The following is a 132,510-nucleotide window of genomic DNA, read 5'->3' as shown; positions in this document are numbered from 1 at the left end:
TTGTGCATGTAGGAGTGAGCACACAGATTTGTAAACTGCATATCCCTACAAAACAGTGAAAATGAAACACAGAGCAAAGAGCTTGCTTCTTGTATCGCCATTCTCCCACAGACCCTATTATAAAATTTGTGAGGCAGTAAGATTTCCAAAAAAAAAATCCAGAAAGTTATACGTGGTTGAATTTAGGGCTTATGGAAAATCTGCATCAGCTCCACCTTTAAAAAGTACATTTACGGCCCCTAATGGAGGAGCTAGAGAAAGTACCCAAGGAGCTAAAGGGAACTGCAACCCTATAGGTGGAACAACAATATGAACTAACCAGTACCCGGGAGCTCTTGTCTTTAGCTGCATATGTATCAAAAGATGGCCTAGTCGGCCATCACTGCAAAGAGAGGCCCATTGGACTTGCAAACTTTATATGCCCCAGTACATGGGAATGCCAGGGCCAAAAAGGGGGAGTGGGTGGGTAGGGGATTGGGGGGGTATGGGGGACCTTTGGGATAGCATTGAAAATGTAAATGAGGAAAATACCTAATTAAAAAAAAAGTACATTGACTTGCTTATGGGGGTGGGGAGGGGTCCCTATAGAGGTCAGAGGAGAACCTGTAGTGGTCAGTTCTCTCCTTCTACCATGTAAAATCCAAAGATCAAACTCAAAGCATCAAGCTTTAGCATTTTTATAAGCTGAGCCATTTCTCTGGCCCCTAATGTGTGTGTGTGTGTGTGTGTTGTTGTTGTTGTTGTTGTTGTTGTTGGGCTCAAAACAAAGGAAAAAAAATCCAAAGAAACCAGTTCTCCTCCAAAAGAAATAAAAAGATAGACTCATAAACAGGCACACACTACGTGTGGCCCCGCCTCTGTGTGTATACATGTGAATGTGCATGTACATGTGTGTGCGTATGTAATTTAATTTCTAGAGATTACGGTCAAAAGCAGGGAAAACATACTTGATAAGTGAACAGCCTGAAAGGGACGTCAGAACAAGTGACTCTCAATATATATATAGTATTTAGTTTTGAGGACAACCTGCAGGAATCGATTCTCTCCATCTACCCTGTAAATCTGAGGGATCAAATTCAGGTCACCCATTCTGGGTGCAAGAGCCTTTACTGGCTCAGCCTTCTTGAGTCCTGTTAATGTTCCACAGAGTCTCTGTATCCATGTATTCATGAAAAATCTATAGTTTTCTTTCCCTGGCTGCTTTAATTTTTTTTTTTCAAGCTCTTTGAAAAGTATTTAGAGGAGCCACAGCAGCAGACTGGCCATTAAAATTCTCAGTACAGTGCCTGCTAAAATCTTCAGTTAGAGCTTGCTCACATCCCGGAAGATCAGGAGGCAGAATTCTATGGGAGGTTATACTTTCTAGACATTATAAGAGGGGTCCACTTCTTAAGTGACATTCGGAGGAAGACAGAACCATTTGAAACACTTTGAACATCAATATTTTAGTACTGTTACTGTTATGTAGTAGGCAATCCTCTCCCCGGGCCGTTAAGTCACAGAGATCTGAACCCACTCCCTCCACGCCATCTGCCGGGTCCTGACACGCATGCTCTGTAATTTATTTCAGAGCATGTATCATGTGAGATCCTGCCCCACGAGAATCATTATTTATTTTGCAAGACTATTTTATTGATTTTTGTATAAAAAGTAGAATTCAAACAGAAAGTCTCCGTGGCAAAGCCCAATCGGTTCCCCGGGAAAGAGTAAGAAGCAAAGACTAAAGAAATGCATCCCAGGTGGGCAATGGGATGCATTCTCCTTCTGTTAGAAAAAAAGGCAGTGAGTGGGGTGCTGGACAGGAGCTGATGCAAAATTGCCCTTCAGGGATGAGCTTTTGGGGGTTTTTTTGGAGAGGAGCCTTTCAACCCAGAGAGTCATGACCTAGCTTTGACTGGTAAAGAACATTAGAAAAGTAATCCAGGCAGTGATGGTGCACGCCTGAAGCTGATGCAGAGGCCATGGAGGGGTGCTGCTTATTGGCTTCCTCCTCATAGCTTGTCCTGCCTGCTTTTCTACAGAATCCAGGACCATTAGCTCAGGACTGGTACCATCTACAGTAGGCCGGGCTCTCCCCCATCAACCTCTAATTAAGAAAATGCTCGGGGGCTGGAAAGACGGCTCAGTGGTTAAGAGCTCTTCCAGAGGTCCTGCATTCAATTTCCAGCAACCACATGGTGGCTCATAACCATCTGTAATGAGATCTAATACCCTCTTCTGGTGTGTCTGAAGACAGCTACAGTGTACTTATATAATAAATAAATAAATCTTTAAAAAAAAGAAAAAGAAAAAAGAAAAAGAAAGTGCTCTACAGGTTTGCCCAAAGCCAGTCTTACAGAGGCATTTTCTCAATTGAGGCTCCCTCCTCCCAGATGACTTCTGTCAAATTGACATACAACAAGCCAGCACACAAGTTTTCCCTATTGCCTGTGGGAAGGCTTCAGTCTTTTTCTTCTCAGTGCATGGAATTCCTGGGAGAAATCCCAGGTCCCTGGAATGCCTTGTTTCATAATCTGGTAGCCTACTTCCTTATTCATGCTCCACTTCTTGAAGATTTCACAACTTTCCTAAATTGCACCACTGGCTGGGCCCAAGTGCTCCAATGATGAACCTGTGGGGAACAACTCACATCCAAGTGATAGTATCCTGTCTCACAATATTTGTTTAATTCTTAAGCATTTATCTCTCTGTGTATGTATGCACATTTATAGGCACACATATGGTCACATGACAACTGATGGGAGTTGTTTCTTTCCTCCTGTCATGTGGGTTCTTGAGATCCAAGTCTCCAGTCCTTAACTTTATATATATATATATATATAGATAGATAGATAGATAGATAGAGAGAGAGCTGAGACTATAGCTTAACAATAGAGCTCTTTAACTATCAATGGTGAAGCCTTGGGTCTTCCTCAGCACTGAAAAGAACTAGACTAGAACAGATGGTGGGATGGAAATGTCTCTTCAAATCAGACATGGAAACAGTAAAGAGGAAAGGTGACCTTCTATGGTGTCTGGACAAACTAATAATTAAACATTTTGCTATGAGTTTTTCCAAGACAGCAATAAAGCTAAAATCCAAACATAACCAAAGACTTAAGTATAGTACAAGAAAAAATAAACACAACTGTGTTAACTCAAAGTTTGGAAACAGGGAAGCAGGCTGGGGAGATGGCTCTGTGGATAGAGCTCTGGCTATCCAGGCATGAGGACCTGAGTTCAAAACTCACGTAAAAGGACAGACCCTGTGAGAACACGACTATCATTCCAGCACTGAGGAGGAGGAGTCAGACAGATGCTAGGTGCTCACTGGCCAGCCATTCTAATCTACACAACAAGCCCCAGGGTAAATGAGAGACCCTGTCTCAATAAATAAGGTCGGGGAAAAAACAGAGGACACCTAACATTAATCTCCATCTTCCATGAGAAAATAGAGAGTTGATTAATCTCTCTCTCTCTCTCTCTGCCTCTCTCAAAACAACTGTGACAATTCAAAGCAAGAGCCAAAAAAAAAAGCAAGAGCAAAAAATAACTTGAGCCTCGTCAATATTACATTTTCTTTGTTTATTATTACTTTTGTGTGAGAGTGATGTGTGCTACGTGCATACGGGTGTGGGCGTGTGGTGTATGCCAAGCTAGTTCCCGCCTTACACCATGGGGTCTAGAGATCAGGACTGCGCCACAAGCACTTTTATCTGCTAGACCATCTCATAGACCCAACACAGTCAAAAGTATTTAAGATTTCTTTATTTTACGTCTGCTGTCCTCAGACACACCAGATGGTTGTGAGCCACCATGTGGTTGCTGGGAATTGAACTCAGGGCCTCTGGAAGAACAATCAGTGCTCTTAATTACTGAGCCATCTCTCCAGCCCAGTCAAAATTATTTTTTAAAAAATAGTTCTTCAAAGAATACTCTCAAGAAAACAGCTCATAGCCAGGCAGTGGTGGCGTACACCTTTAATCCCAGCACCCAGGAAGCAGAGGCAGGGGATCTCTGAGAATTCTACGGCAGACTGGTGTACAGAGTGAGGTCCAGGACTACACAGAGAAAAGCAAAAACAAAAACAAAAGGAAAGGAAAAGGGGTGGGGTGGGGGGGAATGTTGGGAAGTCTTATATCTAATGTAAAGTACTTATAGATTCTGTAAAGGCTTCTCACTATTCTACAGAAGATCAATTAACCAGGAGGGAGAGCTGGATCTGCAGGTAAAAGTGCTTGCTACACAAACCTGAGTTCCTGAGTTTGATCCTCAGAGCTATGGTAGAAGGAGAATCAACTGCCTGTGTCATCATCTAGAACAGGCATGCACCTGCGCTCACTCACACTCATCATTAACACACATACACACCGAATAAATGTACGTAATTACAAGCAGGAGCTGGTTCTGGGCTTCTGCCATATGGGTCCTGGGAATCCAACTCAGGCCATCGGGCTTGGCGGCGAGTGCTTTTACCATAGCCATGAACCATCTTACTTGCCCAATAGATTTAAATCTCAAACTAACCAATACGGGCTGAAGAGATGGGTCGGTGGTTAAGAGCATATATTGCTCTTACTGAGGACCTGAGTTCCATCCCTAACATCCACATCAGGTGGCTCACAACTGCCTCTAACCCAGGACATCTGACAGCTCTGACCTCTGTGGGCACCTGCATCTGTGTGCACAGACACCCCCTCCTCCATACACACAATTAAAATAATAAAAATAAGTCTTTTTAAAAAATTGACCAGGGGCTGGAGAGATGGCTCAGCAGGTTAGAACACTGACTGCTCTTCCAAAGGTCCTGAGTTCAAATCCCAGCAACCACATGGTGGCTCACAACCACCCATAATGAGATCTGACTTCCTCTTCTGGACTGTCTGAAGACAGCTACAGTGTACTTGTGTATAATAATAAATAAATCTTTTAAAAAAATTTTGACCAAAAGCAGGCTGGGAATATAGCTCAGTAGTAGAATGCTTACCAAGCATGGACAAAGTTCTTGATTTGATTCCCAGGAAAGGGTTTGGGGTTTCAGATTAAAAAGGAGGCTCTGAGACAGAGTGTCCTTTTAGGGATTATTAGAAGAGTTTCTAACGCCATAGAGAGACAGGTGGACATCAGCGTGGCCAGGGCTCACAGCGTCCAGACCACATGGCAGAGTGGCAGTCACAGCTTGCAATTTTATAACAAAAGGGGTGGCAAAGAGCTAGAAAAGCTCCCTGGGCTGGGGGTGGGGAAGCAGTTAAAGAGCACTAGGTGACTGATAAACATCTTTCCCGGCTGGCTGTTACTGGAGGTTAATAAAGCATGAACCTCAAAGAATCTAGAGAAACAAGTTAGTCCTAAAAATGTAAATTATCTCCATTTAACCCAAACAGAGGAACATTACAAAATGCCTTGGCTCACAGTCCTGGGTCTTGTCCTTTTTTGGGGGGGGGGGGTGGTTGGATTTTTCGAGACAGGGTTTCTCTGTGTAGCCCTGGCTGTCCTGGAACTCACTCTGTAGACCAGGCTGGCCTTGAACTCAGAAATCCACCTGCCTCTGCCTCTCAAGTGCTGGGATTAAAGGCGTGCGCCACCACCGCCCGGCCTTGTTGCTCTTTCCTAATGGACAAGGGTAGCTTCTTCATGGGAGCAGTGGGGGGACGACTGTCTCCGGTATCAGCAATTCTGGGAAAGGATGTTGTCAACATGACTTCTAGTGATGTTCTCTAAGACACAAAAGACAAGAGTAGGAAACCATGCTTTTTTAATTAGGACACAGGCAGTTTCAGTAATGAAGGTCGGCGAGCAGCCACAGAGCAGACAGAAGGCAGAGGCGCTTCAGACTCTGAGTGAAACGGTCCAAATGTCAGAGGAGCCCCCACCCATGCGAACCAATATCCATCTTCCTATGTCACATTTCCCCTAAAGAGTTGAGACCCTAAAACCACTCAGCAGATGGACCTTAAGTCAATCAGAAAACTTCTTGCTGAAACTGGGACACATAAGGATTTAGGGTGTCCACTGTCGCTGACTTCCGGGCATTAAAGGACAACCTAGGGGACCCAGATGGGCAGAGTTAGATTGCCACACGATCAGCTAAATGTGGATTAGCTGTCAGCAAGAGTAAATAAAATTAAGAACCAGCTGAGTATACAAAGTCCAAAGATTAATAGTCCCACCAGTGAGATTGTAACAGAGAAGCAAGTAACACAAGGTCCAAAGATTAATCTGGTCACTATCGAGAGTCTAAAGGATACAATCCACCCTTACTGCAAGATGCAGAGATTTAATCCCAAAGCTGTCCATCAACAAGGTGAGGGTGTTTGATGTGGTTTTGTAGACCTTGTAAAGCAAAGGAGATATTAGCAGAATTATCAGGATTTTGCAAACAATATTTCATTTACAGTTAGGAAAAGCATGAGTCTTCTCCTCTAATTACAGCTGGGGAGGCTTCAATTCTCCACCTGGTTCATCAGTAACACACAATCAAGGTTGATTTAGTGGGGAGAACCTTAAGGGCCCGATCCTTCATCTCTTTTAAAGGATACTTTAGTTTTGTAGCTGTTGTATATTTTTTAAAATAATTTCTTTATTTTTATTTTATGGATATTGATATTTTGCCTGAATGTGTGAGTTTCTCAGAACCTCAGAGTTACAAGCAGTTGCGAACTACCTTGTGGGTGCTAGGAACAGAACCCAGGTCCTTTGCAAGAGCAACAAGTGTTCTTAGCCACTGAGCTAAGAACCCTCATGAGCCCCTTTTTTTTTTTTTAACTAACGTGTCTTCAGTTGAGAATTAGTCAAGGCCTTACTGACTGAGGCTCTCCTTGGGAGCACAGCGGGCAAATCCTTTTTTGTTGACTCTCCTCTTAGCAGAATGTACAATGGTTAGCATCCAGTTTGGAGGAGTCCCAAGGCATCTCCGAACAGGAAGACAGGTGACTTACCAGAGCTTTGGCATCTTTTAAGATATGTCCTGTAGTCCTCTGGGACCTAAGAACAAGGGTTAAGTTTTGTCCCTTTTAGCCTTTCTGTCCATGCAGACACAGGCCTTCACATATGATTATCAGGTACCTAAAAGCTCGTGCAAAATCTAAGCACATTTAAATAAATGTGGCTAGGACATATATTCTTACTTTTTAAGATGGTACTCACAAATGCTACTAAAGAAAAAAATCAATAACAAGGGAATTCTATTGATTTAAGTTGAACTTTGACCTTAGATATTCTTAATAACCCTTAATTATTATACATATGTCCTGTGGTCTTATCTTTTACATACCTCATGTAATTTAGGACTTTGGTTCCTTGTTCAAGCTTCCTTAACTTTTTTTTTCTATTCTGGAAACACCCAGCCACCTTAGCTTTGGACAAAGTCTCATACAGAACTCCTCCTTTATTAAAAACATCTCTTTTAAGGATTTTTTTATTAACATGGATGTGTGAGGATGTGAACATGTGTGTGGGTGTCACTGGAGACCAGATGAAGGTGTCAGAGCCCCTCAAACCAGAGTCACAAGCGGTTGTGAGCCACCCAGCATAGGTGCTGGGACCCAACCTCAGGTCCTGAGTAAGCTCATTCAGCCACTGAGCCATCTCTCTATCTCCCACTAAAGATGCTTTCATTCCTATAGCCTTCTAACTGTCTCTTTTCTTCCTTGCTTTTCCTTGTCCTTTATTTTATTTTTAATATTATGAGACATAGTAGCATTTACATTTACCAACAGTTACATTTACCAACCTCCTTGGGAACTTACTGTTGAGCCTAATGACATCAGACTGGGCTCAGAACACTCAGCAAAGGCAGACAAAACAAACAAACAAACAAACAAACAAACAAACAAAGCCCACGTAGCCAGAAGGGAGCGTCAAGGTGGGGAGAAGAACGTTCTATCTCAGCCAGAGAAAGGCAGGTCACAGGGAAGAGGAAGAAGAACTGTGTAAGCAGCAGGAACACCAACCACTGGGGAGGAAATGTTTAGTAAAGCAAATGGGTCTGGAAAAAGAGAGAGAATGTAGACATGTCTTTGTGCCCAAACTCACAGCTGAGATCCTAGCATCTTAGGAAATCAGTGGATCGAGACAAGAGAGTAAGTTCCAAGCCCGGAGGAACACCCAACCCAGTTCTGAAATCACAGCACAGGGAACAGGGTTCTCCGAAAACGAAGGGCTTTATCAGGGGGAAGGGAGGAGGAACAGAGTTCCAAACTAGAAGCCACAAAAGAGGGGACAGAACCCTGGGTGGAGGGTAGGCTAACCAACATCTGGTCCAGTTTGAGACCTGTGCCAGGAGAGGGAGGGGCCCCCAACCCCCACCCCCATCCCCGACACACTATTAATGATATTCTACTACACTTGTAGACAGGCGCCTAGCATAACCGTCATCAGAGAGACTTCGCCCAGCAATGGATAGAAACTGATGCAGAGATGCACAGCCAAACATTGAGCGGGGCTTGGGGAATCCTATGGAAGGGGTGGTGGGGATTGAAGGAGCCAGAGGGGTCCAGGGCTCTAGGAGAAAACCTACAGAATCAACTAACCTGAGCCCATAGAGACTGAACTGCCAACCAGGGAGCATGCGTGGAATGGACCCAGACCTTCTACCTGTATGTAACGGTTGTGACGCTGGTTCTTCGTGTGGGACTCCTAAAGTGTGAGGAGCAGCTGTCTCTGACTACTTCGTCTACCTTTGGATCCCTTTCCCTCCAACTGGGCGGCTTTGTCTAGCCTCAATAGAAAAAGATGTGCCTAGTCTTCCTTCAACTTGATATGCCTCCCCTTTTGTGAGGAGAAAGGAGGAGGGCAGGAGGGGGGAGGGGGAGGGGAGGGGGGGTGAGAGGGAGTAACTTAATGAAGGAAGAGGGAGGGGGAAGAGAGAGAGAGAACAGAGAGAAAGGAGAGAGAGCCCCATCTGTAGAACAAAGCCCAAGGCTGTTGGCAGAAGGCTGCAATAGAGTCCTTGAGGGCGGGCAAAGGCTGTAAGGGCTATGACTCAGCAGTTCTAAGCCTCTCGAGTATAAATAGAAGAGTCAACGCTGGGGCAAGCCAAAGAGGAGCAGGGACCTACAAAGTCTGAGGATTTTATGATAGAGAAGGTGGTGTCTGAAAGCAAAGACAGGCAAGCCCTCACCGGGTGCCACAGATTTCCTTACGGACGATCCTTCTAAGTTGTTTCTGAGTTTTGATCATAAGAGTATTAAATCTCATAAACAGGAAGGCGATTGGTTGGCTATTTAAAAGACTAAGCTAGTCCAAGATAACTCTGGGTTTGGACCTGCAACATTTTAGCTCTCTATGCTCACTGCTGAAGTTCCCACAACACAGTCGCTATTGAAGTTCTAACACAGTCATAGCATAGAAGCATTACATTGATATCAAAATTATCAAAGACATTGGATGTTTTTAGGAGCAAAGAGCAAGGCCATGGTGGCACACACGGTGCCCTAGCTCTCAGGAGGCAGAGAGAGGCAGGCCGATCTTTGAGTTCAAGTCCAGCATGGTCTACAGAGTGAATTCCAGGACAACCGGGGATGCACAGAGAAACCCTGGGGAGAGAGGGATGGGGAGAAGAGGGAGAGAGAGAGAGAGAGAGAGAGAGAGAGAGAGAGAGAGAGAGAGAGAGAAGAAGGAGGAGGGGAGGGGGAGGGGAGGGGGGAGGGGAGGGGAGAGCAGAAAAAAGAAATATAAAAGTGGGCCTCCAGTGGCACTGCACAACTCTGAGAATTCAAGGCCAGCCTGGTCTATACAGTGAGTTCCATTGAAGTTAGGGTAACATAGTGAGACCCTGTCTCACTACAAAAAAATATCAAAGAAAAGAAATATAAAAGTACAATTTTTCTTTTGAGGCTGAAGGGTTTTTGGTTTTAGTTTTTCATTAATGAAATCACCTGATTGTCTTTACTTTTTAGAAGCTTACATGAAATGTGTTAGTGATAGATATTAATTTAATTATTGGTCTAAAGTACTAGGGATCACAGACATGATAAAATGTTTTAGAATGGACAAATTTTAAGTAGCTCTAACTTTTTTGTCCACTAAAATACGGTCCATGATGACTGTGTAGTTTTACAGGAATGTCCCAAGTATGAATAAATATTTGTAACAAGATTTTTAAACATTTGTATCTTATTTTGACTATTCAGACAGTTGCTAGCAAGCGAAGGTATTATCCAACAGGGAAGCACAGCGGAGAGCATTCGGGGAAATGTAATCACAGGCTTGAAATGTCTTATTTAGTAGAAGGAGAAAAATCAAGAGCTTTGTCTTTATAAACACGAAGTGCGAATCAATACTTGAGGAAACCTTATTTGGAGGGCAGGAGAGATGGCTCAGTGGTTAAGAACACTGACTGTTCTTCCAGAGGCCCCAGGTTCAATTCCCAGCACCCACATGGCAGTTTACAACCGTCTGTAACTCCCATTCCAGGGGACCTGATACCCTCACACAGACACACGGAGGAAAAACACCAGTGCATAAAAAAATAAATAAATCATAAGAGAGCTTTATTATTGTACATAGAGAACCAGGCATCATTTTTTTCTGTTTATAGCAGAATGTTGATCTTAGGAATTGTAATTAAGTTAATTCCAAAGCCAGAAAAAAGAAGAAGAAAAGAAAAAGGAAAGAAAAATTGAAAGCCATACAGTGAAGTCTCTTTGTCACCTTTTACCCAGTTTCCCTTTCCACTCACCCGGTCCAGACTGTCATACATGGGCTCTGTGTTTCTTTCCTAAGCTTCTTAATGCAATGAAAGTAAATACAAGAATGCTTACTTTAGGACCTTTAGTTAGGAAAGACAGTGAACATTGCACAGTCTGGATGGTGTTTTTGGTTTTGTTTGTTTTTTTTTTTTCCTTACCTTAGAAATGTTTCGATAGAGCTGGGGGGGGGGGGCGTATATCTCCATCATAGAGCATATATGTCTAGCACACATGAGGTATGAATTCCTGGCCCAACATGCACACCCAAGTGCTTCCCTGCTGATGCAGAGACAATGCCTGGTTCAATGACCCAGAAGCACAGCTTTGCATGATTCTAGTGCTCGTAGTCCTTGTAAATCTACCCTAACTTATATCCTACTGATTGTCATTTGGGTTGCTTCCAGTCTTTTGCAAGCACGAATGAGACTGAAGTTAGTGACCTTGATCTTACATCATTATGCAATGCACAAAAAGAAAACCTCTGGGTCAAAGGCATAAGCATTCGCTGTGTTAGCAATCACCAAGATGAAGCCTCAGTGACAGTGCGTTTAAGCAAGTTCGCACAGCCTGACACGCAGAATACTAATGTTTTTGAGTTACCCTAATCTTACATTTTAAAAATTTGTAAGTGAATATTAAGGCATATTAGTTTTTTTTTTTTTTTTTTAAAGATTTATTTATTAATATATGTAAGTACACTGTAGCTGTCTTCAGACACACCAGAAGAGGGAGTCAGATCTTGTTACGGATGGTTGTGAGCCACCATGTGGTTGCTGGGATTTGAACTCTGGACCTTCAGAAGAGCAGTCGGGTGCTCTTACCCACTGAGCCATCTCACCAGCCCGGCATATTAGTTTTGTGTGTTTCTTTTCTAAGCTTAATGCAAATGCTAGAAAACACAAATACACTCATTTTATGACTTTTTGTTAGAAAAGCATAATGAGAAACATACAATCTATGCCATGGTTTTTTGTTTGTTTGTTTGTTTTGTTTTGTTTTGTTTTACTTAATGACTTAGCTTAGAAATGTTTCGATAGAGCTGAGGACATAGCTCCATGATACAGGATTTTCATGTAGAGTTTGTGTGTTTGTCTGTCTGTTTGTTTTTGCAATAAGATCTTGCTGTATATTCCAGGCAGTGATAAGCCTTAGTTACCCAAGGGCCTGGATCTATACCATCATCTATACCATTAGGCCTGGCTCATGAGCCAATTTTAGAGGATAGCTACCTACCTTACCCCAACCTCACATACATTTATTCTGTCTCAGGTCCAACGTCAACACCTAAATGAAGCCACGACTTGCCACCTCCTCTTAGTAGCTCTCCTGTCTTTCTCTAATATATCCTTCTGTCCCCACCCCCACCCCACCTCCTGGAGCCCCTGACCACAAGATATCTTCTTCTGACTTGATGTGGATCCTCAGTGTCTCAGTCGGTGCTTGGTGCACAGTAGGTGCTTAACTACTTCCTAGGTCTGTAAATGAGCAGGTTTTGGAAGGCAGCAAACTGTCTAAAGAGGGGTTTTGTGATGATGGCGTGTGAGAAAAGAGTTTGACCTTGGGAGTAGCTTAAAAATTGCCTACAGACGGCCCCAAACTTTGATCCTTTATTCTCAAAGCGTTTCAACCTCGTAACTTTTTAGCCGTGGACATGAGACCCACCCCTGGTTAAGTTCAGGTTACGGTTGAGGCACTGAAATATTTTCTTTCATCCATAATCAGTGGATCAAGGCCTATAAATCAAATAGTTAGGACACAAAACACAAACAAGGTCATAATTTGTTTCTTCCTGCCTGCTGTTTTTCTTGGCATGAAAAAACTCGAGCTTTTCCTGACTAGGGATGGGTAATGACAATGGGGGAGGGGGGATTCATTAAAAGCAGCCAAAGAAAATGACCTTTTATTTCTTCTCTTTCTTTCCCCCTATTGTCCCAACTCACATTAGGAAACACATTGAATCAAGTAACTCTCCCGCTGATAAGGAATTTTCTTCAACTCTTTGTTCACTCACGAGTTCCCATGATGGGATTCTTGAAGCCAGAGAGGCCCTGGGAAGCGTGGATGTGATGGGTAGAGAGACGTCAAAGAGTCCTGGTCTTTGTTACTCCTCTCTCTACCTTTTCTTAACACAGCTGTCTGCTAAGTTAAAAAAATTATTCCTATTCCCAAGGGGTCCTATTCCCAGGGTCTGGCCACACAAACAGGGGTCAAATATGGCTAAGGGCAACCTCTGGGAACCTCAATCCTTCTTTGGGGCCTGCCTCCATCCCCAGCCGTGGCTCTCCTGCCTGCTATGTAAAAGAGGCTGGCTTCAAGGCCTCAAACTCACATCTGCCTCTCGAGTGCTGGAATTACAGGCATGCACCACCATGCCCAGTGAAACCTTAGTTCTTTATCTCCAACAATCATGTCAGAAAGCTAAGCCCCTTCTTCTCAAATGGATTTCAAATATTTTTAAAGCCTGAAAAACAAAAGAAAGCTTTAAAAAAATATTTTTCATAGAACAAATACATGATAATATTAAGAGAAATGGCAGACTGTGGGTACATATGGGCCTATAATCCAGCATGCAGGAGACTGAAGGAAGTTCGAGGCTAGTCTAGGCTACATAATGAGATCCTGTTTTTAAAAAGAAGAGAGAAGAAGAGATTTTGGAATATGCCATGTTCATCTACATTATTTATAGTTTCCTATTATTTGGACCAATTGCCTATGTAGGAATAATCCAAAAATTGAAAATATATAGAATAAGCTGGGCGTGGTGGCGCACGCCTTTAATCCCAGCACTCGGGAGGCGGAGGCAGGTGGATTTCTGAGTTCGAGGCCAGCCTGGTCTACAAAGTGAGTTCTAGGACAGCCAGGCCTAAACAGAGAATGGTTCCACTGTTTACACCTGGATGGAGCTTGCCGCTCAATCGTTCTGCCACACCCACTGCTGGAGCCCAGTGCTTTGCTGTTCCGAAGCCATCACGTGGTCACCCTGCTACTGGACTCCAAGATTATTTGGCGGGAATCGGCCCCTCTCCCTTCCTTCATAACGGAGTGCCGGAATAGTAAAAATTGAACCTTGAGCAGAGAGCTTTGTCTTGGTTCCTTCCTTATCTTGTGCAGCCTAGCCCTTCTTCTCTTCCAGGTTTCCAACATGCCTTTCCAGCCTAGGACCCAAAACATGTGGTCGGCTGGCCGGACACAACATTTATGTATATATATATATATGTATATATATACATAAATATATATATATATAGAGAGAGAGAGAGAGAGAGAGAGAGAGAATTAAAAAAGATAGCAATCAATCAGAATAGTGATTGGCCGTGGTGCTCCAACCCTTGTAATCCTACACTAGAGAGGGAAAGACAGAAAGGTTGGGAGTTCACAGACATCTTCTACTGCATAGTGAATCTATTATATGATGCCCTGTCTCAAAAAGGTAAAATAAAATAGGGGCTGCAGAGGTGGCTCAGGGGATGAAGGCATTTATTGTTCTTGTACAACACCTGAGTTCAGTTCCCAGTACCCGCACTGTAGCTTACAACCATGTGGACTGGACTGGAGGGTCTCAAGAATCCTACACCCACCTTTGGCCTCCAGTGTCCCCAGGCAAGCCTATGACATACATACATACATACATACACACACACATGCACATGCACATGCATGCATGCATACATACATACATACACACACATACAAACATACACATATACACATACATACATACAAATATACATACAGACATACACATATACACATATACACACAAACATACATACAGGCAAACCACTCCCACACATAAAATAAAAATAAATCTTTAAAGAAAGTAAGGAAAGTTAACAGTAGCTATCCCAGAGCAGAGAGCTTCTGTTTGGTTTTAACCTTCATCTTTGTACTTTTCTGCATATTTTCATCTCTTTCCAAACTTTTCCTGTTAAATATCTTTAGGTTGGTTTGCATGCCCAGCCTCCTGCACATTTCGGCACAAGTGGAACAAATTTCCTTTCCCAGTGGCAGATGTAAAAGTGGAACAGGAGAGGTGGGGGACAACTGCGTCTCTGATCCAGTCAGAGCAAAGCTGTGGAAAAATACCAGGGATGCCACACCCTCCACGTGGCTCTCTCCTTTGTTTTCTGGTCTCCTCCTCCTGAAATAACCCAGCTCTCTTACCTGCTGCTGTGAGTAACTATGGCCTTCTTGCCTCCTTCATGGCTTTCCTCGGAGCCTGCTGTAGTCCTCCAGTTTGTCTCTTATTCCCAAAGCAAAGCGCTCCTTGCCGCTAGCACTAGGGACTCTCAGGGGAAGGAAGAGAGGGTGAAGCTGTAGGACCTTGGAGTGCTCCTGGGTTGTGCTCCTGGGTCACTTTCAGAAAGCATTTAATAAACGACAGCCGGGAACGGTGGCAGTCACCTGCAATCCCAGCGCTGGAGAGGTGGAGGCAAGAGGATTGTCACAAGTTTGGGGCCTGCCTGTTGTCAATACAGCTTTAAGGACCTAGCAGACCCAGAGTCGGTTGAGAAAGAGTAGATGTTTATCTGATAAAGGCTACAGTTTAGAGAACATGGTGCAGTGTGTGGCCAAGAAGGCATCTTATAGCCTAATTAAACTTTTTTTTTTTTAGCCAGAGGTTCTGAGGATTAGTGGACCAGAGTGAAGGGAGGACGTTGTATCCCTCCTTCATCCTCAGCCTTCTCAACCCTTTCAATGTGAAAGCCTTGTGTATCTGCATCCCCTTCCCCCTTCCCAACCTCTTACTCCTCAGACCTCAGGAAAAGGCAAACTCTGAACAGCACCGACCCACTTTCTCCTATGCCCTCCCTTCCCTACGTGTAGAAGAACACTGACTGCTGTTAGCTGGGGACCCACCCCACACCAGGACACACGAAGTGAAAGGAAGCATCCTCCTTCCGAAGGCCGTCTGTCCAGAGGATGCTCTCGGCAAGGCTGGGAATGGGGGCCAGGCTACCACTCCCTTTACGAGGACGCCATGCCCTTCCTGGCTGTTCTGGACGCACAGGGCTCTCTACAGCAGGGCCACGGTGAGGCGTTCCACCTGCTGCATGGCTTTCTGTCAGAGGAACCCAGTGGGCAAATAGTGTAACTGGAGGAGCAGAAGGCTAAGAAAGTAAAAAGGGTGTCCTTAAGGACCTTGGTGGACGCTGCATCTGGTCATATGTGAAAGCTGGTCTGGTGTCAGAAAAAGTATCGGTTTCAGTTTTCCACGAGCTACCACACGTGTGGTTTCTGCTCTTAGCACGGTATGCCCACACAGAGGACTTAACCTCCCCTTCCCAGAGGGGGCTCAGATTACGAACCCCAAGTTCCCATTAGATATTGAGTCCCCTTTACAGTGGTGTCCATTATAGGCTTGGAAATGGATCAGGTACTCTAGAAGATTCGAGCAGATCCGGCCACCAAACTGAAGCAGCAGAGCGGGCTTCTTCATGTTGGTCCTGTCTCTGCTTGTCGGTGGCTTGGGAAATGCAGGCCAGAGGGCGCATGGCTGGAGGGAAAACCAGACACACGAGCATAGTAGAATGCAGAAAATGTTGGAGAAGGTGTCTGTACTCCCTGAGAACAGAGAGCCTATCCTAACTTCCCAGCCTCCTCCTTTATATAGAAGGGGCTATTGTCGGAGGTGAGAGGGGGAGACAGATTCCCACTCAAACTAAATAGGATTTTTAGCAAATTAATCTTCAAAACAAAACAAAACAAAAAGACTACAAATTTGATGCCAGATGGTGCAGAACTATGTGTAAGACAGTAGCTACAAACCTTTTATTTATTCTAATTACATTCGTGTGTGTGTGTGTGTGTGTGTGTGTGTGTGTGAGAGAGAGAGAGAGAGAGAGAGAGAGAGAGAGAGAGAGAGAGAGTGTTCACCCATTTGTACCAAGGCGCTTTTTTGTTTGGTTGGTTTGGTTTGGTTTGGTTTGGTTTGGTTTGGTTTGGTTTGGTTTGGTTTGGTTTTTTCGAGGCAGGGTTTCTCTGCGTATCCCTGGCTGTCCTGGAACTCACTCTGTAGACCAGGCTGGCCTTGAACTCAGAAATTCACCCGCCTCTGCCTCCTGAGTGCTGGGATTAAAGGCATGTGCCACCACCGCCGGCTGCACCAAGGCTTATGTTCGGAGGCCAAAGGATAACTTGCAGAAGTTTGTTTTCCTCTTTAACCAAATGGGTTCCAGGGATCAAACCCAAGTCTTTGGGCCTGGTGGCAAGTGTCTTTATCTCTGAGCCTTCTTACCAGCCTTCGTTAGCCTTCCAATAAGAATTTATTTTAGGTTGGCTATTACGGTAAGAATTTTACAAACATTTTAGCCGTTCTATGTTATGGGTTTGGCCTAATGTTTGTATTATGTTAATTTGAGTCTCTAAAATTGTATGAGACTCCACATGTCCTTAGGACACTGAGGGAACCCTGTCCCCAGTTGGTCTTGATTGGTAAATAAAGTTGCCCTCGGCCAATGGCTAGGCAGGAAGACAGAGGCGGGACTTCTAGAATTCCTGGGCAAGGGGCCACAGCAGGAAGAAGGAGAAAGCTGCCATGTCAGAGGAGAACCAAGATGCCACATCTGAGAAGGTACAGGACAGAGAGCATAGGCACCAGATAGGGGCCAGGGAAGAGTGGCCCCAGGAGGGCTGTCCGACTGGGTCCAGCGCAGCAAAGATGGAATATAGATTTTAGTAAATGATGAATTGGGAGTATTGGAAGGTAAATTAGCCACATGGAGGTTAGGAAGTGGCTCAGCCATCGAGCTTTTTTAGGCACATCAAAAATTAAAGACTATGTGTGTATGTCTGTCATTCAAGAATATAAAGCATTGGGCAGGTAGCAGGAGTGTGCCGCCGAGACGGGATCTTCTGGGCAACATTAATTGGGTACAGCTACAATTCTACCCGATGGTCCTGTTTTTGTCTGTTTGTTGTATAAAAAGGGGGAGGGGTGGAGAGATGGCTCAGCAATTGAGAACACTAGCTGCTCTTCCAGAGGTCTTGAGTTCAATTCTCAGCAACCAGATGACGGCTCACAACCATTTGAAATGGGATCAGATGCCCTTTTCTGAATGTCTGAAGGCAGCTACACTGTACTCATATATATATAAAATTAATAAAATCTTTAAAAAAAGAAAAAGAAAAAGAAAAAGCTGGCATGGTGGTACATGCCTTTTAATCTCAGCACTCAGGAGGCAGAGGCAGGTAGAATTCTGTGAGTTCAAGGTCAACCTAATCTACAAATCAAGAACCAGGACAGCCAGGGCTATCACACAGAGAAGCCTTGTCTTGAAAAGCCATACATACACACATATACATACATACATACATACATACATACATACATACATACATACATACATAAAACAAAACAAGTTTTCATGTACCCCAGGCTGGCCTCAAGCTCATGCTGTAGCCAAGGATAGATAACCTTGACTTTCTCATCCTTCTGCTGGAATGCCCACCACACCAAGTTTACGAAGTGTTGGAAATGAAACCAGAATTTTGCACTTGCTGTGTGTGCTGGCTGGTTTTGTGTGTCAATTTGTCGTCAGAGAGGAAGGAGCCTCAGTTGAGGAAATGCCTCCATGAGATCCTGCTGTAAGGTGTTTTCTCAATTAGTGATCAGAGGGCCCAGCCCATTGTGAGCGGGGCCATCCCAGGCTGTTGGCCCTGGGTTCTATAAGAAAGCAGGCTGAGAAGCCATGTTTAGTGAGACAGCAGGCAGCACGTCTCCATGCCCTCTGCATGAGCTCCTGCCTCCAGGTTTCAATGCCACTTGAGCTCCTGTCCTGACTTCCTCCAAGGATGGACAGTGATCCGGAAGTGTAAGCCGAATAAACCCTTTCCTCCCCAGCTTGCTTTTAGGCCCTGGCGTTTCATGGCAGCCACAGAAATCCTAACTAAGACCTTGGGCAAGCAAGCACTCTGCCAACTTAGCTCTATCACAAGCCCTGTTTCTCCAATCATTTTATAGCTAGTCGATTCAAATTGGGAAATGTTAGCACCTTGCCTAAGGGCCCTCTAGTTTCTAGTGCCAAGATTTAACACGAAAGCTTTGTGAACCTTACACCCCTAACCATTATACCTTTCCTGGTTAGACAAAGCTCCGACTTTGACTATAGTGCTGTCATTTGCTAGTGGAATGACTTTGAGCAAGCCAATTTCTCTAATCCTATTACCATCACAAGAGACAAATTCAGAAGCCATGCTCAGAGCATTTTCCTTCTCCGTCCTACTGTGTGAACACTAGGGAGCAGAGACAGGAGAATTGTAAAGTTTGAGGCCAGTCTTGGCTAGAGTGATTTCAAGGTCGGTTGGGCAATCTTTCAAGACTCTGTGTCAGAATGAAAATCAACAAGTAAAACAAGAGCTGAGGCTGTGGCTCAGTGGCAGGGTGCCCAAGGTTCAGTCCCTAGGGCTCAAAAACAAACTTGAAATCTCAAACGTTGCAAAGCGTGATTTGTGAGGGCTGAGCTCTTATTCTCTCAAGACACTATAGGTTGGTTTTCCCAGGAATTCAGCATCAAAGGTTTCCTTGGGGCCAGTTATTCCTTTGAAATAGATTCAAAGGCAGAGAAACTAGAAGGCCTTCCTTTAGTGAATCAATGTCCAGCCAGCACAGGTGACCGGTTCTCACCCACTCAACTGATAAGCCCAAAGGTCACAGCTCTGAACTTGAACTCACTTTCCCTGCTTCCTGCCTCCTGTGTGTGTGTGTGTGTGTGTGTGTGTGTGTGTGTGTGTGTGTGGTCAGCTAAGATAGTGTTGGCTTTTTTGTTTTATTTTTTTGTTTTTCTTTCTGCAAAGACAAACACAGTCCCCAGTATGTGCACTGTGCCTGATGCAAGCTACCCAGCTGCATCCCGCTCTCCCTCTGCCCACAGCCCTTTATTGCTGCATTCCAACAAATTAGCCATGTGACAGAAGATTATTTTTAACTTCAATGGAGTAGCTCCCTCTCTTTTAATATATCATGCTTGGCCCACATTCCCTCTGCAAAAGGGCACCAGCGGCCACTTCTGAGAACTTTTAATTACTTCGATTGTTTGCAAAACTCTGTTAGAAGCTGGAGGGGAAAAAATTCATCTTTCTCCTTCATCCTCCAGTCCCCTCCTCCTCGGGTTTTTATTCTTTGAGTGGAGGCCAGATTTGACTGAGGATTTTACCAAAGCACCCCCAAGTCCCCCAACTCTGTGGCCACCAACTTCACCTGAAGAGTTGTCTTTATTCTTTTTAAAGATTAATTATTATTTCTAGTTATATGTAGTGCTCCTCTATGGACATCTGTACTCAGGCACAGAGGGATGATCGGGGATGATTAGACATCACTGGATCTGAAGTTACAGGCAGTTGTAAGCTACCTGGCGTGGGGTCAGGGCTGGGAACCCAACTTAGGTCATGATCAAAAGGGGCATGCTGAGGCTGCTGCTGCTGCTGCTGCTGCTTCTTCTTCTTCTTCTTCTTCTTCTTCTTCTTCTTCTTCTTCTTCTTCTTCTTCTTCTTCTTCTTCTTCTTCTTCTTCCTTCTTCTTCTTCTTCTTCTTCTTCTTCTTCTTCTTCTTCTTCTTCTTCTTCTTCTTCTTCTTCTTCTCTTCCCCTTCCCCCTCCCTCCTCCTCCTCCCCCATCCCCCTCCCTCTTCCCTCTTACCTCCTCCCCCTTCTCCCCTTCCCCCTCCCTCCTCCTCTCCTCTTCTTCCTCCTCTTCTTCCTCTTCTTCTTCCTCTTCCTCCTTCTTTTTTTTTACCCTGAGACAGGGTCTCACTTTGAAGCTCTGGCTGTCCTGGAACTCACTAACGTAGACCATGCCTTGAACTCACAGAGATCTGCCTACCTCTGCCTCCTGAGTGTTGGGATTAAAACCCTGGGCCACCATGCCTTATGTTCCTGCTCAAAGTGCATTTTTCTTAACAGCTGAGCCATCTCTCCAGCCCTAAATTGTAAAACTTTTTCAAGATTGACCTTATTCTTATTTATGTATATGTGTGTGTGCTGGTGTCTAAGCACATGTGTATGTATGAGCACATTATTTAGGCACCTGCAGGGATCAGATGCCCTGGAGCTGAAGTTGCAGTTGTGTTATTATTGTACCTGTTGCATCCCAGATGAAAACATTCTATCCTGAGGGTAAACTTCTTAAGCAAGAACATAATGTTTGGTTTTAGACTCAGGACAAGGGACTGAAGTGCATATTTTACATAATCAAAGCAGACCTGGCCTCCAGGTTCTCCCAGCATCCCTCAGTCCCTACCTGATATACCCTGCCCCCAACCCTTTCCAGCCCAAGGGACTGGGCTGCCATTCCCCCAGAAACTCCTCCCTATATAATAACATTTAGAGTCTCTCAATCTCTCTCTCTCCTTCTTCTCTTTTCTCACTGCGTGCCCTTTCTACTCCACCTGCCTATAGAGGCTCCCCCAGCCTCAATCCTTGGGGCCAGTGAACTCACCCAAGAGAAACTTCCCAACAAACCTGCCGTTAATATAATCTAACCTGGCTTGAATTGGCTCATTTCACCATTGAAGAAATAACCTATCAGGTACACAACTTAAAATAGCTTCAGGAAGTTCCTGAAACTGACAAGAGTCACTAGGCCATTCCCTATCAGAGTAAGCAAAAGCAGCTGCTGAGAGTTGCACTCAGACAAGCTAAGATGGGAAGAGCTGCCTGGAAGTTTAGGCCAGAGTCACTCACTTGACAGGCTATGCAGTGTGCTCCAGCTTCCCAATTCAGTGAACTGTCACCAATGTGGGGGATGGATTTTGGTGATACAACTGTCTTTGAGTCATTTCTGCTCCTATAAGTAGCTCCTCGCTCATGTTTCTGTAAGTAACCCCAATAAAACTCAGGATTCACAAAGTTGGACTTTGGCCTGTGGTGAGTAGACATGTGCCTCAGGTCTCCCCCCAAAAAGGTTTGTCACACAACAGCTGTGAGCCACCAAGTTTGAGTGCTAGGGAAGATCAGGAAGCGACCTTAACCACAGAGCCATCTCTCCTGTCCCTAGAAGAGTTGTTGATTGTTTCATTTTAAGCGCAAATCCAACTGGGAGAATGAAGGGAACAACCAATCCCAGCCCTACACAGACAAGTAGCAAAACAGGGATTCTGAGGAGGGTCCAGAAGCACTTAGTACTAAGCATTCCCGAGGTCTTAAGGCAAACCCCCTACTCACTAAAATATATTTTCTTCATGGAACCTTCCTTGTAATGGAAGGAGAGAGAGAGAAAATGAAAACTGTTTCCTTATAATACAGTATTATTAATGTAGAGGGGAAAAGGATAAGAGGTAGAGAAAGAACAGGTACGGTAGTGTATACTTTTAAATCCCAACACTCGGGAGGCAGAGGCAAGCAGATCTCTGCTAGTTCAAAGCCAGCCTGGTCTACAGACTGAGCTCCAAGACAATCAGGACTAAACAGAGAGAACCTGCCACCCCCCAAAAAAAAGAGATAGAAAAAGACATAAATGTTTTTTTTTTTATTTATTGCATTTGTTTATTTTGTGGGTGACCATGTGTCACAGTGCACATGTGGTCAGAGGACAATTTATAGTTGATTGTCACCATTCACCAAGTGGGCCTCAGTGATCAAACTCAGGTGATCAGGTTCTGACAGCAATCACCTTACCTTGAAGAGCTTTTTTTTTCTTCTTTTACTTAGAACGTGTTATTTTAAGTGTGTGTAAAATCTCTAACTCAGAAGACATCCTAGAAACTAGCAGATCTGGGGAAGGGAACTAATCACAAAGATGGGGGGAACAAACTTCATTTTATGCTCTGGCTTTTCTGAAATTTCAAATTATGTGAGTACATGCCCTAATCTGAAATTAGTAGATACAATTACAACTTTAAAAAAACAAAAACTGGAAAAAGTATTTGGCAATATTTCCAAGCACCTGGGACTTCAGGTTATGGGAAAGACCCTGTCGTTTGTGAATCTGGACAGGAAGAAAGGACACACCCCCAGATGCCATGCAGCGCAACCAGGAACCCAAGTCAGGCATGCCTATTGAGATAAAAGAGGACAGAAGGAAATCAGCTCAGTCTTTGAGTCACATATGCATCTTGGTTATTCATCAAAGGCTAGACAGTTCTTTCCTAAATTTGAACTCTTGTCAAGCAAGAATCACTTCAGAAAATATGAGTTCCTCTTTTCAAGCCCCTTTGGACCATCCTATTCTGGTCTGCTGGCAACAGAGCCAAGTTCATTCACAGGGGACATCTGTGTGGGGGCAGAAGGGAAGACAAGATCCAGAAGAAAGCTGAACCTGGACACCTCTGCCTTTTCTCCCAGCTTCCTTTCTGCTGCCCATTGGTGGACTATTCGGGAAGGAAGGTCTGTGACGCTTCTGTGATTCCTCATTTTGATTTATTCCTGTCACCTCATGAAATTGGCATGTGGTGGAAGAGGAGCTTGCCTCCAACCTGCACTCTCTGTGAGTGTTTGTGTTCCAGAAGGTTCCCAGAGCTGTGAGATACAGCTCTAGGATTAATGTCTCCTTATGGTCTCAAGTCAACCAGTTTTGGGAAAACAAAAACACACAGCAAAGCAAAGCAAAGCCAAAAAAAAAAAAAAAAAAAAAAAAAAAAAAAACAAAAAACAAAACAAAAACAAAACAAAACAAAAAGAACCCATAGCTTTATATAACAAACTTATAATCACTTTATTGTTTCATGATAAATCGCCCTCTGTAAAAGCCTGCCATTATTTTTCTCGTGTTACTATTGATGTAATTAGTGGTTCATAAAGGAATGGACTTCTCTGAAGACTAAAGGGTTGCAGACAAAGGTTTGAGTCTCTTTACTCACAATGCCAGTTTCTCTCTCCCTTTCAAGAAGGAGGTACACTGGAAGATGTGTGCACATTTTGTGCCCATACACTGCCAGCTTATGAGACTTGAGGATCCATGGGTTATAGTTTCTTCGTAGTCTTGGAATCAATCCCCTTTGGGAACAGACAAAATAAATAAATAAATAAATAAATAAATAAATAAATAATCAATCCTACTGATTACAAAAATGGCATCAAATTCAAATGACATGTAAATTTTCCGAACTCTGTATTATTTATCATGAAAAAAAAACAAAACTCAAAGAAGAGTGTCCTTGCCAGGCGGTGGTGACACACTCCTTTAATCCCAGCACAGGGGAGGCAGAGGCAGGAGGATCTCTGTGAGTTCGAGGCCAGCCTGGTCTACATCTCAAGTTCCAGGACAGCCAGGGCTACACGGAGAGACCCTTCAGGATTTTGTTGTTGTGGTTACAGAGATGATCTGGGTTTAAGTTCATGAGGAACAATGACAAATGTCATGTCAATGGATGACCTCCTGTGTTAGCTACAAAATGCCAAACAAAAGCAGGTAAGGAAGAAAATACAGCTCATGATAGCAAGCCAGGCACAGCATTGAGAGCATATGGTTATGGCTGGTTATGTTGTCTCTACAGTCAGGTTGAATTCTGGGCCTCATCTAGCTTTGTACTTGGGTGCCTTTGAGTAAGCCCAGGGTCCCAGCCCTTGGGGTGGTGCTACGGACACACTCAGGGTGAATTTTTCCCCTCCCAGCGAATCCCCTCTGAAATGCCTTCATAGATATCTCCTCAAGGAGTGTCTCCTAGGCAACTACAAATTCAGTCAAGTTGATAATGGCGATTAACCAGTATACCTACTATGTGCTAGACATGTCCAGTCGCTTTGTAAACCTTATGTTGAAGCTTATCCAGTGCCTATTAGCTAGCATACAGGCGATTGGGCTGGCCTGCCCTCAGGGACCTAGCAGCTGCTTAAACGTCATGACCTGCAGTCCACCACCAGCTGTGTCAGGTGTGTGCAGAGATAAAAGTGCCCCCGCCATTCCAGATCGCTCTGTCCCCAGTGTTCTCTCTCTATGTGTTCTCTGAAAGTGCCCTCTCTCTGTTCCTCTCTGCCCCGCCCCCTTTTTTCTGTCCTCATGGCTCTGCTTCCATCAGTCTGCCTGTTTGCATTCCATCCATCCCCTCTGACCCTTCCCCAGGTCTTTTTTCCTCTCCCTCCCCCCCATTAAACCCCTTTTTCACCAGACCTGTTGAGAGGTTTTCTCATAATTTCTCAGGGGTGCATCTTGTCTCTGGCGGGCCAAGGATACCCTCTTGCCACACTATATTTCATAATGTTGTTTCCTTATGCAGATGACAAACGGAGATGCAGATAAGTCCAAAGGCTCACCCAGCCAGGAATTTGAGCTCAGAGCTTGTACCTGCCTGCTTTTCGGGAGAGGGGGAGGGGTGGGGATGGGGCTCTCACTATGTAGCTCTGGCTGGCCTGACATTCACTATGTAAACATGCCTGGCTTTGAATTTAGAAGATCCACCTGCCTCTGCCTCCTGAGTGCTGGAACTAAAGGTGTGCACCATTCAGCTAGTTCTTTCTTTTACATTGATTTTTATTTTTTTATTTATTTATTTTTTTGTTGTTTTTGTTTTTCGAGGCAGGGTCTCACTCTGTATTTCTGACCAGCTGGTTTAGAACTTGCTGGATAAATCAGACTGGTCTTGAATTTGTAGCTATCCTGCTACCTCTGTCTCTCTGAGTGTGTACCACCACATGTAGATTTTGTTTTGTTTTTGTGTAGCCCAGGCTGGCCTCAAATTCCTGATCCTCTCTCTCTCCTCCATCTTCCAAGTGCTGGAATGATATGCATGTGCCACCATGCCTAGCTAGACCTTTAAACTTCTGAAATATTCATCCCTCCTGCTCTCTTTCAATGGTCCAAATCCTCGTTAATATGCACAACTCCACGTTTGCTTTGCTTCTGGAATGCTTAAGCTTGCAAAAGAATTCCGGTTTCCCCCCCCCCCCCTTTGGGCTGCCTGAGTTAGAAGCTATTAAGGGCATCTCAGTGTTATTGTTTCTCCTCTGCTAGCTCCAGCAGTTACCCCTGAGCAGAGTGGGCCACAGGCAGGGCTTGATAGATTTCCAGAGACTAGACATCAAAGTTTTTGTTTGTATAGAGATCTGACCAGCCTCAAGTAGATAATTTTAGGCCTTGAAGAGCCAGTTTTGCTCGGGTCTGTGTTGAACAGTCATTTGCGGTGGATGTATTTAGACGGTATTAACCGGCTAATGCAGTTCTCCGTTGCGATTTCTGAGAGCCATGTGTTAAACAGTTACCAGTACCCTTTTGCCCTCAGAACCACTAAGAAGCAATTAGCACATCACAGGCTTCGTTGTTTGGTCCTCTCTTTTTAAACGGTTTTTTTTTTTTCTCCAGAATCGTTTTAGCAGTGCTCAGAGAAGAAAGCAATTTACACAAATAATGTTTTGTCTTTTAAGAAGATTTGGCTTTTGGCACTTGGTTTGAACTTGAAGCTTCACACATTGGGCTGGTACCTGGCCATAAAGCTCTATCAATCTAAGCAGAGAGTAAAGCCTCTGACATTGGAGTAGTACAAGCATGCATGATCATGCCTGGCTTGCTGGGGCACTCGCTGTGGATTTTGACATGCATACAATGGCATGCAGCCACCCTTTGGAGAATGTTATACAGTATAGTTTCATGGCTTCAAACATCTCCCGTGTGTCTTCATCTCTCTCACCTTTGTCACTGATCTTTTTACCTTTCATATAATGCCATCCAGTTGGAATTAGGTGGTATACAGATCTTTCAGATTGGCCTGTTTCTGTTGTACGTTGCATTTGTGGTTCACGATGAGTGTGTTTCTTTTTAGCACTGATCCAGGGTCTGGATACATCACTATTGGGGATTGGTCCCAATGTTTTGAATTAATCCGGACCCCCAAATTGGGAACCTGCTTGCTCAAACACGAAGTCATTGTCCCCAGTTGGTTTTTGATCAATCAGTAAAGAGCCAATGGCTAATAGCTGGGCAGGTAGACTGAAGCAGGACCTCTGGATTTCTGTGGACTAGGAACTGGGAGAAAGGAAGAAAGAAGATCACCATGACTCAGAGGAGAAGGATGGGACATAAGAACTGCAGGAGAGAAAGCCAACCAACCAAGTGAGAACTCAGGGAAGTGGCTACTGGCTATTTCCCCAATTGGACCTGGGGTAGCTAGGGAAGATTAAGGAGTCTCAGGAGTATGGGAGGGGGGTGTTTGCTAGCAGGGGAAGGTTTAGGAGTACCCAGCCTTTGAGCCAGTCACCCCATGTCAAAAATTAACTGACGTGTTTGGCTCGGAGCCAAAGCAGTTTGGACAACAACCGCTACACAACACAGTTTATTTGTCTGTTTAACCTCCTGAGAGAAACCTGGGTTGTTCCGAGAATTTTGAGTAGAAGTATTCTAAATGTTCATGGGTAGATTTGGGGTAACTGCTATGGAGAGCAATTGCTGGATTGGATAAAACCGGACTTGTTGTGAGATGTGGTGATGCAATCACTCCTTTAATCCCAGCTGGGAGTTGCAGCTCAGTGTACTGAGGTGAAAGGAGAAAGACCAGAAGTTCAAAGCTAGCCTTAACTGCATATAGAGTTTAAGGAGAACCTATGCTACGGGAGACCCTATCTCAAAAATAAACATCTGGGAGGTGGTACACATACCCTTTAATCCCAGCACTCGGGAGACAGAGGCAGGCTGATCTCTGTGAGCTCCAGACCAGCTTAGTCTAAAGAGTTAGTTCTAGGCCACCCAAGGCTACACAAAGAAACCCTGTCTTGACAAAATAAAACCAAACAATAATAGTAATAAAATAAAGTAGACAATAAAAAAAAAAGAAGTCTCTCAAAAACAAAACAAGAGAGTCAGTGTGTCAATATCTCCAAAATAACTTCTGTTGGTATTTGATTGAACACACTGGGCAGAACCCTCCAGAAGTCTTTTTAATTCTGTTTTCTAGGATGAATCCTAGGATCGGGGCACACTAGATAGGTACCCTGTCTCTGAGCATCAACTCCAGCTCAATGTTGAGTCTTCCTACCCAGGAACATGGAGCCCCTCCCTTGATCTTACTATAATTACTACTTGGAGTAGCTCGTTTTCAGTTCTTCCCAATGTTATGCATAGACAATTATGCCATCTGTAAACACAGTTTGATTTCTTTTTTCTTCATCTGTATACCATATACTTCCTTTTATTGTTTCTTTCATTAGCTAGGACAGTCCAGTATTGAAAACTCAGCATTAAGAGGCTGGAGAGATGGCTCAGCTGTTAAAGAGCACTGACTGCTCTCTACCAGAGAACCAGGGTTGAGCTTCCAGAACCCACATTGGCTGGCTGACCACTATCTGTAACTCCAGTTCCAGGGGATCTGACACCCCCTTCTGGCCTCTGCAGTAATTGCATGCATGTGGTGCACAAACACTTATAGGTGAAACAACCATACACATTAACTAAAATAAATTAATAAATACACAGAAAAACTACCATTAAGAGCCAGGGATGGTAGCTGGGCTGTGGTGGTGGTGCATGCCTTTAATCCCAGCACTTGAGCTGGAGGCAGAGGCAGGTGGATCTCTGTGAGTTTGGGGCCAGCCTGGTCTAGACAGCCAGGGCTACATAGTGAGTCCCTGCCTCAAAACACAGAAAGAAAGAAAGAAAGAAAGAAAGAAAGAAAGAAAGAAAGAAAGAAAGAAAGAAAGAGAGAGAGAGAGAGAGAGAGAGAAAGAAAGAAAGAAAGAAAGAAAGAAAGAAAGAAAGAAAGAGAGGGGGGGAGAGAGAGAGAGAGAAGAAAGAAAGGAAAAAAGACAGAGGGGGAAAGAGAGAAAGGAAGAAAGTTTTATGAGCCATTAATAATCTAGAAATTACTTAGCATGACCCTATCTAGTAGCCAATTTAAATTTTTCTTTCATGAAGGGCTGGTGAGATGGCTCAGTAGTTAGGGAGCACAGCCAGACTAAACATCTGGGCCCAAGCCCTATTACACACATGGAAGAAAGAAAGATCTCAGATCTCACTCCTGGAGGTTGTCTTCTGACCTCCACAAGCGTGTCATGGCACATGCAGATACAAGTAAATAAATACAAATACATTTTTTTCTTTCCTGAAATATGATTATTTTTGTAATCACCGAGCCTTCAACAAATATTTTTTAAAATATTTTTCTCTCTGTGTGTGAGTGTGTGTGTCAGCGGCATGACGGTCAGAGGACAGCTTCTGAGAGCTGATTCTCTCCTGATCCTCTGAGGGTTTGGGGGATCAAACTCAAGTCCTCAGGCTTGGTGGCAGGGACCTTTACCTCATTCATCTTCAACAAAGTTTTAAAATAACAATTGATTTGTGGGTTTTTTTTTTTCCTCAGTTGCAGTTGACAGATTTTTTTTTCTCCTGCTGATTTATGATGAAAAGTTGAAGAAAGAGTCTCTGGACTAACTAGCTGAGAATGACTCCCAACACACTGTGGCACCAGCCAATGAGCAAATGACAGCGTCGCCTCCGTCCAGAAACTTCAGAACTGCTAAGCTTGTCGTCAGAGCTCCTGATCCCAGAATACCATTGCTTCTGCCTCCATCAGCGCCAACGAAACAGGTGTTTCCCTCCCTCCTTCTCCCTCTACACGCAGAAGAGAAACATAAATACAGCCATCGCTTCGAGAGTTATGGAAAAGGTGGCCTCTGCAGCCCTAGGAAACAGCTACCAAGGAATTGTAGTCGGAATAGGTTTTGAGCAACCCGGCATAAAGCAACCTGCCAGGTGCCAATTCTGGAAGCCTGCCTGATCTTATTTCATCCCTACGAGAATACAAGGAGAAAGGGACTATAATTATCCTCCCCTGACAGAAGAGAAGGCCAAGAACACAATGGGATGGTGGTTTGGGCTTTATTGTGCTTGGGAAGGGTAAAAGAAACCTGTTCTTCCACTCTTGGAGAAGCCGAGGTGGAAGGCAAGAGCTGGCAAGAAGGAAGAATTATTTCCAAGGTGACAGGGGACAGGGGAATGAAGTCAAGATCTCCCGAGTGTGCATGACAGACAGATTCCAGAGCCCCTGCTTGCTTCATAAAGCCAAACCGCCCCAAACGGAAAGAAGCAGCATTAACATCCACACAGCACAGTCGTAAGGGTCCTTCCCAGGTTACATCTCCACTACCTCTTTGCATCTGTAGCACAGAACAGAAAGCAAAAGGGTGAAAGGTCGCCAGAGAAGGCTTCCAAGGGAGGTGAGCTTGCAGCAGGTTCTAGAAGAGAGATGGACTGTCGGCTTGTGTATGCTTGGCAGACCAAAGAGGGTTTCAGATGAAAGAATTCACAGGCCCTCATGCCAAGCCTGAAACTGAAGGGCACCGGACACTGTAACATTTCAAAGCAATGCCCTTGACTGAGAATAAAGGAGGGGAGCCAGTGTTTGGGAGAAAACAGTAAACAAGCTGGCAGGAACAGGAAATGCTTGCAGAATAAGGTCACGTGCGGCCCCTCCTGTGGTTAAAGTTTTATGACGGTTTTAGCTCAGAGCTGAGGAGATAGATACCTCAGTGGATGAAGGAAGCCAGGTAAAGCCGGGTGCAGTAGTGCCCCTCTGGGAACTCCTACAGCGATACGCAGGTGAAGAACACAGGGGTCCCTGAAAGTCAGAAAGCCAGCTAGGCTGACACCCGAGCTGTCCTCTAACCAGTGTGCACAATTAAATGCTCAAGAGCTCACACCTTGGAGCAAAGAATTAAGGAAAAAAAAGAAAAACCAATCTGTAGTCAAGTGGACTGGCAGTTAAGATCACTCTTGCAGGGACCAGAGTTCTGTTCCCAGTCCCTACAGTTCTACATTTCTGGCAGTTCACAGGCATGAGTCACGCCAGAGACGATACCCTCACATACATACATGGTATACACTCAGACAAACACATGTATATACTCAGAAACAAAAACAAACCTCTTTCTCTCTCTTTTTTTTAATGAGTACAGTGTATAATGAAATTCATGTTGGACCAGCATGAGATCCCAAAGAACAGACCACAGCAATGGTGGGTGTACACGTATCCCAGATGTTTCTTAGGCGTGCCTTGATTATCTCATCCTGGGGACCATTCTGGGTGCTTAGGGCTCCCTCCCAGAGAGGGAGGTGACCTTGGAAACTGGGGCTCCTTTGCAGAGTCACTCCTTCCTGAAGACATCCCAGGAGAATCAAATTATAGATACAGGGCTGGCTGTGGTCTTATACACCTATGTCCCTAGCACTCAGTAAGCCGAGGCAGGATGGTCAGAAGTTCAAGGCCTGCCTAGGTATAGAGAGTTCAAGCCCCCCGGCCCTCTCCTCCCTGTCCAGATAGCTTAGTGATATCTCAAGAAAAAAATAGAAAATATAAATAAAAAGAGCTGGGGATGTAGTTTAATAATAGAGCCTCGCATGTAATAGACCCTGAGTTTTGTTCCTAGTACCAGTTCATACACACACATACACATGCACACACACACAAACACTTGCACATACAAACATACACACCCATACACCCATACATGTGCACATACATGCACATACATACATACATACATACACACATTCACACACACTTGCACACAAAAACATACACATACATGCACATATATACACACAGAAGAGATAGTATTGGGATTTTTTTTTAGCCACCTGTAAAAACAACATTGCTGTTGAAGCATGAAGGAAGCTGGAGAAGTACAAACGCCATGTGTATGTAAAGACATGTAGTGCATAATGCACATGCTTATACAGAAAGTGTTTCCTAGCTGGGCGTGGTGGCGCACGCCTTTAATCCCAGCACTCGGGAGGCAGAGGCAGGCAGATTTCTGAGTTCGAGGCCAGCCTGGTCTACAGAGTGAGTTCCAGGACAGCCAGGGCTAGACAGAGAAACCCTGTCTTGGGGAAAGAAAGAAAGAAAGAAAGAAAGAAAGAAAGAAAGAAAGAAAGAAAGAAAGAAAGAAAGAAAGAAAGATGGAAGGAAGGAAGGAAGGAAGAAAGAAAGAAAGAAAGAAAGAAAGAAAGAAAGAAAGAAAGAAAGAAAGAAAGAAAGAAAGAAAGAAAGAGGGTTTGGCAGCAAGGCTCAGGTTCCTGCTAGAGTGACCAGAGCTCCATCTACCCTCTCAGCCCCTCCCACAGAGGAGAACAGAGCGGCAAGAACAAATAGCTGTGGTTACATTTTAACTTGTGTTTATTTCTCTACAAGTGCTTGTGCTGTTTAATTTGGCCAGTCCACTCAAGATCCTTTTGTAAGTCTGGGTGTGGCTCCTGAACACTAGATCCACGACCTTTGCACACATGCTAAACATTTATAGATTGGAAGGGCTCTTTTTCTCCATCAGTGATCTGAGTAAGTGCCAATCTCCCCACCCCACCCCACCCCACTCCACCCCCAAAAATTAGTATTCTAAAGATAAACTGCCAATAAGTCATCCTGGTCAGCTGAGGGCTGTCTAACAGATAATTTGATAATCCAATTAATTTCAGAGGGCACTGGGGCTTGTTCCTTCCTGATGCTGATTTGGATTTGTAAAGGTTTTCTGGGTTTGCTTTTGTTTTTCATTAAGTAGGATTATCACTATGTTGTACTGGCTGGCCTGGAACTTACTGTTAGACCAGACTAACCTCGAACTCATAGAGAAATCTGATGCCCTCTGAACACAGCAAGGTGTGTGCACCACACCCAGCTAAAGTCTTACTTTATTTATTTGTTTGTTTGTTTGGGGTTTTAGAGACATGATTTTTCTGTGTAGCCCTGGCTGTCCTGGAACTTGCTCTGTAGACCAAGCTGGCCTGGAACTCTGCCTGCCTCTGCCTTTTGTACTGAAATTAAAGGTGTGTGCCACCACGTCCAGCTTAAAATGGGTTTGGTTTGATATGTTGTCCTTTGTTTTCTTAACAGATGCAGAAAGAGCTCTTTAAAGTGATTTCAGCAAATCTATAGACTTAATTTATCAGATGGGAAAACTGAGCTTCAGGGCAAACACAGGTTTTCAGGATCAATAAAAGAACCTGGAACATGTTTTATTTAACAATTCCTCCGGCATCTAAAGCTTTCTGTGGTGATTGTCTTTCGTTTCCCTTATGATCTGCTGGATGGTATTTGGGCCTGGAACTGGAAACCCGTGGACGCCAAGCCGCAGGTTAGTGCTGATGTCAGGGATATTTGAGAATCATTGCTGCCCCCTGCTGTAAGGAAAACAGTTCACAGGTTCCGGAGAGGTATTGAATTTTCCTCAAGGTTTACGTGTATATGTAAGTATACGTGTATGTTTTGTTTTAGACAAAGTCTCTTGTGACTCTGAACGGCCACTAGCCTCAAACTCACTCGAAGCCAAGGATTGCTTTTCACGTCTGGTTCTTCTGCCTCCATCTCTATAGGGTGGGATTACAGGGCTATACTGCCTTGCCTGGGTTCTCTGGTTCTGATGATGGATGTACTTTAGGTAAATTTTCTGCCAACTGAGCTACGTCCTTAGCTTGTCCTGGCTCTTTTTTTCTTTTTTCTTTTCTTTCTTTTTTCTTCCTTTTTGCTTGTTTGGTTTTTTGTTTGTTTGTTTTGTTTTGTTTGATACAGGGTTTCTCCGTGTAACCCTTACTCACTCTGTAGACCAGGCTGGCCTTGAACTCAAAGAGATCTGCCGAAATCTGGGATTAAAGACATGTACCACCACCCCCAGCCATAAAAAAGTAGCAATTTCTGAGGCTTTTTTTTTTTTTTTTTTTTTTTGAGACAGGGTTTTTCTGTGTAACCCTGGCTATCCTGGAACTCACTCTGTAGACCAGGCTGGCCTTGAACTCACTGAGGCTAAATTTTTAACACCATGGAAAGATATAAAGGCACAAGAAACTCTTCCCTGTATCTGTTCCACTTTCCTCTGCTAATTATCATTAATAGTCCTTTCTTTTCTTTGTGTGTGTGAATGTGAGCTGTAAGTGCCTGTGTATGCAGGAATGCACACACTCTTGCGCACGTGAACACACACACATTTTTTAGAAAGTTTTCCTATGTAGCTCTGGATTGCCTCAAACTCACCCATCCTCGCGCCACATCCTCCACGTACCAACATTACAGGCACCGGTTCCCACACCTGACTTAATTTAATCTTTTTAATGAAGAATGGGTCCAGGTGTTTAGTAATACTACCATTTCCAAACCTGCTGGGACATCGAGATCAGAATGTCCCAGGGAGTTTCACTGGAAATCCACAGCTGCCTTCTGTGAACTCCATTCTCATCCCCCAGTCAGGGAAGGAAACTGGAATCTCGACACTGAAGGGCGCGTCCACGGTGCCGGTGTACAGACCACTGTGCGAACAGCCATCCACCCTCCCGTTTCTTGCTACAGGGGCAGCTCCTGTTTCCTGATTTCCTGTTACTCACGGGTTATTCACCAGAGCCTTATCAGGGTGTCTGCACAGCACCAAGACCCTGTGCCTTTCTTCCAGACCCGGGGAGGTATGGTGTGGTGTGAATTTCGACACAGCCAAGGCGGTGTTGCTGGGGGTTAGTTGGTTAGTGTGGGTGTTGGCAGCCAGCTGGGGCTCGGGTAGGGAGCCTGTGTGTGGGTGAAACTCAGGAATCCTGTGGCACTACAGTTACAGAAAAAAATTTAAAGGCCCAGCCCAGGCCTTTACGAAGTACAGCTGAGTCTGACAAACCCAGAACCAGCCCCAGCTCTCAGATCTTCTGGGGCGAGGGGTTGGGAGGGGGCGGGATACAGTTCCCTGTGGGCCCTTCTAAATCAGATAAGACATAATGCAGATGAAACGCGGGTGGGAAACGCACGGTAGACAGCAGATTACAGTCATAAAAAGAGATGACAGATTTCATCGTCACTCATGACCCACCCAAATGTCACGTCCTCTGGGCTCTTTCCCTGGCATTTCCTGCCCCAAGTGGATGTTCTTTCCATTGTACTCCCCGACACTTGAAATCGAACAACAAAAGGAAAAAAAAAATACTACTACTGCTGCCTGAGGTTTCCTGGGTCAGAATATCTAGCTGCTTTCCTGTTTGATCTCCCACCAGTCCAGGGGTCCCAGGGAGTTAAAGGCCCACGGGCTGTTTAGTCACGTGGTCTTCACTTTTCTTTCTTTCTTTTTTTTTTTTTTTTCTTACATACTCAATTAGCTTTCTAATTTCTGTAGCCCTAGAAACAGACCTATACCCGGGCCTCTTGATCCGTAACAAAAGTAGCACTTCAGAAATGAGGGGTTTTGCTTTTGGTTTTCTATGTTTATGATTTTTACAGTGAGTTGGTATGTATCACATGTGTGCAGGTATCCATGGAGACCAGAAAGTATCATATTGTCTGAAACTGGATTTGCTGGCAGTTGTGAGGCACCGTGTGGATGCTGGGAACTGAACCCACCGTTCAAGAACAGTGTGCGTTCTTAAACTCTGAGCCGTGGGTCTGTTAGCCCCGGAAGGGGATTTTCTTAAAGAAGGTCAATGAATCCGATACTCATAGAAAAATAAAATGCACCTGAGCCCTGTTGTTCGCCATTCTCAAACATCAGAGTTAGATTCGATAAAAGGTTACACATGGGGCTGAGGCTGTAGCACCGCTGGTTGAATGCTTGGGTTCCAGACCACCACCGCAGAAAACCAATGTGGTGATGCCTGCCTGTGATCCCACCCATGAGGACTTGACACAGGAGGATCAGGAACTCTGACACTGTCCTTGGCTACAAGCAAGGCCACTTTGAGCCTTTCCTTTGAGGCAGAGGCAGACAGATCTCTGACTTCAGCCTGACAATATGTTGAGTTTCTGGCCAAGCATGGCCACATCTTGAGTCATGAGGATGGGGTAGGTGAGGGAGAGAGAGACAGTTCAGATGGTAAAAGCACCTTTCGCACAAGCCTGCCGATCTGACTTTCCATCCCTGAAACCTCATGGTGGAAGGAGAGAGCTGACTCCTGAATGTTGCCCTCTGACCTCCACACACACCACTGGCATGCTACCCTTTCAGCCTCTCGCTCAGCCTCATCTTTTTTTTTTTTTTTTTTTAAAGACTGTTGCTAGGGCAACAGTTAGTAAAGTGCTCGCCTTGCAAATTCAAAGCCTTGAATTAGATCCCCAAAACCCTTGTAAAAAGCTGGGTGTGACTGCAATCCAGGTGCTGAGAAAGCAGAAAGAGGTGGATTTTTGCTGCTCACAGCCTGGCCCAGTTAGTGAGCTCCAGGCCATCGAGAGAGCCTTTTGGCTTCTGGGATTGTCCTCTGGCCTCCACACATACCTGTATGCACACACACTCACACACACACACACACATTTTGAAATATTTTTATTACTTTTAATTATGTGTATGTAGATATACATCTTGGTGTGGGTATGTCATGTAACCATGGCACCATGGAGATGACCATGGAAGCCAGAGGAGAGGCTGTTTCTGATCCCCAGGGGCTGGAGTTCCAGCCAGATACGAACGTCCCACAGAGGGTGCTAGGATTTGAACTCGGGTTCTCGGCGAAAGCAGCAAGGGCTCTTAAACACTGAGCCATCTCTCCAGCCCCCTATTTATTGTTGTTGGTTGGTTGGTTGGTTGGTGATTTGAAACCAATCCTCTCTCTGTAGACCAGGCTGACCTAGCCTCCAGCTCAGAGATCTCTTGCCTCTCTTTCCAGAGAGCTGGGATTAATGGTATAGGCCTATACAAGCCACCCAGGGTCTCAATACTGAAAGAAGAAAGTGGACAGGATCTGTAAACTATCTGTAATTGACACCCTCTGGTAAGGGGGAAACAGTTTTCTCCAATGGAGCTTTATTTTTTTTTTTTTTTTCCAACCCCCCACCCCCCGGAGCTTTATTTTATATATCAGCCCTCAGAGCAGTCCCAAGCCTTGGAGAAATAAGCCTTGGAGTATTTTTGTGAACTTTTTGTTTCATTTTACTTTGTTTTAGCTTTTTTTTTCTTTTTCTTTCTTTCTTTCTTTCTTTTCTTTTTTTTTTTTTGTCTTATTGGTCTTCCTATTTATTTTGATTTTCATTGTGTGTGTGTGTGTGCGTGTGTGTTCTGTGAGGACTTTTGTTCTTGTTTCTTTGGGTTTTTGTTTGTTTCTGAAAAAGAAAGATAGAGAACAGAAAAATAAAGGCAAGAAGGCAGTAAAGATCTGGGGAGGGATTGAGAGAAGGAAAAAAATGATCAAAACATGTTGTGTGAAAAAAATTTTTAACGAGAAAAGAATTCTAAAAAAGCATATGCTACCACACCTGACCCCATTTACATTTTTATTATCATTTTAATATTTATACTTATTATATTTTTGTGGGTCTGAGTGTTTTTGCCTGTGTGTATACATGTAAACCATATACATATGTATATATGAGTGGTTTTGCCTGATACTCTTGGAGGTCATTAGAAGATGCTGGATCTGCTGGAATTGAAGTTAGGGATGTTTGAGACCTACTGTGTGGGTGTTCTGGGGTCACTCGGGTGCTCTGCCAGAGCAACAGGAGACAGGTGCTCCTAACCTCTGGGCCATGCTTGTTGTTGTTGTTGTTGTTTTGAGACAGTCCTACTATGTAGTCCAGGCTGAGATCTTGAACTTCTAGTAAGCTTCCTGTCACTACCTGCTAAGCCACAACAAACTTATTTTTAAAAAAAAGAAAGCCGGGCGTGGTGGCGCACGCCTTTAATCCCAGCACTCGGGAGGCAGAGGCAGGCGTATTTCTGAGTTCGAGGCCAGCCTGGTCTACAAAGTGAGCTCCAGGACAGCCAGGGCTATACAGAGAAACCCTGTCTCGAAAAACCAAAAAAAAAAAAAAAAAAAAAAAAAAAAAGAATAAAATATAATACTCAGAAGGCCTGGCAAGACGCCCAACAGTTAAAGAGCACAGACTACTCTTGCAGAGGACTCACTGGGAAGCTGTCGCCACAGCTCCAGGGAAAGCCAACATCCTCTCCTGACCTCCACAGCCAGCTCTACTTACAAGGGAAGCACACACCCACAAACACAATTTTTAAAAATGTTTTAAGTTTTGGAGGTAAACCACAGAGGGGTTGATAGAAATCTTTTTTCTTTCTTTTGTTAAAAGTAATTAAGTGATGTATTTATTTTTGTCTTAGGAATGGTGTTTTGCCTGCATGTATGTCTGTCTGTGTGAGGGTGTCGGATCTCCTGGAGCTGGAGTGACAGCCGATTGTGAGCTGCCATGTGGGGTGGGTGCTGGGAACCGAACCTGATTAAGAGCACTGGCTGGTCTTAATGGTCTAGACCCAGATGGAAGGTGCTTTCAACGTCCACAAGTGTATTCCCATCACACTGCCACTAGGCTGACTTAAAGGAGAAAGACAAGTGTAGGCTGGTGTAAGGGTTGAGGAGATGAATCTGGTCTTGCTTTTCTTTTTTCCCCAAGAAAGAAAAGAAACTGCCACCTAAAATGACTGCATCCCTCTCCTTGAGCAGCCTACAGTTAACATCTAAAAGTTTGATGTGTGCATTTTCTTTCCTTCAAACTCGAATTAGCATCTTCACAGCAGTCTTTTTCCTAATTGTCCAAAGCGGGCAAGAATCCAAGTGTCTATCAACAAGAGAATGGATGGGTAAATTGTGGGCTTCCACACAATGAAACACAATACTCAGCTATAAAAAGGAGTGACGTGGTTTGATCTCAAAGACAGTGTGCAAAAGAAGCCAGATCGAAGACTGTGCTCAATGTGAGATTTTGTTTATGTGAACTTCAAGAACAGGGGACACTAATCAAATCCCTTGTCATCCGAGCTTACTGCTACCAAGCAGGTTTGAATTTAAAACCAGATTTAGAGTGGGGAAAATGTGACTTGTTGGTAGAGATTATGCTTAGCATGTTCAAGGTCCAGGATTCTAATCCCGGAGCCCCAAAACAAAGGCTGTGTAGTAAGATTTTTGTCTCTTAATAGTTAAACTGAATTTGGATTTTAAAATAGATAAAAGATTTAAACCGAGTGCTACCATGTCCAGTTTTCTGCAATCCTGGTACTCACGAATACTATGCAAGCACCCTAACAAATGAGATAAAAAAATTCCAGCCTTTAAAAAAATTTATTTGCGGGATGGCTCAATGGGTAAGAGCACTGACTGCTCTTCCAAAGGTCCTGAGTTCAAATCCCAGAAACCACATGGTGGCTCACAACCCACCTTTTATGAGATCTGACGCCCTCTTCTGGTGCATCTGAGGACAGCTACAGTGTACTTGGACATAATAATAAATAAGTCTTTTAAAAAAACTTATTTGCACGTGTGTGTGTGTGTGTGTGTGTGTGTGTGTGTGTGTGTGTGTGTGTGATATTCCTACATGTGTGACTGCACTATGTGCATGCAGAGCCCCAGAGGCCTTTGGACCCTCTAGAGCTGGAGTTACTAACTGTAACCATGTTATCATGTGGGTCCTAGGGACAGAGGGAGGAGCCAGTGTTCTTCGAGGCTGAGCTATCTCTCCATCACCCATTGTAATAGTTTTTGGTTTTGTTTTTATGGTTTTGCTTTTTGATTTTTAATATAGCCTTGGCTATTCTGGAACTCACTCTGTAGACCAGCCTAGCATCAAATTTACAGAAATCTGCCAGTCTTTGCCTCCTGAGTGCTGAGATTAAAGACGTGTGCCACCTCCTTTTTTTTTTTTTTATTTTTATTTATTTTTTTTTTTTTTTAATTTAACTTTTCACTGGGGTGACCAATTTGGCTTTCATCTCAGCCCAGATCCAGCGTTTTGAGCCGGTCCACCCCAACATCTACTCCATCTATGAGCTTCAGGAGCACAAGAAGGAGGTACAGGCTCATTACAGGATACAGCTGGGACCGGTTGACTCTGGCAGGGACTGGCTAGACCTGGGGGACCTGGCCTGGGGCTTTAGCCTGAGCTGCCTCCCCTGCTGGGAGATGGAGGTCACATTAGCAGCAGAGGAGCTACCGGCAGTCTACAAGCACAAAGGTTCAGTTCAGCTGAGCCTCAGGGCTGCAGACACCAGGCGGCAGGAAGATGTGCAGCATCCCGGAGCTTATCCAAAACCCGTCCCGGATGCCCTGGCTAGCGGCAAGATCATCGTCCTGATTCAGGGCAACAGCAGGACCCAATGCTGTCATGGAGAGGTGGGAAAGACAGAGGAGTGAACTGGTGCGGGCCAGAAGGAGAGAGATGGAACTAGATCTCACTGTTGGTAACCGGCGTGAGAGAGGGCTTCCAGCTACTGCGGAAGCGGAACACGTCATTGTTTACTAGGGTCAGAAAGGTGGTTTGCAGCAGCCTGGAGCTTGCACAGACTCAGCCCGGGAGCACACTGCCCAGCTGCACGATCACCCTTGCCCGAGATGACGAATGATTCATTTTCTGGACTGGACCTCCTTGAAGGGTCTCCATGGTCGGTGCTGTTCTTAGACGCCATGTTGATGTCTGAGGTCCCTGTCGCTGCTCCAAGCAGTGTTGAAGCATGATGGCATTCATATTGATGTTTGTGGTCTGGGCTGCCACTGGAGTCCATGCCAATGTCCGAGGCCTATAACAAGGACTTTCTCTACCAGCCAACAGCATTAATAATGACACGGGGGCTTCTAATAGCTCAAAGCTCAGGCCTTTACTAGGGCAGTCTCCCAGCTAGCTCATCTAACCTAACCCAACTACCTAGTGTACAACCTGCCACGTGACCAGCTCTATGTCTTTCTCTGCTCCATTGAGGTCGTGTCTGTTCCTTTCCCTCCATGTCCACTTTCCAAACCTCTCATTTCTGCTTTCTTCCCCTGTGACATTCTGTCTGCCCGGAAGTTCTGACCTCCACTTCCTGCTCCAGCTATTGGCGGTCAGATTTTTTTTTAAAAAAATGTTTTTTTGAGACAGGGTTTCTCTGTATAGCCCTGGCTGTCCTGGAACTCACTTTGTAGACCAGGCTGGCCTCAAACTCAGAAATCCGCCTGCCTCTGCCTACCGAGTGCTGGGATTGAAGGCATGTACCACCACCACCCAGCTTTGGTAGTCAGATCTTTATTACAACCAGTGTTTAATTCTTTGCCTGTACAGAATTAACAATGGAAAATACTGGAGAGATGGCTCAGTGGTTAAGAGCACTGACTGCTCTTCCGAAGGTCCTGAGTTCACACCGCAGCAACTACATGGTGGCTCACAACCATCCTTAATGAGATCTGACGCCCTCTTCTGGAGTGTCTGGGGACAGCTACAGTGTACTTACATATAATGAATAAATTTAAAAAGAAAGAAAGTACAGAGACACACCACACAGTTTGAGTAAGGTGACCCAGCAGAGGACCATGCTACCATGGAAGGCCAGGTGGGATGGATGTTCATAGTCTGCGCTATCACAGGAGCCATGTTAGGGTCCGTGGTTCTGGTTGTTGGCAGAAGCCTCGTTGATGTCCGTGGTCTGTGCAGCCACCAGGCGCCAGAGACCATGTTGGCGTCTGTGGTCCTACTGCAGCCAAAGGCTGTGCTGGTGTCCACGGCCTGCCTATGTTACCACCAAAAGCCGAGTCGCGTTGTGGTCTGTATTGCCACCTGAAGGAGACCTGCTGATGCCGGAGGCCATATGGGTGTCCCTCCTTTGTGCTTCCATTGACTGTAAAAGGGCAAGGAAACTACTTTTGCGGTGGTATCGATGACTTCAGACACACTTTGGAGAAAGAGAGTCATAGGAAGCTTCTGACACAGCTCCTACCTCTAACTACCCCCCAAAAGGAACAGCCTAGACAGGAAGCCATTGAAGAGAGTAATACTTAAAAATGGTGATAAAGATCCTGAAGTGCAGCTCTCCATGACTGATGGCTTCTGGCAAGGGATGGGTGGAGAAGGACTCCATTTTCTTTAAGGGGATGGCCAGAGTTTGACCATGCTCCAGTGAGTATATGAGCAACACAAATTGAACTTGAGGGTTTTTTTTTCTACTTTCTTGGAGGGGGTGAGGGTGGGGGAAGCACAAAGGTATCAGGGGAGGCCTGGAAGGACTGGGAAGTGAGTGTACTAGGGAATGTTGTGTGAAATTACCAAATACTCAATAAAAATATTATGCTGAAACATTTTTAACATTTCTTTAAAAAATTTAAACATTCTTCCATAATCTTTTCCCATAGTAAATATATGTATATATTATGAATGTACTTAGACTTTTTATATATAATAGGTTGATACTATATATAGTCATAACTTTTTCCTTCTTCCTTTATTTATTTATTTAAGACCGTCCTGTTACAGTTCCTAGCTGGTCAAGGACTCAAAGCAGCCCTCTATGTATGTGTTACTACCCCAGGCTGCTTCTTTCTGAAACTTCTTTGAAGTACACAGACATCATGGCTCGAGGCGTAATCCCTGAATTCAAAAGGTAGAGGCGGCAGGAGGATCTGAAGTTTGAGGTTAGCAGCACAGTGAGTTTGAGGCCAGCCTGGAAATGCATGAGACCCTATCTAAAGTAAATAAATAAAATATCCTATTCATACAGATATTTGTAATGGTCTTAGGCAAGTCACTTAACTCCCTGAATCCTGTCTTCCATCTATAAATCTGGAACAAAAATACTCCTTTATTGGATTTTAGTGTAGTGATGATACACAGGTTGTAAAGCATTGGCCTAGCACAGGCTGATATAAATAACAAATAGTCATAGGTATTTTATTTTATTACTTTATTTTCACAGTACTGGGGGTTAGACCAAAGGGCTTACCCATCCTCTGCTTGGTAAACAGCTATGGCTTGGTCCTCTGTTGTTGTTTTTCCAGACAGGGTTTCTCTCTGTAGCCCTGACTGTCCTGGAATTCGCTCTGTAGACCAGGCTGGCCTTGAACTCAGAGATCCACCTTCCTCTGCCTCCTGAGTGCTGGGATTAAAGTACTGCTGCCCAGCATCTCATTTATTTATTTGGCTTTTAAAAGAAGTTTTATTTACTCATTAATTTATCTGTATGTGTGGATGTCTGAATGTGTACGATGTGCACAAAGCCAGAGGAGGCCAGAGAGGTTATTGGACATTTGTACAGATGTAGGTATTAGAAAATGAGCATAAATCCTCTGAACGAACATGCTACACTCAGAGAGCCATCTCTCCAACTCCACTGTTTTGTTTTTTTGTTTGTTTTGTCTTCTTGATGCAGTTTTACTGTGTGTGCCTGGCCAGCCTAAAACCGATGTACAGACCAGGCTATGACAGTTAGGACTCCCAAGTGCTGGAATTACAGGCATGTGGTGTCATATCCTCCTCCCAGTCCCCACTTCTCTCTCTCCTTCCCTTCTACCTTCCCCACCCCTCTGTGTGTGTGTGTATGTGTGTGTGTGTGTATGTGTGTGTGTATGTGTATGTATGTGTGTGTGTATGTGTGTGTGTGTGTGTGTGTGTGTGTATGTATGTGTGTGTGTGTGTGTATGTGTGTGTGTGTATGTGTGTGTGTGTGTGTGTGTGTGTGTGTGTGTGTGTGTGTAAAGTCCGAGGAGAGGAAAGATCTCAAGTAGCTTCTCTCCTCTTTGAGATCCAGAAATTGACTTGCTGCCATCAGAGCTGCCCACACACACACACACACACACACACACACCCTGAGCCATCTTGCTGTCCTTCCCTCTCCTTTTTTGTTAGTGTTGATGTTTGATTTTTTACTTTTATTTTGACAGAAAGTCTTACTAAGTTGCCCAGGCTCAAGATGAACCAGCTCTGTAGCCAAACAGGCCTAGAACTTGAGATCCTCCTGCCTCGGCCTCAGCTGAGGTTACAGGCAGGCGCCAGTAGCCCATGATCCAGAGATATTTTATATATTAAATATTTCTATTGCTCTATTCTTTTTCCTTTATATACTGAGCATTAAATAACTGTTGGGTAGTTAGGTAGGTAGGTAGTTAGTTAGTTTGACAGGGATGCCGTTTTTTAAAATCACAGAATAAGATTCCTAAATATGGTCCACACCATAATTTAATTTTTCTAAATTATAAGTGATTCCCCGATGAAAAACCCTCAAACTGTGGTGCCCATTTATGATCCTTCCTCCAGGAATAATTTCTAAAATTGGAATTTGTATAGCTAATGATGGCTTGTTCCTTTCTGAGTTTGTATCTTTAAAGGTTGTATGGATTGCTGCTCCCACCATCAATAGCGCTGCTGAAGGCGCCTTCCCTGACAATGGATATTACTAACTTTTAAAACTGTGCTGGGGCCAGGTTACCACGCCACACCTCTAATCCCAGCCCTTGAGAAGCAGAGGCAAGCAGGACTCTGTGAGTTCAAATACAACCTCCTCTACATAGAGAGTCCCAGGCCAGCCGGCCTATATAGTGAGATCCTGTCTCCAAAACAAAAACAACAACAAAAAATAAAGTAAAGTAAAAGAAAGACTCCTATGCCAACCTCAGGCTTACCCACACGATGTGCACACATGGCACATACATATCTGCACATACACAAATACACATACACATATTTACATTCACATGTCGGCAAAGCCAAAAACAAGCATTGTTGATTGCTCATTGTTGAATTCAGTAGTATTTGCAGGCATTATTTCATGTTCACATCCTACTTAAAGCTGTATACGTTGTCTGTTTGGTAGACTGGCCTCTCAAGTAGACAGGGGAAATTTTTGACTCCCAAAACTTAAATTTTTACCCAAGTCAGTAAGTAAAGCAGAGGTCTAAGGCCTGCCTGTTCTTCACCCAGCGATGGTGGCCTTTCCCCTACACCACTCTGCCCCCTGCTGGAGAACACTGGAGCTCATGAAGCAACCGAATTCCACAAAGCAGTTCCCTAGACTTTTCTGGGTATTTGTGGGAGATTGTTGCAGGACGTTTGATCACCCTGTTAACCTCCAGATTGTGTTGTTTGCTGGAAAAAAAAAACTATTTCTAGTTGTGTGTGCCTCAGCCCTCATCACACATCTTTAATCCCAAACAACGAAGGTAAAATTAGTTTGTAGAAAGAAGCACTCATGTTTCAAAGTGAGGTCTGAGTGGCAGAGAATACGAGAAGATTTTACAGAATAGCACACGCTGAACTCTCTGGAGAAGAGAGGAAAGGGAAGCTACTTAAGAGAGACAGGGCAGAGAAAAAGGGAGAAGGCAGTTTTACTGAGACAGTGGTACAGAGACAGTTTGCAGAGAGAGAACAAGCTAGACATAGGTGAAGACAGAACGAGCCAGAGAATGAGAAGAAATCAGAAGATTAGAACAGAGTGAGTGCCAAAGCCAGATTGAATCAGTCAGCTTGGAGAGGGGCTTTGAACAGAACAACTGAGTTGAACCAGCCAGGCAGAGCTCATAAAGAATTAGAAAGAGCTGCACGGTGGTGGCGCACGCCTTTAATCCCAGCACTTGGGAGGCAGAGGCAGGCGGATTTCTGAGTTCGAGGCGAGCCTGGTCTACAAAGTGAGTTCCAGGACAGCCAGGATTATACAGAGAAACCCTGTCTCAAAAAAACAAACAAACAAACAAAAAAGAATTAGAAAGAGTGAGTTCCAGGACAACCAGGGCTACACAGAGAAACCTTGTCTCTGGACAAAAAAAAAAAAAAAAAAGAATTAGAAAGAGTGAAATTATTCAGCAGCAGATCCCAGAGGCTGAAAATATTCTAGGCCTAGATACAACTAGGCCTAGATATGACTGTACGGAAGCTAGAAGAGTCTAGGGCTAGGCTTAGGGTAGCGGACTGAGGTAGTAAGCCGCAGAGACGACAATTATAACAGGCCATAAAAAAATCACTTTTACAGTAGCTAGAGGACATTGGTTCAGCCATGTGACACTGGGACTTTTAAAAAGTTAGAACAGCTCCAGGTGCTCTGGAATATCAGCACTCGGCAATGAAAGCATGGGAACTCAGGGGTTTGAGGCTAGCCTGGGCTAGATTCTAGGTTTAATATAGAAACACCCACAATTTAAAAAGGTGTCAGAAGTTTGGTTGGTTGGCTGAAGCGTTTATCAAAAGGTGGCCTCCTGAAAAGGAGTTGAAGATGCCGGATATTTTTTGGCTTAGTGTTGATGGAGGGATTTTTTTTTCCTGGCTCAGGGAAATGGCAGTTCTAGAGTGGGTACGCTGTGTAAAGCCTAATCCTTCAAAATGAGAAGGCCCAGAAGATATGTCCTTCACGAATCCAATAAGACACAAACTGGTGAGATGAGGCACCAGCACATTTTGCAGAGTTTTGTTGTTGTCTTTTTCCTTGTGCCAGACCTTAGGGTTGGAGATGCTGCCGCTCAATTGGATGAATTAAATGCAATGGGTTTAATTGGGCCCCAAGGTAGCAGAGGCCAGGTGGCAGCATTGAATTGCCAGAGGCAAGGTGATCTAAAGTGGTTATTATAATGGGAAAAGGATATGAAGAGTCCCATGTAAATACTCATCAGAAGGTGACTTCAGCTGAGGAGGGGTTCAATAACCAAGTGGATAAGATGACCCGTTCTGTGGACAGTCAGCAAGATTCGCCCAGGCCTCGGGCCTCTGGGTGAAGCGGGACGAGGGAAGTTTGACTGTGCACAGGCTGTGAGAAGCCTCAAGACCCTGCTCCAGGGGTGGGGAAGTCCAGTCTTAGGTCCCCTCAGGCCTGTCAGAATTGGCTCAGGGTCCCTGGGCCTGCGCAGAGGCCGAGGACAATAGGTTCTCAGGCTCTCAGACATCCCAGATGCTGCTGTATGCCTCGGAAGAGCTGAGAAAGGAGCGTGGGCATGTGTCCGGAGCCTAGTGTCTGGGAGGATGCAGCAAACTTCCTTTCATCCCTTGAAGATTAATCTGCTGGATCTCCGGGGTTAAAACCGAGCTCGACCAGAAAACAGGCTGCCTTTCACAGTCCCACACTCAGCCATCCCTGAACAAGGTAGCCATGGTGGCCAAGATGGAGGTTATGCTTGGGCTCAGCAACACGGACTACCACTCACCAAGGCTGACCTGGCTACAGCTGCTGCTGAATGCCAGATCTGCCAACAGCAAAGACCAACACTGAGCCCCAGATATGGCACCATTCCTCCAGGTGACCAGCCAACAACCTGGTGGCAGTTTGCCTGCATCGGACCACTTCCTCCAAGGAAAGGACAACATTTTGTTCTTACTGGAGTAGATACCTATTTTGGTTCTGGGTCTGCCTTTCCTGCACAAAATGTTTCTGCCAAAACCACCATCTATGGACTTACAGAATGCCTTGTCTACCATCATGGTATTCCACACGGTATTGCTTCTGACCAATGAATCATGTCACTGCCAGAGAAGTGCGACAGTGGGCCCACAATCATGGAATCCACTGGTCTTGCCATGTTCCTCAGCATCCTGAAGCAGCTGGCCTGATAGAAAAATAGAATGGTCTTTTGAAGACAGTTACAGTGCCAATTAGGTAGCAGGAACCTGGAGGGCTGTGACAGAATTCTCCAAAAGGCAGAATATGCTTTGAATCAAAGTCCAATATATGGTACAATTTCTCCCATAGTTAGAATGCATGGGTCTAGGGATCAAGGAGTGGAAAAGTGAATAGCTCCACTCACTATCACTCCTAGTGACCCACTAGGAGAGTTCTTGCTGCCTGTTCCTGCAACCTTGAGTTCTGCAGGCCTGGAAGTTTTAGTTCCAGAGGGAGGAGTGCTCCTGCCAGGAGCCACAACAAACATTCTGTTGAAGTGGAAGCTCAGACTTCTCCCTGGTCATTTTGGGCTTGTAACGCTCTTAAACCAACAGGGTAAGAAAGGAATAACAGTGTTAGGAGGGGTGCTAGATCCAGATTACCATGGGGAAATTGGCTTGCCTCTCCGCAGTGGAGGTAAGCAGGATTATGTCTAGAGTGTGGGAGATCCCTTAGGGCGTCTCTTAGTACTACCATGTCCTGTGATTAAAGTCAATGGGAAACTACAGCAGCCTAATCCAAGCAGGATGACAAAGGACGCAGACCCATCAGGAATGAAGGTATGGGCCACTCCTCCAGGAAAAGAGCCAAGACCTGCTGAGGTACTTGCAGACGGTAGAGGAAATACAGAGTGTGTAGTTATAAATACCATCTAAGGCCATGTGACCAGTCGCAAAAACAAGGATTGTAAGTGACATGAGTGCTTCTGTTTTATTTTGTCATGAAAAGGATGTTTCCCAAGGGACATTGACCTATTCTAAATTTACAATGTGTTTTCAGTTATATGTGGGATAGTTCTGTCATGTTAGGAGTATTTATGACCTGGTTATTGTTTCCATTTGGACATGAAATATGATTTGTTTCAGCTTGACAAGGGTTGGATTGTGATGGCTATTTCCAGTTGTCAGCTCAACTGTATCTGGTATGAACTACAATCCAGAAATGGAGGACATACCTGTGATCTAGATCTTGAGGAAGGAAAACACAAACTTTTGATCCAGACTTTGAGGCATAGTGGCCATGAAAAGCTTATGCCCAGGCAAGTTGGTATACCCATCTAATCCAGGAGATAGAAGCAGGCAGATCTCGGAGTTCAAGGCTAGCCTGGGACAGAGCAAGTGCCAAATGAAGCACAGTTTAAGTTCAGGCATGGTGTTGCCCACTTTTAATCTGGACCATACTTCTGGAAGAAGGAAGGCTTTGTTCTTTGCCTGCTTGCACTTTCTTGCCAGCACATCTGTTGGAACCTACTTATTCAGGAATCCAGCTTCTACCGAAGACCAAGCCAAGTGAAACACCCAGGGATTGAGCAACTCCTAGATTCTTGGATTTCCCATTCACAGCTGCCCACTGTTAAGTTAGTTGGACTGCAGACTGTAAGTCATTCCAATAATTTTCCTTAATACATAGAGAGACATCCCATAGGTTCTGTGACTCTAAAGAATGCTAAGACATCTGTGAATTCAAGGCCAGCTCTGATCTACAAATCAAGTTCCAGAACAGCCAGGGCTGTTACGCAAAGAAACCGTGTCTCAAGGAGGAGGAAGAAGAAGAGGAAGAGAGAGGAAGAGAAAGGAAAAGGAAGAAGGGTGCTTGGTACTAAGTGGAATCTCATGCAGTTGAGAAGCTTCTGTCTGGAAGAAGACGTCATCACATAGGCAAAGTGGCAGGCTGCAGCCTGGGGAGAGATCGCTACTGATTACACATCTGACAGGGACTTAATATCGAAACTACCTAAAGGACTAAACAAACAAACAAACAGAACATCAAGAAAACAGACTGCCAGGCGGTGGAGCCATGTGCCTTTAATCCTTAGTTCTTGCTGATCTCTGTAGCTGGTCTTTTGCTACTTTGTGGGTTCTTCTTTCTTCCACCTTCTCCAACCCTTTTCCTCTCTTTCAACCCCCTAACACTAGATAAGAAAGAAAAAGATAGGGTTGGAGAGATGGCTCAGTGGTTAAGAGCACTGACTGCTCTTCCAGAGGTCCTGAGTTCAAATCCCAGCAACCACGTGGTGGCTCACAACCATCTGTAATGAGATATGATGCCACCTTCTGGTGTGTATGAAGACAGCTACAGTGTACTTATATAAAATAAATAAGCCTTTAAAAAAATTGGAACAGAACTAATCAGGAACTTCTCAAAAGGCATACACAAATGGCAGAGAAATTCTTAAAAAGAAGTGTTTAATATCCTCAGCCATCCAAGAAACTAAAATTAAAATGACCTTTGAGGTTTTAGTCTTACATCTGTCAGAATGGCCATGATCAATAAAACAAATGAGAGCTTTTGCTGGTGAGGATGCCATTTTTTCATTGTTGGTAGGAGTGTGAACTTGTATAGCTACTACGGAAGCCAGTGTGGTGGTTTCTCAGGAAGCTGGGAATATAGATCTACCTCTGGATCCAGCTATGCCACTCTTGAGCAAATTCCCAAACGACTGTACATCCCTCAGCGAAGACACTCATGAGAATTTGTTGTTGCTCTATTCATGACAGACAGAAATTAGAAACATCCTAGAGATCCATCAACAGTTGACTGAATAAAAAAAATCTGGTACATTTACACAACAGGATATTATTCAGCTGTTAAAAATTATGAAACTTGCCGGGCGTCGTGGTGGTACATGCCTTTGATCCCAGCACTCGAGAAGCAGAGGCAGGCGGATTTCTGAGTTCGAGGCCAGCCTGGTCTACAAAGTGAGTTCCAGGACAGCCAGGGCTATACAGAGAAACCCTGTCTCGAAAAAACAAAAATAAAATAAAATATGAAACTCACAAGTGAATGATGGGGCTAGAAATAAAAAAAAAAAAAAATCATCCGTGTGACGTAACCCAGGCTCTGAATGACAAATGTGGACGATTTCTTTTTTATGTGGTGGGTAGCTTTTAAGCCTTCCTTATGAGTGTTAGAGTCCATGTAACCACAGGGGTTAGATACCTAATAAAGGACTTGGGGAGGGGGATTTTGCAAGGAAGGGAATATAGAGTATGTTGTTATGGAGAGAGGAAGGAGACTGGAGTGGGAGGATTAAGTGGAGAGCAGGATGGTAGAGGAGGGACTCTAGGGAGGAACAACTGACATTCGGGCCATTAGAGGGCCCACATGGGATCCTGATACTGAGGCTTCCTAAATTTGTACATATATTGTCTTAGAGTTTTATTGACGTGACCAAGGCAACTCTTGTGTTGTTGTTGCTTGTTTGTTTGGTTGGTTTGTTTTGTTTTTCTGAGGCAGGGTTTCTCTGTGTAGGCCTGGCTGTCCTGGAACTCATTCTGTAGACCAGGCTAGCCTCGAACTCAGAGATCCACCCGCCTCTGACTCTCAAGTGCTGGGATCAAAGGCATGCACCACCACTGCCCAGCCCAAGGCAACTTTTTTTTTGTAAAGATTTATTTATTTTACTTATATGAATGCACTGTAGCTGTCTTTAGACATACCAGAAGATGCTGCCAGATCCCATTACAAGATGGTTGTGAGCCACCATGTGGTTGCTGAGAATTGAACTCGGGACCTCTGGAGGAGCAATCAGTGCTCTTAACCTCTGAGCCATCTCTCCAGCCCGCAAGGCAACTCTTATAAAAGAAGACATTTAATTTGGGTCTGATTTACAGTTTAAGAGGTATAGTCCATTCCCATCATGGTGGGAAGTGTGGCAGCATCCAGACAGACATAGTGCTGGAGAAAGAGCTGAGAATTCTACATCTTGATCTGCAAGAAGGAAACTGGATGTGTTTCATATTGGGCGTAACTTGAGCATTTAAGATCTCAAAACCCTGCCTTCACAATGCCACACTTCCTTGAAATCCCACCAATCCCCATTCTGGAACTGTCCACTCTGGGAAGCTCCACCTCCCACCCCCCAAGAAACCCTATATAAAGTCTTCCTTCAGTTCACTGCTGCTTTTTACCCAAGCAGAGGCAGCCACCCTTTTGGGGTCTTCCCTCCCAAACACATCTCTTGTGTGAGATTTGTTGTACAGTGTGATTTTGTGGAGTTCTTTGTCCCCTGATTGACAGGATACCTCCCAGAACAGAGGTGTAACACCTTCCACTGTGGCAACCTCCCCCTTGCTGAAGCACAGATGTAATACTTTTTAGAGAGAAACCTTCCCTTGCCAGGCCTCGCCCCTGAGGAGCTCCAACCACCAGTTCCATCCACAGAACACTCTAACCACTCTAATGGCTGGACCCAGCCAGCCCTCACCCTACAGAGTAAAAAAACTCAAGCTCTGGACTTGAAAACTTGCCCTGCTCCACTCTCACCCCAAGAAACCCCACATAAACCCTGCCTTCTACTCAGTATCCAGCTGCCTCTCGCCTGAGCCTGAGTCTTCCTTCCTTCCCAGTAAATTTCTTGTGTGTGAGGTTTGTCGTATAGTGTGACTTTGTGATATTCCTTGGTTCTTGACTGCCAAGATACTTTCCCCTCAGAGCTATAACTTTTACACTGGGTGTAAAGACATGGACCACTGCACCAAACTTAAAAATCAGATTTTTTTTTTTTTTTGTAAACAAAAATAGATTGTCCAAGCATGCTCTGGATGAGTTCATGAAAAGCAATTGGAATCCAGGAGCAACAAGATAGATGGTTCAGTGGATAAAGATGCTTGCCAGAGACTAAGCCAGATGACCTGATTTCAGTCCCTAGGATCCACATAATGAAAGGCAAAAACCAACTTCTAAAAGTTATCCTTGGATCTCTGTGTATACACACACACACACACACACACACACACACACACACACAATTTGTTGAACCCTGAGCTACAGGAACCAGAAATAGTAACTCAGTTCATTTTAATACAATCCTCACGATGTCCACTTGACAGAAAGGGGCACAGGTACACAAACGGAGAAGTAACTTGTTCAAGGTTTACACAATAAGAAGCAGACCTGTCAGGATATCAAGGCAGATAGTTTAGCTCCTGTTAAGTAAGGCAAACAGGCTGGAATCACCAAGCAGCTTGGATTACCATAGCTAGGATTGCTTTAGAGAGTGGCTCCAAAGCCATGTTGTGGATGGGCTCTGACATGAGTTCAAAACTAGCCTGGGTAACTTTGCAGGGCCTGTCTTAGAATACATTTTTACTAGGTGGCTGGGGACAGTGCACGGTTGATAAAGTGCTTGCTCTAGAATGGCGAGGACCTCCGTTGATTCCCAGAACAAACCTATGTTTTAAAAAGAAAAAAAGTAAAAAAAAAAAAAAAAAAAAAAAAGGCTGGCCATGTTGGCACTATCTCAGCACTGCAACACAGAGGCAGAGTTCTATGTCTTGAGTTCCAAGCCAACCAGGGATACACAGTGAGACTCTGTGTCAAAACAAAACAAAGTAATTTCTTTCTACTGTACTGCTTTTCACAATTTGCGAAATGTCTAACATTATGCACGCGCTTATTTTTCATATTCTTTACACTGTCCCAAGTCTGCAGCGTAGTCTTCAAAATAGCGCGCCTGGCTGGGCTGTGTGGACTCCAATCCCCAGCAAGCATTGCAGCAGACACAAGAGGAACTACGGATGCCGAGGAGGTGGGTAGACCCCCCGCCGCCTCGGTCCTTTCCCTCCCAGAAGCCCGCGGGCGGCTCGGAACCCCGTCGGTATCATGGCTGCGGGAGCCGGGACAGCGGGCCCTGCTTCCGGCCCGGGCGTTGTGCGTGACCCGATGGCGTCACAGCCAAGGAAACGGCCCAGTCGGGAGGGCGGGGAGGGCGGGGAGGGCGAGCGGCGGTCGAACACGATGGCGGGAGGAGGCGGGAGCAGCGATAGCAGCGGGCGGGCGGCGAGCCGACGGGCATCGCGCAGCGGCGGGCGGGCTCGACGGGGGCGACACGAGCCAGGGTTGGGAGGCGCGGCCGAGCGGGGCGCGGGGGAAGCTCGCCTGGAGGAGGCGGTCAACCGCTGGGTGCTCAAGTTCTATTTCCACGAGGCGCTGCGGGCCTTTCGGAGTAGCCGGTACCGGGACTTCAGGCAGATCCGGGACATCATGCAGGGTGAGAGCCGGCTCGGGCCGCGGGGAGGAGGACATGGTTTTGGGGGGCATGACTTGGGGTCCGGGGCTCGCGGAGCCAACCATGTCTTCTTTCCCAGCGTTGCTTGTCAGGCCCTTGGGGAAGGAGCATACGGTGTCCCGGTTGCTGCGGGTTATGCAGTGTCTGTCGCGCATTGAAGAAGGAGAAAATTTAGGTACGGCTATTTTTTGTGTGTTCTTTTCTGGGCTTACTTACGTAGGGTTTTGTTATTTTCAAACTTAACATCCGGAACTGAAAGATTCCGGGTTAAAGTGCACTACTGGTTCCACCGCGGAGGGCTTTTTCATTCAACAGTGGTTGAATTCTCTAATTCCGGTTTTCTCCAGTTAAAGTTTCTTGGCTGTCTTTTGTTTTGTTTTCTCCCACCTGTTAATTGCACACCCATTTTTATTGCTACAAGTAAGTTACGTCAATAAGGACACATCTTTCTCCCTCTTCCTCCAAATAGTAAAGTGGGAACACTCTCCCATCCACACACAAGTTGAACTTGGCAGCTACTTAACAAACTCTCTTCATTGTTGGCCCCTTGTATCTGAGGAAGTTGTGTTATTCTGGATTTTGGAGGCAAACATATATGTTATAATTGAGCTGTATTAAAAAGTATTGAAAGATAGTCACTTAAAATACGTTGAAGCCAGCCGGGCAGTGGTAGTGCACACCTTTAATCCCAGCATTTGGGAGGCAGAGGCAGGTGGATTTCTGAGTTCGAGGCCAGCCTGGGCTACAGATCCAGTTTCAGGACAGCCAAGGCTACACAGAGAAACCCTGTCTTGAAAAACAAAAAAGAAATATGTTGATTGGAATTTGAACCATATATCAAGGACATAAACAAATAAATGCAAACTTTACTGGGTCTGTATGGCCCTTTTATATTATTAGTTTTTTTTTTTTTTAATGACAGAGTCTTAAAAGAGTCTACATAGCCATAGCTGTTGAACTCACTGTGTAGACCAGGTTGGCCTCTGCCCTCTGCCTCCTGAGTGAGGAGATTAAATGCCTGGTTTGCATGGTTCTTTGTACAAATGAGTCTTGTGGTGTTTGCATGCTTTATAAATAGCTATGTAAACTTTTTGGACATGTTTGCTCCTCCTTAGCAAAGAGCTTAAAGTGGAAACTGTGTTTTGTCCTAGACTGTTCCTTTGATATGGAGGCTGAGCTCACACCCTTGGAATCAGCTATCAATGTGCTGGAGATGATTAAAACAGAGTTCACACTGACAGACTCTATGGTTGAATCCAGCAGAAAACTGGTCAAGGAGGCTGTAAGACACATTTTTACTATTTTATTTTATTTTATTGTCTAGCAGAAGTCAGGGATCTTTGCAGACTCCTTGTGGAATCTTTTCTGCGTGGGTAGAGGGAAGAGCAGGTGGAGGGAGAGACAGACAGAGTAAGTAGTAAGCCCTCTAGCTGTGGAGAGGATAGCTCTGTGGTTTGGGTTGTTTTTGTGGCCTTGGGAAGTGGTTGACGTTGAAGACGGTTTTGGAAGTTTGTACCTTTGAGGAGCACTGAGGCCCCCCAAGTATCTGTGGTCCTAGGTTTGGTTGCCATTGTCTGTAATAAGCCAAAAGGAATGGTTAGGGCCTTGGGAAATGTGGGACTGAGTTTTTTGACTGCTGAAAGGAAGACTTAAGGAATCATTCCTGCACTAGACTAGAGTCAACCAGAGAAGAGACAGAGCACAGACAGAGCTCCAGAGTGACAGAGCGACAGAGTGACAGAGCGACAGAGTGACAGAGCTAGCTGAGGAGTGACAGAGCTCCAGAGTGACAGAGCGACAGAGTGACAGAGCTGAGGAGTGACAGAGCTCCAGAGTGACAGAGCTCTAGAGTGACAGAGCTAGCTGAGGGGTGACAGAGCTCCAGAGTGACAGAGCTAGCTGAGGGGTGACAGAGCTCCAGAATGACAGAGCTCCAGAGTGACAGAGCTCTAGAGTGACAGAGCTAGCTGAGGAGTGTCTAGGAGTGTTTGGGTTCTGGTGGCTTCAAGAAAAACTCTTTAAACAAAACAACTGGCTGCAGGTTTTTTTTCTCCAGGAACCAGGCTGAGGGTGTGGAAGTGTGTGCATCACTGGGGGTGGAAGAATAGCAGGAAAGTTAAGGCTAACAGAAGAGAACTCCTGCAAAGGGTGAGGTCTTAGAGGTAGAGGGAGGAAACCCTGTTTCACAAGGAAGCCATTAGCTCTATATAGGGTACTCAAATACCCTGCTTTTTTTGTTTGTTTGTTTGTTTTTTAAACAAAAACAAAAAAACCAGATATCTGTTCAGTTAAGGCCCTGGAGCAGACACTACTGTTTAGTCTTGCAAAGAATGCTTGGGTAATTGTTGTTTACTTCAAGGAGGAATAATCCATTGTAGGTTTTTAGTATGGGTGAGGGGGGAGTGTCAGAAAAATCCTCAGTGGTGGAGTAGAAGCCGGGGGTGGGGGGGGTGGGGGGGGTGGGGGGGGTGGGGGGGGTGTTACTCTGAGAATAGCTCAGATTGCTCTGAATGGAAGAATGTGACCTGGGCATAGTAATTTGTACAACCCTTGTAGAACTAAGGACTGTAGGCTTATCATCTGGCCTGTCTTGTAGAGGAGTCTTTGTTGGCATGTACACATTATAATTTTATTACTTAAGCACTTGGGGTCTTTCTGTTGTATATTTGGGGAGGTTCTTGTGAGATGGGGTCTTATTGTATACAGAGTGGCCTCCACCTCCATGCTCCTGCCTCAGCCTCCTCAGGGCTGGCTTATACCACACAACCAGCTAAGTCACTGCATTCATGTTCTAAATGTTTGTTTGCAATGTCTGTCAGTGAAACTTAAACTCCCTGGGGCTGGAGAGGTGACTCAGTGGTTAAGAGCACTGGCTGCTCCTTCAAAGAACCCAGGTTCTGTTCCCACTACCTACATTGTGGCTCACAACAGTGATTCTACTGTAGTAGTAGTAGCAACTAACCAAGCTAGCCCTTACTGTAACTGTCACTCCAGAATAACAAAGTTCTCTAAGATGGTGCAGCTTGCCGGGCAGTGGTGGTGCATGCCTTTAACCCCAGCACTTGGGAGGCAGAGGCAGGTGGATTTCTGAGTTCAAGGCCAGCATGGTCTACAGAGTGAGTTTCAGTACAGCCAGGGCTACACAGAGAAACCCTGTCTCGAAAAACAAACAAACAAAAGATGTAGCAGCTTGAACCAGTGACTATTAGCCTTTAGTTGCCAAAGGCCAGGAAGCTCGTGGTCTACCTGAGTGGTTCTGGCTCAGGATTGCTTAAATAAAGTTATAGTTAAACTGTCAGCTGGAGTTATTAGTGGCTTGATGGTAGTCTGTGTCCCTCACATGTGAAAGACCCTAGATTCTTAGTGAAAGTCCTTAGTACTACAGAAATAATAAACATGATTGCAGTCATTTCAAGACTCAGATGGTGCTGGGAATGTTGATGCTTATTTGAAATCCCAGCCCTCGGGAGGTTTAGGCAGGAGGATCCTGAGTGGCAAGCGAGCCTCAGGAGGTCAGAACATCCTGTCTAGGGGCTGAAAGATCTGATCCACACCTGATGTGGCTAGTAGCAGGACTCACACTGTGGATCAGCTGTAGGGAAGTGCACACATGGGACTGTTGTCACACTGTAGGCAGCTGTGGGGTACCGTACTGTGGGGTTGTGCAGGAGGTGAGGCTCACAGAGGACTATTTTATAGCCTGGGTCATAGCAGCTTTGATGACCTCCTTACAAAATGACTGATTTTTTTTTTTCCTGAAAATTTTCTGAAATTTCTGAGTTTCTTATTTAGTGTCCTAGAGTCTCTTAGTGGGCATCTTAGAAAATACTATAGGGTGCCCAGATTCATTTAAGCTATGTAAATTGTTATAGTAATTTATTATTTTGTTTTTGAGACAGGGTCTCACTATGTAGCCTGGGCTGATCTAGAACTTACTATTTAGACCAGGCTGGTCTGGAACTCAGAGATCTGCCTCTCACCTCTGAGCCTCCCAAGTACTGGGATTTAAGACATTCATTATCACAGTGGGCACAATAAATATTCTAAAATATGCTGGGTGGTAGCACCACTCACCTTTAGTCAAGGCACTTGGGAGGCAGAGGCAGGAGGATTTCTGAGTTTGAGACCAGCCTGGTCTACAGAGCAAGTTCCAGTATAGCCAGGGCTACACAGAGAAACCCTGTCTCAAAAATGAAGTATTAAGATAGGATCTGCGATGTGGTTTGTTGGGTGAGCACTAACTAGAGTTCAGATCCCCAGTGCCAGTGCTGGGAGAGCATGGTGGTGTGATGACCCAGCCTCAGGAGGAGGAGCTAAGAGCTCCAGGACAAGGTAGCCAAGGAGGCCAGCCCTATCTGAGAGCTCTGGGTTTGATTGAGTGACCCTGCCTCAGTAAGGTGGAAGAAAGGTTGAGGGTAATTCAAAAAGAGAAAGTTTAATCACGTAAACTAAGTTAGAACTTCTCAACCCTGTTCCGAGAGTTCTGGGGGTCTCTAAAAAAGGGCCAGCTCCTTTTAAAAAAGTTTTTATTAATAAATCTGTGTGTGTGTGTGTGTGTGTGTGTGTGTGTGTGCACGTGCACGTGGATGATCAGAGGACTACTTTGTAAAGTCTTTTCTCTTTTACCTTTACATGGGGTATAGTGGCTGAACTATATATATATATATATATATATACACATACATACATACATACATATACTTCAGTTATTATGACAAACTCTTTACCCACTGAGCCAGGCATGGCAGTGCACTTAGTTAATCCCAGCACTAACATGGCAGGGGCAGGTGCCAGCCTCTTCTACATACTGAGGCTGTTTGGAGTGGGAGTTTGCTTTTGGTCAGGAAAGAGTGGTATAGTAGTTACGAGCACTGGCTTCTCCTCCAAAGGACCCTGGTATCCACTGGGTGCTTCACAGTCCACGGCAGCTCCGCTCCCTCCCAGGGGATCTGATGCTTCCTTCTGGACTTCTCAGGCTCTGCACACACCTGGTGCACAGACATAAAGCATACAAGCAAAACACCCATACACTTAAAATAATTTTGGGGGATGGGGTTTGAAACAGGATTTCTCTATATAGCCCTGGCTGTCTTCCAGGGCTATATCCTGGAACTTGCTCTGTGGACCAGGCTAGCCTTGGACTCGATCTGCCTCCCGAGTGCTGGGAACAGAATAAAGCTTTTTTTAAAAAACAAAACAAAACAAAAAAATGAAAATTTGCTTCTTAAAGTTTGATGTAAAAGCAGGACTAATGAGGGCTTGTAAGTCCTAGCTCTTTAGGAGGCTGGACAAGTTCAGGGCCAGCATGGTAAACTTAATGAGATCCTATCTAAAAAAAGAGAGAGCTGGCTCAGCAGGTACGGCGGGCACCTGCTGCCAAGCCTGACAGCCAGAACTTACACCTTACACCCGAGTCTAGTGCAACACGGCAGAAGGGGAGAAACGAGAGCATGTCGTCCTGACCTCCACATCCATGGACACACAATAAATGATGAGAGAATATTGAAATCTAAGGGCCATGATGGTATAGTTCCACAGAATAGCACTTCGCTGCCACATCCATGTGAATTCCCAGTGCCAACGCCCGAGGAGAAGGCTGAAGTCAAGGATGAGTAGCTGTTAGAACAGTCTTCCCATGAAGGCACTCAGACCTCTAACCCCAGCAGTCAGAAGGCTGAGGCAGGAGGATTGACATGAGTTCCACAGGCCAGCCTAGTCTGCCTAGTGAGTGCCAGGGTATAAAGAGACTCTGTCTTTAAAAAATAGAAATAAAATGAAAAAGAAGGCAGGAAAGAGGAAATCCTCTGTAGACCAGGCTGACCTCAGAGACCCGCATGCCTCTGCCTCCCAGTGCTGAGTGGTGCTCCACCATCCCCAGTGCTGAGTGGTGCTCCACCATCCCCAGTGCTGAGTGATGCTCCACCATCCCCAGTGCTGAGTGATGCTCCACCATCCCCAGTGCTGAGTGATGCTCCACCATCCCCAGTGCTGAGTGGTGCTCCACCATCCCCAGTGCTGAGTGGTGCTCCACCATCCCCAGTGCTGAGTGATGCTCCACCATCCCCAGTGCTGAGTGGTGCTCCACCATCCCCAGTGCTGAGTGGTGCTCCACCATCCCCAGTGCTGAGTGGTGCCCCACTATCCCCAGCTGCTCTGTTTTTTTTTTTTTCTCCTGCTGCTTTCTGGTTTCTTATTTCTGTCAGCTTTAGTTGTTTGGCATTTCCTCCCATTATAAACCTATCTTACCAGTTTTGAAAGTCTGCTTGTAATGTCCTATTTGGTTAAATTAGCCAGAGACCATTCAGAGGGTCACAGCCTAAGAATCGTAATAAATACAAGAGAGAGGGAGTTAGGCTTTTTCCAGAAAACTGCAGGAAATTAACATAGAAAGTCAAGCTCACAGCAGAAACTTCGGTTTGGAAAGTATTCACATTTCCTGTCCTGTCTCACAAATTAAGTTTTGGGTGGCCTGTGTTCCAGTTTGGGGCAGGTAAAGCACAGAGCCCACAGGGTCAGAGTCATAGCTGTTGAGGGTTCAGATATTAAATAGTGAGGCAGGAGAAAAAGACCAGAATTTGAAGTTTCGCCAAGACTAGTGTGGAGTCGTTACCATTTCCTTCTTGTGTTAGCCAGAATGGGCTCCAGCCAGGCAGCCTGAGCACCTGTGTGTGTGTGTGTGTGTGTGTGTGTGTGTGTGTGTGTGTGTGTGTGTGCGCGCGTGTGCGCGTGTGTGCAAGTGTGTGTGTGTAAGTGTGTGTGTGCAAGTGTGTGCGCGCGCAAGTGTAAGCAAGCAGGAAGCCCTGGCCACACATATGACAGCATTTCAATCACTAAATATATTAAATGAAAAAGGACAGTCTTCAGCAGTTGCTGTTGAAACAATGGGATGTTATTATGCAAAAAATGAATCGTGACCATAAATGTGTTTCATACCAAAAAAAATAAACCAAAAGAAATTATAGGGCTGGTGAGATGGCTCAGTGGGTAAGAGCACCCGACTGCTCTTCCGAAGGTCTGAAGTTCAAATCCCAGCAACCACATGGTGGCTCACAACCATCTGTAACAAGATCTGACGCCCTCTTCTGGAGTCTGAAGACAGCTACAATGTACTTACATATAATAAATAAATAAATATTAAAAAAAAAAAAGAAATTATAAAATGTATAGCCATGAAACTTGGTGGTTTTTTGCTTGTTTTGAGACTGGGTGACTACAGCCTTGGCTATCCTGGACCTCCCTGTGTAGACTGGCCTCAAACACCTGGCTCTGCCTCCCAAGTGCTGAGATTAAAGGCATTCAGCACCACACCCAGCTTAAACCATGGGCTCGCTTGAAGAAAGCATAAAAGAAGCTGGGTTTAGCTAGCAGGCCAGTTCAGTTCAGTGTTGCTTGTCTGGTTTCCCGGCACTTGGGAGAGGCAGGAAGAAGGGAGTTTAGGGCCTTCTACATTGCAAGCGAGTCTTCCCTGGACAAGAGATGGGGGTGGGGTGGGTGCTGGAGAGATGGCTTAGTTAAAAGCACTTGTTCTTGCAGAAGATCCTGGTTTGGTTCCGTACCCACATGGCTATTCACAACCACCTATAACTCTGAGATCCTATTCCCTCTTCTGACTAACATGGGCACCAGGCACACACATGTCGTACATTCTTACATACAGGCAAAACATTCATACACATGAATAAAAATAATAAGCTTTTTAAAAAAAAAATCCTCCCCAGGTGGTGGTGGCGCACACCTTTAATCCCAGCACTTGGGAGGCAGAGGCAGGCGGATTTCTGAGTTCGAGGCCAGCCTGGTCTACAGAGTGAGTTCCAGGACAGCCTGGGCTACATAGAGAAATCCTGTCTCGAAAAAAAAATAGTTTCTTCTAGCCAGGCATGGTGGGCACACTTGGTTTTTAAGAAATCTGCCTGCCTCTGCCTCCCAAGTGCTGGGATTAGGCATGTGCCACCACTGCCTGGCTGTGGGGTACACTTTTAATCCCAGTACTCCAGAGGCTGAGGCAGGCAGATCTCTGAGTTCATGGCCAGCCTGGGCTACAAAGCAAATTATAGCATGTCGAGGGCCACACAGAGAAACCCTGTCTTGAGAAACAACCAAGCTACTTTTGTTCTGAGGGAAACACTACATAGAAGGATAAACAGAACTGGAATAAAATATTTGCAAGTCATATCTGACAAGAGACTTGTAGCTATGATACATAAAGAACTTGTATGCATGTATGTTTGTATATATGTCCAAACCTGTGCACCTCCCTCTTCCCTGAGACAATAGTCTCATTCTGTAGCCCATGCACTGAGGTTACAGTGTGAGCTATCACACTGAGCTAAAGTGCTTTTGTTGGTTGTCTTGGTTGGTTGGTTAGTTGTTGCTGTGGTTGTTTGAAACTATTGAGGCCCTGGCCTGGAACTTACTAGATAGACCTTGAACCCAGAGATCCACCTGCTATGATTCAAGGCTACCATGTTTGGCTAATAATAATTCATTTAGGGATTGGTCAAGTTTTTAAGTTTAGGGTGTGTGTGTGTGTGTGTGTGTGTGTGCGCGCGCGATTGTACATTCATGTTTTGATTACACATATGTCTATGTGAGGGTATCAGATCCCCTGGAACTGGAGTTACAGATGGTTGTGTGCTGCCATGTGGGTGCTGGGAACTGAATCCAGGTCCTCTGGAAGAGTAACTAGTACTTTAACCCTTCAGCCCTGAGATTATTTCATTTTTATGTGTATCAGTGTTTTGCCTTATGAGCCGTGTGCATGCCTGGTTTCCACCAAGGTGAGAAGATCATTAGAGCCTCTGGACCTGGAGTTATAGCTGTGAGCTACCCACCATGTGGGTGCTGTGAATTGAACCTGAGTTCTCTGCAAAATCAGCACGTGTTCTTAACCACTGAGCTATCTTCTAGCCCTAGGATTTAGCAACATTTTAAACAGTGAAACTTTATTATCTTGTTTTGCTATAGGATATTCTATAGCCTATGCTCTTTGTTGAGCTGATAAGTAGCTGAGAGATGGCCCTTGAACCACCAGTCCTCCTCCTTCCACTTCCCATACGGCTAAGCCATGTTTTGTTGTTTTACTGTGGGGGCTGGAAAGGAGGCTCGGTGCTTATGAGCAGTTGCTGCTCTAGCAGAGGTTCTGAGTTCAGCTGCCGCTATAGCTCCAGTCATAGATGATCCAACAACATCCTTTTTTTTGGTCTCCACAGGGCACATACATATATGTAGGAAAACACACACACACAGAGACACAATTAAAAGTTAAAACATCTTTAATTAAAAATCTAAGCCAGGGGGCTGGTGAAATGGCTTAGTGGTTAAGAGCACTGATTGCTCTTCTGAAGGTCCTGAGTTCAAATCCCAGCAACCACATGGTGGCTCACAACCGTAATGAGATCTGATGCCTTCTTCTAGAGTGTCTGAAGACAGCTACAGTGTACTTACATAGAATTAATTAATTAATTAATTAATTAAAAAAAATCTAAGCCAGGCAGTGGTGGTGCATGCCTTTGACCACACAGAACTCAGAGGGCAGAAGCAGGGGGATCCTGAGGACAGCCTGGTCTTCAGAGCGAATTCCAGGACAGCTAGGGCTACACAAAGAAATCCTATCTCTAAATAAATAGCTGTCCGTCGTCCCCCCACCCCCCAAACCACCCTATGAATTACTGAATGAAGCGAAATGCGTGCGTGAGTCTATACTGTGTGCCAGGTGCCCACAGAAGCCAGAAAGGAGCTTTGATCCCCTGGAGTTTGTGTTATGAGCCATTGTGAGCTTGCTGTCCTTTGTGCTGGGACCGGAACGCTGGTCCTCTGCAAAGTAGCAAGCACTCTTAACCACGGAGCCATCTCCGGCCTCTAAAGTCTTATTTTTCTTTTCTTTTGGGGGAAGTAGGGGTGGGGTGGGGTGTTGGGTTTTTTGAGTCAGGGTTTCTCTGTGCAGCCCTGGCTGTCTTAGATCTCACTCTGTAAACCAGGCTAGCCTAGAACTCTGAGATCTACCTGCTTCTGCCTACTTAGTGTTGGGATAAATGGTGTATACTACCACTACTTGGTTCAAGTATCTGTTGTTAACAATTTAATATCTGACATTTTCTCCTCTATCCAAGAACAATATGTTGTGCAGTTCTGGAGCTCAGTGATAGCCATCCCTCCATCCACCAAGCTGGTACGCTTGTACCTCTAGGAACGGGGAGCCCCTGTGGGGCGTTAACAGTGTTAGGGAGGACAGGATAACTGAAGCAGCTGCACACTGCTGATGGAAATGCTAAGTACTACACCTGTTCTGTGCTGTGACAGTTCGACTGCTGCTTACCCTATTAAACAAGCGAGCTCCGAGAATCCTGCTCCCGCCGCATATTTGCGGCAGAGTTGAGGAGTTGGTCACACCAAAACCTGTTTTATCGTCTCTGTTCATAATGACTCAAAAACCGTGACCTACCAAATGTTCTTGAGTGGATAAATGAATAAACTGTAATATATCCCAAACAATACAGTAGTGCTCCGCAGCAAGAAAATGGAACCCTGGCAGCACAGGACTCAATGATCTCGCATTGTGCGGCCTGAAAGAAGCATCCAGAACACAGCTGATGCTAGGGCGCCGCCTGCTGGCGAATGTCTGTGACCTCAGCTCTGGGAGGCTGAGGCAGGAGAATTTGAGTTTTATGTGATGATAAAACCTAAAAAAGCGCTTCTTCTTCTTCGGAAAACACCAAATGGCGGATGACGCCGGTGTAGCGGGAGGGCCCGGAGGACCCGGGGGCCCAGGATTAGGAGGCCGCAGCGGCTTCCGCACAGGATTCGGCAGCGGTCTTAGGGGCCGCGGTCGTGGCCGAGGCCGTGGCCGTGGTCGAGGCTGCGGGGCTCGTGGAGGTAAAGCTGAAGACAAGGAGTGGATCCCCGTCACCAAGCTGGGCTGCCTGGTTAAGGACATGAAGATCAAGTCCTTGGAGGAGATCTACCTGTTCTCCTTGCCCATTAAGGAGTCTGAGATCATTGACTTCTTCCTGGGTGCGTCCCTAAAGGATGAGGTTCTGAAAATCATGCCAGTGCAGAAGCAGACTCGGGCTGGCCAGCGGACCAGGTTCAAGGCTTTCGTCGCTATTGGGGACTACAATGGTCACGTTGGTCTTGGTGTTAAGTGCTCCAAGGAGGTTGCCACTGCCATCCGAGGGGTCATCATCTTGGCCAAGCTTTCCATCGTCCCTGTGCGGAGAGGCTACTGGGGGAACAAGATTGGCAAGCCCCACACTTTTCCATGCAAGGTGACAGGCCGCTGTGGCTCTGTGCTGGTGCGTCTCATCCCTGCCCCCAGAGGCACTGGCATTGTCTCTGCTCCTGTGCCCAAGAAGCTCCTGATGATGGCCGGTATAGATGACTGCTACACTTCAGCCAGAGGCTGCACTGCCACCCTGGGCAACTTTGCTAAGGCCACCTTTGATGCCATCTCCAAGACTTACAGCTACCTGACCCCTGACCTCTGGAAAGAGACTGTCTTCACCAAGTTTCCTTATCAGGAATTCACTGATCATCTTGTGGAAACCCACACCAGAGTCTCTGTTCAGAGAACCCAGGCTCCAGCTGTGGCTACCACATAAGGGTTTTTATACAAGAAAAATAAAAGAATTAAGTCTGCTTTAAAAAAAAAAAAAAACTAAAAAAGCAAGAAATAGTGCCACTTATACACTAAAAGACACAAAATAGCAAAAAGAAGGGTTTGGGAAGTGAGCATTGAGGATATTAGTTTTGTATTCTTGCAGATACAGAAGTCTGGGTGTGTTAACATTTCGTGCCATCTGTCCTAACCAGTTTTTCTGTGTAGAACTTAATTGCACATAAACCTAATAGAACTGTTATGGTTTATAAAAAAATAAAAGCTGTGTTAAGAAAGTAAGTGTAGCCGGGCGTGGTGGCGCACACCTTTAATCCCAGCACTCAGGAGGCAGAGGCAGGTGGATTTCTGAGTTTGAGGCCAGCCTGGTCTACACAGTGAGTTCCAGGACAGTCAGGGCTATACAGAGAAACCCTGTCTCGATTAATATTTCTGCTGAAATGATATGTACCTAAGCATGGTCATCTGAAAAGATGGTTAATTTTGCCTCTTCAAAGAATTTGTGGTCATGCCTGCTTATTGAAGGACATTGACTGCAGTTCTATCTGCCCTGCATGGCTGTACATAGTAGCATGTAAAAGTGTCCTCTCATAGCCAGGCAGTGGTGGCGCACGCCTTTAATCCCAGCGCTCGGGAGGCAGAGGCAGGTGGGTTTCTGAGTTCGAGGCCAGCCTGGTCTACAGAGTGAGTTCCAGGACAGCCAGGGCTACACAGAGAAACCCTGTCTCAAAAAAAAACAAAAACAAAAAAAAAGTGTCCTCTCAAACGTCCAGTCAAGTCACCTTTCTTGTGTCCTCTCAGGGTCTCTTTCTTCTTCTGATGGGAGCACCTGCTCCTACCTGGCTCTTAGTTGTTTGCATTTTCTGTTGTGGGTGAGCTGTTTGCCAATCTCAGTAATTCCACACACACTCTAACTAGAGTAGCTAGCTGGCATTTGTAGTATAAGAGGTGTGCTTCTTGTTGTACAGAATAGGCCTAGCCCTTTTCTGGATAGAATTAGCAGAACACTGGTCAGCAGGTCACCCCCACATTCTGTCCTCTCTCGCTGAGTGCCACCCTACATCAAAGCTCTTGTTCCCCAAAAAGATTGGGATCAATTGTTCTGTAGACCTGAAATTCCGAGGCCCTGCTGTGACTCCTGTCTGGTTTGTCTATCCTTAGTCAGTCTGGCTCAGCTCAGCGAGGAGTCTGTAGCCTAGGGGATCCAGTTCTGCTCTCAGGCATTAAAAACAAAAAACTACACGAATGGTTCCTCCTAGTGCTTGAACAATAACACTGGTCTTTAAACACAGGCATTTGATACAGTGTGAAGACAGTCATAGCTAGTTATAAGAGTTAATGTTTCTGCAGAGTGTGTTTTGGTATCTGATATTTTAATGACAATTGTCATTACAGACCTTTTACATTTTTCTCCCTTTTATAGGCTGTCATTATTTGTATCAAAAACAAAGAATTTGAAAAGGCTTCAAAGATTTTGAAAAAATACATGTCTAAGGACCCCACAACTCAGGTAAATTTGACATATTTTTATTCCTGTGACTTAATCCTTCTCACTGTTTTTTGGAGCAGTAATGAAAAAGGTTCTTTGTTAGCAATGTCATCTATCCCAAATGTGGTCAGACACACCATTAACTCCAGCACTTGGGGAGGTAGATGCAGGCAGAGCTTTGCAAGGCCAGCCTGGTCTACATAGTGCGGTCCAGGCCAGCCAGAAAACTACAGAGTGAGACTTTGTCTCAAAAAAATAGTCATCTAAGTAGTCACCTTTAAATACCCAGCATCTCGTCAGCTCCCAGCCTCTCAGAGCTGCTGCTTTCGCGGCTTTTGGAGTCCTGCTTGAGGCTTTAATAATAAATACACAGACACATCTGCATACTCTAAGGCTGTTGGCCAGTTTGCTTGGGCAGTCTCTCAGCTAGTTTTCTAGCTCAACCTGACTTCTTTGCCGCTGGTCCCTCCGCATGGCTCTTACTGCTCTGCCCACTGTTCCGTCCCACCTTGCGTACACCCTGCTCTGCTTCTCTGTCCTTCGTCTTCTGTCACTCAGGGAGGCGGGAGGACTGCAAGGCTGGGGACTACCTTGAGCTATACCTAGTTCAAGGCTAGCTTATGCCACACAGTGCTTGACCAGGTTTCCCACCTTGGTTTTTATATTTCAGGTAACTCCAACTCTAGCTTCAGTATCTGAGGCTGGCTTGTCAAGATTTCGTTTTCTTAAGCTACTTATCTTCCTTGTTCTGTTGGCTTTGTGATAGAACATTTAAGTAATTGATATCAGATACTCAACAAAGGGTATGGGACTTCCAGCCCTTTCTATATAAACGCTAACCCTGTAGGCTTGGACTTAATATCTCCATTTCCTGTCCAAAGGGTGGGATCATTTTGAGCTACATCCTCAGTTGGGTTCCCTTCCCACAACTTGTATTATTTTATAAATGTCAATTTTAGGCTGGGGAATGTAGCTCAATGGTAGGGCATTTGTCTAACATGTCTGGGTGTGAACCCTGGCAGCAAACATGTACACAGCCCACTTTATCCCTTTTTGTTGTTTTGAAGCAAGTTTTCTCTATGTAGCTGAGGCTATTACTGAACTAAGTAGACCAGGCTACCCTCACACTAACAGATATTGCCTGCTGCTACCTCTCAAGTACCATCATGCCTGGCAAGAGCCCCTGGATTTTTGAAATTTCACAGAGCCTGTAAAGCTGGGGAAAGTTGCTGGGTGCCGAGCCTGGGAGCCTGAGCTCCAGCCCCAAGACACACACACACAACGCGAGCACACACAGTAAACATGTGATAGTCAGACTTAAGTTGCAAGGAAGTCAGGAGTGACAAAGCAGTGTGAAACTTACCTTGTCTGGCATTTACCTGTCGCTGCTCTCAGAGGCAGCCATTTTTAGTCTTACCCTTTCAGAGATGGCATCTCCCAGCAAGTCTGCTGTGTGTGCACATAAGCCTACTGTGTCCTCCATCTGCACACAGGACACGGAGTCTACGCTGATTTGAACACTCAGATTTCATTCTCTTGATATTGTAGCAATGAATTTTGTACTGACATACAATAAAGCTGTTCTTCCCCTTTTTATCACTAGCTGCGTAGTAACCCAGTATGGCCGAACCATGGCTAATCACCCAGTCCTGTGAGTTGCCGGACAGCTTTACAGATGTTTTGCTGGTATTCTGTCTCAGCTCAGCCCTGATGTTTTATCGTTCTCTTCCTTTCTCCTGTTGCAATTGTCAATCTTCCATGTAGAAGCTGAGAACTGATCTCCTGAACATTATCCGGGAAAAGAACTTGGCCCACCCTGTTATCCAGAACTTTTCCTATGAGGTCTTCCAGCAGAAGATGCTGCGTTTCCTAGAGAGCCACCTGGATGACACGGAGCCCTACCTCCTCACGGTGTGCCTCGCTCGGCCTTGCCTCAGTTCCCACAGCCATGTTTGGGTCCTTAAGCATGAGTGAAAGTGGAAATTTAGAAGTGAAAAGAGTGTGTGACAGAGACTGGGGTATATCACGACCCTTCTGAATGCTTGTGAGATGCCTAAGATGAGCTAGCTCCTGCCTGTGGCGGGTGGACCTTCCGTGGTCTCTCTTACCTGCATTTATATTCTTTGACATGGGACCAGTATTGTAGTTAGAGTAGTGCATTCTCCTCTAATCCACGTGGTTCCCCAGCAGGGAAGTCTGAGCCGAGAGGCAGATGCACAGTGATCGGAGATGCTATGTGAGGGTTCGAGGGAGGGAAGGAAGGAGAGGCTACACCTGTGACACCAGTCTACTCGGGCTGGATGGAGGGGATGCCCCTCCTTTTTTTTTTTTATTTTGCTTGTACGGATGCTTGAGCACACATTTGTGTGGTGCTCATAGAGGCAGCAGCTGTCAGATCCCTGGGGCTGCTGGAGTGAATGTTGTGAGCCCCCTCTGTATGGGTGCTGAGTATCAGATTTGGGTCTTCTACAGGAGCCTCCAGCACTCTTAACTGCTGAGTGATTCTGTTGCCTTAACTCCCTCCTCCCCCCCCCCCCCCCCCCCCAGATAAGAGTCTTGCCATGTACCCTTGCCTGCCTGGAAAACTGTAACCCAGGCTGGCCTTGTACACACACACATCCACCTGTCTCTGTGATAATGCCTCCCGAGTGCTAGGATGAAAGGTGTGGGCCACCATGCTGTACTGGTCTTATGAAAACAGTCTTTGAACTCAAGAGATTGCGTGGTGAAGCACACCACTATTCTGTACAGTAAGGCAGTTATGTAAAAAAATCTCTAAGGTTTGATCCTCAGCACCCTCCCCAAAAAGAGAGAGAGTGAAGTAGGGGACCCAGGATTTTGCTAATGTTAGAAATTGCCTGTTGTAATGGTGGATCTGAGGTGGGACATCACTTGTAAGGCAGGTAGTTGGGATAGTTGCAGGAAATGTCTGGATGCTAGGTGCCACCCAGACTAAATGCATTCCTTTACACTTGGGATACCTGGGGCATACTTTGCTTGCCTAAGGATAGAATTGTATCTGAAATGAATGGAACTTAGAGTAGGAGGAAGACAGATTAACAGTGTTAGGGCAAGAATGTTCTGCCTAGAGCTTACTGTGTAGTATTGGTAATGATTTTCAAATAGCTGTCAGTAAGACAAAACATATTTGTGGGAATATAGTTAATAAAAATTATATACTCAAACTAAAAGTTATTCCTACCTGTAAGGTATCTTAACCAGGCATTGTGTGCCACATCCTTATAATGCCAGCACCCGGGAAACAAGCAGGAAAGTCACAGCAAGTCCAAGGCCAGCCTGGTCTATCTTGTGAGTACTGGGCCATCCAGAACTGAATGCTGAGACCTTGTCTCAAAAAATCAAAAAACAAACCAGGAGGGCCCTGGAGAGATGGCTCAAGGGTTAAGAGCATTCACTGCCTGGGTTGGATTTGTAAACGGGTCGCTTATGTGTTGAGTATGATCTTGGTGAAAGAAGCAGACACTAAGTGAACTTTTGTGGCTTCCTCTTTCTAATGACCCCTTCCTTTCCTAGATGGCTAAAAAAGCTTTGAAATCTGAATCAGCTGCTTCAAGTACAATGAGGGAAGAAAAGCACCCAGAGCCAGTGGAAAAACCACTTAGAGAGCCTCCAAGGTGAGGATGCCCTTTTGTGGTTGTGGGGGAGACATTTTGCTGACATTAGCAGGTTGTTGGCATATCACACTTTGAGAGGCAGAGAACTTGGCCTCAGCTGCCTGGGTCTATGAAGATCCCAGTTGGCACTCCCCCAAAGCTTCTGGTTTTACTTCTCTGTCTCACCTATAACTTGTAGATCAGACCCCCACCCCCATCCCCACCCCTTCTGACTTTGTAACCCAGACTGGCCAGGAACTCACCAGTACTCCTTCAGCTTCTCATGTGTTAGGACTTCAGAGAAAGCCAAGTACCTGGATAGATAACTGATGATTTAATTCACTCATGAAGCAGTGAATGATAATGATAAATGAGTCAGAGCTGGGCATGGTGGCACATAGCTTTTTTTTGGGGAGTGGGGGTTGGTGGGGGAAGGGTGCATTCAAGACAGGGTTTCTCTGTGTAGTTCTGGCTGTCCTGGAACTCATTCTGTAGACCAGGCTGGCCTCAAACTCAGATCTGCCTGCCTCTGGTAGTGCATAGCTTTTAATTCCAGCACTTAGGAGACAGAGGCAAGAAGTTCTGAGCTAGAGGCCAGCCTGAACTATATATAGTGAGATCCTGTCTTAAAAACAAATGAGAAGACCTGGTTGCAGATGTCAAAGAAAAGGAAGGAAGACAAGTGTAAATCTCAAGTCTGGTGGTTTAACATGAAAGCCATGGGGTAGATCTCCTGCAGAGAGTGGGAGGTATATTGTTATATTTTTGGTTGTGAGCTTTTAACCTTTAACGGGTGAGCCATCTCTCCAGCCCTGGTACATTTGTATATAACCACAACTGTAGAGGTGTAAGGGTCCATATGCAGTGATTGCCTCCTTGTTGGCATGCCAGCTGATGGTGAGGGAGGAGTATGTGCGTCTGTCTCCCCTGGTCTTGGATACACTGTGGTTCACCTAGGGGATCTGTCCTGATGGCCTTCTCTAGTCCTAGTCACCTGCTGGGACTCTGTCTTCAAACCAGGAGTTAAATGTCAGCATGTGACTCACCGAGACCATAGCTCAATCATAGCACCCTGGTTTGAAATACAGAGGGCCACATGGGTCCTAAAATAAAACATTCCACAGCAGGACACTAACAAGAAGAGACAGGGTTTTCTGTTTATTCAGTTGCTACTTTGTGAAGCGTGTCTAAGCATCCACAATGAGTGAGATGTCCTTTTTTTTATGGTTAGACTTCTCCAATTTTTGACATTTTTTTTTATTTTACTTGTGTGCATGTGTGTGCGTGGTAAATGTGGGTCCTGTGGAGTCCAGGAGAGGGGTTTGAGTCGCTGGAGCTGGATTTATACACAGCTGAGTTCGAGCCGCCTGCTGCAGGTGCTGGGGACTGAGTTTGGGTCCTGCAAGAGTAGCAAGAGCTGAGTCCCCAGCTTTTGAATGTTGGTTTAAAAATCAACTCTGCACGTGGAGGGACCCATGGCTCCAGCCACATATGTAGCAGAGGATGGCCTAGTCGGGCATCAGTGGGAGGAGAGACCGTTAGTCCTGTGAAGGCTCAAAGCCACAGTGTAGGGGAATGCTAGAACCAGGAAGTAGGAGTGGGTGGGTTGGTGAGCAGGGGGAGGAGGGATGGGATAGGGGGTTTTCAGGAGGGGAAACCAGGAAAGGGGATAACATTTGAAATGTAAATAAAGAAAATATCTAAAAAAACCAAAAACAACTTTGCATGTGTGAGACAGTGTGACATGCTTGTCAGTGGAGATCGGCCAGCCTTCGGGCTGTCAGTTTGCCTTTTCCTGACAGATTTTTCTGTAAACTTACTAGTTGTTCCCAGGGATCAATAAAATGTTTGCAAAACTGTCACATTGCTCCTAGAATCCAAGGAAATGGATTCTAAATGTCCTGTGGATCTAGCCCACTAGTTGCTTCTCACATGAGGTCTGGACTGGGATGGCAGAAAGTGGAGATTCAAAGTGAGACTGTAGCGTTGTCAGTTGGTTGCCCAGGTAGATGTGAGGTTGGCAGGTGCTGCCCAGAGCTCTTACATGATGGAAAGCATTGCTTTGATCTTGCAGACTAAAAGGGTTGTCAGCACACAGACTAGGGTGCTCTTGGTTCCTGCAAGTTTCTCCTGCTTGGAATTTAAACTTGATACAACTTAAATTGTGCTCATTACGTGAAGGGTTTTATAAACAACAGCTGTTGAAAGGAAGCAGCCTGTAGTCGTCGTGTCCCCCCCCCCCCCATGTTTTTTGTCTTGGCTTGTTCTTTTTTTGGTGGACAGTCTTGAAGAGTCCTCTGTTTGAAGCCTTATACTTCACTATAATAGTCCTGCCTACTTAGGTTTGTTTCCCACTGGGGATACTGACTATCCTGTGTGTGCTTTCTCAGCAGACAGCCTCAGAACCCTCCAGCCACCATCGGGATCAGGACTCTGAAGGCAGCTTTCAAAGCTCTGTCTACTGCACAAGACTCAGAGGCCGCTTTTGCAAAACTGGACCAGAAAGATCTGGTACTTGCTAATCTGGCATCCCCATCATCACCAGCCCACAAACACAAGAGACCCAGGAAAGATGAACATGAAAGCGCAGCTCCTGCTGAGGGTGAGGGAGGCTCAGACCGGCAGCCCAGGAACAGTCCCATGACAATAAGCAGATTGCTGTTGGAGGAGGACAGCCAGAGTACTGAGCCCAGCCCAGGCCTCAACTCCTCCCACAAGGCCATGTCAGCATCCAAGCCCAGAGCTCTCAACCAACCCCACCCGGGGGAGAAGAAGCCCAAGTATGAAGACCTTCTTTGTAGGAGTTTGGGGGCTGGTTGGCGGGCCTGGTTGGGCCTGGTTTTACTTCCATGAATGACGTAATCTTCAGCTAAGCTACTCTCCACCAAGGCTTGCTCAGACTGCTAGGATGAGACTGGAGCAGGGAGTGACAATGTGACAGTCCCTGCCAGCTCCTGAGGCTGCTGTAGGCTGCAGGGCACTGCCCTAGGGCATGAGTAAGCAGGAAAGGGTTCTGAGCCGTCTGCCTGTTGGTCTGAGTGCCTCAAGGACGAAATATCAGCCTTACTTGTACAATTTGTCTGAAGTTGGGCCTCATTATACTTGATATTTATGAAAGACCAGTGAGCACTTAGCTTTATACCTTTGAGCATTTGAGACCCAGCAAATTCAGCAAAGATCTCCCAATCTTCCATGTTCTGCTAGCTGCTGTAGGACAGTGGTTAGAATATGTTAATTAAGTTTATCACCATCATGACTCCCAGCCTGGGTTTTGAGTCCCGCTGCCCTTTGTACCCTGTGTGGACCCCACTCCAGGCACTGGTTTGCTTGTGCTCTCAGAACATACTGTTTGTTTCTCCCGCTGTGCACCTCCTCTCAGTCCCCCATGGCCTGCCACCCCCCTCCCCCATTTGGTGCTTCCAAGGGGAGAGGAACCTAGGTGTGTGCACTTCTATACTAGCTTACGGAGTCTGCAGTGCTCGCTCTGTGCCATGGTGGTAGCCCTATCGTATAGATGAGGAAGGCACAGAAAAGTTACTAGCTCACCTGATGTCGCTCAGCTGAAAGGAGCAAGCATGGGTGTCCGGGGTCTTAAGCTGCATGATGCTGGACAGCAGCTGAGGCCACCTATACAGTTCCTCTCCTGAAACTCCCCCTTCCCCATGAACCCTTGTATAGCTGTCCCTGCCGTAAGGCCTTTGCCACACTGATCTCCCAAGGCCATTGCCGTCTCTACACACTGTTGTGTATCATGATTGTTTGGAGACCCTGTCCTGACCTGCACTGTGAAAGGCCTTGGCATGTGATAACATGGCTTCCTTGCATTGGGTGTACTCTTACATTCAGAAACAAGTCACTGGCACAAGTTCTATACACCTTGTCCTTGCGTGATACATGATCCATTCATACCTCACAGGACCCCGTGAGATGTGGATGCTGCCCCCCATGAGTAGATGAAGAAACATGAGCGTGCAGGGTGCTGGTAGGGTTGTAAGTAGGAGTCTGTGTGAAGGTTGTAGGCATACCCAGAGCTATTCTATGCCCAGGCATGAAGTATGAGTACATGGTGGTAAAGGTTGACAGAAACCCACCAGCCACTTGTTCCTGTCAATAGAGTTTGACAGGACATAGCCACGTCCAGCAGGTAGGACTTGTCTGTAGCTCCCTTGGTACTCTGGCTGTGAAACAGGGAGTGGTGACAGACACAGTGAGGCTTGCAGAGCTGAAAACACTGTCCCGTGAGCCCCTCCTGAGGAAACGTGAGGTACCCTAGGAGCTTGGGGAGGGTTCCTATGCCTGCTCACACAAGTCTCGGGTGGACTACAGCCTGTGGACCAATGTGAGGCTGGTCTTGAAGGAGTAGGAAAGTACCAGGTGTGTTGTGAAGAACAATCCTGGCAGTACTCCTGCTTGTACGTGGGCATGGAAACCCTGGTGTTAGTGAGTGTTGGGAGAAGGCAGCACAGAGAGAGGCAGGGATGAGCTATCTGGCCAGATCTTGAGGGCATCAGAGCCAAGCAGGAGCCTAGCTTCTTAAACTGAGGCTCACAGTTGCAGACTTTTTTTTAGGGTATATGTCCCCAGGCCTGTGAGGCATCACTGAGGGGAGGGTGGAAGCTGATGACAGCTGCAGGTAAGCAGGGAGAACCTGGGGTAACCAGGGACAGGAAGACTCAGTAGTGAAAGGCAGCTAGGAGACACTGCCTGTAAGGCCACACCAGAACACCGAGGGGTTAGCACCTTGTACATGGTAGATATTTGCTTGGGGCTTACTGATCAAGTAGAAGGGATTCTTAGACCTTGTATTTAAGGGTTATCATCCCCCAAATGTATGGAAACCAGTGGAGGGTTAAGGTTTGTTCATTTGGAAGAGGGGAGGGGACAAAGCCTCAACAAAACCCAGCAGCCACAGGCTAGTTCACAAGTCCCTGCTAGACCAGTGTTCATGAAATGTAAACAATGAGGAAGGAACATAAGGATCCAGAAATGGCCTGGCTTTTCCTGAGCCACACAGCCACCTGACAGCTAGAAGGATGCTATTCTCAGTCCCCTCCACACAGGAGCCAGGGACAGCTGCGGTGACCAGGGCATGTCACAGGGGTGGGGAGCCTCCAGGCAGTCCCTGTTAAAATGTGTGTGCCACAGGCAGTTCTGAGATTTGGAGGAGGACAGGTTCAAGCTGACTCCCCATGAGGGTTGGAGAGTAGAGGACAGTTACCTGTCTGTCTGTCTGTAAATAATGATCCAGAGTAAAACTGAAAAGAAATAGGCTCATAGAATGTCTGTCACTTTGTTTCACATAAATTGTTCTCAAAATTTAACCCAAATTAAGCCCGGTATACATTGTCTACTTGGTTTGATAATTTAGGAAAACCACAAAAGAGGAATGGGGGGGGTGGGGGGTGTCCTGACTGGCTTTGTTATTTTAAGCCAGGGTGTAACCAGCTCTGTGGCCTCAGACTGACAGGAAGGAGCAGAGGCTGTCTGTAATGGAATCAGTAGCTTTAGGCTGGCTAGGGGTGTAGCTCAGTTAGTAGAGTGCTTGTCTGGCATTCATGAAGCCCTTGGTTTGGTCCTCAGCCACAAAAGGCCTGGTATTTGACCCTCGTAATTCGAGCCCTTGGTGGAGGTTAGAAGATTGGCAAATTAAGGTCTTCTTTGATGATATAGCGCATTCAAGGCCAGCATGGGCAAATGAACCTTGTCATAAAGGAAAAAAAGGAGAAATTGATTTAAGTTTGCAGAGCCAGGAAGAGGCTTCTAGGTGGGGTAGTAACTCACAGAGGCAAAGCAGTCTGGGCTGCTGTAGGTCAGCCCTACTCATCCTGAGGGTCTCAACTCTGGGGTGGCTAGGGTGTCAAACGACCCTTTTCACAGGGGTCGTATATTAGATAGTCACAATTCATCACAGTAGCAAAATTAGAGTCATGAGGTAACAATGAAAATTTTATGGTGTGGGTCACCACAACCCGAGGGACGGTATTAAAGGGTCACAGCATCAGGAAGGTTGAGCATCACTGCTGTAGGTGTAACGTGGTGTAGCCAAGGCAGGGAATGGCCTGGTCTCATGGGGCATAGAGGAGGAGTGTGCTGGTTCTGTTGTTTAAGTAGTCGAGCATCTGTATTTCAGGCCAGCTTTGAACTGCGATTCCCCCGTCGTAGTCCCCCAAGTACTCTCACGACACGTACACTGTGTCGACACTGTGCCTAGTTGATACGCTTTTGTGATGTCGCCTTAGTGAGGAGAAAAGGCTGGTGTAATACTGATGAAAGTCATCTTGCGCTTAATCCAGGAACAAGGAGGGTACCAAAGTCAGGGTAAATACAGGAGAATGGCGCTGCAAGGAGAGGGAGGAGCCTGAACCTTTGACGTCAGAAACGTACTGAGATCTTTAAAGGAGCCCAAAAGACTGGCTATGTTGATGAATACGTATTGAGAATCCCAACATGCAGAAGGGTGAGGCAGGAGGGTTGAGAGCTCAGAGTGTCACCCTATCTAAAAACAAAATGAAGCACTAAACAAATGAGAAAATTACAGTTTTGAGGGAGATGGACTTTACTCAGTACCCAATTTGACGCTTGGCCCTGCAGGCTGGGACGTGTATGTTCATGTATGAAGATGCCTGGAAAACTGACAGCGAGTTTGAACATTGTGTAGTGAATCCCAAGTATGTTCTGAAAGGGTTGAGTGTCCGGGTGGGGGCAGGGAGTGTTTCCTGGCTCACTTTGATCGTTTCCCCCTAGAGCATCCAAAGACAAGTGGAACAGCCCTAACGGGCTTGAAGAAAAGGAAGTTTGGTTGGAAGAGGACCAGCTGTTTGAAGTTCAGGGTAAGCCCTCCTGCAGATGTTTGCTGAAGGGTGACGCATGGTAACTGTCAGGTTCACGCCGCAGAAGCCTCTGCCCCCTGGTTAGACCGCCACTCCACCTGATCTCATTTGGAATCAGATTTGCTTGGTTTCGTTTGCACACAGGGTCTTGCTAGCCCAGGCTAGTCTTCATTTTAGGATCTTCCTATCTCAGCCTCCCAGGTGCGGGGATCACGGGCATGGAATCACGTTCGCCTCCCTGAGTTTCTCTTTCCTCTTTTGTTTTCTAGGTGATAAGACAGGATTTCATATAGTCCAGTCTGACCTTGCTCCTGCTTCCTAAGCTTGGAACTGGAAGCATCCACCATCACACCTATTTTTTTCCTTTTTGTTCATTTATTTGTTTTGGAGACAGGGCCTCTTGGGGTACATAGCCCTGGTCGGCCTGAAACACTATATAGACCAGGCCTTGAACTCCTTTGTCTCTTGTCTCCTGAGTGCTAGGTCTCCTTTTAAAAAAATTAAAATTACATTTGATTGATTGATTGATTGATTGATTGTTTAGGGTGTAGAGGTAGCATGTACGCATGTAGGAGTCAGGGCGACTTGTTTTTGTATCCTCATGTAAACTCTAAACTGCATATCCATTTCATGTTTTCCAACAGCACCAGGTGAAGACAGGTCATCCAGTTTAACAAGAAAGCAGGTAATTTAATACTTGATGTATGAGTGTTTCGCCTACACTTAAGACTTTGTTTTTAATTGTGTATGTGGGGTGGGGGTGGGGCTTGTGCATGTGACTGCAGTGCCACGGACTCCAGAACAATGTCAGGTCCTCCAAAGCTGCAGTTCCAGGTGTTTGGGAGCCACCTGATACTGGTGCTGGAAGCCAAAACTGGTATGTCTGTGTACCACATGTGTACATGGTGTCTGAGAGGCCAGAGACAGTTGTGAGCTGCCCCGTGGATGCTGGGACCAGGTCCCCTGGAAAGACAACCAGGGCACTCTCCTAACTGCCACCTCAGCTCTCCAGCCCTTGACTCTTCTCTGATAGGAGTTTTTACAAGATCCAGTAAAGCAAGCCCCCTTCTCAGGCACAGTTTACCCATGCACCTGGCAAAAATGCCTTTCAAGGTAGTTCAAACTAGGTTCAAACGCTGAATTTTGTTGTTTTGCTTTTTGGTACAAGAGGTAAACCCAAGCCGGGCATGGTGGCGCACACCTTTAGTCCCAGCACTTGGGAGGCAGAGGCAGGTGAATTTCTGAGTTTGAGGCCAGCCTGGTCTACAGAGTGAGTTCCAGGACAGCCAGGGCTACACAGAGAAACCCTGGCTCAAAAAAACAAAAAAAAAAAAAGAGGTAAACCCAGGGCTCACACACGCTTGGCCAGCACTGTGCACTGAGCTGCACCCTGCTCCTTTTGCTTCTTTCTTACTTGTAAGTTTCATTGGTTTCAGGATTTTTTTTTGTGTTTGTGTGTATGTATATGTGTTTATGTGTTTAGTTTTGGGGAATTTTTTTTTGTATGTGAGTGTTTTGCCTGCATGTATATCTGTGTACCACGTGTATACAGTGCCCCAGGAAGCCAGATCTCCTTAAAGTAGAGTTTACAGATGGCTGTGATCCACCGTGCAAGTACAGGAAACTAAACCAGGGTCTTCTCTAAGATCATCGAGTGCTTCTGGCCGTGGATCCTCTGTCCAGCCTCATAGCATGATTATCAGTAAAGAAGGATATGTCAGGACATCCATCATTACTAACTGTCCAGACTCTCAGTGTTGACTTACTCTTTGTAGTATAGTTTTAGACAGTGTCTCCGTGTAGCTCTGGCTGCCCTTGAAACAGAGATGCAGCTGCCTCTGCCTCCCCGTGCTGTGGCAGGCGCCACACTCGGCTTGTAGCTCATCGTTAACCCTGCTGTTGGGTTCAGGATTGTTGAGTTTGATTTGATCAGTATGTTGGGAAAGAGGTGAGCGGCAACACGTTTTGACAAGTCGTTTGGTTTCCTATTGCAGAAGTGGACCATAGAAGAAAGCGAGTGGGTGAAGGATGGAGTGCGCAAATACGGGGAAGGAAACTGGGCTGCCATTTCTAAAAGTTACCCCTTTGTCAACCGAACAGCTGTGATGATTAAAGACCGCTGGCGGACCATGAAAAAACTTGGCATGAACTGAGAAAGGGTTTCGTAGCCACAGGACTCACAAGAACACGGTTCTCAACAGTAGCCCCTGTGCTGTGACGCCTCTTTCAGAAGCGGGACTGCGATGAGAATTGTGGCATCATCCTCCTGAGTCGGAGGTCCCGGGACCCTCCCGTCACTGTTGCTGGAGATCATGGAGCTAAAAAGCAAAGCCAGGACTAGCCGTGACCACAGCCGAGGCAACAGGCAGGCCCACGGCTGGGACAGTGCCAGAAGATCATTAGTGTTTCCCTTTAGTGCTTTGCTTCAATTTGAATCCCTAGTATTCCGTAAAATCTTCCAAGAAATGATAGAATCCATTAGGAGCACATACGATCTCATGACCTGTAAAAACCAGAAATGTGAACGTTACCGGGAATGAATTTAATCCTCGTTGAGTTTCAGTACAAAAGAGCTCTGTATGTTGAGCCCAGATGAGAGATTTTTTCAGTCCCTGTGGAATCAGATTCTTTTAAAAAAAAAAAAGGAAAAAAAACTGTTCAGCTACTTGCGACCACCCTGGACCTGCCTGCCTCAGCCCCCACATTGATGAATGCTAGGCTACATGGCGGGTTCATCCACCACACTTCTCACGGGGTCGGGGTCGGACAAGTGGTGTTTGGTTAAATGGTGATTGTAGATAAGCTTAGCCGCCCCTTCCCTCCTCCGCCCACCCCTTTCTCGGAGCCCTTCCTTATGCTGGACTTTTAAAGCGTAAAAATCATTTGTTGAGTATCATGCCTAACTCCCCCTGTGATACAGTTGCTCCCCGCCTCCCTGGTCTTGCTTTGTTCATGTCGTGCCCCAAACTCTGCTCTCCCTTCTCCTTTTGTACTGTGTTGTGCTTGCTGTCTCTCAGACACCCTTACAGACTGTCTTTTTAGCAAAAACAAAAACAACAGAAAAAAAATTGAGTCAAGTGTTTTCTGTAATCTTTTTTTAAATCTGAGAATGAGTTGTTCCTACTTGTAACGTTCTTCATTAAAGTCTTGCTTCTCTCAAGTTTCTCTAGCTGGTTCTTGGCAGTGTAGCTTGCATTCTCGGGCTGCTGTGTGGTGCCGCTGAGTTGGTATGAAGCCACTTTGTCACCCTTGGATGTGGCCACACATGCTGTAGGCTTTTCCCGTACCTCCAGGTATCACTGTATCTAGGGACTAAAGAATCCTGACTTTCTGTCTGCTGAGTGAGAGAATGGCAAAGTTAGAGATGTGCCGGAGCTTCCGTTTTATCTTTAACTTGATTGACATGTGGAGAGTGCAGTTTAGCCCCTGTCAGCCATAGCTGCCATTTGATACTCCTGTTGTCTTAGCTGCCACCACAAGAAGCCACAGGGAGTGAGACCCAGAGCTGCTCGAGGCTCCCTGTAGCTGTCCCCAGTGGTGGCCTCCTCCAGCCCTGACCTGAATCCTGCTTTCTTACCCTCAGTCCCATCATTAAAGGGCTCTTCCCGGGAGATGGGTAAGGCTGATGAATTACAGAGGCCGAATACCCTAGTTAGCATGTGTCATGTCTCCACGGGACTTAAGTGTGTTTATGCAGGGCTCCTTTCTGTCAAACTATGGATGCTGCTTGTAACAAGTGACCTTAAGATGGCGTTGGCAGTGGGACTGACTGGGAATGAGGTGGTCCTGGGCTCTCTGACTTCCCAAGAGTGATCGGGCTTCCCAGGTGCGAAGATGTTGGAGCCAGTGGGATGAATTCTGAGAAATTCTTGGTCTAAACGTGCCAATACAGACTAAGTGGGGCTTTTTGTTTTAATATCTCTCTCTCTCTCTTTGCTATAAAATGGCAACTTTTCAATAATGTACCTACTGAGGAAAATGATAGCCCTTCCCTGTTTTTTTTTTTTTTCGTTGTTGTTTTTTTTGTTTGTTTGGCTTGGCTTGGTTTTTTTGAGACAGGGTTTGTGTAGCTCTTGATGTCTTAGAACTTGCCATGTAGACCAGGCTGGCCTTGAACTGACAGAAATCTACCTGCCTCTGCTTCCCGAGTGCCAAGATAAAGATATTCGCCACCACTGCCCAGCTCCCTCTGTAAGTTGTTTTTTAAACTTTATCAATTTCTTTTCTGTTGCTGTAAGACAGCTTGACCCAAGCAACTTATGGAAGAAAGAATTTATTTGGGCTTGTGGTTCTAGAGGGTAGGGAATCCATTATGGTAGGAAGGTGTTGCAGCAAGAAGCAGACCTGGCAGCTGGAGCAGAAGCTCAGTGTCCAGGGTGGGAGAGATGGCTCAGGGGTTAAGAGCACTGGCTGCTCTTCCAGAGGTCCTGAGTTCAAATCCCAGCAACCACACGGTGGCTCACAACCACCTGTATATGGGGATCTGATGCCCTCTTCTGGTGCTGTCTGAAGACAGAGACAGTGTACTCATATACATAAAATAAATATTTAAAGAAAAAAAAAGAAGCTCAATGCTCATATCTTGAACCACAAGTACAGCAGAGAGGGAGCAGGGCATAGTAGCCCACATCTTTAATCCCAGCACGTGGGAGGCAGAGGCAGAGGCAGAGGCCAGCCTGATCTACAGAGTGAGTTCCAGGATAGAGTGAATTCCAGTATCAAAAAAGTCAATTAACTAAAATTCACAGAGAAACTAGGAGAGGCCCATCCCTTGTGACATACTTCCTCCAGCAAGGCTATACTTTCTAAACCTATCCAAACAGTACCACCAACTAAGCAGTACCACCAACTAAGCAGTACCACCAACTAAACAGTACCACCAACTAAACAGTACCACCAACTAAACAAACAGTACCACCAACTAAACAGTACCACCAACTAAACAGTACCACCAACTAAGCAGTACCACCAACTAAGCAGTCCCACCAACTAAACAAACAGTACCACCAACTAAACAGTACCACCAACTAAACAGTACCACCAACTAAGCAGTACCACCAACTAAACAAACAGTACCACCAACTAAGCAGTACCACCAACTAAGCAGTACCACCAACTAAGCAGTACCACCAACTAAACAGTACCACCAACTAAACAGTACCACCAACTAAACAAACAGTACCACCAACTAAACAGTACCACCAACTAAACAGTACCACCAACTAAGCAGTACCACCAACTAAACAAACAGTACCACCAACTAAGCAGTACCACCAACTAAGCAGTACCACCAACTAAACAGTACCACCAACTAAACAGTACCACCAACTAAGCAGTACCACCAACTAAACAAACAGTACCACCAACTAAGCAGTACCACCAACTAAGCAGTACCACCAACTAAACAGTACCACCAACTAAACAAACAGTACCACCAACTAAACAGTACCACCAACTAAGCAGTACCACCAACTAAGCAGTACCACCAACTAAACAGTACCACCAACTAAACAAACAGTACCACCAACTAAACAGTACCACCAACTAAGCAAACAGTACCACCAACTGGAGACCAAGCATCAAGTACCTGAGACTGCCAGCAGCATTTATTACCCAGACCGTCATAGACTTCCTGAAATAAAAATGTTAGCCTCTTGGGCTAATGCTGACCCGGCTTGGGTCTACACTGTGAAATCCTATTTTACCTGCTACACACTCACACACAGTTACAGGAGTTAGAGTTTGTAAACCAACAACTTGAGAAACCGTCTTAGAACGTGAGGACTCCAGCTTCGCCAACTATTCCCATGGGACCAGGAATATATAATGGTTTTATAGAGGATTTTGGATAGTTTTTCCCTCTCTGTGGGTGCCAAAGAAGTCACGAGTAGAAGAAGAGATGGAAGGTCTCAGGGTTTGGAGAAACTCCAGAGCTTTCCAATCAGGCAGGAGAGAGTCAGAGGAGGGGTGGACCACCTTGTTCACCCTTAGCTTGGGTTTCTACCGCTGTGATAAACACCATGACCAAAAGCTCCTTGGGGAGGAAAGGGTTTAATTTGGCTTCGGCTTCCACATCACAGCTCATCAATGAAGGAAGCCAGGACACGAACTCAATGCAGGACGTGGACCTGCAGGAAGGAGCTGATGCAGAGGATGTGGAGCACTGCTGCTGTTTATGAGCCCTTTCTCCAGTTCTTGCTCTGTCTTCTTATAGAGACCAGGACCAGCAGCCTGTGAGTGGCCCCACCCACAGCGCAGTGGGTGGACCAGCAGCCTGTGAGTGGCCCCACCCACAGCGCAGTGGGCCCTCCCCCATCAATCACTAACCCCATCAATTCCCTACGGGCTTGCCTGGAGCCTGATTTTATGGAGGCGTTTTCTCAAATGAGGCTCCCTCATCTCAGATGAGTATAGCTTGTATCAAGTTGACATAAAAGCAGCCGGCACTACTTCTTCGTACACTAAAATGTTTATGTAGCTGGGTGTGGTGGGCAATGTCTTTGATCTCAGCACCCAGAGGCAGGCAGATTTCTGAGTTCAAGACCAGCCTGGAGAGAGGCTCAGTGGTTAAGAGCACTGGCTGCTCTTCTGGAGGTCCTGGGTGCTGGGAATTGAACCCACATGGCGCCTCACAACCCTCTATAACTGTAGTCCCATGGGGTTCGATGCCCTCTTCTGGCATGCAGGTGTACACATAGACAAAGCACCAGTATACATGAAAGAAATATTTAAAGAACAGTGTGGTTACATAGGAGACCCTGCACTGCACCAACGGAGGGGGGGGGGGGCATTGTGGTGCATGGCACCTGTATTACAGAAGATCTACAATGGCTCTGAAACTGGTCCTAAGTGTGGCGTGTGGGGTTAATGATTAGCTGGCTGCTTGGCTGACTTCCTTTCCACGGGATTGTGAGCAGCTCACCTGCAGAAGAACCCACAGAAGGCAGCATGTTCCCTTTGCTCCTCGTGGCTGAGCTGGTAGTTCTGAGCCTCGTGACTTCTGTTAAGAGCCAGGAGACAGATCCCCTACACGGCTCCAAGGACCAGCCACTCTTCCGTGGAGCTGATCGGAATGACTTTGCCATCGTGGTCTCTCCAGGAGCCATCGAATGTTTCTGGCAATTTGCTGACCAGATGGGATACCTCTACTTCAGCTACGAGGTGCGTGGAGGCCTCTGGCCATACCTTTTATAAAGTGAGCCAGGCTTTTGATGAAGCCAAGGTCTGGTTCTCTATGAGGCTGTGGCTGCCACTTGTGAATCAAGTGGACCTTCAGTTAGAGAGCAACTCTGGGTGAGACTTGGATGAACAGCCAGCAACGGGAGCTAAAGCATATGGCTTGGTCTAGAACTGGAAGCTACAGAAGTGTGTTCCAATCCAATGGACAAGAGAGGCAACCTTTAGCTTTCCTCGGATATGAGGAAAGACAACACGTGCTAAAATAGTCACATAATTGTGGGGCACACACCTTTAATCCCAGAACTCAGGAAGCAGAGGCAGGGGGATCTCTAAATTCAAGGTCAGCTTGGTCTACAGAGTGAGTTCCAGGACAGTCAGGGCTACACAGAGAAACTTGTCAATAAAGAAGAAACGAGCCTGGCAGTGGTGGCACACACCTTTAGTCCCAGCCCTTGGGAGGCAGAGGCAGGCAGATTTCTGAGTTCGAGGCCAGTCTGGTCTACAAAGTGAGTTCCAGGACAGCCAGGGCTATACAGAAAAACCCTGTCTTGAAAGAAAAAAAAAAAAAAAAGAAAAAAAAAACAGAAAAAAAGAAAAAGAAAGAAGAAACAAGAGAGAGACAGAAAAGGGTCCCATAATAGATTTTAAGTGAAATCACTTGAGTTCATGGGGTGAGATAAGGTCAGACCTCCTGCATGTGCTAATCCTAACAACCTGTAGAATAACCGGCTCAAAGCTTTGTCTATGCACCCAGACAATTCTGTTCCTCTTTGGAAGGTGCCTATCCCTTGGGCAAGTACACCCAAAGGGGCTTAGGCCACCAAGGACCTTAATATTAAAGTTAGAGGTAACTTTGGTTTTTTTGTTGGTTTTTTGTTTTTAGGTTGTGGGGGCTCTTGGGGAGACAGGATCTCATGTAGCCCAGGCACTGGCCTCAAACAAGATACAGCATCAGTCCTTGCTGGTTTGTTTTGTTTGTTTGTTTGTTTGTTCTTTCTGTAGACCAGGCTGGTCTCAAACTCAGAAATCCTCCTGCCTCTGCCTCCCAAGGGCTGGAATTATGGGATTAAAGGCGTGCGCTACCACTGCCTGGCACCTTGCTGGTTTTTGAGTGATGTAGTAAGGATCTCTCTCTCTCTCTCTCTCTCTCTCTCTCTCTCTCTTTTACCGGTGATGGCAGGTTCAGCGCATTCTCGGGATGTCACATGACCGCCACATTGTTGCCACGGCACATACCCCGCAGGGTTTCCTTATTGACACTTCCCAGGATGTAAGGGGCCAGATTAACTTTGCTACACAAGAAACAGGTATGTATTCATCTCCAAAGCTACAATAATAGTCAAACATTTCTATGAAATTGAGAAATAAGGGCTGGGCAGTGGTGGCACATACCTTTAATCCCAGCACTCGGGAGGGAGTGGCAGGCATATCTTGGTCAGTTCAAGGCCAGCCTGGTCTACAGAGTGCTTCCAGGACAGACAGGACTCTTAAACAGAGAATGTAAGACAGGATGGGGCACTAAAGACCTGGTAATGAGATCTAGGAATTCCCACAGGCTTCTATCAGCTTTGTCTAAAAAATGAGCAGAATCGCTTCAGTTCTATACAAGTGTATCTCAACTTCGGAGTCTTCTATGAGGGGCCCGAGGTGGATCACAAGCAGAGTCAAAGGAAGCAACTGAACGACACTCTGGATGCGATTAAGGTAATGGGATGGGCATTCTTGGGGGTGTGGCCTGAACAAGGGAGGACTCATAATAAAAACCAAATGGGCAAAAAGAGCTGAACCCTTCAGCTCATTATGCGGCACGGCGCTCCTCTGGTACCAAGGCTTGGGCAAACAGTGGCTAACAGACCTGTCTAGTCCACTGCCTGTTTGTAATACTCATTCACAAACTTGTGCAGCTACCCTAGTACTTACAGCAGAACAATCTCCCGTCCCTGCGAGAAACTCTACACGGTCCTCACTGCCCCATCCCCTCTAGAATCTCCTAACCCTAGAAGCGCTGTTGCACTGTTCCTGTAGGTTTTCTGTAAACAGAAGCAGGCAAGTGGATTTTTATGGTCCCTTCTTTCACAAAGCACGGCTTTCGTTTGTTTGAGATAAGGTCTTACTATGTAGTCTTGGCTGACCTGAATTGAATTCATTTTGTAGACCAGGCTGGCCTTGAACTCACAGAGATCCACTTTCCTCTTGAGTGCTAAGATTAAAGGCATTCACCACCATGCCCAGTCTGATTCTTTTTTTTTTTTTTTTTTTTTTGAGACAGTTTCTCTGTGTAGCTATGGCTGTCCTGGAGCTCTGTAGACCAGGTTGGCCTCAAACTTAGCTCCCTGAATGCTGGAATTAAAAGTATGCACCACCACCGCCTGGAATTATTATTATTATTATTATTATTATTATTATTATTATAAATAACAGGGTCTCACACTCTGTAGCTCAGACTGGCCTTCAATTTGCAGCAATCCACCTGCCTCACCTTGAGTGCTAAGATTATAGACCCAAGCTGTCACACCTAATTTACATATAGTATGCTTGGCTAGTCCTTGGCCCCTTTCTTAGCTCTGAACATCCTGCTGTGTAAGTACAGCTTTGTTCCTGACTATCCACTCACCAGCTGACTACATGTGAGTTTCTACCTTTTGGCTCTCACAGTGCTGGTGATAATGTGTGCAAACAAGCTTTTGTGTTTTCTTTTCATGTAGCTACAAGTGGACTTTCTGGGCATGATTTAAACTGCTTAGTTTTGTATGAACTACCCGACAACTATGAAGATTCTGATTTCTTTCTTTCTCTTTCTTTCTTTCTTTCTTTCTTTCTTTCTTTCTTTCTTTCTTTCTTTCTTTCTCTCTCTCTCTCTCTCTCTCTCTCTCTCTCTCTCTCTCTCTCTCTTTCTTTCTTTCTTTCTTTCTTTCGAGACAGGGTTTCTCTGTGTAGCCCTGGCTGTCCTGGAACTCACTCTGTAGACCAGGCTGGCCTCGAACTCAGAAATCTGCCTGCCCCTGCCTCCCGAGTGCTGGGATTAAAGGCGTGCGCCACCACGCCCAGCAAGATTCTGATTTCTATCCATCCTAAAGTATTGGTGATAGCTGTCCTGGTGGTCTCATAAACCTAACAGTCTGCAGGGACAAGGTATTGGTTAGGAAGGTGACGGCATGTGGAACACGCATCTCAATTGATAGTGGCTTATACAAGTAACCTCAACAGAGTAGATCAGGATTCAAAGTCACCCTTAGCTACACACTGAGTTTGAGGCCAGCTTGGGCTATGTGAGAAGTAGCCCAAGTGCTTACCTTGAATGTTCAAGGCTGCTGAGTTTAGGATGTGGGGAGTTTTGTGGGTACTAGGCAATCCTCCTTACCACTGGGTACATCCCAAGCCCTAACTATGCCTCCTAACTTTAAAACTACTCCACCAATTTTTCTCAAACAAAGTCAAAGTACCATGTATTACCAACTGCTGTAGCACTGTTTCTCAGACTCCTGAGTCACAGGTCACTTAGATCAGGGCAGGTAAGACCCAACAGCAGCCAGAGTGGCTTTCCTTCTTCCCACAGGACAGCACACAAAGGGTGGAGAACCAAGTTTTCCACATGTGGCGCTTCTACAACTATGCCAGGATGAGAAAAGTGGCTGACTTCTTCCTCCTGCAGTCTAACTACACCTATGTGAACTGGTGGTCCACAGCTCAGAGCCTTGCTATTGTTCTTTCCGGGGCCCTCCAGCTCTATTTCTTGAAAAGACTTTTTACTGCTTCAACTACTGACACAAAGAAGCCAAGATGCTAACATATAGCCTATTTGTCAAAGCTTTGATCAAATGGGCTTTGGAAAGTTATTGGGGGGGGGGTCAACTTATGTCCCCTTTCTCTTGTGTCCACCAATAAAGGCAAATGTTTAACAAAAAGTGAGTTCTGCTGCTGATCATTCTAAAATACGAATTAAGTGCTAAAAGCTAAAAGTACTGTTTATCTGAGGCAGGGTTTCAATATGTAGCCTTGGCTACTAGAACTTGCCGGGTAGACCCAACTCACCCCAAACTAAAGAGATTCTGCATCCCCACTGCTGGCAAGGTGTGTAACCCCATCCGCAGCCTAGAAACATCTTTATCCAGCTGTCCCTCAGCCTTCACTGACGCACGCCTTTAATCCCAGCAGAGGCAGGCGGATTTCTGAGTTCGAGGCCAGCCTGGTCTACAGAGTGAGTTCCAGGACAGCCAGGGCTACACAGAGAAACCCTGGAAGTGGGTTCAAGGATGAAGCTCCCTTCAGTAAGAGCACCTGCTTTGTATGCAGTTTGGGCCTCGATCCCTGGCACCACAGAAATCAGGGTGGTGGCTCTCAAATCTGAACTCTAGCACTGCAGAGGAAGCACTAAGATCAGCCTTAGGCAGTTCAAGACCATATCTCAAAGTACGTTAAAAGCTCTGAAAGAGTTGATACGGAGACAACTTTTTGGAGTTTAAAAAATTTTAATCCATTGTAGAGGACTACAAAGGTCAGCAATGTCCCCACCTTCAACCTTGTCCCAGGGATTGAACACAGCATCAGGCTTGGTGGCACATGGCTGATCCACCCTACCAGGCTGTCCACTGAGCTATCTTCTTGGCCTGTAGTGCCCTTCAACGGTTGGAAATATTTTACTTTATTTAAAAGATGTTACCATTGGAAACTGGTGTGGCGACAGACCTATAATACCATTACCTGAGAGGCTAAGACAGCCTGGGTCCCATAGCATTTCAGACCAACTTAGATATAATGTGACAAATGTCTCAAAAAATAAAAATGCCCCCTAAAACTGACATAACCTGATCATATCTTAAGAAACTGTTCTGCCGGGTGTGGTGGTGCATGCCTTTAATCCCAGCACTCGGGAGGCAGAGGCAGGTGGATTTCTGAGTTCGAGGCCAGCCTGGTCTACAAAGTGAGTTCCAGGACTGCCAGGGCTATACAGAGAAACCCTGTCTCAAAAAAAAAGAAAAAGAAATTGTTCTGAAGTTAGGCATGGTGGGGCACATTTTTTAAGGCCAGTATTTTGGAGGCAAACAGATCTCTGAGTTTGAGGCCAGCCTGGTCTACAGAATGAGTTCCAGGACAGTCAGGGCTACAGAGAAACCCTGTCTCAAAAGAACAAACAAAAACAAAACAAACAAAAAAAACAAACAAAAACAAAAAAAAAAGGGAGGTGGGGGAATTGAGCCTGGTATGGTAGTATACCCATTTAATCTCAGCACTTCAGAATCAATGGATCCTTGAGTTTGAGGCCAGCCTGGGTACATTCTAAGCAGAGATACATAGTCAGAACTTGTTTCAATTAAAAAAAAAAAAAAGTAACAAAATCATTTTAACACAGACAGGGAAGATGGCTCAGCAGTTCAGAAAGAACATTCTCTTTTAGAGGACTGAAGTTTGGTTCCCAACACCAACAATGGCCAGCTCACAACTGTCCTTACCTCAGGCTCCAAGGAATCCCAAGTGTTTTCTGCCCTCTGAGGATACCGCTACCCAAGCAGGATATACTCACACAGACACGCACGAACAATTTCCTGTTTTGAGACAGGATAACTCTATCCCATGCAGGATGCTTTACAACTGCTATTTTTTATTTATTTATTATATGTAAGTAAGTACACTGTAGCTGTCTTCAGACACTCCAGAAGAGGGAGTCAGATCTTGTTACGGATGGTTGTGAGCCACCATGTGGTTGCTGGGGTTTGAACTCCGGACCTTTGGAAGAGCAGTCGGGTGCTCTTACCCACTGAGCCATCTCACCAGCCCCTACAACTGCTATTTTTAATTCTGAATATCACTGTTACACTGATGACTGGAGGTGTTTTTTCAGTTTTGTGGGTTTTGGGTTTAAGACTGGCCAGGATCTCCTTATGTAGACCAGGCTGGCCTTGAACCTATAGAGCTCCATCTGCCTTTGCCTCACCCTCAAGCCCCCGTGCTGTAACTAAAGATATGCACCACCATACGGCAGGGTCATGGGTTTTTTCTTTTAACAAAGGAAGAAAATGAAGCCTCTCTAAGCAGAGAACTTGTCCACCACCACAGCTGGCAAGGGGCAGAACTGAGGCTTGAATACAGACGCTTCCACGCTATACCCCACTTAACACCAAGAAAAATAGCCAAAATGCACCTATTAAATTTATTAGGATAGCTTAGTGGTTAAGACCACTGCTGTCCCTGCAGAGGACCTGAGTTTAATTTCTGGCACCTATACGGTGGCTCACAACCAGTAACTCTAGTTCCAGGTCTGAAATCACCTTGACTTCCTTAGGCACCAGGCACATAAGCAGTGCACATACGTACATGCCAACAAAACACTCACACATATGAAATAACAAATATAAAACCATTAAAATTTATTAAATTCCATATGTAAAACCAGAGGCTCATATGGCCGTTTCTACCTTTAACATTAACACACAATAGAAAGTCCACTGTGCTATCATGAGCCTGGAAAACAGTGTTATCACAGATAACAGTAAGATGGCTCCTGTCCTCAGTGAAGTAACTTAGAAACCATCACTCAGAGCAAGTCTTCTGATCCAAACAAAGACGACGCAGACACAAAACAGAAACACTCTATTTACTCACACAAAACACTCTCAGGTTCTGGTTTGTCTGTTTTAGATTTTTGAGACAAGGCTCACTATGTAGCCCAGGCTAGCCTTGAACTCTCCAAGTAGCCTGAGCTGGCCTTATACTTGTGATCCACCTGCTTTTGACTCTAGAGGGCCAGAGACCCTGTTTTCACGCCATTTCTGTTGATAAGAACCCAAGTTGCGTATCTCAGTGTTGTCCAGATTTAATCTGATGGCCGCACACAGGAAACAAAGCTAAGTCCTCTCACACAGCAAAATGTTCTTGGAATGACCGTCCTAAGTCAGTGTCTCTTCATGGCGTACGTACTCCCCAATGTCTGCTTGGTGGAACACCACAATTGCCATGGGGTCCACTTTTCGGCAGTCTTGGGTAGACTTTGCTGCCACCCCAAAACCCTGGAATTGAAAGAACAGACATTCATTTATAAGGAAACAAAACAAAACAAAAACTATATTGAAACAGCTGTATCTTTGAGAACTGTGAAAGGAGCCAAGAAGTCAGTCTCCGAGCTGCTGACTGAAACTTCATCCTTTCCAGTGGGTACCTGGCATTTGCCGTGATGGATGGCTACCGTGGCTACTCACCAGAGGAATGTCCGCCATGGAATAGACAACCACTCCCTGGTACTGAGATGTGTTCTCAGTAATTCGACCCAGACCGGATTTCAACACATGGTTTCCATACAAGAAGGACTGCTCTGCTCCCGGCTTTACCCACACTTTATACTGAAAGAGAGTTAAAAGCCAAGACACAAGGATGTTGGGCTATATCCCTAAATGCGGATTAGCAGCTGCTTCCGAGTTTAAGGAGAGGTGGGGAACCTTTAAGTTGTTTGGACCCCCCCCCCACTTTTTTGTTTTTGTTTGTTTGTGGGTTTTTTGTTTTTTTTTGAGACAGTGTTTCTCTGTGTAGCCCTGGCTGTCCTCGAACTCAGAAGTCCGCCTGTCTCTGCCTCCCAAGTGCTGGGATACCCCAATTTTTGATCTTTCACCATGGAGTTCCTTCCTCAACCTAACATCGAAATTCAACCTTACATCGAAATGCTCACATAATCAGCAATTTCCTTTTTTTTTCCCCTTGGACCCTAGGATCACCCTCACCACTGGCACTTGTGTCTTCGTCTCTGCTTTCTGAGATCCAGCTGACACGGTGGAGGCCTGTTTTCCTGTAGACAACTAGGCTATGCAGCTCCATGGCCATAACCCTTCCTAAACGTGTCCAAGCAGCAATATCGACAAACAACTTCTTAGGCTGACGCTGTCCAGAAACTCGTTGGAAAGAATCTGTGCTCTGACCTGGCCGCCGTCACCCGGGACTTCATCCCGGATGGCAACCTGGAGACCAGGCCCCCACAACGTACCTTGGCATAGGGGGCCAGGTAATCCAGAGCTGTCACGTGCAAGCGGAACTTGTGGGTCTTGGTAAACTTCCCAAAACACGTCCCCAGCGACACGAGCTTGTCTCCGGAGATGTTGGCGGCCAGCTTCAGCATCATCTCACTACAGGGGCGCGGGAGGAAGGTACCCGGTGACGACCAGGGATGGATGCACGCCTCCAGCCCGCCACGCAGTGGGCAGCACGCCCCACCTCACCTCACATAGTACACTCGGTCGTTGTGCAGCCGGAAACAGTACGTGCCGTCGGGTCTGTCCACTAGGAGTTGAAGGTTCTCTCCGATGCTGAGGGCAACAAGACCAGCGTCTGAGCCGGGACCGTCCCGCCCCGGAGCCGCATCCCCACTCCCCGCACGCCCGTCCCTCATCCGCCTCTCCAGTTCTTACTACTTCGCGATCTTCTCAAACATGACCCGGGTCTCTTCTTCAGTCAAGGGCCTCATCTTGCCGCTTGCTTGGCTCCCGGGAATCCTCGTGCCTGGAGAGCCGGAAGCGGAAGTCACTTTCCCACCCGCCCACTTCCTGGGGTCCACGAACGCGTGTCTCTCTAGCCTAATTCTCCGTGATCTTTGCGCAGCCGCCGCCTACCGTGGCGGACTTCCGGGGACCGAAAGCCGGCTAGATGAGAAACCATAGAGACGGGAAATGTTTCCCCCAATCGTTTCCGTTTCCCAGGAGCGAAACCGGCTCTGAAGAGGAAGTGACGGTACCGTGCTTGAGAGATGGCGGCCGCTCTCCCTCTCCAGCCCTCCACGACCGCTTCGGCCACGACGACAGCCACGGCCGTCGCGCTGGGGGAGGTGGAAGATGAGGGCCTCCTGGCGTCGCTATTCCGGGACCGCTTCCCCGAAGCTCAGTGGCGTGAGAAGCCCGACGTGGGCCGCTACCTCCGGGAGCTGAGCGGCTCCGGGCTGGACCGGCTGCGGCGCGAACCCGAGCGCTTGGCGGAAGAGCGGGCCCAGCGGCTGCAGCAGACGCGCGACCTGGCTTTCGCCAACTACAAGACGTTCATTCGCGGGGCCGAGTGCACCGAGCGCATCCACCGGCTCTTCGGCGACGTGGAGGCGTCCCTCGGGCGCCTGCTCGACCGTCTGCCCCGCTTCCAGCAGAGCTGCAGGTGCGGCTGGCCTGATGGGGACGGGCGCGTCATTGTATCTGCCAGGACGCTATCGTCATGACCCAAGCGTAGTGTACAGGGCTCTCTCCTGATTGCCTTGTTAATCCACTTAAACTTCACAGCAGCCATCTAGGTAGGTAGCGTCATTATTTTACAGACGAGGAAGTCGAAGTGAAGTGACTTGTCCAAGAACACAGCTAGTAAGTTTCCAAGAATTGGAAGCTAGGAGTCCACTACTCCCTCATAGGCTGTTGTTTAAATAATAAACATTCAGCCAGTCTTATTGACACTTGTGATCCCAGTATTCGAGTCACAGAGTCATCATCCTAGTCTGAGTATTGAATTCATGGACAGCCTGAGCTACATGAGACATTCAAACAAACTAAAAAATGTATGCATCCGGGCGGTGGTGGCGCACGCCTTTAATCCCAGCACTTGGGAGGCAGAGGCAGGCGGGTTTCTGAGTTCAAGGCCAGCCTGGTCTACAGAGTGAGTTCCAGGACAGCCAGAGCTATGCAGAGAAACCTTGTCTCGAAAAACCAAAAATAAATAAATAAATAAAATTATGCAAGGCAGTTCATTGAGCCTGACATAGTTAACCCTATATAAATGTGGGCTGGAGGTGCTCAGCTTCAAAATGTCCATCGATAGGAAGCTGACAGATCCTATTTGTCATTGTAGGTTGTCAAAAAGCATTTCCTTTTTAAGCTATGTTACATTTCTAGGCCCTCGATCTAATACACTTAGTTCTGCTATCCAGCAGGTCAATTTTTCTTTGGAAGCTTGGATATTAAAAACAGGTTGTGTACCCCATATGTCTGAAAAGAGATTCAGGACTGCATAAAGCGAGTTTCTGGAATTACTATAGAAAAGTGGAGAAAGTTTAAGTGGGAGCGCGAAAGATACATAGCAGCACATAACATGAAGACCTGAAGAATCTTAGGGCAAAAGTGTGGCTTATAGAGTGGTTAGTGCTCTATTAGAAAAATATTAGTAGCTACTTTAAAATGTGTATCTCACCTGCATGTATGTCTGTGCACCATATGTGCCCAAAGGAGGTTAGAAGAGGGTGTCAGATATCCTGGGACTAGAATTATAGGTGGTTGTGAGCCACTAGGTATATGTGTTGGGACCTAAGCTGGGGTCCCCTGCAAGAGCAGTGATCACAGAGCCACTTCTCCAGCCTTAAGTCCAGCTAGTAAGGGATTTGTAGACGCTTTCCATACATTTACTTTATGTAAGGTCTTACATACATGCCATCTTGCCTGTCTCTAACATTCACACCAATGAAAAGACAGGTCCAGAGAAGCCAAGTACCTTGCCGTAACATAGACCTCCTTCGTGAGACCTAGAGCAGTTCAGTCCCAAATGTTGACAGTCTGGGCAGCCAATATAAATCTACAAGCCATTTTTAAAATGACATGGAGGGAGGGGTACCACCATGTTGATGTGGAAGTCAGAGGACAGCTTGTAGGGTGGGTTCTCTCTCCAGTGAGGGGATCACACTTAGGTCAGCAGGCTTGTTGGCAGGCACTAGGCACTGTACCCACTGAGCCATTGTGACGACTCCATGCAAGCAATCAATTAATGAAAAGTTTCTTAAATCTTGAGTTAAAAGTTCTTTCAAGTGTAATAGAAATTGTAGATTTGGTGTGAGGATTTTGTTTGAGATAGGGTTGCACTATGTATCTATCCCTAGCTGGTCTGCCTCAACTTCTGGAGGGCTGGGATCATGGGTGTGCCCCACCAGAGCCAGCCTTGTGGGAAGATTTTTTTTTTTTTCCCGAGACAGGGTTTCTGTGTGTAGCTCTGGCTGTCCTGGAACTCACTCTGTAGACCAGGCTGGCCTCGAAATCAGAAATCCTCCTGCCTCTGCCTCCCAAGTGCTGGGATTAAAGGCGTGTGCTACGACCGCCCAGCGGGAAGATTTTAAATAAACTAGGTAAACCATCTAGCCCGTGTCTAGTAAGTGCTTGGTAACAAACTGCTGTGTAGGATAATAAGGAAATACACTTTCCTGATCGGCTCTAGGAACTTTGTGAAGGAAGCTGAGGAGATCAGCTCCAGCCGCCGCATGAACACGCTGACTCTAAACCGGCACACAGAAATCCTGGAGATTTTAGAGATACCCCAGCTTATGGACACGTGTGTCCGAAACAGCTATCATGAAGAGGCGCTGGAGCTTGCCGCCTATGTACGGCGACTGGAAAGGAAGTACTCCTCCATCCCCGTTATCCAGGTAGCCACCTTGCCCAGGGGCCTCAAGCTGATGATCTGATAGTTAATTCTGTGATTGTGACTACACTTACACGTAGAAACCTTTGCATAGTTCATATCTTTCTGCCAGCCAGGTAAGCTGAACAGAAGATATTGGTACACTCATTCAAAGATCCTATTCCTCATGTGCCAGATACTGACTTAGGTACTAGGAATACCTTGTGAAGAATATATTCAAGGTCATGATTCTCATTAAAGCTATTCTAAGTGATATGTTGATAAATACAAATGGTAATTGGTAGATAACAATATTTCAGAGATTGGTAAATGTCTGAAGAAATAGCCAGAGAAAGCCAGGCAGGCATGGTGGGGTATGTATGTAAACTCAGCACTTGGAAGGAAGAGACAGAAGGGTCAGGTGTTCAAGGCCATCCTTAGTTGCTTAGTAAGTTTGAGGCAAGCTTGCTGAGTTATATGAGATTCTATCTCAGAAACAAACAAAACAGAACCAGGGACTAGGGTAGAGAGCTGGCAAGGGTTACTAGAGTGCTGAGGCACTGACATTGTCAGAAAGGTCTTTCCAAGACCTTAGTGATGAGAAAGAACCAGAACTTGAAGGTCTGGAGAGACAGCAAAGCAAGAAGTAGGAGAAACAACACAGGGTAAGGTGGGAAATTGGCGTTTCAAGGGGTCCCAAAGCAGCCTCTGTTATTGGACTGTAGTAGGAAAGTCTGGGGCATCAGGAAGCTGCCGAAGCTGGAGAATCAGCCAGCGCCTGGAGATCATGATGAATTTGTAGTTTGTTGATTGTGATGGGAAACCCTAGGAGGATTTTTGAGCAGGAGAACTAGTTATGTCAGCAGCTCTCTGTAAACCTGCAGGTTTTAGAAATCCACATTACATGTCAGGAAAGCCACAAGAATGTTAGCTTCCAGTGTCCAGGGTTAATAGGATGGGTTCCAAAGTATTTTTCTCAGGGTGTTATGACTCTGTTTATTGTCAGGGCATTGTGAATGAAGTGCGCCAGTCCATGCAGCTGATGCTAAGCCAGCTGATCCAACAACTGAGGACTAACATCCAGCTCCCAGCCTGCCTCCGTGTCATAGGCTATCTTCGGCGCATGGATGTCTTCACTGAGGCTGAGTTGAGGGTGAAATTTCTTCAGGCTCGGGATGCTTGGCTCCGCTCCATCCTGACTGCCATCCCTAATGATGATCCTTACTTCCACATCACAAAAACCATTGAGGCTTGCCGGGTCCATCTCTTTGATATCATCACCCAGTACCGTGCTATTTTCTCAGATGAGGACCCCCTGCTGCCACCTGCCATGGGCGAGTACACTGTGAATGAGGGTGCCATCTTCCATGGATGGGTGCTGCAGAAAATCTCACAGTTCCTGCAGGTGCTAGAGACTGACCTTTACCGGGGTATAGGAGGCCGCTTGGACTCTCTGCTTGGCCAGTGCATGTACTTTGGGCTGTCCTTTAGCCGGGTGGGGGCTGATTTCCGCGGCCAGTTGGCTCCTGTTTTCCAGAGGGTGGCAATCAGCACTTTCCAGAAAGCAGTTGAAGAAGCAGTGGAGAAATTCCAGGATGAAATGACTTCATACACCCTCATCTCGACTGCAGCCATCCTGGGCAGCAGTAACACGCCTGCCACAGTACCAGCCACACAACCAGGCACGCTGCAGCCACCGATGGTGCTCTTAGACTTCCCGCCTCTTGCCTGTTTCCTCAACAACATTTTGGTTGCTTTCAATGATTTACGTCTCTGTTGCCCTGTGGCTCTAGCACAGGATGTGACTGGGACCTTGGAAAATGCCCTTACCAAGGTGAGTAATTTTCTGCTATCTTGGGCTGCCCTTGGTAACAGCCAGTCAAGCTGTTGTACAAAACCAGTCCACATAATCATGGTGCCTGCCTGCCAATGTTGAGAGGTTTACCGTGCTCTTCAAGGTTCTTCTGTAGCGCAACTCTGATGCTAGATCACCCTTTGTTGGGGGATCCTGGAAGAAGCTATGATAGAGTACCTGCGGCAGGCAGTCACTCAGCACACACAGTCCACTGCTTGATACCAAACTCCCAGGGATTCAGCAGCTTAGAACACTTACATGTATCTGTAAAAGTATCTTTTATTTGCCTGATGCAATTGTCCTTTCTTTTTTTTTTGTTTTGTTTTGTTTTGTTTTTTTGAGACAGGGTTTCTCTGTGTAGCCCTGGCTGTCCTAGAGCTCACTTTGTAGACCAGGCTGGCCTTGAACTCAGAAATCCGCCTGCCCCTGCCTCCCGAGTGCTGGGATTAAAGGCGTGCGCCACCACGCCCAGCATGCAATTGTCCTTTCTGAGGCTTACTGTCTACATCTGCTAACCTAGGCCTAGTCCTGGAAGCTTCTAGTAGCTGTATACTCTTACCTAGATCTAGAATATTTTCAGCCTCTGGACTTACTGCTGAATAAGCTTACCCTTTCTAGCTCTTTCTGAACTCTGGCTGGCTGGTCATCTCAGCTGTTCTACTCAAAACTCCTCTTCACATTGACTGATTCAAACTGGCTTCTCTCAGCTTCTAACTGAATTGCTCTGCTTGTCCCCATACTAACTTTGGCAATGTGTTCTAATCTGGCTCCTCGTTCTCTGGCTTGTTCTGTCTTCACCTGTGTCTAACTTGTTCTCGCTTTGAAACCTGTCTGTCTCTAAAACTGCCCTCTTTCACTCTCCCCCCCCCCCCCCCGCCCCCTTCTCCTCTTGGAGCTGCTGCTCTCTCTTAAGTAGCCTTTCTTTGTTCTCGTGAGAGTTGGGCATATCCTGTTCTGTCAAATCTTTCTCTGATTTGTCACTTTGTCTGCCTCTAATCAATTAGACATCACTTCCAAACATGGGTGCTTCCTTCTATAAACTAACTTGACCTTCATTGTTTGCGATTAAAGGTGCGGACTGAGGGCATGTTTGTATTCCAGCCAGAGTAGCCATGTTGCTGGGTTAAAATCCCTTGCATACACACACACACACACACACACACACACACATATATACACACACACATATATGTATGTATGTATACACATACACATACATACACATATATCAATTACTGTCTATGAGCTAGGAATACAGGTGCAGTGTCTGGGTTCTGTGCTCAGGGTCTCACAAGCTGTATTCAAGGTGTCACCTGTTCCCTTAGAGGCTCATTCCAGTTGTCAGGTGCCATTCTGTGCCATTGGAAAATTGCAGAACTGAGGCCCTCAGCTCCTAGAGGCCATCTGCCACAGGCAGCTCACAACATGGCTTTTCTTCCTCAAGGCCAGCAGGAGAGCATCTCTCCTGAATTATTTCATCACACCCCATCTACCAGAACACAAAGCATTGAGTCATAAATCCACCAGTCAAATCACACAATTGTGTCTACTGACCACAGTGCTGAATTTCAACAAGATAGCAATGAAATGCATTGTTTGAAATGAATTTTCTTTTTCCTTTTTCTTTTACCTTTTTTTTGTTTTTCAAGACAGGATTTGTGTGTCTTGGTTGTATCCCCAGTTGTCCTGGAACTTGGACTATAGACCAGGCTGGCCTGGAGCTCACAAAGCTCTGCCTGTCTCTGCCCCTAAGCACTGGGCTTAAAGGAGCCCCTGCCACCCCTGTTGTGAATGAACTTTCTCTATGCTGCAAGTTTGTGCTTGTCCACATAGTCAGCAGCGTAGACTGCCTCTGTGGTTGATTTTGACATTGTCCTGTAGGTAACCAAAACAATTCTGGCATTCCATCGAGCCGAAGAGGCTGTGTTCAGCAGTGGGGAGCATGAGATCTTTGTCCAGTTCTGCACTGCCTTCCTGGAAGACCTTGTTCCTTATTTGAACCGCTGTCTTCAAGTCCTTTTCCCACCAGCTCAGATAGCCCAGACTTTAGGTAAGAAAAAGGAAAGTTGTGTTTTTTTTTTTGTTTTTTTTTTGAGACAGGGTTTCTCTGTGTAGCCCTGGCTGTCCTGGAACTCACTTTGTAGACCAGGCTGGCCTTGAACTCAGAAATCTGCCTGCCTCTGCCTCCCAAGAGCTAGGATAAAAGGAAAGATTTTTTAAAAAATTTGTTTGTTTGTTTGGTTGGTTTTTTGATATGGGATTTCTCTTCAGGGGTTCCTCTGTGAAACTCTGGCTGTCCTGGAACTCTGTAAATCTCCTGAGTGCTGGGATTAAAGGTGTTCTTCACCACAGCCTGGCTTTTATCATTGTTGTTTTCGTTTTGTCTTTTTAAAGATTTTATGTGAGTGCTCTATCTGAATGCACACCTGCGTGTATGTCAGAAGAGGGCGTCAGATCCCATTACAGATGGTTGTGAGCCACGTTGTTGGGGATTGAACTCAGGACCTCTGGAAGAGTACTTAACCACTGAGCCATGTCTGTAGCCCTTGTTTTTGGTTTGACACTAGACAGGATCTCAGTATATAGCACTGGCTACCCTGGAACTAACTTGGTATACCCAACTGGCCTTGAACTCAGAGATCCTCCTGCCTCTGCCTCCCAAATAGCTGGGATCTGTGCCTGGACTCCAGTATTTACTGAGTGTCTCCTGGCTCAGGCTCCATCCACCCTTACAATGGGGCTCCAATATAACTAACTGTCCTTTTGTATTACAGAGATGCCCTTAGCCTGGCACAACTTTAATACCAGCATTTGGGAGGCAGAGGCAGGACGATCTCTGTGAGATAAGAGACCAGCCTGGTCTATAGAGTTCCAGCATAGCCAGGTCTCAAAAAAACAAAAAACCCAAAAAGATGTTCTTGTTGTATTGAAATATGTAATTGTGTTAAATCTTTTCTCTGAGTGTCCCCTCCCCTGCCCCACACCATCCCTGAGATCTCTGCATTGAATTTAATAACTTTTTTTTTCTTTTTCATTTCTTTTTCCCTACCATCTGGGTCAGGCATTTCACCCACCCAGCTCTCTAAGCACGGAAACCTTGGACACGTGAACATCAGCGCCATCCAGGAACCTCTCGCCTTTATTTTGCCTAAGAGAGAAACAGTTTTCTGTTTAGATGAGCAGGAGCTGGGGCCGGACCTCGTGGCCCCAGCTCCAGAGCTCCCTGCGGAGCAGCGGAGCATGGAGCCTGTAACAGAGAAGAGGGAACCAGGGGAGCCGCTGCCTCAGGAGCCCATGGAGGGGGAGCCGCTGCCAGCCGAGCCACCGAGTGAGGGAGGAGCCATAGGCAGTGTCCCCTGCCCGCAGCCTGGGGAGCAGCCCTGAGGGTACGCGCTTCTGCAGCGGGAAGGTGTGTGCAGTTGCTTTGCCCAGGATAGCGCGGGCCCTGTGGTATTTGCAGCTTTAATAAAACCGACAACTGTCGCCACTCGCCTGCTGTTCCCGACGATGGGCGTCCGGAAGTTACACGGGAACTACGCTTCCCGGCGTCTTTGGCGCTAGCGGAAGGAAGGGCCGCGGCGTCTCCCCGCGCCATGTTGCTGCTGGGCAGGCTGCCGCGGCCGGCGTGGGTTCCGGGGAGCCGGGCGCAGAGGTGCAGCTCCTTGGCCGCCTTGGAGGGCCCGGCGCGCACGCGCTCCTACTGGCGGTACCTCAGGCGCCTTGTATGTGGCGCGCCGCAGCCGCCATACGCGCACGTGTGCCAGGTCGGGGACCCGGTGCTGCGCGTCGTGGCGGCCCCGGTGGAACCCGAGCAGCTAGCGGGGCCGGAGCTGCAGCGGCTGGTGGGGCGGATGGTGCAGGTAATGCGACGGCGTGGCTGTGTGGGCCTTAGTGCGCCGCAGCTCGGGGTGCCGCTGCAAGTGTTGGCGCTCGAGTTCCCGGACAAGCTCCTCCGAGCCTTCTCACCGCGCCTGCGCGAACTGCGTCAGATGGAACCCTTCCCACTTCGGGTGCTGGTGAACCCCAGTCTGAGAGTGTTGGACAGCCGCTTGGTCACCTTCCCCGAGGGCTGCGAGAGTGTCGCCGGCTTTCTGGCGTGTGTGCCTCGCTTCCAAGCCGTGCAGATCTCAGGTGCAGGGGACGTGGGCAGCGGGGTGGTCTTGCTCTCTCTGGCTAGAGACAGTGCAGACACAGCGGCACTCGGGAGCCAACTGAACTCCTGAAGAGCAGGTCAGGCCCGCCTAGATGGGTTGCAGGGTGATTCCTTAGATATGGAGCCTGTCTTTCCCCTTTCTCATGAGTAGGTATATAGATTCCCATGTAAGTGTGTCTGTATTGCACACACGATTTTCCCAGTTTATCGTGGTGGGGCTTGTGTAAGAAAGTGGGACCCAGATTTACCCAGACTAGGGCAACAAACCATTCCATGCTTCACATTCACATTGTTTTATGTAATATGGTTATTTGCTACAGTGCCAAGCTGAAATACCTTTCTTTTGGGGGGGGGGGGTCGAGACAGGGTTTCTCTGTATAGCCCTGGCTGTCCTGGAACTCACTTTGTAGACCTCGAACTCAGAAATCCGCCTGCCTCTACCTCCTGAGTGCTGGGATTAAAAGGTGTGTGCCACCATGCCTGGCATGAAATACCTTTGATAAACAGCCCTTGAAAAGAGTTTTGATTTCTTATCCTTGCCCTGTAGTAGTGCTGGGAATCACGCTGAGTAAAAAGTCGGCACTGGACAAAATTGGGGTACCCTTTCTAGGAGGGATAAGAGCTGTTATCCACATTCACTCTTGGATGCTGCCTCTGTAGATAGGATATAAATAGGCATGGCCAGGGCAGGAAACAAAGTAGGGACAGGAGGTTGGGCATGAGTTCAGCAAAGCCTCACCTCATCGAGCCTGTAACTTCCTTTGCAGGACTGGACCCAAAAGGAGAGCCAGTGGTGTGGTCGGCAAGTGGTTGGACAGCTCGAATCATCCAGCATGAGATGGATCACTTGCAGGGCTGCTTGTTCATCGACAAAATGGACAGTGGGACATTTACCAATCTCCACTGGATGGAGGTGAATGACTAACACTCTCCTTGAATTGAGGATCTGGAAATCCAGCATGCAGACTAAGATGGTCACATCTGTGCTTCAGCTTGGAATTGGTTCCAGTCCGACAGTAGACAGTGTGTGCTGGTCTGAGATGAAGATGATAGAAATGCTTGCCCTGAAATCAGATCTGACAGAATACGATTACAGCAGGACTACAAATGTACCATTAAAGGAGTGGCTATTTCCTGACAATTTCCCATGGAGAGGAGTGGGCAGGCAAACATCCTCTGTACAAATGAGACACATTCTAACCCCACAGCCTACAATTGATTGATAAGGTAATCCAGATATCCAAAAGATTTGTTTTTTGAAACAGGGTTTCTCTGTGTAGCCTTGGCTGTCGTGGAACTCACTCTGTAGACAAGCTGGCCTCAAACTTAAGAGATATACCTGCCTCTGTACTCCTGAGCTTTGGGACTGAAGGTGTATCACACTACTGCTGGACTTGAAAGTTGTCTTAAAATGCAGTCTTAAAAGTCTGAGTGTGGTGGCACACCTTTAATTCCAGCACTCTGTTGGCAATCGTAGGCTAATGTTTAAGGCCATCAAAGGAACATAGTAAGATTCTCTTAAAAGAAAAAAAAAGCTCAAGTCTGGGGTGATAGCTAGGCAGTTAGGTTAAAGAGTGCTTGCTTTTTTTGCACAACACTAGAGTTCAGTTCTGAGCATTTACATCAATCAACTCACTACATCTATACCTCCAGCTCCAGGGAATTAAGTGCCGCCTCCTGGCCTCTGCAGGTATTGTTTTGTGTATAAACTTACACAGAAACATAATTGAAATAAAATCTAAAGAACAAAGCTTCTACTGGTAGCCACTTTGAATCAGAGCAAAGCAGACAGTGAAAGGCCGACATAATCTTGGCTATAGATACAGTTCTTTCCTTTGCAACTTACAGCTGGAGCATATGTAGCTCTGGGAGAACAGTACTTAAAGTGGAGGGACCTGGGTTTGATTCCTAACATCAAGAAGTAAAATACAGAATAATACCAGCTATTGGAGGACTGTGAGGTCTGTGTCACACAGCATTTCCAGAGCTACCTTATCTGGGGACCTTCTAAACTGGGTGGCATCTATTCAGTAGCAGATACTAGGTTATCTCATGGGAACATAGACCTAACATTACCATTCCTACAATTCCAGCCATTCGGAGCTGGAAGCAAGAGCATCAGAAGTTTAGGACCTGCCTGAGCCTTAGGGTTTGCAGGCCTTATGAGCACCGCTGCTTCCTGCCCTGCTAAGGAAAGCAGAGAGCAGTCCAGAGGGTCTTACCAGAAGTAAGCTTTACTCTCAACTCCATACTAGAATCAAAAATGAGACGACTCCAGTAGCTCAATAAGGGAAAAGGGTTTATTAGACATCTCCAGGACAGGACCAGCAGAGGCTGGGCTCAGTTCTCAGGTGAAGGCAGCGATAAAGACCTGCCTGTTTGCCGTCTCTCCTGATGGAAACGGCATCGTGTTCACAGAAGCTGTCAGCTCCTGCAAGGAGGACCTGAAGCTCCAGATGCAAGCTTAGGAGAGTGGGATGGCTTTTCCTACTTTACCACAGTCAGCTCACAAGTAGCCAAAGTTAAGAGGCAAGGAGTGAAAGCAGGGGCCTGGCAGCTCCCACTCCTTAACATTTCCAGATGACTTTTCTCTTTATTTATAAACAAGACAGAAATCAAAGCGGCATTAATTTAGGGGAACAAAAGTTAGACAAAAACAGATCAGGGCAAGGAGTGTGAGCATCCAGTAGTGAAGTATGCAGAGCCAGTCTCAAGTGTCCTACATGGTGAAGCATCTCTGCAGCTGGGGAGGCCCCTTCTTCATCCTACTAGGTTGACAGCCAGGCAGTAGAGGAAATACTATTGACTTCACGACTTCAGGCCCTGCCTGGCCACTGGTGTACGAAGTCCCATGAATTTTCTCCAGTCAGACTCTCAATTTCATTATCACATGAAGCTTTAACTCTCCTGTCCAAAGTCCTCAGAGAATTTCTTTACTTTCAGGAGGTCGTCTGCATTCACTGTGGGCCGGGTAGTGGCCAAAGACCGGAGCATGTCAGACTGCAGAGACAAGCATGTAGCTGAAAAAGGCTGACCCCAGGTCCTCAGTACTCTCCTTTTGTCATGCTGTCTAGACTGACAAGAGGCCTGCCTGCCTTCTGAAAGATTACTTCACCCTTCACCCCGCAGCTCTCATCCCATCCCAGCAGTAGTTCCATTACTGAATTCACCCCACAGTGCAGACAGCTGACAAAATTAGGAGAGGTCTATACTGTTCAGGTAAGAGCCATGTGAAAAAGATTTTCACTGGTTTCCTTCTGGACCAAAAAGCCAGGCCTTGGAATGATAGTGTCTTGGCTTTTCTTCTTAAAGACCCTTAGGACCTCAGCAAGGACCTCAAAAGGTCCTTCCACGCTAAAGGCTCTGGAAGGCCTGTGAGCCAGGACAGTAGGAAGGTACTTTTTATTTTGGACTTTATGGTTTTCTCCCAATGGGTCACTCACCATGCAAACCACAGGCTCTAAGAGTTTATCACCAGGGACATCCATCCAAGTCATCTCTATGGCCCCTGGATCTCCCGGAGAACATGGGGTCAGAAGATCATCAATCATAACGCTAGGGTTGGTTCGAGAAGGGCCACACACCTGAAACCAAGCAGAGACTGTGAGGCTGGCTGTTGTTAGCAGTGTGTACATCAGGACCTAAGGCTGGCTGAAGGGAGTACTGAGGTTCTAGTCATCAAAGTTGGAGGAAGAAAAGGCGCCTTTTAAAATAGTCTGAGGGTCTGAAAGATGACTCAGGCAGTGCTTAAAGGCACCTGGCATGCAAACCTGGTGACCTGAGTTCCATCTGTAAAAGAGAGCCAACACCACAAAGTTGTCCTTTGACCTCCAAAACACACGGTGGCATCTTCGTATACTGCCTTCCCTGCCCCCACAGCATTTAAAACAAGTCAAACAAGAAACCTGGTGGCAAACACCTGTAATCTCAGCACTTAGGAAGTACAGGATATATGAGTTCAAGGTCATCTTCAACTATAGGATGAGTTTGAGATTGTCCTGGACTAATTGAACCACCTTAAAAAACAAATGTACATGGGCTAGTGAGATGGCTTAGCAGGTAAAGGCAACTGTAACCAAGCCTGATGACTTGAGTTGCATCTCCCAGATCCACATAGTAGCAGAGAACTTATGACCTCTATGTGTGCACGTGTACACACGCAACAACAAAACAACCAATAAACAAAGGCTGAAAGGTCCAGGAGGGTTGATTTGGTTTCAGAGGTGCATGGACAGTATGATCTTCCAGCTGCTGGCCTCCAGATTTTCCTGTAGCCCCAAATGTTCCATCTTCCCCTATAATGCTACAAAGACTCATCCCATAAATGTACTTGCAGCAAAAAAGTTCCTCTCACTGAAGTCTCCTGCAATGGGGAAACCCTAAGCAAACCAAATCCTCAGGAATTGGCTCAGGTCACTCCAGTGTGGTTTGTCTTCTAATAGAGAAAACTGCTCACCTCTCCAAACTTCTGAAACTCCTGATGACTCCACTTTGCTCTGACAGGTACTCACTGTTTAAGGGGAACTAGCATTTCTCTCACTGGTTGTCTCCATTACTGCCTTTCATACACCCAGGACAGGGCTGGCACATATCACAACCTACAGCAGACACTCAGCAAAGATGTGCCTGAATGAGTGGGCAAGTCCCCCTTCCACTGACAGTGTCAGGCACCCTGCCCTCCCGCATGATGCTGCCTGCCTATCTTCTGTTTCCTATAGTTGAAGAGCATTTTACTCCAGCAGGAACTGCAGCAGGATGCATGGCACTGCCCCAGTTCTAGAGCAAAGGGCACTTAATACCTACCCTTGGTTCCCCCACAGAGAAGGTCCCTTGAGCAGCCAGAAAGTTGTTGAAGAGGCTACCAACACCTCACTAGCAACACTGCCTAAGCCACTGCCGCCACTTACCTTCTTGAAGTGTGTTGCTGACTGTACTTTTCTGACTGGCTGCATGAGGGAGTCCCGCACAATGATGCTGATATCTGCTCCTGAGTAGCCTTCTGTCTTGCGGGCCAGCTCGTGAATGTTAGCATCTGTGAGGTTGTGAGGTGTGCTTCCCAGATGTAACCGAAACATTTGGGCACGGGCCGCTTCCTCTGGCAATGGGATATAAATTCGCTTTTCAAACCTGGAAAGATGCATGACATGAAATGAAAGCTGATCGCAGGATGGTAGGAAGGGCAAGGGCAGCCTGCATGTTGAAATGAGTGATCCAGGGCCCAGCTTTACACCCGGCTCTGCTCCACATGCAGACTTGGGAGGAGTATAGAGAAATGGGGGCAGATGGCTAGTCACAAACTGACCATAGCTAGACAAAGATAACAGACTCCTAGGGAAGACTCACCTCCTCCTGATGGCTGAATCCAACACCCAGGGGATGTTTGTGGCACCAAGAACAAGAGTTCCATCATTATTATTCCCCACTCCTGTGAAGAATGGGAGACAAGTGACTGAAGATGCCTGCAGGAGCAGCCAGGCCCCATGGAAAACTAAACCATGGTTTGGGGCTTCCCTATAGCACCACTTGTTCTGAGGGATGGGAAAGTGACACAACAGAGGCCTCAGAGCCCTCTGTTTGCTGCCAGCCTGAGGCATCAGAAGTGACTCTCCTCCATTGTGCCCAGTGCAGCTCCATAATGGAGTCCTGGGTTGCCTTTAGGTAGAAGACAGCCAAAGAGTGACAAGGCACAAGCACACACCTTGCATCTGGACCAAGAACTCTGTTTTGATCCTACGAGCGGCTTCACTCTCATTTTCATTCCGTGACCCACAGAGGGAATCTACCTCATCAATGAAGATGATGGAAGGCTTATGCTGCCGGGCCAGCTCAAACAGGTTCTTGACTAGCCTGTGAGAGTGAGAAAGGGGTCAAGACTGGGACACTCCACCCAAACATGCCCACCCTGAGACACAGTTGTTAGTTAGACCTGGTGCCTCTCCCACAGGAAGGAAAAAAACAAAACAAAACACACACACAAAACAAACAAACAAACAAAATAGCAGCAGGAAAAACAGGGCAGACAAGTCCTCAAACACTAATGAATCAAGAACTTGCTGTGGTATCAGCCTCAGATTTTGGGAGGGGAGCCCCATTCATTAGCTCTGGGCTTGGGGAGAATCCTTTCCCTTTCTCTGAGCCTCAGATTCGTATCAAAGAATGGAGGTCATCTTGAGAAATAAGCTAAACCCCATGAAATGCCCCCAAAGAGGATATATACCTGACTACAGATGTGACACGTGTATTACCCCAACACTGAGGAGGTAGTGCTAAGACAATCAGAAGTCCAAGGTCAGCCTCTGCTACTGATGAGATTGTAACCAGTTTTATGAGATTCTGTCTCATAAAACCAAAGAGAAAACAAGCAGATGATACGTATTTACAATTGGTTTATTTCCCTGTTTTTATTTTACTTACATTGGTGTTCTGCCTGTATGTATATCTGTGTTGGGGTGTCAGATCCCCTGGAATTGGAATTACAATTGTGAACTGGCTGTTGTGGGTGCTGAGAGTTAAATCCAGGTCCTTTGAACCCCTGAGCCATCTCTCTAGCTCCTTTTTTAATTTGCTTTGAAACAAGGTCTAATTACACAGAGCAGGCTGACCTTGAACTTGTAATCCTTCTGCCTCTGTATCCTGAGTGCTAGGATTACAGGGGTGCCTCGTCTTTTCCAAGTTTGCATACATCTGCGTATCAGGACAGTGTCTCAAGAAGTAAGAGCTTGAGCCGGGCGTGGTGGCGCACACCTTTAATCCCAGCACTCGGGAGGCAAAGGCAGGCGGATTTCTGAGTTCCGGGCTAGCCTGATCTACAAAGTGAGTTCCAGGACAGTCAGGGCTACACAGAGAAACCCTGTTTCGAAAAAAAAAAAAAAAAAGAAGTGAGAGCTTGTTCTGACTACTATCCCAGATTATCCCACAGCAGCTCCTCTGGGAAGTGATTTCCAAGGGGCCAGGAAGCTGAACCCGCAGCTGCCAAGGCTGCTGTAGCATAGCGGATGGCCAACTTACTTCTCGCTTTCCCCCAACCACTTAGACATCAGATCCGAGGAGGACACAGAGAAGAAGGTAGAGTTGTTGGCTTCTGTTGCCACGGCTTTGGCCAGGTAGGACTTGCCTGTGCCTGGGGGCCCAAAGAGGAGTATGCCTCGCCAAGGAGTGCGTTTGCCTGTAATAAAGAATGAACAGGACTCAGCTGTTTCCTGATGGCAAAAGAGGAACAAAGGAAAGTTGAAGGCAGGGAGGAGCCTGCTCAGGAGGCAGAATGCTTGTCCTACAAGCTTGAGCACTAAAGTACAGCTCCCCGGCACCTGGGAGAATACCATGCAAGAGTGATGGCTGGCCTGTAAGCCCAGGGTTTGGAAAGCAGAGCTAGGGGATCCCTAGAGTATGCTGGCTGGACGAGCTGAATCATCCATCGAGTTCTGGGGTTAAGTATTGGCCCTGCCGCCCCCCGTAACCCTCATCTGTCATATGGTAAACAGCAACTGCAAAAGACACCTGACACCCTCCTCTGACCTCCAGATACATGTACACATACATGCATCCCCACACATGGGAACACATATATAATTATGCATGAATATACCACACATACACAATCAAGTTGTGGGGTTGGAGAAATGGCTTGGTTAATAGTACTGAATACGCTTCCAGTAGACCTGGGTTTGATCCCAGCACCCACAAGGCAGGTCATGACTGTAATTCTAGTTTCAGGGGATCCAGCCCTCTTCTGGCCTTCAAACAACTGCACAAATATGGTACACAGACATATCATGCAGGCAAAACACCAATATAGTTAAAAACAAATCTCAAAACAAAGTTACCTCACCTTACTAATGGCCCCATGTCCTTGACAAGGGAATTGGCCAGCTCTGGTTCCTGACTCTACTTCCTCATTGAGATGGTCTACTCCAAGTTCAAGTCTTAAGCATCTCAGGCTGGCCTACAGCTAATTACAGATGGTTGTGAGCCACCATGTGGTTGCTGGGATTTGAACTCAGGACCTCTAGAAGAGCAGTCAGTGCTCTTAACAGCTGAGCCACTGGCCTACAGGCTCACAATTTAGCCAAGAATGGCCCTAGTCCTGCAATCATCCTGCCTCCCAAGTGCTGAGACCACAGGAGTGACAGTGAGATACACCACATCCAATTTTTGTGATGCTGAGAACCAAACCCAGGACTTTACACATGGTAGAAGAACTGCCATTCAAGTATTCCCAGCTCACAAAAACATCAGGGTCAGGTTCAGGGCTATAGTGCTTGCCTAGGTCCCAATTTCCATCCCAGCAAAAGGAAACAAACAAACCAACAAGTCACATAGTAGATGGCTGTGGTGAGCAGGGCAGACACAACAGGCAGCAAGACCAGAATCTACCCTCTGTGAGCTATGTCCTGAGGGCATAAGGCTACCTACCATCTGTTCTGAGGGCAGAACCCCAAGCTAGATTCCTCATGATGGTAGTTTTATACCTAAGCTAGTGACTACATTCTATTTACTTTTTAAAATTTATTTTAAATTTATTTTATTATTATTATTATTATTTTTTGGTTTTTTGAGACAGGGTTTCTCTGTGTAGCCCTGGCTGTCCTGGAACTCACTCTGTAGACCAGACTGGAAATCCGCCTGTCTCTGCCTCCCGAGTGCTGGGATTAAAGGCGTGTGCCACCACACCCAGCTTACTTTTATTTTTTTTAAGTCAGGGTTTCTCTGGATAGCACTGACTATTGTAGAGCTTACTCTGTAGACCAGGCTGGTCTTTAACTCTGAGGTCCATCTGCCTCTGCCTTTTAAATGTTGGGATCAAAGATATGCATTATGTTACATTCTTACCTGTGAATAAGTGTGGGAATTTAATTGGCAAAATCACAGCTTCTTTGAGAGCCTCTTTAGCCCCCTCCAGTCCAGCTACATCATTCCACCGTATGTTCGGCTTCTCCATCACAACAGCACCTGCAAAAAGGAGGACCCCAGACTGACCAATGAGCACAAGTAGACCAGAAAAAGAACCCATGGCACACCCCTTCTACCACCATGGCCTCAGGCCTCTTACCCATCAATTGTTCTTGTAACTTCTTTTTCTCTGGATTATCCCCTTCACTGTCACTGTCACTACTAAGAAAGGAAACAAGATCAAGTTGGCCCTCCATTCTGGGAGCAAGGAGGCTCTGTGAGTGAAGCCAGCTCTAGTAGCACACATGCTTATCCATGTGCGTGTGTTGCTGGTGAGGGACAAACAAAAAGATACCTAAATGTGACTGCCACAATCCCTCAGAGGAAACATTCGTGACCTATCTCGATTCTTCATTATAGGAATAAGGAGGCTGGCAGCTGCTTTTTCCTACGGGCTAATGAGGGCAATGTGCTTCAGCTGAACTTAACACCAAGTCAAGCCAGTATAATTGTCAGAGATTTTTCAGATGAACTCAAAAACAGACAAACAAGGTGGAGTTGCCACTCCAGAGAATTCAAAGGGCAAAAAAGACATGAAGTTTAAAATTAAATAAAGTCACAGTTAATAAATATAAAACTACATAATCAAACTTTGTCTTAAAACAACACAAACAAAACTGCTAAAGGGGGACGCTCTCATGCCAACAGCCAGCTGCTGCCCAGCCTTTGCTTTCCCATCCTCAAACCCTCCCGCTTCCCGTTTCCTGTCCCTTTCTCAATCTGTCTTCATTCTGGGAAGTCAGACCCTGTTTTCTGCTTACTGAAAGCAGCTGCTGGTGTTTTTATCCAGAGGAGATAGATACCCCATAAGAAGGGTGCAACAGAAATTCAAGGCAGCTTTCGCATCAAGAATGATGGCGAGCATGGTGAAGGTGGCAGGAGCAACGCGGGTCTTCCCGCTGTTGCTTGTCGCGGCCATGGCTGAGCACACGTCCCCGGCCTGAGGTGGTGGTGGCGAGCCCACCGCCGTTTGCTGTGACCTCATGGAGGGTGGCGGAGGAAGTAGCAACAAATCCACCAGCGGGTTAGCTGGCTTCTTCGGAGCCGGAGGAGCGGGTTACTCGAACGCTGATTTGGCCGGCGTCCCGCTGACTGGTATGAACCCCCTGTCTCCTTATTTAAATGTGGATCCACGCTATCTCGTTCAGGATACTGATTAATTTATTTTGCCAACTGGAGCTAATAAAACCCGAGGCAGATTTGAACTAGCTTTCTTTACCATTGGAGGATGATGCATGACAGGGGCCGCATTCAGGGCAATGAACGGTCTTCGTTTAGGATTGAAGGAAACCCAGAGCATGGCCTGGTCCAAACCAAGAAATGTACAGATTTTGAATATGGTGACTAGGCAAGGGGCACTTTGGGCTAATACTCTAGGCTCCCTGGCTTTGCTCTATAGTGCTTTTGGTGTTATCATTGAGAAAACACGGGGTGCAGAAGATGACCTCAACACAGTAGCAGCTGGACCCATGACAGGAATGTTGTATAAATGTACAGGTGGTCTCTGAGGAATAGCACGCGGTGGCCTGGCAGGACTGACACTCACCAGTCTCTATGCACTATATAACAACTGGGAGCACATGAAAGGTTCCCTGCTCCAACAGTCACTCTGAAGATTTTTGGCACCTCAGGAATGGGGGACACTTCATAGTCATCCAGATCAATTAATAAGCCAGTCTGGAGTTGCTTTCTGTCTTGTACCTACAGTTACTTTGAACAATTGGAGACTCTGATTTGCTGTGACAAAGATCATGGATGGTTAGCCTGGACTGCACTGCTTGCCCTCAGTGAGTGGAAGCCAACCCCTTGGTGGCTCACTGAGTATGTGTTCTCTTCTCCTTTGGAGATGATCTTGCACCCCAAACTGGAAAACCACTTACTCTCCAAATTCAGGCCATACTTTTTATTACCATGTTAATTCATTTAAAAAATCTAAAACTTAAATGTTGCCCTGTTTTCCAAATAAAGGGTGAAAATAGAACCAAAGTCATAATTCCAACATAAAAAAAAAAAAAAAAGAATGATGGCAACCCGGTGACACAGGAACATGTGCCTGGGAACTCTGGCCCATGGCTGCATACCCCAGCATACTCACTCACCCCTTGCCTTCACTCTGGTTCTCTTTGACTGGCTTCTTGCCATGTTTCTCTTTGTTTCGTAAATAATCCTTCAGCTTCTCCGCTCTGTCTAGGTACTGCATGCACTTTGCTCGAATGCTCTCCTTGGCCTTGTCACTGTGTGCTTCATCTGCAGAAGGAGAAACCCAGTGGCCTCCCTGAGCCTCATGTGCCTGCCCTCCCCTTCCGGACACTGCAGCCAAGTGACCCCAAGAGTGACTCACATTTGATGGCGTGGAGGAAATACTCCACAGCATGCTGGTAGAGACGGAGTGCCTCCTCGTAGTTCTTGGCTTTATCCTCTTCTGTGGCTTTTGTCACCAGATCGATGGCTTTCTGAAAAGGCAAGGCATATATCTCAAAGCTCCCCAAGGGATCCAAAAAGCCTTTGGAGTCACAAGCAGCAGGGTGAGATAAGATGGGAGTTAGTGCCAGGCCTGTGGGTTTATTGGTTGCAGGCCATTACGTTGCCCTACTTTCCTGCCACCACCAAGAAGGGCTTGAAAAGACAGCGGCCCTCTTAGGGAGCTCAGTGGTCAGAGGCCACCCCTTCCTCTATCCTGTTCTGGAGCTTGGCTAATGGAAACTGACATTAATGTCTGGGGCTGGGGCTCCAAAGGCAGGCCCACGGAACAAGTCTGAATCTATTTCAATGCTCCAAGGGAAAGATGGACTTGCTCAGCAAAGCCAGAAACCATACTTGGTCTAGACTCCCCCCTCCCCAAAGTAGCCAGTTAAAGCCCTTCATGGGCCTGATAGTTTCAATCCAACAGGAAGATTCAAAGACACCTCTAGTCCTCTCTACTGCCTAGGTCACTCTAGGGGCAGAAGAGAAGAGTTTTCTTGAACTGCCTAAAGCTGATATCTGGGAAGGGAGGCTCAACCATATTATAAACCAGTAGCTCCAGGAACATAGGTGCCCGTGGAGGGAACTGCCTGCTGGCTCTCTAAGAACTCTTGAGTGATGCCTTTGAGAGACTCCAAAGTCTCTGCAGGTCCACACTCTGAGCTGAACTGGAGGCCCCATACAAGCCAGCTTCAAAAACTACAGCTTCTTAAATTCACAAAGCCTGGCTAGAATTCTCTTCCATCTGGTGTGGCACTAGCCGCCTGGCAGGCAGATCCCACTGCAGACCCCGCTCTAGCCACTGCAGACAACAACCTCCTGACCAGCTCTTGGCAGGGCCAGGCCATTTGTTTAGCCATCTCATCTGTAAGAAAGGTACATAGACAGCTCTGTTAAGACTGCCAGTCTGGGTGAAGAGGCAGGATACATGAGAGGAACTCACTACAGTGAGGAGACAGGAAAAGTGAGAATGTGACGACTGTCATGATTTGACCCCTGCTGCTTACACACATGCAGCATGGCCACCTGACCCATCCTGCAGGTGAGCGCACTTGTGTCTGTCTATCCGTCCGCCTGTCCATCCATCTGTCCATCCGTCCTCCCCCCTGGGTTTTTATAAACCATGGAGACAGGACCTGGTCCTGGTGTGGCCTCTTTTCTCTACAGTTAACACCCTCAGTTCTTTGAACTCTAGGTCTGCCCCTTTAAAATGGAGTATAGTGGAAAGGGTCAGAGGGCTGCTGAGATGGCTCAGTGGTAAAATCACTGACTGCAAACCTGGAGCTTCGAGTTAAATTCCTAGAACACACAGAGGAAGGAGACACCTAATTCCTGAGGAGGTCCCACACTTAAGGAAAACCTACTGCTCCTGAAAGTTGTCCTCTGACCTCAACACACATAAATAAATGATTATAAGATGTAAAAAAATAGGAAAAAAAAAAGATAGTTCAGCAGTTACAAGCATTTGTTGCTCTTGTAGAGAAATCTGGTTTGAATCCCAGCTAGGGGATCAGATGCCCCTTCAACTCTTCCCAGACACTGAGCAAATAAGTAGGAACAGAAAACAGATAGATAGATACATAGATAGCCTGGTGGTGACATGACACATACCTTAATCCCAGCACTTGGGTGGCAGAGTCAGGTCAGAGACCAGCCTGGTCTATGGAGCTAGTTCCATGACAGCCAAGGCCACACAGAGAACCCCTGTCTCGAAAAAGCATCCCCATTCCCAAAAAACAAAAAACAAAACAAAACAAAAAACCCTGGTGCACAGACATATAGGCAGGCAAAACAACCCCAACAAAATAAAAGAAATATGAATCTGGGAAGATGACTCTGCAGCTCATGGTACTTGCTGCTCTTTTTTGTTTTGTTTTGAGACAGGGTCTCACTCAGTGGCTCTGATTGTCCTGGAACTCCAAATGTAAATGAGGCTGGCCTCAGCCTCCAGAGAGGTGCAAAGGCGTATGCCAGCAAGCCTGGCTGCACTTGCTCTTGTAATGGCCCTTGTTTGATTCCCAGGACCTATGTGGTGGCTCAGAACTGTCTGTGACTCCAGCTCTAGGGTATCCGACACCTCCTTCTGGACACAGAGCATCAGGCATGCAGCAAGGGGCATATACACAAACAGGCAAAATACATGCATAAAAATAAAAGAACAAAAGTAGGCTCAGAACAATACCTGAGGTTCCTCTACCCCCACAAAGCACCGCAGGCCTGTCTCATCTCTGCTGAACACTATTAGAACTCCTACTGGTGCACTACATTTTTCTGGCAACCAATACTGTCTTTCACTTGCTAAGGAGGTCTTAGTTTCAAAGGAGAGAAACAGCTTTGTATAACAGGAGGTAAGGTGACAAATTAAACTGACAGCCCTGCCACATCTCTAGTGACACCCATGGCAAAGGCTGAGATGAAGAAAAAGTGTGACAAACATGTGCTCACAGGGACCTGACAGAATTTCCGTAAAAACCCAATCAGCAAGTCTGTTAGATTTTTGTGAGTTTATAATCTCTGCAGCACAAATGCAGTTACAGACATGAGCTAGAATATTATCCAATAAAACTTTATTTATAGGCATCAAAATCTGAATTTTATTTTATCTTATTTTTTTTTAAGATTTATTTATTGATTATATGTAAGTACACTGTAGCTGTCTTCAGATACTCCAGAAGAGGGCATCAGATTTCATTAGGGATGGTTGTGAGTCACCATGTGGTTGCTGGGATTTGAACTCTGGACCTTCGGAAGAGCAGTCGGGTGCTCTTACCCACTGAGCCATCTCACCAGCCCAAAATCTGAATTTTAAATTATGTCATGAAAGCCTGAAAGCCCCTTTCCCAAGTCATTTAAACAATGTAAATGACTGTAATATCAGGTTAAGCCAAATCAGACAGAACTACACAGTGTATGACTCCATTCAATAAAAAACTTCAGCCAGGTGATGGGGACACATGACTTTAATCCCAACACTCAGGAGGCAGAGGTGGGTGGATCTCTGAGTTTGAGGCCAGCCTGGCTAGCCAGGATGGCCAGGACTATACAGAGAAACCCTGTCCCCAAAACACCACCACCACCACCACCAAAACCAAAAAGAAAGCAAGCGGAAACTGACCTGCTGCCTGCCTGTCATAGTGTTAGTCTCTGGGGGGAGAAAAGACATCAATAGTATCCCTGAAGCCAACCATGCATGTTACAGTACTGATCTGCCATTGGTCCAATAGTGGCACAAAAGTTATGGGGGCGCTCAACTATATTTGGCTTGGATCTGAGGCCTGCTGTACAGGGAAGAATTCAGATCTGGCGCTGTAAAGCTGGTCAGAAGCCCATGGCTTAGGGACCACAGGCCTAGAGAAGAATCTACACTGTTGTTTTATTAGATGACATAATGCTGATCTGTCCTCTAAGTATTTATACTTATCTCCACAGATATAATCTAGGCCAGAGAAGTTGCTCCTCTCAGTGGTGGTGAGTTGGTTAGATGATTAGCAGTCAATGCAGACTCCTAACTGAGATTAGTGTCTATTGAGGGAGGGCTCAGCCCTGAGAGTTATCACCCATGTCCCCAAGGCACAAGAAAAAAACTGGAAGAGGGGAGGAAAGAGCCAGAGGCTGGAGGGGTGCTGTGAAATGCAGCTTACCTGCACCAGATGAGCTCACTAAGACCAATCAAAATTTAAGAAGCACTAACTGGGCACAGCGGGTTACTGAGAGGGGGGGCACAGGAGTAGGGGGTGGAGCTGGAAGTACACAAGACCCAGACTCATGGTTGACATGTATGAAACGTCAAAGAATAAAGGAAATCCCAGGAAAAAAGAAATCCGCTTCCTACCGGAGTCTGACAGCCTGAATTGAACATCCAGAAGAGAACCGATGCGTGCATGTTATCCTCGGACCTCCCCACACGGGCAGGTCATGGGAATGCGTGTGCGGGCACTGTCATACCCAGACAACACATGCACACCATACATACATATGCACGCAAACACAACAACGTACAATGCCACAGAGTATGCTACATGGGACAGTAGGGCTGAGGAGCAGTGGTTAAAGGCGTAGAGTTTCTTTGGTGATGATTCAAACCTCTAAAAGCCCTGGATGGTACAGTTTAAATATGTGACCGTTATAGCATGAGTGCTAGCTCTTCATAAAACTGTTTCCTAAAAGTTGGATAATATTCTTGGTTCACATGTAGTGCTAACTCTGGCCAGGCAGGTGGGATCAGGCCGAAGTTGGTTTAACCCTAAGAACAAACAGAACAGTTTCTGCAGTGAATGGTGGGTTCTAGTTCTGAATTCCATCTAATTTCAAGCCTAGAACAGAAATTTACTCCTGTATTTCTACTTGGAGCAGCCACCACCACCACCAGATATGCAAATATCACTCACTCTTTGATGCTCTGGCTAAAGTCCCTTCCTTCATAAAGTCTTACTTGGTTCCACCCAAACGCTTACTTTATTAGCAAAGGCTTACCGAGTACATGATATGCTGAACCTATGTTATAATTGCTTTCCCTGAATTATTGTCTCAAGTCGTCTGACAACCACCCTACAAGGGCACTGCCTATTTTAGTGATGAGGAAATCCAACATTCCAACATCCAAAACCTAGACACACTGGTGAGTGGCAGGGCTGGGATTTAAACACAAGCCTGAGGCCTGACAGTGTTTATGCTTTCTGACAGCTCTAGAACGAGCCCTTCCTTCATCCGGGCGGCGCCACCCCAGCATCACCCTGCAGGACGTAGGGAATGAATGAAGGGTGGCTGGCCGAGAAACCCGGGGCTCGTTGGAAGCAGCTCAGGGGGCTGCCAGGGCGCCTGGCAGGAGCGGGTGAACGCCGCTCCCGGAGCGACCTGCGGGACCCGGGCGCGCTCAGGGGGAGGCGGCGCCGCTGCAAGGCGGCAGTTCAGCCCCGGCTGCGCGTCCTGGGCTCCGGCCCGCCGGTTCGGCTTGGGCCGGGGCTCAGTGGAGACGTCCTTCGGGCTCCGAGCGCGGGAGAGGCTGCAGCGCGGGTGGGACGAGGCAGCCTGACAGGGACCGCCAGGCCGGGCTCCGAGGAGGCCACCGCCCGTCCGCTCCGCGGCCCGCAGGCCCTGCCGCCTTGGGCCTCCGCGGGCGCGCCGCACCCAAGTACCTGGAGGGTTGACGTTGTCATTTCATATCCTGGGTCCGCCCCACACCCCGCGGTGCTGCTTGCGGCCTCGGTCCGGCTCGGAGGAGCCGAGGTGGTGGGTCCGCCGCTTAGGAGCCCGGCAGGTCGGCTCTCGGCGCGGGCAGAGCTGCCACTAGCAGTGGGAGCCGAGTCCGAGGGTGAACGAGGAGCGCGGCCCAGAGCGGCCCAGCCCGAGTCACGCGGCTGCCGCCCTGTGGCCATGGCCTGCAACTGCAGACACCGCTCCTCTAAGAGGGGCGGGGCCTGCCGGGGGCGGGGTCTGGTGGGATACCGGTAAAGGGCCAGCCCGAAGGCCGGTAAAACCGGAGTGAGGGGCGGAGCCGCCGAGTGAGGGGTGGGGCCGACGGGGGCGGGGCCTGGTAGATCCGGGAGAGGAGCGGGGCTGGACGTGGACAAAGATGGGGAGTTCTGGGCGGAGTTGGGAGCCCAGGTGGGCGGGGCCGACCAAGGGCGTGCCTTGTGAGAGAGTGAGGGGCGGGGCGGAGGGAACAAGTAGAATCTGTACCCCACTTGAGTAAACCTAACCATAAAAAGTAAACTCCCTGGAGCTGTGTTTTCCCGCTATTTAATAGGTTATGTTAATTAGTATTTACCTTGCCTGTCTTAGGGGACAATGAATGAACTAATGTATACATAGTGAATGTCACACTGTGGGTTCAATCCCAGGTAACTGTTATGAGAGAATGATTCTAAAGCCTGTTTTGTGATGGTTTTTATTTTTATTTTTTTTTCAAGACAGGGTTTCACTGTGTTGCCTTGGCTGTCTTGGAACTCAGGCTGTCGACCAGGCGTAACCTCGAACAGAGATCCACCTGCCTCTGCCGTCTGAGTTCTGAGATTAAAGGCTTGTACCACCACCAAGTTTGTGCTAGTTTTTAACTGTTAACTTTTCTGGGCCAGCGAGATGGCTCAGCAGGTAAAAGCACTTGTGCACAAGACAAATGAGCTAATATCCCCAGTTCCTGCTGGGTGGAAGAAGAGAGCAGACTTCTTATAGTTGTCCTCTGATTGCCACACTCCTGCCCACCCAAACTCTCAGAGATCTGCCTGCCTTTGCTGGGATTAAAGTTTTGGGTTGCCATGCCCAGATACTTCTTTTTTTCAGGCAGGGTCTCTCTCTCTGTGTCAGGTGCAAAGGAAACTGCATTTCCTGAGATTCTGGAGCTGCTTCCCCTTTATCAAAGGAGCCACGTCATTTCCCTTACCACTGGCAGAAGGAACATGGCTGTCTGAGGTGCCTGTCAGCATAGGGAAGCGCACACTAGCCTCCAGGTCTGTGGGCTAATGTGCGCTTTGCTCCCTCCCCTAAACGTCACTCATGGGCTTCCCTTCCCCAGCTACTCATTTCTCCTCATAACCCTGCGATTTCAGCTCTGTGCCCTCTTGGTCTTGTCTTGTCTCTCCCTCTCTGCACAGCTCCTGCTCCCCTCACAGTCAGGTCCAGTCAGCTGACCCTATTCAGTCCACTCTGTTCTTTCTCAGCTCTGGGCTCTTCCGGATGCCTCTGACTGTTCCCTCCCTCATAGCTACAATAAAGATCATGGTGGCACATGCTTTTAATAACCTGCGCTCAGGAGCCAGAGGCAAGAGGATCTCTTGTGAGTTTGAGGACAGCCTGAACTATACAGCAAGCTCCAAGACCAACAGGACAGCATAAAGAGACCCCGTTTCAAAAAACCAGTCGGGGCTGGAGAGATGCTGGAGAGATGGCACAGCAGTTAAGAGCACTGGCTGCTCTTCCAGAGGTTCTGAGTTCACAGGAAGAAAAAAATTATGCCAAAAAGAAAAAAAAAGACCCCAGGAGTTCTAGAGGCTGGAGGTCTAAAACTCAAGTTACTGGTAGGGCCATGCTCCCTTGAAGCCTGCTAGGCGGAAGGCACACTTGCTGGACACCCTTGGAATTCCAGTGACTCGTAGATCCATCACTCCAGCCTTTGGACACCCCATCATGTCACATGACACAACCATCTCTCCTGTGGGTCTTTCCTAACACTACTCATACATAAAATAAGCAAATAAATCTTTTAAAAAAAGAAAAACAATCAACCATCCAAACATTGTGTTTAGTGGTGTGTGTGAGTGTGTCTGTGTCTCTGTGTATGTCTGCCTTGTGCTGACTAAGGAGTCAGTTTTCACTCGGGATCAAACTACGTTTGCCAGGCTTGGTGGCAAGCATCTTTATGTGCTATGCCATCTGGCCTGTCCAAAGCTGTCCTTTTTTTTTCCTGAGAAAGGGTCTGTAGTCCAGGCTTGTCCTTAATCTTATTTTTTTTTTTATTTTTATTTTTTTAGAAATAATTCTTCTAGTATTTTTTAAAGATTTATTTATTTATTTAATATGAGTACACTGTTGCTGTCTTCTCCAGCAAGTTTCCCTTGACTCAGGCCAAACTGGAATTGTGGTGACTATTATTATTATTATTATGGGGCTAGTCAGTTTCTGAAACAAAGTTAGAGCCCCCACCCCCAAAGATTTTATTTTTGGGAGGATGGAGAGAGAGTATGGGAAGAGATGATTAGAACTGGAGGACAGTTGGGGGTGGGGGTGGGGTGATGTGAAACATATGGCAGTAGATAGCCGTAGGATTCTATAAGGGTGACCCTAGTGAGGTTTCCTAGTAATGTAGGATTCAGAGCAACTTCTGTAACCATGCAAGGAAGGCTTCCAGTGGTGGGACTGGTACACCAATCCAGCCATAAAACCTTCAGCCCACAACCTGCCCTGCCCACAAGGCTGGGCAATGTTCAAAAGCAATGGAGGTACAGAACCTGTAGGTGTGGCCCACCAAGACTGGTCTAATTTGAGGTCCCAGCCACAGATGGAGCACATGCCCAACCTGCCTGAATGACCAAGAACCAGGAGCTGGAGAGCCCAGGGACCTTAAGATTGAAGAAAAATTGATAAAATGATTCCTAATGATAGTCTGCTACATTCATAGATGGGTGCCCAGCCCAATTGTAATTAGAGAGGCTTCCCCAGCCGCTAATGGGAGCAGACACCTACAGCTCAGGGAACCCCTTAAAAAAGGGGGAAAACTGTAGGAGCAAGAAGGGTAGAGGACACCAGGAGAACATGTCCCACAGAATCAACTAAGCAGGGCTCACAGAAGCTCACAGAGACCAAAGGGGCAATCTCGGAGGCCAGGGGAGAATGTAAGATCCCTTAGAGCTAGAGTAAACAGAAGCTGAGAGCTACCAAGGGGATGGGAGGAACTGAACTCACTTCCCCTGGAAGGGCAGCAACAGCGACTAACCACTAACCAGGAGTCATCTCTTCAGGCTCACAATAAGAATAGTCAAATGCAGGCAGAAGCATGAGGTTCCAGAAAGGAGAAAGGAGATACACAGAGGGAAGGAAGACACACTTGAGAACATGAATGTGGCCTTCTCAAAGAGCTACTGACCCAACGTGATGGCTCAGCACGTTAAGGCACCTGTCACCAAGCCTGGAGACCTGAATTATTCCATCCCTTGGACCCATGATGGAAGGATAGAATCAAGTTGTGTTCTGACCTCCACATGAATGCTGTTGTACACACACACACACACACACACACACACACACACACAAAGAGTTGTGTGCATCCCCAGCAGGGGCTACACAGAGAAACCCTGTCTCGGAAAAAAAAAAAATTCTTTTCAGAAAGTTATATACATCCTCAAGTGTGGGTACACACTTCGCAAAAGAGAGTCACAGCTGGTTTTTTTGTTTTGTTTTGTTTTGTTTTTTGTTTTTTTTTTTTTGGTTTTTCGAGACAGGGTTTCTCTGTATAGCCCTGGCTGTCCTGGAACTCATTCTGTAGACCAGCTGGCCTTGAACTCAGAAATCCACCTGCCGGGCTGGTGAGTTGGCTCAGTGGGTAAGAGCACCCAACTGCTCTTCCGAAGGTCTGGAGTTCAAATCCCAGCAACCACATAGTGGCTCACAACCATCTGTAACAAGATCTGATGCCATCTTCTGGAGTGTCTGAAGACAGCTACAGTGTACTTATATATAATAAATAAATCTTTAAAAAAAAAAAAAAAGAAATCCACCTGCCTCTGCCTCCCGAGTGCTGGGACAAAAGGCGTGCACCACCACGCCTGGCTTTTTTTTTTTTTTTTTTTTTTTTTGGCACAGCTGTTTTTTATGTGGCCATACACAGGACCTTTGGTGGGGATTAAAGTATCTTTAAAGGATGACAAGGGAATCTACAGAGACCACAGGGCAGCTCTTGAAAGCATCAGGCAGGATTACAGGTAAGATCCCCAGAAGTAGGGATCCATCTTTATTGTAAACAAAGATTACCGGGTGTTGTCTTGGGAAAGGCCAGAGGTTCTACCCAAGGTCAGATACAGTCAGACATCTCTGTTCATGCTCTATAAGGGATCTAAATACAGAAGGCCTATGGAGTCTGATTGGCAGGTTTTCTTTATTTATTTCTTTAACAGTGAATGCTATTAACTATGCCAGAACTTGCCGGTCGTGGTGATTATTGCCTTTAATCCCAGCACTCAGGAGGCAGAGGCAGGTGGATTTCTGAGTTCGAGGCCAGCCTGGTCTACAGAGTGAGTTCCAGGACAGCCAGGGCTATACAGAGAAACCCTGTCTTGAAAAAACAAAAAACAAAAAAAAAACAAAAACAAAAAAAACCTATGCCAGAACTTATTCTTGCTTCTTAGGCAGGAAGAGGCTTCAATCAGACTCCAGGGAAAGGGGTCCCTTTCCTTCTCACGGCCCCATAATTCCCCTGTCCTATCTTGCCTTGAAACTGTGGCTACAGCCCAATGGCAGAGCACTTGCTTAACATGTACAAGGCCCTGACTAATTCCCACTACTACAAAAACCAGTAGAACAAAAACCTAATCTATCAACCAGGAACTCAAAGGAACCCTAACAAGCAAGGCTTGGTCACGGGTCCTTAATAGCCAATTAAACAGACAGGTAATTGTAGAAAATCAGAAGAAGGAACTTTATCTGATGTAGCCACATTAGGAAAAACAAACAAGGAGATTCGGTGTCCGTCCTCTGGGTACTGACAGAGGCTTAGATTTAAATAAAGAGTAGAGCTATGCATAGCTGAGTAACACAGGTCCAGGTGAGGACAGGCAGTATCCCTGGCTAGCCTTTAGTTTCTGGTGGGTCATCAGAACTGTGTGACATCTCTCCCTGGGAAGAGACAAGCTCCCCCCGCCACACACACACACACACACACACTTAGTGCCAGCTTTGTCCTTCTTCCAGCATGAGATTCTCAGGGAAATTATTTCACTAATCTGGAGACCATTGTTTCAATAAAATGATAACAGACAGGAAAGGCACAGGTGTGTTTAGAATATCTACACTCCTATCAGGAAGGCAGTGGTGGGCTGAAAGGTCAAGGTCAGACTGGGCTACCCTGGGCCACTTAGATTGTCTCAGAATAAAGAGGAAAGAGCCCTGGAGTGTTCAGTGGTAGAAATGTGTGCTTTGCATGTGTGAGGTCATAGGGTACAACCCCCATACCACACATATACATGGGGGAAAGACAAGAGAGGAAACACCACCAAAGGAATGTCTTGGGTAGTGGGAGAGACTTGATAGAGAGTGGGGACCACAGTACCTGATGCAGTCAAGAAGGCAGAGGGTGATAGGGAAGGTAGCAATGACTTTGACCAGAAATGTTTCCCATAGGGCAAGGGTTTAAAGTCATGTCAAGAGAACCAAAGTGAGTAGCTGAGGGAAGGCTTGGCAGTAATTGGCACCTTCTGTATGTGTACACAGCTTGTAGGCTTTTCTTCTCAGTCCTCAGCAACTGGAGAGGCTCCGGGTAGCTGCAATGGAAGACTTCAGAGGGAAAGGTACTGCTCAGTAGAAAAATGGAGGGCTCTATGACCACGCTCAGCAAGTGGGAAGTGGCTGGAGAAGCCTGTCAGTCAGTGCTGAGGGTCCTAGGCTGGGTGCAGCAGTATGCTAGAGAGGGCTGCCTGTTACTGACTTCAGATCGCTATTTCAAGCAGTAAGACAGGCCAGGGGCAACTGTGGAGCAGAAGTGTCAGGGAGGGGCTGGAGAGATGGCTCAGTGGTTAAGAGCACTGACTGTTCTTCCAGGGGTCCTGAGTTCAATTCCCAGCAACCACAGGGTGGCTCACAACCACCTGTAATGGGATCCAATGCACTCTTCTGGCGTGTCTTAAGAGAGCAATGGTGTACTCATATACATAAAATAAGTAAATCTTTTTTTGTTTGTTTGTTTGTTTGTTTGAGATAGGGTTTCTCTGTGTAGCCCTGGCTGTCCTGGAACTCACTCTGTAGACCAGGATGGCCTCGAACTCAGAGATCTACTTGCCTCTGCCTCCCAAGTGCTGAGATTAAAGGCGTGTGCCACCACTGCTCGGCTAATAAATAAATCTTTAAAAAAAAAAAAAAGAAGTATGAGGGAGATGGCCTTGCTGTGGGTCTGAGGGAGTGTCCCTGTGGACTCAGGGACAGGAAAGGACCTTGAAGTGCCTGGAGGCCAGAAACACATTTCTTTTTTTCTTTTTTTTAAAGATTTATTTATTATTATACATAAGTACACTGTAGCTGTCTTCAGTCAGACACACCAGAAGAGGGCCTCAGATCTCATTACAGATGGTTGTAAGCCACCATGTGGTTGCTGGGATTTGAACTCAGGACCTTTGGGAGAGCAGTCCGTGCTCTTAACAACTGAGCCATCTCTCCAGCCCAGAAACATATTTCATATCGTCATGGCTCCTCAGTTTGCACCCAAACGTTCTCCCTGTCTAGGCACTGATGGTGAAGACAGTGTGGCCATCAGGTCTGCCCACCCCTCACCTGACCCTCACCTTCCACAGTAACCAGGAGAGTACCACTTCTGTGTTTGGTCACCAGCCAGAGGGCTTCAGGGCAGCTAGCTGCCCCCTTCTGACTTGTCTATCATGCAATTTGCCAGAAAAGGCAAATAAGCAAATTAATCAGCAACAAGAGCTAACAGAAAATAGCGTCTGCTTTGGAAACTTACTGAAACGTAATCGGTGATTTAGGGATTAGGGTCACCCTGTGAGAAATTCAACCACCATCAGCTTACATAAACCACTCCTTAACCAACTTCCCTACAAACTGGACTGGACCAGGATCCTCCATCCTTCCTGTTAACCAGCTTTTCCAGTATTCATTTCCCTTACCGGAAGCCTCTTCTCTCCATCTCTCCGGCCTGCTCTGCAGCCAGACTTGTTTGTGTTGGGTAGCCATAGGCTGCTGGATGGAGGTGGGTGGAGGTATGGGTAGGACTTTATTTGCTGTTTGGAGAGTCACCAGGAGTCAAGCACAAAACACTATCTACTGCATGAAATAATCATTAGTTAGTTACCTAAAGAATGAGCTTGTGAGAGAGGTAAGGCATTAACACAATACCCCACATGTCAGGAGTTGAAGACAGAAGTGAAATGTAAAAGTCCCTGTAAGTAGAAAGAGGTGGTGTTATGGCTCAAGGTACCACAAGGAAATAACACAGACTATGTGAATGTGTGTGGTTTTGTAACAAGGACTCACTATGCATAGCTCTGGCTGGTCTGGAAGTCACTGTGTAGAACAAACAGGCTGGCCTCTAACTCACAAAGATCTGCCTGCCTCCACCTTCTAGGAGCTAGGATTAGCAGGTGTGCACCATCACACCTGGCTCCAAAGTGGCTTTAACAACAGAAATGTCATTTCCTCACAGTTCTGGTGAGCATGCGTGTTTCTTTGGAGGTCCCTCCTTGACTTGTAACAGCAAGCCTCTTTCTGCTGCATTCGCCTGCGGTTTTCCTCTACGCGTAGGCACTGGTCACTCAAATCCAAGGCCTCGGAGGACCGTTTGGAAATGACTCAGAGGACTCCGTGGGAGCTTGGAAACTATTACTCAGGAAATACCTAGCATCTGCATCTTGTTTTTAGCAGCAGGGTTATGCATTGACCAGCTTCTAACTGGCACCCTCCTTGCCTTCCAAGGCCCTTTTCCCTTTTCTGCTTCAATGTCTTCAAAGGAGGGAGATGGCCGGCAATCCCGCCACGTCAGCACAGACCTTTACAGTCTACAGAACATCTGTGGGAACAAGGCCACTTCAGAGACTGACACGAAGGTTTCCTTCATCCCAAATTTCTTCATCATATAAGAACAGAGGCCATTTTGGAATAGAGCCCACTCTAAACAACTTATTTTATTTTTTATGTGCATGGGTGTGAAGGGGTTGGATCCCCTGAAACTGAAGTTAGAGACAGTTGTGAGCTGTTATGTGGGTGCTGGGAATTGAACCTGGATGCTCCAGGAGACGTAGCCAGTGCTGTTAGCGGCTGAACCATCTCTCTAGCCCCTTGAGCCCACTCTAAAAGCTTCATTCTAACTTAATCCCCTCCCTGAAGCCCTAATCACATTCTGAGATTTAGCATATGAATTTTGCGAGGACACTGCTCAGTCAGCGACAAGTGTGAACTTTGAGGCCTACAGGCTGTTGTTTGCCTTCTTTTGGTTCAGCCTACCTGGTATTCTCTGGTGACTTGCATTGCTCTCAGAGCCTGCTGTCTGGAGATGGTCCCAGGAAACACACCTCACCTCAGCATATTCCATCGCACACACAGAGCAGCTTCTGAGGGACAGGTGTTCCATCTCAGCAGTCTCCCAGGTGACAGCCTGACCTCAGATGGGGAGACGTCCTGGGGTCTGGAGTCAGAGCTGGGGTGCAAAGGGGAAGAGAAAAAGGGAGAGCAGGAGGTAAATCTAAGTTTTGGAGGGCTGCACATATGACATGTTTAGATTTGAGAACTTTACTTCACTGTAGCAGATACCTATTTCTCTGCTCCTACACCTTTAGTAGAACAGGAATGACTTGTAAACGCACAGTTAATTCCATTTTCTTCCTCCTCCTCGCAGCTCTCTGTCCTAGATTGGATTCTGCTAGTTCTAAGAATGTTGGCTTTTATAGTAAACCCAAGCTGGGACCAGTGAGCCACTTCAAGTAGCCAATACAACCACTGAGAGGACAGAATCAGCAGGGTTCATACTGAGACATATGCTCTTAACACTTGCTGAGGAATACCTTGGCCAATAATACCAGAGGCAGGAGGATTACCACAAGTATGAAGTCAACCTGGTCCCCAGAGACCTTATATCAAAACAACACAACAGCTGGGTATGGAGGACAGTAGTGTCTGCCTAGCATCGGGTGAGGCCTCCAGGCTGACATCCAGCACTGTACAAAACAATGGACTAGTGAAGAAAGGGACCAAAGCCAGGTCTGTGAGAATGAAAGGCTTCTTAACATACATTTTTTATTTATTGAGAATTTTTATCAATGAATAATTAGTATTATTTTTAAGACAGGGTCTCACTGTCCTAGCAGGTGTGATATTCACTTTGTAGACCAGGCTGGCCTCAAACTCAGCTATCCTCCTGCTTCTGCCTTCTGAATGCTAGGACTAATGGTGCCTGCCTCCAAATCTAGTTTTGAGAGTGAGGTTGCTGGGGTGGAGAGATGGCTTGGCAGTTCAGGGCATGAGCTGCTCTTGCAGAGGACCTGAATCTGTTGCCAGCACTCACATGGTAGCTCCCGACCATCCATAACTAAAACCTAGATAGATAGTCAATCAATCAATCTGCTTGTTCACCAATTGTGACATTGCTTCTGTATCTACCTTCCCTAATACTGAAACTTCAGATTCCATGGAGGAGGCAGTGGAGTGTCATGGGTCATGGGGTGAGGGTGGAGGGGTGGTGGACGGAGAAGTGGGAAGAGTGGCTTCAGTGGCCACTGGTTATAGTAAGCAAACGTGATGGCTACTCTTTTTTTTTTTAATCTATTTATTTATTTTTTAAAGATTTATTTATTGATTATATGTAAGTACACTGTAGAAGAGTCTTCAGACACTCCAGAAGAGGGAGTCAGATCTCGTTACGGATGGTTGTGAGCCACCATGTGGTTGCTGGGATTTGAACTCTGGACCTTCGGAAGAGCAGTCGGGTGCTCTTACCCACTGAGCCATCTCGCCAGCTACTCTTGATGGCTACTCTTGGTTGTGAACTTGACTACATCTGGAATTAACTAAAACCCAAATGGCTGGGCACACTTGTGAGGGTTCTTTCTTTCCTCTTCTTTTCCTTTCCTTTTCTTTTCCTTTCCTTTCCTTTTCTTTTCTTTTCTTTTTTCTTTTCTTTTCTTTTCTCTTTTCTTTTCTTTTCTCTTTTCTTTTCTTTTCTTTTCTTTTCTTTTCTTTTCTTTTCTTTTCTTTTCTTTTCTTGTCTGTCTGTCTGTCTTCCTCTTCCCTTCCTCCCCACCCCAATCTTTTTTTTTTTATTGTTTTTGAGACAGGATAGCCCTGGCTGTCCTGGAACTTACTCCGTAAATCAGGCTGGCCTGAGATCTGCCTGCCTCTGCCTGCCTGCGGAGTGCCCGGGTTAAAGGCGTGCGCCACCACGCCCAGCTGGGAGTCAGGTTCTCAAGAAGACTCCAGTATCAGAATTATCAGTGTGAACTCAGTTTCAAAACACAAGATCTATGACTAAGGAGAGATGTCTCTATGTATACATCCACACACATCTTCCCTGCTCTCCTCCCCACCCCCCATTTTCCGGGAGACAGGGCTTAGTGTGTGGCCCAGGCTAGTCTTGAACTTAAGGTGCTCTGCCACAGCTTCCTGAGTGCTGGGATTACATGGGAGTGTTGCCACTCACCTCTTCCTTGCTCTGTAGTGAATGCAACTCAGATCATAGCTTGAATCCGGATTTCAAAACAAGATGGGAGGGTGCTGAAGAAACGGCTCCGTGGTCAAAATCACTCACCATTCTATCAGAGAACCTAGGTTCCGATCTCAGGACCCACATTAGGCAGCTCACAACTGCCAAGAACTTCAGATCCAAGGGATGACACATACATCCCTCTAGCCTCTGTGGATACATGCACACACCTGCACATGCATGCACACACCTGCACATACATGCACACACCTGCACATAAGTATATATCTGGTTCACAGGCAAAACTGGAACAAGACAGAATAGGGTAGAGTCAAACACCTGGCATTTTTTTTTTTTTTTTTTTGCCTTTGGCTTTCAAGACAGGGTTTGTCTGTGTAACCCTGGTTTTCCTGGAACTCACTCTGTAGACCAGGCTGGCCTCAAACTCGAGATCAGCCTGCTTCCCGAGTGCTGGAACTAAAGGCATGCAACATCAGCACCAGGCTTCTTTATTGGAAGTACCTGCTAAGCCTCTCACTGGCCCAAGTGCCTGTGTTCTTTAACTCTCAGGCCCTTGATTAGCAAGTGACTGAGGGCCTGTCTGGGAGAGACTGGGGTCTGAACAGACATGACAACCAAAGGGAACCCACGGCACTGGGTGTAATAGAAGGCGAGAAAGCAATGGCAGCTTCTGCAGGGGATGCATGGCATCGGTCGGGGTAACATCAGTCTTGTTCTTATGTTGGTTTCCTGACAAGGAGGGCCAGACTGGCCACCCAAAATGCCTTGTATAGTAAGACAAACATTCCTGAATTTAAGGGTAACAGAGTGCCTACCAAAACAGAAACACTAAGATAATGGAACAGTGTGAAAATCACTAGTAATTAGGAAAAGTGGCAGAAGGGGAGGCTTCTGAAGGTTTTTGAAACGTCAAACTTTCAGCAGTTCTCTAGCCGCATCCTCGACTGCTGGGACTCCAGCCACCATCCTGTTCGTCTGATGTTTTTGAAACTTTCCTGGAAGTCTGAAACTAGGTCCACTACATTTTAAAACACAAGAGACAATGTCTAAAAGCAACTTTTTATTTACAATAAAAAGGTTACAAAGGAATATATACTTATATATATGTATATGTATATATATATATATATATAAAATACCCTTAAGTTACAAATTTTCATTGTAATATACAATGCTATATGTCGATGTGCAACTCAAGGGAAGTGTTGTCTAAGCATCTATATTGAGAGAATATACATAAAGCTTTGTAAAAAATAAGAACACATACTGCTCTGTTTTATATCATGGGTCTTTGATTTGGTAGCCAGAAGATTTGAGAAATTTTAAATAAGACTTGAATAGAGGTCTTATTTAAATAAAGGATTCTAAAAAGAAAAAAAAAAAAAACCAACACCAATACCAAAACAATCAATTGGTACAAACAGGCTTTCTGTTGTTGAGGTTTTTGGGTTTGCCTGTTTTGAGGGGCAGGTCCACAGACCTGAGCTGGCTTGTTATTTACTATGTAACTATGGATGACTTCTTCCTGCCTCCCACCTTCCAAATGAATGCTGGGTTTACAGATGTGGCCAGCCACATCTGGTTTTCTATGGTGCTGTGGATAGAACTCAGGGCTTCCTGAGGCAAGTGTCCTTCCAAATGAGCTAATCACCAGCCTTACTTGAGCTAGCTTTCTAAGTCTTTACACTTAACAAAAATGAGTAGTGCAAGAAAGAATACATACACGTGGGGATTAGCAGAGGGTACACAGAAGAAAAAAAATAGGTTATGCTTTGTAAGACTTCAGATCTGGCACTAGGAAGAGGGATTATTGGGGCTCCGGGGACTGCAACTTACCTCACCAGGCGACTGACAATACGGGTGGCATCCCAACCGAGGGAGGAGAGCTGAACCCAGTGCCTGGGGTGCTAAGTGAGGATTTGGGAGGCCGTGATTCCGCAGACCTCAGCTTTTCTCTCTCCCCAATCCCACTGATTCAGAAAACACCAGCAAAAAGATGTGAAAATACCCACTGTTAACCGAGGACTCCACAGAAGGAAAGCCCTTCTTTGGTCCTATAGGACTAGGTGTGCAGCAATAATATCTGCTGGTTTTGATAAAAACGCAGTTATTAGCACCTGACTGCAAAGGGCAGGTTTAGAGAACAAGACACGCAAGGCGTGACCCAGTGACTCCAATACATTTGCCAACAAGGGGAGAGAGCCATGCAACTCCTCTTCCCGCCATCCCCAGCTCAGAGAGTACTTTCAGGGAGGGATTAAACAAGTTTGAAAAGCTGACCTCACAGGTAATAAAAAGCAAGAAGGATTGAAAGAGGCGTCACTACTGGAAAATTCAGCCAACCCTGGCTCACTTTCTCTAGGTCTCTTTCCACTGAGTTTGAACGCCAACGGGTTCTTGAGTAAGCAGAAAAATGCTAATTTTCAGGACTTATTTATGTAGTGTGTGTATATGAGTGCTTTGTCTGCATGTATAGCTGCACACCAGAAAAGGACATTGAATCCCATAGGACAATTATAGAGGACTGTGAGCCGACATGTGGGTGTTGGAAATTAAAATCGAGCCTCTAAAAGAGCAGCCAAGAGCTCCAACCACTGAGTGACCTTGCCACACCTGGACTCTTGCTAATTTTTAATGCAATGTGGTTGCTTGTTAATGGAGAAACGGTCCAGCTATGATGTGTATAAGGACCTTAAGAAAATAAGATGCAACCAGTGGTGGTGACACACATCTTTGATCCCAGGCAGAGGCAGATAGATCTCTAGAGAGTTTGAGGCCAGCCTGGTCTATAAAGCTATTCCAGGATAGCACAGACACTCTGTTTCAAAAAACAGAAAAATAAAAACACAAAACTACCCTCCAGTCTGGAAATGAATAGGTCAGCAATGTTCAAAAATAAACTTTGCTGTCTATTTAAAAGAATAAAAGGGCTGGAGAAATGGCTCAGTGGTTAAGAGCACTGACTGTTCTTCCAGAGGTCCTGAGTTCAATTCCCAGCAACCACATGGTGGCTCACAAACATCTATAACATGACCTGATGCACTCTTCTGGTGTGTCTGAAGACAGTGACAGTGTATTCACACATATAAAAATGAAAAAGAAAAAAGAAAAAGGCTTTTTCCCCTATTAATCTACTGTTGGCGATAAAGATTAAATTTTCACTTTGTGATTTATCTTATTGAGGGACCTATAATATTTCCCTTCACAAACTAAAGTCTAAGTTTTCATTAAAAAATGATATATAATGAAAACTCCAACTTCCTTAACATGTTTAGGTGATCTTCTCATGTTGCCACGGGCAGAGCCTGAATATGCCTTCACACAATCGTTTACTGGAGCAAGCTAAATCCAATGACACTCTGGGACAAATGCTAAGTGGTGGCTGGAAAGATGGCGTAACAAGCAAGAACACAGGCTGCTCTGCCAGCACCCACACGGCAGCCCAGAACCACCTGTAACTCCTGTTCCAGGTATCTGGACCCTTCTTCTGACCTCTACAAGCACTGAACAGATGTAGCACACATCCATGCAGGTAAAACAACTACATACATAAAAGAAAAGAGAAACAGACTAGTTAATAAAGAGAGGACGTGGTGTGCCTGGGCAATAAAAGATTCTAAGTTAATTGGATCCACTACCAAGTGACTCCCTGCCACACACGTGTGTGTGTGTGTGTGTGGGGGGGGGCTCTGGCCTGAGGCTGGTCAGAGGGTAACTGTTGGGAGACAGTTCTCTGCTTCCAACACTGAGTTCAGGTTGTAACCCTGGCTGTGAGTGCCTCTGCCTGCTGAGACATCTTGTAGGCCCCTGATCACTCAGTCGGCTTGATGCAGAAGCTTCTACCACAAAATGCCTGTTGGGTGAAATGTAGGGATACACCATGAACTAGCCCGAAAGTTTCAAATGTTTACATTCCCAGAGAATCTTTTGGGTATCTACAGTCCTCTGTGGCTTCGGAAGGGTGACAGAGCCACGAGGCCCTGAGGGTAGAGCATTAACTGGGATGAGCACTGTCACAAGGATATGGAGGCAAAGTCAGCGCAAGGCTGAGGTGAGAAGTCTAACCCGGGATCCCAGTCCTATCATGGAGTAAGGGAACATCTATTATAGGGTTTAACTGCATAGCTTTTGTTTGTGCTTGCTTTAGAAAAAAAAAAAGACAGGGTCTCACTGTGTAGCCTTGGCTAGCCTAGAACTCACTGTAAACCTGGCTGGCCTTGAGATCTGCCTCTGCCTCCCTGATAAGACTAAGCACTTAAGCCAATGTGTCTCACAATATGGTAGATTTAAACATATGTATCTAACTAATTGGGCAAAGAGTAATTTGCAACAGTCATATTTATGTATTATATTAAATTCACACAAACTT

At 46.3% G+C, this 132,510-nt stretch overlaps 6 protein-coding genes, 1 long non-coding RNA gene, 1 other non-coding gene and 2 pseudogenes across 21 annotated transcripts; 7 read left to right on the top strand and 3 right to left on the bottom strand.

Moving 5' to 3' along the window:
- Window positions 1-22,141: 22,141 nt before the first annotated feature.
- Window positions 22,142-24,816, bottom strand: Gm39240. Its single transcript, XR_879151.1, has 3 exons — window positions 24,714-24,816; window positions 23,464-23,599; window positions 22,142-22,660 (listed from the first exon to the last, which is right to left on the bottom strand). It is a non-coding gene; the product is annotated as a predicted gene, 39240 (long non-coding RNA).
- Window positions 24,817-52,354: 27,538 nt separating this feature from the next.
- Terf2 (telomeric repeat binding factor 2) lies at window positions 52,355-79,503 on the top strand. 12 transcript variants are annotated; one of them, NR_104410.1, is made up of 11 exons: window positions 52,358-52,781; window positions 52,879-52,974; window positions 53,951-54,081; window positions 65,834-65,920; window positions 67,664-67,810; window positions 69,109-69,208; window positions 69,434-69,534; window positions 71,907-72,024; window positions 76,258-76,343; window positions 76,988-77,028; window positions 78,338-79,501. NR_104410.1 is itself a non-coding variant. In NM_001286200.1 (11 exons), the coding sequence occupies exons 1-11, from the start codon at window positions 52,394-52,396 to the stop codon at window positions 78,494-78,496; spliced, it is 1,431 nt and encodes a 476-aa protein (NP_001273129.1). In that variant the 5' UTR covers window positions 52,358-52,393; the 3' UTR covers window positions 78,497-79,501. The 12 variants fall into 12 exon arrangements, 8 of the variants coding, with proteins under 8 accessions (NP_001357996.1, NP_001357994.1, NP_001357995.1 ...); NM_001286200.1 differs by lacking the exon at window positions 69,109-69,208 and adding an exon at window positions 76,105-76,181; XR_003947250.1 differs by lacking the exon at window positions 69,109-69,208 and adding an exon at window positions 76,105-76,181 and having other exon boundaries at window positions 52,363-52,781; window positions 71,904-72,293; window positions 78,338-79,503.
- Mir7075 (microRNA 7075) lies at window positions 52,797-52,878 on the top strand. The gene has a single exon (NR_106043.1). It is a non-coding gene; the product is annotated as a microRNA 7075 (primary transcript).
- LOC108167553 lies at window positions 55,943-65,759 on the top strand (annotated as a pseudogene).
- Window positions 79,504-83,258: 3,755 nt separating the features above from the next.
- Tmed6 (transmembrane p24 trafficking protein 6) lies at window positions 83,259-87,419 on the top strand. The gene is made up of 4 exons (NM_025458.2): window positions 83,259-83,504; window positions 84,703-84,829; window positions 85,078-85,226; window positions 87,079-87,419. Exons 1-4 carry the CDS (start codon window positions 83,292-83,294, stop codon window positions 87,307-87,309), a joined length of 720 nt encoding a protein of 239 aa, NP_079734.1. The 5' UTR covers window positions 83,259-83,291; the 3' UTR covers window positions 87,310-87,419.
- A 552-nt stretch (window positions 87,420-87,971) lies between these two features.
- Nip7 (NIP7, nucleolar pre-rRNA processing protein) lies at window positions 87,972-92,026 on the bottom strand. 3 transcript variants are annotated; one of them, NM_025391.2, is made up of 5 exons: window positions 91,913-92,026; window positions 91,724-91,810; window positions 91,492-91,630; window positions 90,716-90,856; window positions 87,972-90,526 (listed from the first exon to the last, which is right to left on the bottom strand). In NM_025391.2, the coding sequence occupies exons 1-5, from the start codon at window positions 91,966-91,968 to the stop codon at window positions 90,407-90,409; spliced, it is 543 nt and encodes a 180-aa protein (NP_079667.2). In that variant the 5' UTR covers window positions 91,969-92,026; the 3' UTR covers window positions 87,972-90,406. The 3 variants fall into 3 exon arrangements, 2 of the variants coding, with proteins under 2 accessions (NP_079667.2, NP_001157944.1); NR_028367.1 differs by having other exon boundaries at window positions 91,492-91,810; NM_001164472.1 differs by lacking the exon at window positions 90,716-90,856.
- Window positions 92,027-92,165: 139 nt separating this feature from the next.
- Window positions 92,166-100,194, top strand: Cog8 (component of oligomeric golgi complex 8). Its single transcript, NM_139229.4, has 5 exons — window positions 92,166-92,642; window positions 94,674-94,881; window positions 95,863-96,690; window positions 98,593-98,761; window positions 99,773-100,194. Exons 1-5 carry the CDS (start codon window positions 92,248-92,250, stop codon window positions 100,093-100,095), a joined length of 1,923 nt encoding a protein of 640 aa, NP_631975.3. The 5' UTR covers window positions 92,166-92,247; the 3' UTR covers window positions 100,096-100,194.
- A 94-nt stretch (window positions 100,195-100,288) lies between these two features.
- On the top strand, window positions 100,289-102,614 carry Pdf (peptide deformylase (mitochondrial)). Its single transcript, NM_026513.2, has 2 exons — window positions 100,289-100,842; window positions 101,632-102,614. The coding sequence occupies exons 1-2, from the start codon at window positions 100,305-100,307 to the stop codon at window positions 101,787-101,789; spliced, it is 696 nt and encodes a 231-aa protein (NP_080789.2). The 5' UTR covers window positions 100,289-100,304; the 3' UTR covers window positions 101,790-102,614.
- A 528-nt stretch (window positions 102,615-103,142) lies between these two features.
- Vps4a (vacuolar protein sorting 4A) lies at window positions 103,143-117,634 on the bottom strand. The gene is made up of 11 exons (NM_126165.2): window positions 117,412-117,634; window positions 112,155-112,266; window positions 111,913-112,060; window positions 109,914-109,975; window positions 109,694-109,813; window positions 107,873-108,029; window positions 106,563-106,711; window positions 106,208-106,289; window positions 105,772-105,991; window positions 104,308-104,448; window positions 103,143-103,864 (listed from the first exon to the last, which is right to left on the bottom strand). The coding sequence occupies exons 1-11, from the start codon at window positions 117,430-117,432 to the stop codon at window positions 103,763-103,765; spliced, it is 1,314 nt and encodes a 437-aa protein (NP_569053.1). The 5' UTR covers window positions 117,433-117,634; the 3' UTR covers window positions 103,143-103,762.
- Window positions 110,667-111,815, top strand: Gm16209 (predicted gene 16209; annotated as a pseudogene).
- Window positions 117,635-132,510: the final 14,876 nt, after the last annotated feature.

Source organism: Mus musculus, chromosome 8 (assembly GCF_000001635.26).
Source record: "Mus musculus strain C57BL/6J chromosome 8, GRCm38.p6 C57BL/6J".
Taxonomy (NCBI): domain Eukaryota; kingdom Metazoa; phylum Chordata; class Mammalia; order Rodentia; family Muridae; genus Mus; species Mus musculus.
Note: the sequence above shows the minus strand (reverse complement) of the source record. Positions and strands in the feature narration are given on the sequence as shown.

Coding starts and splice junctions, on each gene's coding strand:
- Terf2 (NM_001371065.1), top strand. CDS start 52,394: ATGGCTGCGGGAGCCGGGACAGCGGGCCCTGCTTCCGGCCCGGGCGTT. Junction 67,811..69,433: donor CGGAGCCCTACCTCCTCACG/GTGTGCCTCGCT, acceptor TTCCTTTCCTAG/ATGGCTAAAAAAGCTTTGAA. Junction 77,029..78,337: donor CCAGTTTAACAAGAAAGCAG/GTAATTTAATAC, acceptor TTCCTATTGCAG/AAGTGGACCATAGAAGAAAG.
- Vps4a (NM_126165.2), bottom strand. CDS start 117,432: ATGACAACGTCAACCCTCCAG. Junction 109,814..109,913: donor GTTACAAGAACAATTGATGG/GTAAGAGGCCTG, acceptor TCCTTTTTGCAG/GTGCTGTTGTGATGGAGAAG. Junction 108,030..109,693: donor ATTCCCACACTTATTCACAG/GTAAGAATGTAA, acceptor TCTTTATTACAG/GCAAACGCACTCCTTGGCGA.
- Nip7 (NM_025391.2), bottom strand. CDS start 91,968: ATGAGGCCCTTGACTGAAGAAGAGACCCGGGTCATGTTTGAGAAGATC. Junction 90,857..91,491: donor ACCTGGCCCCCTATGCCAAG/GTACGTTGTGGG, acceptor ACTCTCTTTCAG/TATAAAGTGTGGGTAAAGCC. Junction 90,527..90,715: donor CCATGGCGGACATTCCTCTG/GTGAGTAGCCAC, acceptor TTTCAATTCCAG/GGTTTTGGGGTGGCAGCAAA.
- Tmed6 (NM_025458.2), top strand. CDS start 83,292: ATGTTCCCTTTGCTCCTCGTGGCTGAGCTGGTAGTTCTGAGCCTCGTG. Junction 84,830..85,077: donor CTTTGCTACACAAGAAACAG/GTATGTATTCAT, acceptor GAATTCCCACAG/GCTTCTATCAGCTTTGTCTA. Junction 85,227..87,078: donor ACACTCTGGATGCGATTAAG/GTAATGGGATGG, acceptor TTCTTCCCACAG/GACAGCACACAAAGGGTGGA.
- Pdf (NM_026513.2), top strand. CDS start 100,305: ATGTTGCTGCTGGGCAGGCTGCCGCGGCCGGCGTGGGTTCCGGGGAGC. Junction 100,843..101,631: donor CCAAGCCGTGCAGATCTCAG/GTGCAGGGGACG, acceptor CTTCCTTTGCAG/GACTGGACCCAAAAGGAGAG.
- Cog8 (NM_139229.4), top strand. CDS start 92,248: ATGGCGGCCGCTCTCCCTCTCCAGCCCTCCACGACCGCTTCGGCCACG. Junction 92,643..94,673: donor CGCTTCCAGCAGAGCTGCAG/GTGCGGCTGGCC, acceptor GATCGGCTCTAG/GAACTTTGTGAAGGAAGCTG. Junction 98,762..99,772: donor TCAGATAGCCCAGACTTTAG/GTAAGAAAAAGG, acceptor CATCTGGGTCAG/GCATTTCACCCACCCAGCTC.